The sequence below is a fragment of the Seriola dumerili genome, unplaced genomic scaffold (assembly GCF_002260705.1).
Source record: "Seriola dumerili isolate Sdu_G_001 unplaced genomic scaffold, Sdu_1.0 BDQW01000149.1, whole genome shotgun sequence".
NCBI lineage: Eukaryota > Metazoa > Chordata > Actinopteri > Carangiformes > Carangidae > Seriola > Seriola dumerili.
Genome location: NW_019174404.1, coordinates 5,613,480 through 5,757,658, shown reverse-complemented (window position 1 = coordinate 5,757,658; position 144,179 = coordinate 5,613,480). Strand labels below are relative to the sequence as shown.

General features: G+C 40.9%; 3 protein-coding genes across 3 annotated transcripts; 2 read left to right on the top strand and 1 right to left on the bottom strand.

The window, feature by feature from the left end:
- The first annotated feature begins 21,017 nt into the window (after positions 1-21,017).
- On the top strand, positions 21,018-29,230 carry LOC111226009 (probable cationic amino acid transporter). The gene is made up of 9 exons (XM_022751083.1): positions 21,018-21,324; positions 21,699-21,935; positions 23,953-24,170; positions 24,283-24,429; positions 26,141-26,349; positions 26,524-26,671; positions 27,273-27,768; positions 27,868-28,104; positions 28,825-29,230. The coding sequence occupies exons 1-9, from the start codon at positions 21,018-21,020 to the stop codon at positions 29,121-29,123; spliced, it is 2,298 nt and encodes a 765-aa protein (XP_022606804.1). The 3' UTR covers positions 29,124-29,230.
- An 8,457-nt stretch (positions 29,231-37,687) lies between these two features.
- LOC111225662 (claudin-11-like) lies at positions 37,688-41,373 on the bottom strand. Its single transcript, XM_022750668.1, has 3 exons — positions 40,833-41,373; positions 40,404-40,568; positions 37,688-38,179 (listed from the first exon to the last, which is right to left on the bottom strand). The coding sequence occupies exons 1-3, from the start codon at positions 41,056-41,058 to the stop codon at positions 37,923-37,925; spliced, it is 648 nt and encodes a 215-aa protein (XP_022606389.1). The 5' UTR covers positions 41,059-41,373; the 3' UTR covers positions 37,688-37,922.
- A 33,714-nt stretch (positions 41,374-75,087) lies between these two features.
- LOC111225774 (glutamate receptor ionotropic, NMDA 3B-like) lies at positions 75,088-138,418 on the top strand. The gene is made up of 12 exons (XM_022750803.1): positions 75,088-75,185; positions 76,184-76,637; positions 110,893-111,593; positions 116,527-117,023; positions 117,845-118,116; positions 118,859-119,095; positions 122,520-122,666; positions 122,991-123,136; positions 126,610-126,725; positions 135,457-135,608; positions 136,790-136,954; positions 138,347-138,418. The coding sequence occupies exons 1-12, from the start codon at positions 75,088-75,090 to the stop codon at positions 138,416-138,418; spliced, it is 3,057 nt and encodes a 1,018-aa protein (XP_022606524.1).
- The last annotated feature ends 5,761 nt before the right edge of the window (positions 138,419-144,179 follow it).

Here is a 144,179-nt window from a genome sequence, read left to right as displayed (position 1 = left end):
CTGAGACCAGAATCAATGAGCCAGTTTTAGGGCCAGGTTTTAAGCCTTGTTCCAGCCTAAAAGTCTCCACTTGAGGTTATACTCAGGCAAAAGTCTACTCAGGTTAGTCCGGGAGTGTGTGAAATGAGCCTGTTGTTTTTAAGAGCTTAAGGCCACGAACACAGAGATGTCATCGATATGGCTGGTTAACCAAAGGAGCCAGAGGGAGTGACACCGTTGGTTTTATTTATCTGGCAGTCTGGAGCGAGATCCGTTGTGCTTTAAGCTTCAGGCTCCCACTGTGCTGCATCAAGCCGAGATAGATGGTGATGCGGCAGACCAAACTGTGAGTGAACCGGGGCCGGCTGACAGGTCAGGTTATGTAGAATTTGTCTGTATGACTAACCTGTCTGGAGTCAGAGTCAACACTTTCCACTTTGGAAACTTTTGAACGATAGGGATGATACTCCTGGAACAGTATTTTTTATTTCTGTTTCTTAGAGATCAATATGTTTGAGCTTAAAAAAAAAAACCCTGAAAAAAAGAGCCAGTCAGTGAGTAAATGAGTAAACAGGTCAGACAGCCAATTAAGTAAAGCAGAGGGACCTCTGTTTGTTTGTCTATTACCAGTTCCAAAGTGTTTGCCAGTGAGACATTACACTAAATGAATAGGGATGCTGGATCGTATGTAGCAGTCATTTATTTATTCATATTGTTTTGCACATTGAGACTTTGCCTCAATTTCTTTGAAGCTTTATGCAAAGCAAGCCTTTGTTTACTTCAACTTTTGACCCTATGTCCTGTGTTTTTCTTAATACATTTTGACTAGTTTCATCTACTGGCAGACTGATCATTTTGCACTGTGTGGTGGCCATATTTTAAGTTCCAAGAGTATTTCTGCACAGTCTGCTAATGCTGCCTTAATTTTGACTTGTGTTCCATCTCACTAAATTCAACTTCCTCATGAATAGACCGGCGTATTAACAAATCCAGGAGGAAAGGGAAACAATGTAGCCCACATCAGTATGGCAGATGATCCAAAAGTAACATCTCAGGCTGGACCATGAATAACCTTATGGTTTATGCCTATTAACACACAATACAACACGATCACAAACTTGTTTACAGCACTATCACCTGTTGTAAATGATAATAATGCAGTATGTGTACCTGAATGCTACTACATAATATAAACATAACCTTAGCATTATCCACTTTCATACGTAAACTATTGTAATAACTTCTATGATATCAGAGCATACAGTATATGACATTTTATTGAAGCACAACCATTTACCAAATAGAAATACTTCCTTTTCTGGCTCTTACACACTGTAGTGAGACCAACCATAAATTAAAGTTAAACAAAGTCATAATGTCCTTCCTGGTTTAATGATACCTTAGTAATTGTTTTACAGCATATTTGTTTACTCTTTGCCGGATGGCTGCCTCTTGTCACCTATGAGTGTCATCATTTGACAAGGTGAAGTGAAATTTATTGTGTCTGAAATAAACAGCGGATTAGCAACCACAGATAAGAAGAAAATTAAATTAGCGCATGTGAATCGGAAAGACACGGCTGGATTTGGACCTCCAGTGTCACAGAGGGATTAAATCTCAAAGGGCCCTCAACACATCAGCATTCTAGTTTGTTTTATTTACTACTGTCTATGGTCACAAATTACCGCTTTTAAAATCTCCATGTGCAATGACATTTAGTTAAATACTGACTTTGTATGTCTGTAAAATAGGCCTATTTTTCTGCTTTTCATAAAGCTCTTATTAAGAAGACCATCAAGGTTCATCATCAAATTGGTTTACTAAACCAGTCCAGAGGAAGATGGAGGAGGTTTTACCCAATTACTGTGGATGCTGTGTCCTCAGTGCACACCCAAGTCACTCTGCTGGCCGATTATACCATGTGGACAGATAGTTTAACATCAGTAAATCAAACAGAGAATCTATCAGAAAATTATTGAGCCAGTCGGGCAGCCTGCTCAGTGAAACTGATGGGAACATCGCAGTTCTAATTTAAAAATCAGTCTCTGAACGGTTTAGACGGACGGGGATAGTCGAGGTGTGACTGATGGAACGAAATCAACCTGGCAGGCGGCAATTTCTCTTTTGTGTCAAATGAGAAATCAGATTCATTAGGCCTGTCAGACAGGGATACTGTGGCCAGTCGGGCAAACCATCGAATCAGCCAGACAGTCACCAAAGTCGGCCAAGCAGAAGAAAAATGAATTTAGGACAATAACATCTCCACTTTATAACCCACCAATTACTGCTGATATCTGTGGGACTCCTCAACTGAGTGTAGCATTTTAATGGATGGTTTCCTGTGATGTTTCTTTTGAGGAAATGGCATTTGAATATGTCTGTACATAAAGTTGAGGTGTTGGTTGATGTTTTTTACCTAAAAAAAACTAACTGAATATTGAAAATCTAATTAGTTTCTTATAAGACCAAATTTAACAATAAGGCCTAAAGAAATGGAAGAAGCAGTGATTAAATGAGCATTGACAAGCTGGTAGGCACTGTGATTGATAGTAATGCATTATTGTTTTCAAGAGATTAAACTTTAGACCGCATGATGCTCTAAGCACCAGTCCATAGAGGCTGGCCTCATGAATCTTAATACTGAGAAATGCTGAAGTAGAGCTGTACACACACACTCTATCTATCTGTTTATCTATCTATCTATCTATCTATCTATCTATCTATCTATCTATCTATCTATCTTGGCTGGTTATGTAACATTTTCCTTTGATCTCCTTTCATCCATTGCTCCCAGGAGCTGTTGAAACATTTCTCTCAAATGGTCGTGTTGGTGCAAGATAATATATCATAATATAAGATAAAATAACAATCAGCAGGATACATCATCTGGTGACCATGAATATATCTGTCCAAGTTTTGTGCCAATCCATTCACTGGTTGTTTGGATATTTTATTTCATTTTTATTTCAGTCAAAGTAGTGAAGGGACAGACAGACAGACTTCTTCTGCTGACATTCTGTTAACATTTTCTTCAGCAGCAGCACGACAAAACATCAGCTAGATTTAGTGGAAAATAACTTCACAAAGTTCAACAAATTTCCCTGACTCAGGTTTTCTCCCAAACGATGATGAGCTGCCTCCTTCCTGTTCTGTCTGTGGGCTATGAGATCGGGGCCAGTGCCACTTGCCAGATCTTTTTTTTTTTTTTTTTGTAGGGACGAGGGCCACAAGATGCAGTCCAGTTGCCAGGTTGGTTTTGAGTGAATCAGAAGGGCTCTCAGCTTTATTAAGCCACTGTAACTCTTACTGGAAAGGCAATGAGAACTCAATCACGTTATTCAAGCAGTAATTCAGACATGGACAGGGGCAGACACATAGAGAGGCTTAGTCATAGCTGATTAGACACAAGCAAGGGTGGAGGTTTGGTCTCAACATTAGTAGGGACTCAACAACCCCGCCACCCCTCCAAAAAAGAGATGGGATTTTAAATGCCGTCAACCAAAAGTTTTATTAACATATAAGATCTGAATTTACATTCAGGAATGCCCATATGCAAATTAAATATATGTACGTATGAAGTAAAATCATATATTTATTTACAGTATAGGCTATATATTTAAAAATGACATATGAAACCTATTACAAATTGGAACAATACCATATATTGACACATACTATATGTCTAGTTAAAGTGTGTGTGTGTGTGTGTGTGTGTGTGTGTGTNTGTGCATGGAAGTGAATAAGAGACTTATGAGCGCTATTTTATGTGTGAATGTGTCTGTATATGTCTAGTTAAAGTGTGTGTGTGTGTGTGTGTGTGTGTGTGTGTGTGTGTGTGTGTGTGTGTGTGTGTGTGTGCGTGTGTGTGTATTTAGTTTGTTAGTTATAGTAATATTCCTGTTGATCAGCTAAAGTTTTACTGAAAATATTCTTGTAACAAATTATCATGACTTTTAAAACTAAATAAATGATAAATACCAATTATATAAAATAATAAATACCAAAAAAAGTAACAAGAATAGAAAGAGTCTGTCTCTCTTACATACACACAAATAACAAAGATAATCAAATTACTGAATTACACAAATCCTTCATCTCACAAATAGATTAACAAGAGAATCTACTTATTATTTGAAACCTGACCATTCTTGTTTTCATCTTCAATTAGTACCAAAATTATATGAATTGATTTAAATAATTTTCCAGCTATGACTGATTTTACTAATTGCATTAGTTCTATACACAGATAGAATAGCATAAAAACCTCAAAAAACGTCATATTATAATGAGGCATAAAAACATGAAAAAACGTTGCAGCATAGTAAGGCATAATACGTCATTGTATAGTAAGGCATTAAAACATCAAAAACGTCATAGTATAATAAGGCATAAAAATGTCAAAAAACGTCAAAAAATGTCATGGTATAGTAGGGCATAATAAGTCATAATATAGTAAGGCATAAAAACGTCATAGTAAAGTAAGGCATAAAAACATCAAAAAACATTGTAGTATACTAAGGCATAAAAACATCAAAAAACCTCATAGTATAGCAAGGCATAATACGTCATAGTATAGTAAGGCATAAAAGCGTCAAAAAACACCATAGTATAATAAGGCATGAAAACGTCATAGTATAGTGAGGCATGATAATGTCAAAAAAACGTCATAGTACACTAAGGCATAAAAACATCAAAATATGTCATAGTATAGCAAGGCATAATACGTCAAAGTATAGTAAGGCATAAAAACGTCATAGTATAATAAAGCATGATGATGTCAAAAAACGTCAGAGTATACTTAGACATAAAAAAATCAAAAAAGGTCATAGTATAGTAAGGCATAACGTCATAGTATAGTAAGGCATAAAAACGTCATGGTATACTAAAGCATAAAAACATCAAAAAACGTCATATTCATTAAGGCATAAAAACGTCATAAAACGTCATACTATAGTAAGGAATAAAAATGTTATAGTATAGTAAGGCATAAAAACGTTAAAAAACGTCATGATATAGTAAGGCTTAAAAAAGTCCAAAAATGTCATATTATAATGAGGTATAAAATCGTCATAGTATACTAAGGCATAAAAACATCAAAAAACATCATAGTATAGTAAGGCATAGAATCATAATATTATACTAAGGCATAAAAATGTCAAAAAAACGTCATAGTATACTAAGGCATGAAAACAACAACAAACGTCATCGTACAGTAAGGCATAAATCATTAATGAAACGTCATAGTGTAATAAGGCATAAAAACATGAAAAAACCTCATTGTATAGTAAGGCATAATACCTCAAAGTATATTAAGACATAAAAGAATCAAAAAACGTTGCAGCAGAGTAAGGCATAGTACATCATAGTATAGTAAGATATAAAAACATCAAGGCATAAAAATGACAAAAAATGTCATAATATAATAAGGCTTAAAAAAGTCAAAAAACGTCATAGTATAGTAAGGCATAATACGTCATAGTATAGTAAGGCATAATACGTCATAGTATAGTAAGGCATAATACGTCATAGTATAGTAAGGCATAATACGTCATAGTATAGTAAGGCATAATACGTCATAGTATAGTAAGGCATAATACGTCATAGTATAGTAAGGCATAATACGTCATAGTATAGTAAGGCATAATACGTCATAGTATAGTAAGGCATAATACGTCATAGTATAGTAAGGCATAATACGTCATAGTATAGTAAGGCATAATACGTCATAGTATAGTAAGGCATAATACGTCATAGTATAGTAAGGCATAATACGTCATAGTATAGTAAGGCATAATACGTCATAGTATAGTAAGGCATAATACGTCATAGTATAGTAAGGCATAATACGTCATAGTATAGTAAGGCATAATACGTCATAGTATAGTAAGGCATAATACGTCATAGTATAGTAAGGCATAATACGTCATAGTATAGTAAGGCATAATACGTCATAGTATAGTAAGGCATAATACGTCATAGTATAGTAAGGCATAATACGTCATAGTATAGTAAGGCATAATACGTCATAGTATAGTAAGGCATAATACGTCATAGTATAGTAAGGCATAATACGTCATAGTATAGTAAGGCATAATACGTCATAGTATAGTAAGGCATAATACGTCATAGTATAGTAAGGCATAATACGTCATAGTATAGTAAGGCATAATACGTCATAGTATAGTAAGGCATAATACGTCATAGTATAGTAAGGCATAATACGTCATAGTATAGTAAGGCATAATACGTCATAGTATAGTAAGGCATAATACGTCATAGTATAGTAAGGCATAATACGTCATAGTATAGTAAGGCATAATACGTCATAGTATAGTAAGGCATAATACGTCATAGTATAGTAAGGCATAATACGTCATAGTATAGTAAGGCATAATACGTCATAGTATAGTAAGGCATAATACGTCATAGTATAGTAAGGCATAATACGTCATAGTATAGTAAGGCATAATACGTCATAGTATAGTAAGGCATAATACGTCATAGTATAGTAAGGCATAATACGTCATAGTATAGTAAGGCATAATACGTCATAGTATAGTAAGGCATAATACGTCATAGTATAGTAAGGCATAATACGTCATAGTATAGTAAGGCATAATACGTCATAGTATAGTAAGGCATAATACGTCATAGTATAGTAAGGCATAATACGTCATAGTATAGTAAGGCATAATACGTCATAGTATAGTAAGGCATAATACGTCATAGTATAGTAAGGCATAATACGTCATAGTATAGTAAGGCATAATACGTCATAGTATAGTAAGGCATAATACGTCATAGTATAGTAAGGCATAATACGTCATAGTATAGTAAGGCATAATACGTCATAGTATAGTAAGGCATAATACGTCATAGTATAGTAAGGCATAATACGTCATAGTATAGTAAGGCATAATACGTCATAGTATAGTAAGGCATAATACGTCATAGTATAGTAAGGCATAATACGTCATAGTATAGTAAGGCATAATACGTCATAGTATAGTAAGGCATAATACGTCATAGTATAGTAAGGCATAATACGTCATAGTATAGTAAGGCATAATACGTCATAGTATAGTAAGGCATAATACGTCATAGTATAGTAAGGCATAATACGTCATAGTATAGTAAGGCATAATACGTCATAGTATAGTAAGGCATAATACGTCATAGTATAGTAAGGCATAATACGTCATAGTATAGTAAGGCATAATACGTCATAGTATAGTAAGGCATAATACGTCATAGTATAGTAAGGCATAATACGTCATAGTATAGTAAGGCATAATACGTCATAGTATAGTAAGGCATAATACGTCATAGTATAGTAAGGCATAATACGTCATAGTATAGTAAGGCATAATACGTCATAGTATAGTAAGGCATAATACGTCATAGTATAGTAAGGCATAAAAACATCGTAGTATAGTAAGGCACAAAAATGACAAAAAATGTCATAATATAACAAGGCTTAAAAAAGTCAAAAAACGTCATAGTATAGTAAGGCATAAAAACATCAAAAAATGTCATAGTATAGTAAGGCATAAAAACATCAAAAAACGTCAAAGTATATTAAGGCATAATACGTCATAGTATAGTAAGGCATAAAAATGACAAAAAATGTCATAGTATAATAAGGCTGAAAAAAGTCAAAAAACGTCATAGTATAGTAAGGCATAAAAACATCTAAAAACATCATAGTATATAAAGGCATAAAAACATCAAAAAATGTCATAGTATAGTAAGGCATAATACGTCATAGTATAGTAAGACATAAAAACATCAAAAAACAGCATAGTATAGTAAGGCATAAAAACGTCGAAAAAATGTCCTAATACAATAAGGCATAAAAACATCAAAAAACGTCATAGTATAGTAAGGCATAATATGTCATAGTATAATAAGGTGTAAAAATGTCAAAAAACGTCATAGTATAGTAAGACATAAAAACATCAAAAAACGTCAAAGTATATTAAGGCATAAAAACGTCATAGTATAGTAAGGCACAAAAACATCAAAAAACGTCATAGTATAGTAAGGCATAATACGTCATAGTATAGGAAGGCATATAAATGACAAAAAATGTCATAATATAATGAGGCTTAAAAAAGTCAAAAAACGTCATAGTATAGTAAGGCATAATATGTCATAGTATAGTAAGGCATAATACTTCATAGTATAGAAAGGCATAAAAATGACAAAAAATGTCACAATATAATAAGGCTTAAAAAAGTCAAAAAACGTCATAGCATAGTAAGGCATAATACGTCATAGTATAGTAAGGCACAAAAACATCAAAAAATGTCAAAGTATATTAAGGCATAAAAAGGTCATAGTATAGTAAGGCATAAAAACATAAAAAAATGTCATAGTATAGTAAGGCATAAAAACATCAAAAAACGTCAAAGTATATTAAGGCATAATACGTCATAGTATAGTAAGGCATAAAAATGACAAAAAATGTCATAGTATAATAAGGCTTAAAAAAGTCAAAAAACGTCATAGTATAGTAAGGCATAAAAACATCAAAAAACATCATAGTATATAAAGGCATAAAAACATCAAAAAATGTCATAGTATAGTAAGGCATAATATGTCATAGTATTATAAGGTGTAAAAATGTCAAAAAACGTCATAGTATATTAAGGCATAAAACGTCAATAAAGGTCATATTAAAATGAGGCATAAAATCATGAAAAAACTTCACAGCATAGTAAGGTATAATACGTCATAATATAGTAAGGCAAAAAAACATCAAAAAACGTCATAGTATATACTAAGGCATGAAAATGTCAAAAAACGTCATAGTATAGTAAGGCATAATATGTCATAGTATACTAAGGTGTAAAAATGTCAAATAAGTCATCGTATATTGAGGCATAAAACGTCAATAAAGGTCATATTAAAATGAGGCATCAAATCATGAAAAAACGTCACAGCATAGTAAGGCATAATACGTCGTAGTATAGTAACGCAAAAAAACATCAAAAAACGTAATAGTATATACTAAGGAATGAAAATGTCAAAAAACGTCATGATAAAAAAAGGCATGAAAATGTCAAAAAATGTCATAATATGAAAAAGAGTCATTGCATTTCATGGTGCACCTGTTGTAACCGGGATTTGAACCAACACCTTTCTGTTTGAAAGTCAGCACCTCTACCCACTGAGCCACGATACAAGGTCACTTAGCCATCGTTCAACTAATCAAAATATCATATTGTACTAAAGTGAAAGTTTTTTGTGGTATGGTTAAGCAGAAAAAGGCAAAGAATGTTAAGTGCAAAACAATGTCGTAATATAGTACGGCATAAAAACATCAAAAAACGTCATAGTATAGTAAGGCATAATATGTTATAGTATAGTAAGGCATAAAAACATCAAAAAACGTCATGATAAAGTAAAGCATGAAAATGTCAAAAAACGTCATAATAGAGTAAGGCATAAAAATGTCATAAAATGAAAACTATTTATTGAATTTCATGGTGCACCTGTGGAGACCAGGATTTGAACCAACATTCTTCTATATGAAAGTCAGCAGCTCTAACCACTGAGCCACTATACAAGATCGATTGTTCTTCTCATTTAAATAGCAAATTGTACTAAGGCAAGAGTTTTTGTGGCATGGTTAGGCAGAAAAGGCACAGTGTGGGAAGTGCAAAAGAATGTCATAGTATAGTAAGGCATAAAAATATCAAAGACCATCATATTAGAATTACGCATAAAAATGTCAAAAAACGTTATACTATAGTAAGGCATAAAACAATCAAAGAACGTCATACTATAGTAAGGCGTAATACTTCATAGTATAGTAAGGCATAAAAATGACAAAAAATGTCACAATATAATAATGCTTAAAAAAGTCAAAAAACATCATAGTATAGTAAGGCATAATACGTCATAGTATAGTAATGCATAAAAACATCAAAAACGTCATAGTATATTAAGGCATAAAGGATCAAAAAACGTCATAGTATGGTAAGACATAATACGTCATAGTATAGTAAGGCATAAAAACATCAAAAAACGTCATAGTATAGTAAGGCATAAAAACGTCAAAAAAACGTCATAATACAATAAGGCATAAAAACATCAAAAAACATCATAGTATAGTAAGGCATAATACGTCATAGTATACTAAGGTGTAAAAATGTCAAAAAACGTCATAGTTTATTAAGGCATAAAAACGTCATAATGTAGTAAGGCATAATACGTCATAGTATAGTAAGGCATAAAAACGACAAAAAACGTCATAATATAATAAGGCATAAAAACATCAAAAAATGTCAAAGTATATTAAGGCATAAAAACGTCATAGTATAGTAAGGCATAAAAATGACAAAAAATGTCATAATTTAATAAAGCTTAAAAAAGTCAAAAAATGTCATAGTATAGTAAGGCATAATATGTCATAGTATAGTAAGGCACAAAAACATCAAAAAACGTCATAGTATAGTAAGGCATAAAAACATCAAAAAACGTCATGATTAAAAAAGGCATGAAATTGTCAAAAAACATCATAATAAGAAAACGAGTCATTGCATTTCATGGTGCACCTGTTGTGACCGGGATTTGAACCAATACCCTTCTGTTTGAAAGTCAGCACTTGTAACCACTGAGCCACGATACAAGGTCACTTCACTCATCGTTCAACTAATCAAAATATCATATTGTACTAAAGTAAAAGTTTTTTGTGGTATGGTTAAGCAGAAAAAGGCACAGAATGTTAAAGGCAAAAAAATGTCGTAGTATAGTACGGCATAAAAACATCAAAAAACGTCATGATATAGGAAAGCATGAAAATGTCAAAAAACGTCATAGTAGAGTAAGGCATAAAAATGTCATAAAATGAAAACTATTTATTGAATTTCATGATGCGCCTGTGGAGACCAGGGTTTGAACCAACATCCTTTTACTTGAAAGTCAGTAGCTCTAACCACTGAGCCACTATACAAGAACAATTGTTTTTCTCATTTAAATACCAAATTGTACTAAGGCAAGAGTTTTTGTGGCATGGTTAGGCAGAAAAAGGCACAGTGTGGTAGGTGCAAAGGAATGTCATAGTATAGTTAGGCATATAAATATCAAAGACCATCATATTAGAATTATGCATAAAAACGACAAAAAACGTTATAATATAATGAGGCTTAAAAAAGTCAAAAAACGTCATAGTATAGTAAGGCATAATACGTCATAGTATAGTAAGGCATAAAAATGACAAAAACTGTCACAATATAATAAGGCTTAAAAAAGTCAAAAAAACGTCATAGTATAGTAAGGCATAATACGTCATAGTATAGTAAGGCATAAAAATGACAAAAAATGTCATAATATAATGAGGCTTAAAAAAGTCAAAAAACGTCATAGTATAGTAAGGCATAAAAACGTCAAAAAAACGTCATAATACAATAAGGCATAAAAACATAAAAAAATGTCATAGTATAGTAAGGCATAATACGTCATAGTATAGTAAGGCATAAAAATGACAAAAAATGTCATAATATAATGAGGCTTAAAAAAGTCAAAAAACGTCATAGTATAGTAAGGCATAATACGTCATAGTATAGTAAGGCATAAAAATGACAAAAAATGTCATAATATAATGAGGCTTAAAAAAGTCAAAAAACGTCATAGTATAGTAAGGCATAATACGTCATAGTATAGTAAGGCATAAAAATGACAAAAAATGTCATAATATAATGAGGCTTAAAAAAGTCAAAAAACGTCATAGTATAGTAAGGCATAATACGTCATAGTATAGTAAGGCATAAAAATGACAAAAAATGTCATAATATAATGAGGCTTAAAAAAGTCAAAAAACGTCATAGTATAGTAAGGCATAATACGTCATAGTATAGTAAGGCATAAAAATGACAAAAAATGTCATAATATAATGAGGCTTAAAAAAGTCAAAAAACGTCATAGTATAGTAAGGCATAATACGTCATAGTATAGTAAGGCATAAAAATGACAAAAAATGTCATAATATAATGAGGCTTAAAAAAGTCAAAAAACGTCATAGTATAGTAAGGCATAATACGTCATAGTATAGTAAGGCATAAAAATGACAAAAAATGTCATAATATAATGAGGCTTAAAAAAGTCAAAAAACGTCATAGTATAGTAAGGCATAATACGTCATAGTATAGTAAGGCATAAAAATGACAAAAAATGTCATAATATAATGAGGCTTAAAAAAGTCAAAAAACGTCATAGTATAGTAAGGCATAATACGTCATAGTATAGTAAGGCATAAAAATGACAAAAAATGTCATAATATAATGAGGCTTAAAAAAGTCAAAAAACGTCATAGTATAGTAAGGCATAATACCTCATAGTATAGTAAGGCACAAAAACATCAAAAAATGTCAAAGTATATTAAGGCATAAAAACGTCATAGTATAGTAAGGCATAAAAATGACAAAAAATGTCATAATATAATGAGGCTTAAAAAAGTCAAAAAACGTCATAGTATAGTAAGGCATAAAAACGTCAAAAAAACGTCATAATACAATAAGGCATAAAAACATAAAAAAATGTCATAGTATAGTAAGGCAAAAAACGTCATAGTATAGTAAGGCATAAAAATGACAAAAAATGTCATAATATAATGAGGCTTAAAAAAGTCAAAAAACGTCATAGTATAGTAAGGCATAATACGTCATAGTATAGTAAGGCATAAAAATGACAAAAAATGTCATAATATAATGAGGCTTAAAAAAGTCAAAAAACGTCATAGTATAGTAAGGCATAATACGTCATAGTATAGTAAGGCATAAAAATGACAAAAAATGTCATAATATAATGAGGCTTAAAAAAGTCAAAAAACGTCATAGTATAGTAAGGCATAAAAACGTCAAAAAAACGTCATAATACAATAAGGCATAAAAACATAAAAAAATGTCATAGTATAGTAAGGCATAATACGTCATAGTATAGTAAGGCATAAAACGTCAAAAAAACGTCATAATACAATAAAGCATAAAATCATAAAAAAAATGTCACAGTATAGTAAGGCATAATACGTCATAGTATAGTAAGGCACATAAATGACAAAAAATGTTATAATATAATGAGACTTAAAAAAGTCAAAAAACTTCATAGTATAGTAAGGTATAATACATCATAGTATAGTAAGGCATAATACGTCATAGTATAGTAAGGCACATAAATGACAAAAAATGTTATAATATAATGAGACTTAAAAAAGTCAAAAAACTTCATAGTATAGTAAGGTATAATACATCATAGTATAGTAAGGCATAATACGTCATAGTATAGTAAGGCACATAAATGACAAAAAATGTTATAATATAATGAGACTTAAAAAAGTCAAAAAACTTCATAGTATAGTAAGGTATAATACATCATAGTATAGTAAGGCATAATACGTCATAGTATAGTAAGGCACATAAATGACAAAAAATGTTATAATATAATGAGACTTAAAAAAGTCAAAAAACTTCATAGTATAGTAAGGTATAATACATCATAGTATAGTAAGGCATAATACGTCATAGTATAGTAAGGCACATAAATGACAAAAAATGTTATAATATAATGAGACTTAAAAAAGTCAAAAAACTTCATAGTATAGTAAGGTATAATACATCATAGTATAGTAAGGCATAATACGTCATAGTATAGTAAGGCACATAAATGACAAAAAATGTTATAATATAATGAGACTTAAAAAAGTCAAAAAACTTCATAGTATAGTAAGGTATAATACATCATAGTATAGTAAGGCATAATACGTCATAGTATAGTAAGGCACATAAATGACAAAAAATGTTATAATATAATGAGACTTAAAAAAGTCAAAAAACTTCATAGTATAGTAAGGTATAATACATCATAGTATAGTAAGGCATAATACGTCATAGTATAGTAAGGCACATAAATGACAAAAAATGTTATAATATAATGAGACTTAAAAAAGTCAAAAAACTTCATAGTATAGTAAGGTATAATACATCATAGTATAGTAAGGCATAATACGTCATAGTATAGTAAGGCACATAAATGACAAAAAATGTTATAATATAATGAGACTTAAAAAAGTCAAAAAACTTCATAGTATAGTAAGGTATAATACATCATAGTATAGTAAGGCATAATACGTCATAGTATAGTAAGGCACATAAATGACAAAAAATGTTATAATATAATGAGACTTAAAAAAGTCAAAAAACTTCATAGTATAGTAAGGTATAATACATCATAGTATAGTAAGGCATAATACGTCATAGTATAGTAAGGCACATAAATGACAAAAAATGTTATAATATAATGAGACTTAAAAAAGTCAAAAAACTTCATAGTATAGTAAGGTATAATACATCATAGTATAGTAAGGCATAATACGTCATAGTATAGTAAGGCACATAAATGACAAAAAATGTTATAATATAATGAGACTTAAAAAAGTCAAAAAACTTCATAGTATAGTAAGGTATAATACATCATAGTATAGTAAGGCATAATACGTCATAGTATAGTAAGGCATAAAAACATTAAAAGACGTCAAAGTATATTAAGGCATAAAAACGTCATAGTATAGTAAGGCATAAAAACATTAAAAAACGTCAAAGTATATTAAGGCATAAAAACATCAAAAAACATCACAGCATAGTAAGGCATAATACGTCATAGTATAGTAAGGCAAAAAAACATCAAAAACATCATAGTATATGCTAAGACATAATATGTCATAGTATATTAAGGCATAAAAACATCATATTAAAATGAAGCATAAAATATGAAAAAACGTCACAGCATAGTAAAGCATAATACGTTATAGTATAGTAAGAGTCATTGCATTTCATGGTGCACCTATGGTGACCAAGATTTGAATCAACACCTTTCTGTTTGAAAGTCAGCACCTCTAACCACTGAGCCACAATACAAGGTCACTTAGGTCATTGTTCAACTAATTAAAATATCATACTGTACTGAAGTAAAAGTTTTTTGTGGTATGGTTAAGAAGAAAAAGGCACAGAATGTTAAGTGCAAAAAAATGTTGTAGTATAGTACGGCATAAAAACATAAAAAAAATGTCATAGTGTAGTAAGGCATAATATGTCATAGTATAGTAAGGCATAAAAACATCAAAAAAACGTCATGATATAGTAAGGTATGAAAATGTCAAAAAAGGTCATAGTGTAGTAAGGCATAAAAATGTCATAAAATGAAAAAGATTTATTGCATTTTATGGTCCACCTGTGGTGACCAGGGTTTGAACCAACAACCCTCTATTTGGAAGTCAGCAGCTCTAACCACTGAGCCACAATACAAGATCAGTTGCTCTACTCATTTAAATATCATATCATACTAAGGCAAGAGTTTTTTTGTGGTATGGTTAGGCAGAAAAAGGCACAGTGCGGTAAGTGCAAAAAAATGTCATAGTATATCAAGGCATAAAAATATCAAAGACCATCATATTAAAATTAGGCATAAAAACATCAAAAAACGTCATTCTATATTAAGGCATAATACGTCACAGTATAGTATGGCTTAAAAAAGTCAAAAAACGTCATAGTATATACTAAGGCATATAATGTCAAAAAAACGTCATAGTATAGTAAGGCATCAAAAAGTAAAAAAAAAACGTCATAATATAGTAAGGCATCAAAAAGTAAAAAAAAAGTCATAGTATAGTAAGGCATAAAAAAGTCATGGTATAGTATGGCATAAAAATGTCAAAAAACGTCATAGTATATTAAGGCATAAAAACATCAAAAAACATCATAGTATAGTTAGGCATAATATGTAATAGTATAGTAAGGCATAAAACGGTCAAAAAAGGTCATAGTATATTAAGGAATAATACGTCGTAGTATAGGAAGGCATAAAAACGTCAAAAAAGGTCATATTAAAATGAGGCATAAAAACATGAAAAAACGTCACAGCATAGTAAGGCATAATACGTCATAATATAGTAAGGCAAAAAAACATCAAAAAATGTCATAGTATAGTAAGGCATAATTAGTCATAGTATAGTAATGCTTGGAAAAGTCATAGTATAGTAAGCCATAAAAATGTCAAAAAACATCATAGTATATTAAGGCATAATACGTCATAGCATAGTAAGGCAGAAAAACATCAAAAAACGTCATAGTATAGTAAGGCATAATACATTATAGTATAGTAAGGCCTTTAAACACCAAAAAAACGTCATTGTATAGTAAGGCATAAAAATGTCATAATACGTCATAGTATAGTAAGGCATAAAAACGTCATATTAAAATGAAGCATAAAAATATGAAAAAACATCACAGCATAGTAAGGAATAATACGTCATATTAAAATGAAGCATGAAAATATGAAAAAACGTCAGCATAGTAAGGCATAATATGCCATAATATAGTAAGGCATAAAAACGTCATATTAAAATGAGCATTAGCATTAAGCATAAAAATATGAAAAAAGCACAAAAAAATCACAGCATAGTAAGGCATAATAACTCATAGTATAATAGGGCAAAAAAAACATCAAAAAACGTCATATTAAGGTAAGGCATAAAAACATAATATAACGTTATAGTATAGTAAGACATAAAAACTTTTAAAAAAAAGTCTTAGTATAGTAAGGCATAAGGCTTTGGGACGTTATGTACCACTTTGATATTCTCACATGATGTAAGCCTTCAGATTGCCCCTTCACCTTCAGTCAATCAAATGCTAGCATGCCTAAATTGGTTGGTTTGGAGATTTCCCTACTGTCCATATGCAAACCTATGCCCTTGGACGCAAGGATGGATGTTATGACAGTTCACTTATCTGGAGAGGAAACACACTAATGCTAAGATGATAGAGGTGCTGGTGACAATTATTATGAGAGGGATTCAATTATTGATCTTTAAAACTACAGCACTCTGGCTGAGCAGATAATAGGAGTTTGTTTGAGTGCTATAGTATTGAAGAAATGTCTGGTTTAAAATTCTATTACACTGCTTGTCTCTGCGAAATAGGACAGCTGTAAATACATCGGCAGTGTATTGCTCACACACTGGGAGACGACGGCAGTTCAAATTTTTGTCCTATTCATAGCTGTGTTATTTTCTGCTCATGTTTTGTTCACATATACACTTATTCTTCCTATGGCTTGTGATGAAATGGCGAGAGCTATATGAGCACTTCCATGGCTAGAAGTTGAAATAAATATAAAATTTATTGCCTGTGCCCACGCTCTATTAGATAATTCAGTAGCTCACATTGCCACTGGCACTTCAGCTTGTGCTCCGTATAAAGGCTGAGAAGAGCAGCTGTCTCTGTCTTGTTCTCAGAGACAGGGGACGGAGCACCATGGAAATGTTGCTATTGCAGAAGAACTAGCTGCCACCATTTACACTGTGTGTAAATTAATGAATTTTTCTTTCTCTCAGAGAGTGTAGTAATCTGGGATGTTGTGGCGTTGAGGAAGTTAATTTTTAGTCTGCTACAACCACAGAAAGTGCAGAAACAGTTTGACATTTTAGGAAATACAGCTTTTAGGTGACAGTTAAAAGAGAAGATGGATACCACTCTTATGTGTGTGATAAGATGCAGCTGGAACCAGGAGTTGATTAGCTTAGCTTAGCATAAACACTGGAACAAACAGCTTTTGGGGCTAAATTATATTATTTTCTGTAAATGTGAGTGACAGCAAGATCTAAAAGTAATTTTCTTGATTTTAGTTTAATTGTAAAAACCGTGAACATAGTTGTTACAGGACATATGATAACTCTAATGTTGTTGACATTTGTTGTTTATTCAATCGCATCTTTGTTTCACATAAGCTCAGTTTCTACAAAGGTTAAATGTTCTCTGACTAACCTTTATCCCAGGAAGTGCTGTTAATAAACTGAAGTCAGTTTTCTAGCACAGCACAGAGCAGCAGATGGGACACCTGCTGCCACAGTGCTTTGTGAAGCTCTGTTTTGTTGACTGTTCAAATAGTGCACACTCAACACAGGGCAGGTGGCGATAGCTGTCGATGAAACTAGCCAGAGAATATTAAAATGTAACAATGTAACAGATGTTTTTGATTTGTGATATGCAACAATAAAAGGGTGTGTGTGTGTGTGTGTAATACACATCCCAATGTTTGAAGATTTTTTTATTTTGCAGAATGTGATTGGATCCATGCACAGGTATCAGTGTCTTCAATTAAAGCTGTTAAGATCTGATCATACTACACATATTCTCTAACACAAAAAAAACACACACACATGCACACACACATTTATTTACAAAGCCCAACAGGATGATCAAAGCCCACTGCTCATCCTCCTCATCATTTCCTCCTAATCTGTTCATCTTTTCCTGTCCTCACACACAAACACACATACACACACACACACACACACACACACACACACACACACACACACACACACAAACACACTAATGCCCTAGTCATATAAGAGAGAGTGTTGACCAGTGCTGCTGACTGGGTGTGTGTGCTTGAGTTTTAAATTGTGTATGTAATTGTTCAGCAGTGGAGTATCTAACTAAACAACTGGTAGAATTGAATTTTCTTTTAGACTAATTGTCAAACATGAGACCCTGGTATCATCATACATTTTTTTATTATGAGTAAATTTGCAAAACCATTCGTTCTGAATTGCAGTATGAAAAAAAATGGAAACCACATGTAGTGTAAGACATGTTCAGGTACAGTAGACACTGCTAGCTTTAGTCTCTGGGTGATTGTGTAATGATGTGAGCCCTAACATTTGTAGGACTTGATCTGCATCTTGCAAAGCTTGCATATTGTATGAGTTGTATCAAGCAGTTTCTTGTACTGAGATAATACCATCTAAAAAGTGCTGACAAGTTTGCTTCATTGAATACATTGACAACACATCCTCTGCTCTGTGTGTCTGTGCCACTGTTTGCTTGGATCAGTTTCATATCACATATCATGCATTTCTTGGCAAGCAAACTGTGAAATCTGATTTTGTTACTGTATAATCATAATACATGTGAGTTGGCCTTGTCACGGGTTAAGAGCCCCCGCCCCACCCAACACTCACCATCACACGCAAATTAAATCACCTTTTGAGCTTTTTCTGCCACTGCACACGCTCATACTCTCACTAAGTGCAGCGACAACAGCAGAACCGGCCTACTCTGGCTAAATAGCTGGGTAATTGCAGTCATCATTGGAGTGTCTCGTATTATAGCTGAGAGGCAATTGTGAGTGTGCGGTGTGTGTGTGTGTGTGTGTGTGTGTGTGTTTGTCTGTGTGTGTGTGTTTGTCCAGTAACTTGCGCTTGTTGTTTAAAGTGGATGAATGGTGAGTGTTAGTTCACTGATGTTAAGAGAGGAAAAGAAAGAGGGAGAGATGGACTGGGCTACAATTGATGACTTTAACATCTCCCTTTTCAGCAGCATCTCTTATCACTCTATTACTCATATGACATAGAAAGCCTGTTCATGTTTATACATAATTGTTATAATTATTCCTCATAAAAAAATATCCAGATTGTAACTGATTCACCCACTGCTTACTGTCACATGTTTCTTTTGTTCTCCACTGCACCACACACATTTCTGACAAAATTGTGACAGACAAAGCATTTTCACTTGGTCGCATTTTCTAAACATGAGGAAACATTTTAATGTTTTTTTTTTGTAGTGCTTCAACTATTGCTGCTACTGTACTGCTGCTATATAATTATACACAGTTGTGGAAAATGTATTCAGATGCTTTATTCAAATAAAAGCAGCAATACAACAATGAAAAAATACTAGATAAAAGTCAAGCATTCAGAATCTTCCCAACATCAAAAATAAAGCACTCAACATATAGAAAAGTGGCTCCTGTGAGTGATGTATTATTATATGATATATTATTTTATCATTATTAATCATACATTAATGTGTAAGTACTACTGAGCTAATATTTATATACCGGGTGCTAATTTATGATAATGAATTATATAGTATGATGCACTTTGGATAGCCCTGTAAATTGCAAGCCTATAATTACATAATAATTACATAAATAAACTAACTAAACAAATAACAAATATGTTTCCAAGGAAACTTGGATGTCAGAATCTCCAGCCCATTCTAATTCAATTACATTCTGATAAAATTACTAGGTAATTATTAGTTTATTCGATAATTTTCAATGGAAAATTTTGTATTTTAGTATTTTAGTAGCAGACAAATTACAAACTAATTGTTATTTAAATTTTCTGGCTTCTTTCTCAGTCTTTGTCATTTTATTTTAGCAGTGCACAAATTTCCAGGTACTCTTTGTGTAATTTTCAGCCTGTAATTAACAGGATTTTGTATGTGCAATCTTCTTCAGCAAAGAAACGAGCATAAAAGAGCATAAAACTCTAGACTCATCATGAACATGTATTATCTATATCAGAGTAAAACCATGACAGCTCCATGTCCGGGTCTTTATTTGCTCAAAGAAACTTTACACTGTATGGAAGAGGTTAAGTGGAATTATAAATGTACTGTACATATGATTACACATATTAGCTTTTCTCCCTCCTACAAACAAGAGAAAAGGATTTATAGTAGCATCCATTGCCATCACTCATGAGTTTGGCTACTATAGCAACAGAGCTACAGGGAGAGGTCTGCTAATTAGCTGCTTCCTCATCCAGGTACGCTTCATTTGTGGAAGAATGTGTAATACATCTCCACGGTTGGGCTCTTGTGTCTTGGCGTGTGCACTCAAGAATAAGCATTGTCTAAGACAAAATAATAGAAGGCAATGTGCTGTGCTGCAAAAATAAATCATCCCACTTTTGTTTTTCAGATAACTCTCTCTCTCTCACCATGTGGGGAAATACTGAGATTGCATTCAATTAAACCAGGATAAGAGAGAGAGGTAGCAGAAAACAGAGGCACCAGTGGCAAGATCTTCTTCCATCATTTGGATTAGACATAATTCCTCTTCCTGCTCTACACAGTTGTTTGCTGAAAAGAACTGTCAAAGCACAAAAGGAAAAGAATCAGCATCTTCCCACTCCTGTTGAAATTCTTCCCTTTGACTCTGACCCTTGACCTTTAGCCCTCAGTATGAGTGGCCTGGTAGGAAAGCTGGACCCCCGCAGGATACAGTGGGGCTCAACATGGAACACTTTTGCATCCCGTGTCCTGAGGACCAAACCTGTGGAGTCCATGTTGGATTCAGCCATGTCAGGAACCGGCTCCCACGGGACCAGACTGGCCCGGGTGTTATCTACGGTGGACCTGGTGTCGCTGGGTGTGGGCAGCTGTGTCGGGACGGGGATGTATGTGGTCTCCGGGCTAGTTGCCAAGGAGATGGCCGGTCCGGGGGTCATTGTGTCCTTCATTATTGCCGCTGTGGCCTCCATACTGTCAGGTGAGAATGCAGATACACACATGGATTTCCTGACTCTCTTCTGGTCTTAAATACTTTCTCACTGTCTCTCACTCTTTCAGACACACACTAGACTGACTATAACATAATCTACCACGGTATAGAGGTTACTGTCAGTCTTATCACCATTACACTGATATGATTTATATGAAGAGCCTTCTAATAACCATGCAATTATTACAAGGGCAAAGACATTGTACGGGCAAAGCTATAATATAAGAGGCACTCAAGGGATATCTTAATACTACCTTAATGTTCCTATCAATACCTTCAACTCAGGATAATGCAGCCAAATCACTGATATGTGTGTCTGCATGTAAGTGTGTCTATATCGCTCTCCCCCCTCTGTCCCACAGGAGTGTGTTATGCAGAGTTTGGCGTGCGTGTGCCTAAGACCACAGGTTCAGCCTACACATACAGCTATGTGACCGTGGGCGAGTGCGTGGCGTTTTTCATCGGCTGGAACTTAATTCTGGAGTATCTGATTGGCACGGCGGCGGGGGCGTCGGCTCTCAGCAGCATGGCGGACTCGCTGGCCAATCACAGCATCAGCAACTTTATGATTTCACACATTGGGACGCTCAATGGCTTGGGTGAGTGGAACAAGGATGTGTGCCTGTCAGTGATACAGTAGGGGTGTCGTAAGGAACTCATGCATGTGTAATGGAAAGTCAGCATGTGAGAAGACTCTAAGGGAAATTGACTGTTGTTTTCCTCTTTAGAAATAGCTAATATCAACATATGAACAATGGTGTATGGCTAAAATAAAGTGTTTCTTTTAACTAGAGAGAATATATTCTCATTAGCACATTTTTTATTTTGTTTGATTTCACTAGAATAGTAATTTTAATCCATTTTTATTACTCCATTATATTGTTGTGAACGCCATATCTCAGTAATACCTTGAAGGAATCCCTTGGAATATGGCACAAACCTTCACCTGGATGGCCAAATGTCAAAGGTCAAAGTCACGGTGACGTCACAAAACACGTTTTTGGTCATAACTGAATTCATGCGCTAATTATGACACAATTTAACACAAATGTCTGATAGGATAAAATGATGAAGTGAAGTCATTTAATATCCAAAGGGTCAGCGTCACTGTGACATTCCGCAAAAACACTTCTGGCCAATATACAGTGCTGTAACTCAGGAACAGAAAGGGGAGATTGAGACCATATTTCCTGAAACTTGACTAGCTGGCAGAGACATACAACCACCAGGCAGTAATTCTAGTTGCAGTAATTGTCCCTTAGAGTCATGACTTACAGAAGCACAATGTCATCTGTATCACTCTGACAGTGGCAAATGAGGCTGCTCTATTTGAGTGGCACCACATCCTTTAAATTCTTATGAAAAAAGTGAAACAAACACCATCTGGGAAACCATCCAAACCACGTTAGATTTTTTTTTCCAGGAAGCATTCAAATGATGTTTCACTGATTATCTTGGAAATCATCTTGGATGTTCTAAATGATTCATGCAGCACAGTTTTCCATGTCATAAACAGTATCATGAGGGGAAAGCCTGCTAATCTGGTGTAATACTATATCTGACGTGTTTGCCAACTGTGTCCCTATCTGCATGATACTTCCCTGACAGTCTCTTCCTGTTGGACACTGAGAAAAGGAGTGGTAATGGTCACATGACGAGCAGCGATGCCAGCTGTTCCACACCAAAATGGAAAGTTACTGTTTCCTTTTCCTGCTGAAGCAAAACGGCTGTTTCTCCACACCCCTGAGGAAACGTGGAATTTAGCTGATAAATCTAATTAGTTTCCCAAACATACAGAGAGTGGGTTCCTGTGTAACAAATGCGCTGTTGAATCAGGTTTAATAGAAATTACTGATAAAAAGTTTTACTGTGCTGAGTGATGGGGTGCATCTTATTTAGAAATTTGGTGTAATGCTTTCATGTGATTGGCAGCTTAACTGACAAAAATAACTTTGTTGATTTGTAAATATAAATGTGTTTCCAACTGTTGCATTGCCTGTTCCATTACGTTTCACATAAGAAAATAGCCCAGTTGGGGCCTGATAGTCAGCTATTAAATACCAAAGGCTAAAATTATCCATGTGCCCCTTGTAAATTGTTCACTCTTCTGCTTGGCCTCTGGGTGATTGAAGGCTTTTTTTTGGACAAGTTTTTGCATTTAATACACTAAAAGATTTGTTGAAAAAAAGGTGCTATTTGTAGCTATTTGTTGTTTTATTATGGCTACATAGTCAACATTAGCATTAACAGCAGTTTACTCTAAAAGAAATGTTGTGAGGTCAGCATCAAACTTTATTCCTTTACTTGCCAAGAGCTGTCTCCAGCAGTGTCTCTATCACATCTTTTCTTCTACTGAAGTTAGCATGCCTCCAATCTACCTGAGAGAGTAACACTCCTGAGAGAGAGTATTATAACCTCTTGTCTAGTTAACACAACAAAAAATTATCGATATGTTATAATAATAAAAGTAAATGTTAATTTCAGTCCTAGCCCATGGATCAGCTATTGTATCCAAGTTGGTGTTTGGCAGTTTCACATCACCCTCCACCATAGTGAATGGTTGGCATGACTCTATGTCTTTCTATGTATTTGTTTGTGTGTGTGTTCCCTCTTTAGGTAAAGGGGAGCAGTCATACCCAGACCTGCTGGCGCTGCTGATAGCACTGCTGGTGACGGTGATAGTGGCTCTGGGAGTGAAGAATTCTGTGGGCTTCAACAACGTGCTCAACGTCATCAACCTCATAGTGTGGGTGTTCATGATGATCGCCGGGCTGTTCTTCGTCAACGGAGAGAACTGGGACGAGGGGAGATTCCTGCCCTTTGGCTGGTCGGGGGTATGTGAACACACATGCAAGCACACACACACACACACACATGCTAAGTCGCGAGCACACAAATAAAAAAAACATGTCAGCCATCATTCCTCTTGCTTCTTCTCTGTCACAGGTGATGCAGGGAGCCGCCACCTGCTTCTATGCCTTCATCGGGTTCGACATCATCGCCACAACAGGAGAGGAAGCCAAGAGCCCCAACACCTCCATCCCCTATGCCATCACTGCCTCACTCATCACCTGCCTCACTGCCTATGTCTCTGTGAGTTACCTTGGAGACCATGGACATACTGTATGCACAAATGCCAACAGTAAATGCTTCATTTGCTTCCCTTTATGAGTATTTGAGATATAAAAAAACAGAGTTTGAAGGACATTTAAGACTGCAGTGCACCTTTATGTTGTTACTCAAAGCATCGCTGCTGCAGCACAGTGTGAAGAAATTACTTGGCTCACTGACTCTAATGTTAGAAAATTAAACTGATATGATCAGATCAATTGTGGGGAGACAGTAGGTTCTAATCACAGCTTCTAATTCATACACCCACATGAACATTTTTGAAACAAATCTTTTGCGTAATGAGAGGAATCGCTCTGCTGAGAATAAAAGAGAATTTCTTTTTTTTTTGTGACAGAATTTCTGTCACAATGCGACAACATATATATTATTTATCATTCTTTTGTCGACTTACTTGTGAAACACAGACTGAAAGTGTTTTCCTAAAGTTTGAGCAGCAGCTGACACAGAGATGGAAAGATCAAACATCAATATGCTTCCTCCCCATGCATTCCAACTGTGCGGGTGTGTATCTCATCTCTGATCTTTACGTATTCAGCTCGCGCAGCCCTACCAGATTTCTTACTTTGACACCTTTTCGCTGGATGGTTGTTGCCATGGGTACCATGTAACGGCGGCCTATCAGGAAGGAGAGTTTTTCGGCATCGCCTTGGGGCAATGATTGCATCAACTTCAGAACTCTCTTTGAAAACCTCGTCTTTCTCTTCCTCTCTGTGTCTCTCAGTTGCATCCATTCCTCCATATCAGCCCTCTCTTGTGCTCAAAAAATTTATTTTCTTAGCTTCTCTCAATCTCCATCTTTATTTGATCGATCTCGCTCTCTAACTTTTCCGCTCCCATCAGGATCCTGTAGCTGCTGCAGGTCGAGATCTAGAATCATTTTAATCATTGCATCCATGCTTTTAAGTGGGCGTCAGTATGAATTCAAGTAAGAAGGGCACAAGGATGAGAATCATGCCGAATGATGTTTCTGAAAGTCCCTCAACCACACAGAGGAGTCACATGCATGTGTGCTGACCTCTAGCTGACAGTGAGCTAAAGTGGGCACTGTAGCATCAGCTTTGCCCTCTCAAACAAAGACATCTAACCAGGATTTGTTGTAGGATTCCCTCTGGAGTATGTATAGTCCCCTTTGACTTTCACACACACTGTCAGCCAGGCTGTGCTGCGATTGAACGAAGGGTTAAAGGGCACCAGGCTACAAGGGCAAAACTGATCTCTCCATCCTCCTCTCTGTGAGGGTTGGTCTTTTTATTATTCCGCTCTCTTTCTGTAATCTGTTCACGCAAATCCTTCTTTTGCAACACGGTATCTGTGACAGATGGCCTTGCATGATTTCACACGTCAGACGCGAGGATCAAAAATGCACACACACACGCACACTAACATTTTGCATGTGACGTGATGTGATGTACAGTGTTGAACGTGCTAGGTGTGCAAAGCTAGGTTGTGAGAATGTGTGAGAATTTAAATGTTTATGCAGTTACAGTATTCTGAGGAAACAGTCTCACCTAAAGGGCTATTTAGTAGCTGTTCTGAAACTTTCAGTCATATCACATGATCTTCATCAGCAGACAGAGTTTGCCCAGTTGTTATGGATTTGTTCATTTTTTTCAAGTGAGTGAGTACTGTAATATTGGATTCCTGTGTTTGTATTCAATCCTCTTCCATCCAGGTTTCTGTGATCCTGACTCTGATGGTACCATACAATGAGATCGACGCAGACGCCCCGCTCATGGAGATGTTCGCTGTGCACGGCTGCATGTTTGCAAAGTATATTGTTGCCGTTGGCTCCATAGCCGGACTCACCGTCTCCTTGCTGGGGTCCCTGTTCCCCATGCCCAGGGTCATCTACGCCATGGCAGGGGATGGCCTGCTGTTTAAGTCAGTGCACACAGTTTTATCTATTGTTGTTTATTTCTCATATCAATCTGGATGACGCATGGCTGTTTCTCAACCCACTCATCTTTGTGTGTGTGTGTGTGTGTGTGTGTGTGTGTGTGTGTGTGTGTGTGTGTGTGTGTGTGTGTGTGTGTGTGTGTGTGTGTGTGTGTTTAGGTTCCTGGCAAATGTCTCTTCCTACACAGAGACCCCTGCTGTTGCCTGTGTGGTGTCAGGCTTTCTAGCAGCCCTGCTGTCTCTCCTGGTCAGCCTCAGAGACCTCATAGAGATGATGTCCATAGGAACCCTGCTGGCCTACACCCTGGTGAGCGGTGGATAATGATGGTCCGCACATACGTATAGACCATATGGGAACTTGCAGGGTGCTGCTGCCTACTCACTATATTTAGCTCTCTGTATTACAGAGATTAAATTCTCAGTACTTTCTAACCTGTTCACATACAGGACAGCCAGCGTACACAATGTACAACCAATGAGTTCTTCTTCAGTCTGGGACACTCACAATGTGCTATTTAATGTGGATGGTTATATTGTTCAATTCATAGGTTAAAAAGGCTCTGCTCTTTGAAGGAGAGCACATAGCAAGAGGGATTTAGCTGGGAAAACTAATCTCTCTCCAGCACATGAATTATGCAGTGATAGCCGTAAACATATACATAAACAGTAGGTCTTAGCAAAGTCAACAATTCCGAAGGGTTTAAGATACAAACAGGACGTCATGGTGATGGAGGGAGCTGCAGCAGCTAGCACTGTCGTCATGAGAATATCAGCTAAGTAAGTAAGTCTGTCAGATTGTAAAGGCTGCTCTATGCACTTGCATTAATGTGATTGGATGATAACAGACAGCTAACAGCCAATCAGCTGCTATAAACTGATTTAACCAAATGTCCCCCTCCCGGTTACAGGTGAGCCTCTGTGTACTACTGCTACGTTACCAACCTGAGGGCGACATCCACGGCTTTGTGAACTTTCTCTCTGAAGAGCAGAACAACAAGAGGAAGGAAGGCGTTCTGGCCGAATGCGAGAAGGACGCCTGCTCGCCAACCAGTGAGGCCGATGAGTACGGAGGTCCGCCCACTAACACCTGTGGAGCCAAAAACCTGCCATCACTGGGTGACAACGAGATGCTGATAGGCAAACCAGACAAAAACGCCTACACTGCCAGCCACCCAAACTACGGCACGGTGGATATGACCACTGGCATCGAGGCAGAGGAGTCAGAGAGCGGGCTGTCCCGCCGGTTGAAGAAGCTGATTGGACCACGCTACTACACCTTGAGGATCCGACTGGGCCTCCCGGGGAAGATGGACAGGCCGACTCCAGCCACGGGCAAAACTGTCACTGTGTGTGTGCTGCTGCTCTTCATCTCCATCTTCGCTTTTTGCTCCTTTATTATTTTTGGTGAGAACAACATTAAAAGAATTCACTCAGGAATTCACAGTAAAATGGAACTATAAATTAAATCTTTCTTCTTTTCTTGATTCCCCTCTCCTCTTCCAGGAGCGAGCAGTATCGGGGAGGGTCGCTGGTGGGCTTTGCTGCTATTGATCTTCTTCATCATTTTCATTGCCCTCCTCGTCATCATCATCCTCCAGCAACCTGAGAACCCAAAGCGACTGCCCTACATGGCGCCCTGCGTGCCCTTTGTCCCTGCTTCAGCCATGCTGGTCAACATTTACCTCATGCTTAAACTGTCCGCCATCACCTGGATACGATTTTCAATCTGGTGCTTCGTGGGTAAGGGACTGACTCGCTGAATGGTAGTTTGTCTTGCATTTAAGTTTTGTCTGTTACTGCCAGATTTTCAGACAGGATTCTCAGCTTCTCTACCGCCCTGGACAGATGGGAACTGACAGCGTTTTTCGAGCTAGAACAATGACTCACCTCAGTTGATCTTAAAACAATGGAATGATGAATTTCATTTCTCTTGAAAGTGACTCATTTCTTATTGGCTCAGTGAGCCAGTGAAACCTAGCATGTGTCTCACTTACTCGCTTTGTTTGTTTGAACTAGGAAGTCTCATTTCACTTTTATTTTCCTGTCTTCTTCATATCTATCTGCGCATCTGTATTTGTCTGAGTTCCTGCATACTTGTGTGTGTAAATGTGCCGTACATGTAGTTCAGCTTATCATTGAAGTCTCCATTGGTGCTCCATTTTTTTGCTGGTTATGTAAATGCAGAATTAATGCAGACTGGTGTCCAGCAGACCTGTTTTTGTTCATATACATCTGTGTATTACTTTGCTGTGTGAGTAGGATTGCTGTGTTTTTGTGACTCACTCAGAGTGGGATGAATTGTTTTTAAATCGGTCCAGTTTACTCCTTCTTTCTGCTTTTACATTTCCATTTGAGCTCTTAAAATCATGCCACAAGCTCTAACACACTGCATCTGTTTTTGTGCTTATGTATGTGTCTATATATTGTTCAATCAATTGCAACAAATCTGTGTCCTTTCAGGAGTGCTCATCTACTTCGGCTATGGCATGTGGAATAGCACCCTGGAGATCACGGCCAGGGAGAACGAGGTGCACGCCTCCACCTACCAGCGCTACGATCAGGGTGTGGACGAAGGCTTCTGCGGCTTCGATGATGATTTCTACCCACCCACCACTGACCCCTGGGGTGCGCCTGAGGGGGGATCGGGGCTCACTCCACCCGCTCAGGCAAAACCTGAAAGCGAGGGGATCTCATCTAAAGGTGGAGGCAGGACCGTTGCCAATCACGGCCTCGCCGAGGAGGACCCGATGGATTTCTGAAGGGACTGACTCTGTGTTACCCTGAATGTACTGCCTTGTCTGCTGCCTGGGGGAAGGGAGGGGAACAGTAGTGTGAGTGCACGAGTGATTGTTTGTGTGTGTGTGTTTATGAGTGTGCATGCCTGCATGTGTGTGTGTGTGTGTGTGTGTGTGTGTGTATTTGTTTGTGTGTCTAACCCTTGGGCTAGATTGTTTCTTGGCAGTGGAATGGCTTTTCTTTCACCATGCTTGACTCCCCTGCTCACACAGCAAATGTGGATGTCAAGGTCATGAGTGTCTTATCACAGTCACTTGTTATTCACTTTCCAGAGTCCACATCCCACACGAAGAAACACCAGACAGAGAAGTACGTACATAACAAGTGATAGAATACAATGTGGTTCACTGCACCGTAAACCAATGCGACATTGTGTATTGAGCAATCAGTCAAATGTTAATGTCTAATCATGGGATACAGGAGAGACAAAGGTGATGAGCGAGGGACAGATGAATCAGCACCTCTCTTCCTGTTTCAACATACACAGGCAGGAAATTTAGATGACAGCATGCCAAGCCCGAGTGATTTCCTACGTCTAGGTCCGACTGTTTCTGCTTGTTTCATTTCCAGCTGACAGGAAAATGGCCACACATGCTCTCAAACATACAAAAAGCTTTCTAAAAACCACTGAAAAACCACATTCGGGGTATCTTTAAATATTTCCCCTGACCCCTAACATCTAGCCCAAGGGACATGCGGAGTGGATTGGGAAAAAGGGTGTTGATGTTTTCTGTCACAAATAGTACTTGGACTTTGCTTGCAATAGTGCCTTCATCTACTGTAGGTGTATGTGAGTTTCTGATTATGTCTGTTTTCTACTTTATTTTTGCCTGTGTACGCGTGAGGGTGTATGTGCAATCAAACTCCACCTTTTACATTGATTTTCCATGTCTGTGTGTGTCGATATAAAGTGTGTTCTTCAGATTGTTTTACCGTGTATGTGTAGGTATTTGTTTCGTTTTGTTCTTTCCACTCTCCGCCCCAAGCATGAAGCTCAGCGTCAATCCACCCGCAACAAAGCAGCTCATGGTGCAATAGAACACATGCCTGTCAGCTCATCAGTGTACCTACAAAAAAAAAAAAAAAAAGAAGAGGGAGAAGAGGCTGCGACAGAGAGAAAACAGGTTGAATCCTAATTGACAACCTGCATGGTTTGATGAATGTCATATTTTCTGTGTGCTCGTCTCTGTTTACCAGAGTTCGGAAGGAATTAATTTTCAGTTCATACAGTTTGGAAAATGAATTTTCTTCATAGTTTGTGTCTTTTGCCCTGCAGAAGAAAACAAAAATTAGGGACTGTATAAAATTATTAGAGAAGTATTGGGGGTCAGAAAATGATTTTGTCTTTTTGCTGAAGGGAGGGTAGAGTAACTTGTTGGGGGAGAGTCTGTTGAGGATATTTTCATTTTATTTCACCCTACATTTATATTTTATCTATTTTAATTGTTAAAAAAAAAGAAACTTTTGTATTATTTTGATATATTATGGGGATGAGGGTATTTCAGTTCTTTTGTGAGCCAAAAGGAAGGTCCAAAGAAAATATTCATTATGCAGTAGAGGGAATTTGAAACATACACTTCAACCGCCCTCCCCGCACTAATCATTTTCATACAGTCCCTAACTGAATAGGAATGTGTTATAAATATATTGGAATTTTACTTTCACATTGAGTGAACTGAAATTTAATTCCATCTCTCTCCCTTTCTCCTCCCCTTCTGATTTTTTTGCTTCTTTCCCACCTTCTTGTCAACTTTTCTTTTTTTTTTTTTATCCTCTACTTCCACCACTCCTTTGCTCTTCCAGCCCAACTCTTCCTTCATCTATCTGCCACCTCACCCTCCTCTTGATATCCATCGGGCCATGTCAGCAGTGAGTTACCACTGTAAGTCACAAGTGATAGCCATGATTGGTTTGAAGCAACAATCTCCTCGTGGCCTGTCGATCCATTAGCTCCTGTTGCACCTCAGGGCATCTGCTATTACTTTGTCATCAGAGTTTTTCCACCTCGCCCTCTGGTTCTGCTCTAACCCAGGCCCAAACTGATCCGAGTGATCCTTGTTGCCCCTACCTCTTCAGTTTTTATGCATGCATGTAGTTAGTGTTGAAGTCCTATTTTTACATTTTACCTACACTGTCGCTGCAGCCCCCGAGGTATCGTGAAAGTCAATCAAATCAAATCAAATCATGGTCCTCTATTGTTCATTGTGTAGGACATGTAAGCTAATGCTGCCAAGGTTCGAGGGTTTGATTCCATAGTTAGAATGTATACCTACATGGCACTGTAAGGGACTGTGGCACACACCAAATAGCATCCTGTGAAGATATTAAGTTGAGGGTGGGGGCACGTCTACAATAGCTGCTGCTGTCTGCCCTGATTGTCGTCCTTGTACTTTTTCCTCGTGCCCCCTGTTGCTGCATCTGTCCCTTCCAGGGAAGCCTTACTTGTCTAATGCACTAAATCAAAGGATGCCACGCTAACCCCCCCCCCCTCACCCTACCTCTGCTCCTCTCTCACATTCAATCATCCATACTCAACAAAAGGTTCCTTCACGTAGGAATAGGTGAAAGTTGGTGTTGTCCGGTGAAATATTTGTGGTACCCATTCCAAAAAAACAACAACCCAGTATCCCGAGGGATTACGCTCATATTGGATGATTCTGCAGCTTGTGCAGGGAGTATTGTGACCTTTCTGGAACATACTGGAAATTTGGGTGGTATCGTGCCCTAGAGGGAGTTTACATTCTTCCAGTGAAAGTTGCACAAGCTGATTACAGTATTTTTAAAATCAATATATCTAAATTATACCACCTTTAGGCCAACAAAAATTACCTAATTTGACATCTCCCTACCACAAACTGTTCCCTTGAAGGTGTGGAGAAAGTTTTGGTCATAAGGAAATAAAAATTCACAGAAATTGCAATATTGCAGGGATTTGAATTCACAGTGTCAAAAGTTGTTAAAATCCTCATTACAGCCTAGAGTCAGTCACAACAGTCAAAGTTACTGTAACCATGATCTTTCAGTGACCTTAATAAGCTTTTATAGCTGCCAAACCTTAACGATGTAGTTTATTTGCCATGATCTTTTCTCAACCTTAACCACACTGTTGTTTTAATGCATGGATATCGTAGAAATTGATATTTGAAAAATTGTAGGGATCAAACATTCGAAATGTTGATCTGAGGTTTTGCAGAATCCTCCAATATCGACTTTCCGTCTAGCGACAGGGTTTTTTAAAAAAAAAATGAAATAAAATGTTTGCACATTATATCTCACACACACATCCAAAAAATAAATCCCACTGTCGGACTGTTCAGCCAAAATACCTTCCCCACCCACATCACCTCCCGACTCAGCCAAAAGCCGCTTTGCATTCATAGCCCAGCCAAAACTAGAAGGCGAATTCAGGCGGTGCCATGCCTCTGACACTGAACTGTACAGTCAACTTTCTATATTATCTGCCGTGTGTGTGTGTGTGTGTGTGTGTGTGTGTGTGTGTGTGTGTGTATGTGTGTGCAAATGGGTGCATGTACTGTATGTATGTGTGTGTGCGTGTGTGTGTTTGTGTGTTTGCAGTCTACGCCTGCGCCTCAATGTGACTGTCTGGTGAATGTGTAGCATGCTGTCATGCACGAGGTCCAAACTGTAAATGTTGTACTTGCATGTGGTGACTGATCACAACGAGACATAATAGAACACAAACCAAACGCAGGCTTAGTTCTTATACCTGGGATTGTTGGTCTCTGAGCTGAGATTTAACAGCTGTATTACAACTGAATCAGCCAAAAAAAAAAAAAAAAACTTAGTCCTTAGCAGTGAGTTGATACTGCTATCATCTCTATTCAGATTCAAGACCAAACCATTCTTATACTTTGCAGCTCAATATTATGTTAGATGGGAAATTAACTCTATGAGCTATTAGAAGATTATTCAAAAAAATCTTCACTTATTCTCTCCTATACTTTTAAGCTCATTAAGTGATCTCAGCCAGGTATGGGAACCAAGGCTCCGTTAGGAACGGGAGTAGAACATGTAGCAAACACGCAAGTGTGGGAGCGACTTCTCCCACATCTTCCCTCAACCACTTACAGTATACCTACTTCCTGTAAATCCCTTTTTATCCACCACAACCTCTGCAAGCCAAAGTCCACAATGTTTGTTTACTCTTCACGTACAGGAGACTGTAGTTTCCTCTAAAGAAACACTTAATATACAACAGAGCTAAAGATTTTTCTTGCTAATAAGCTAATTATATCAGTTCATCACTAGAAGACTGATTTTTTTTTTCCTCACAGTGCAATGGTCATTTTTTTTTAAAAATCCTAGTTGCTAAGTATTTCATTGAAAGATTGAAAGTATTAGTCTAGACTCCAGTGACTACATCAGAGCACTGATGTGACATAGTGGAAAAAGTACAACACTGAAAGGAGGGAAAAAAGAAAAAGAAAAGTATTTTTCTACAGCTGTTTCCGATCCACAGACCCTCCTGGGGAAGGTGTGCACAAAAGCGCTGGGTGGAGTTAGTCAGCCTTCACGTTCTGTGTTTTTGTTTAATCACAAGGAGGCCTGGGAGAAACTGCTAAAAATATATTTTTACCAACTGTAGTCTCTCAAGAAAGATGAATCTCATTTATAAACCTTGATCCTTTCCTTTGAAGGGTTTTGAAATGGTTTGCTCCAGACGTCAATAGGACGGTAGAAGGTTTAGGGAGTAAGAGTACTACAGGAGACATGAAACTATTTTAATACAATTCTATAAAGGGGTAAACTACAAGCATAATCAATTATTGCCACTATTGCTTTTAAAGTCAGCTACTATTTGTTTATTTTGTCTCGGAGAAGGCGTGTCATGTTCTTCCTGTGCTCTGTGTTCGCTGTGGCCAAAGTGTCCAGTCAGTGTGTGTCAGACTTGTTGAGATTGGCTTCTCTCGCAACAACTAGATATTCCTTTTCTTTTCTGTATATTTTGGCACAAAGCTGTATAATGTAGTTGTTTTTTATGTTGATTTTTTTTTTAATGGTTTCTTCCATGTGTGTGGTTATTTTTGCTCCTGGGTGCACTGTTTTTTGCTGAGTTGTTGATATTGCTTCCATGCAACAATGAAAGTTATTTATTGCAAATACTGAAAAACAAAACGGCTCGCTCATTTATTCACACATGAGATGCATATGTGCATACATACACAAACAATTCCGCACTGGTATTATGCATGGTTGTAAGTGTGGGAAAAGAATCTGGTTTTGAACTTCATACGACCCAGATGTTTTTCCATGTTTTGTTTTTTTATAAAAAAAAGCAAAGTGCTTTCAGGTCCTTCTTGGGCCAATGAGCTAAAAATGGAAGATCCCTCCTGAAACTCTTAAACAACAAAAGCTGATGGTGATGTGCCTTGCATTTCTTTGTTCTTTTGTTGTTGAGGGTGTTTACCAAGAGTACGACGAGAAGATTATTTATGGTAATTTTACCGTAGCTTTGTTTGTGTTTTTTTTGCATTAAGGTAAGCTAACCATCTCTCATCATACTCTTGGCAAGAGGGAGGATAAATGCATGTTCCAAAATGTCAAACTATTGCTTTACCCAGGCAAACATGCTCACATCACTCAGACACTGCACAGTTACAGTGATGTTAATTGGAAATTCAAAGGTCCCATATTGTATACAGGTAGATTTCCATGTCTTTTTTGATTAAAAAAGCAGGTCTAGGTTTTATATTAATACTGTGAAAGTAAGCGCTCAGTCCACAGAGAAATGCACACAGTCTGTATTCAGAAACTGAGCCATTGTGATGTCATAACTAAAGTACTACACAACCGTTACTGCCCTCAGCCATGCCCCAAGCCGGGAATATCCAGACCCACCATCCAGCCTTGCAGGATTTGGTTTCCTTGAGTGTTTACCTGAAATCTGCCATATTTTATTTCAATCACTCAGAAAACAGTCAGTCAATCAGTGGAGAGGGTCAGAGTCTCTCTTCTGATTGGCTGAATGACCTGTTGTTACTAGAGTGCCTGATAGAGGAGGTGTAAAACTGCACTGAAATGGTTTTTGGTTCTAAAAACCATAAATAAATCTTCTTAAGGATCAACACCTTAAAATAAAACACAGGAAAAGTGTAAAACATGGGACCTTTCATATAAATCTAAAATATAAAAATATCAATTAGCAGGTTTTTGAGTCTTTTCCATTCAACAATCAAAAATCAAACTGTGAGAAATCAAGCATATAAGAGACACAAATAACATCAGAGTGTAGCTTCAATAAACCAGAACACAACTGTGTTTTGATAGGAGGACTTAGCTTCCGCTCCCTTTCACTGGGAAACTTGCTGCTCTAACATTATTGCTAAAAATTTTTGCACTTTCCAGCTCCACAGAAACACACACAGTGGGAGGGAAAAGGTTAATGTTCAAGTTCTCGAGTGGAGTGTTGCTGAATGGATTTCTGGGCAGAGGTAGAAACAGACAAGCCAGGTTGATGGACTGTGGATACACGAGAAAAGAAAATCAAATACTTAATCTGAAAATAATTGCTGGAAAGGACAGAATATCACAGAGTAATGAGGCTGGAATATGAGAACATCTAAGAGGCGTTTATAAGAAAAATAGATTCTCTTTTCAAACTTTTTCTTAGTCAGCTTTTTTTTTTTTTGCTTATTATATCATAACACTACCAGTCCCTTTCAGACATACAGGACAGCTTGGTTGCCCACAACCCTCCCACAGCTCTCCTGTGGACTGGATGGGCTCTATGCCTGGAACACCATCACATTTCAGGGAATACACACACGTCGACATGACCACACACAGACACACACCTGCACACACAGGCGTGCCAGGAAATTGAGCAACACATGATGTGACAGAACGATCCATAGAAATACAGTAACTGAATGGAGATCCGGCGACTGTGTGTGTCTGTGTTTGTGTTTGAAGATAAACTGGGGACAAAGTTGTTTCCAGAGTATCATGTTATATCTGTGATATGACTCAGTGGCCTTGATATGGACAGTGAGCCACACACTGGACACAATTATCTATGTGTGTCAGTGTGTGGTTGGCAGGGGAGGGCCTGTACAGTGTCTTAGGGACAGGCTCTTCTGTGCTGACCTAACTCAAGGTCACTGAGTCACATTACAGATATGATACATTAGTAACAATTCATGTCGTCTCACAGTTCTCAGCTTAGTTTCACATCAATGTTAACGCCAAATCCTACAAAGACAACTGTTAATAGTCTATGTTGCCAATCCGCATCAAAGAGCATAACAGACAGCTTGTTCCAGAGCAGTGATTATCGTATATCACACACACACACACACACACACACACACACACACACACACACACACACACACGCAGTTCATCATCCACCTTGTCTTCTGCATTCGTAGCGATCTGTGAGATGAGAACATCTTATCATGACAGTGTGACAGACTCAAGACAAAGGCAGTTTGATGATTTTATTTTTTATTATAGAAAAAAACAAAACAAAAGTACATCAGTGAAACAATAAATAACCAGCTAATACTGCTTTCTTTATGGATCTGAGTTGGAAATATCAGGTATCTTCAGCTTGGGAATATCAGGTTCCATCTGTGTTCAGAGCACATTTCAGATATGGAACATTCAAGTCATCACATTCCTTCAAGAGAAGCTAATCTACATAATACTGTTTTTTTGTTTTTTTGCACACTTGTGAAACATATTTTTAGCTACAGATCTTTTTAAGTGCTACTCTATATGAAGAAATGTTTGATTTACATGTTTGGAAATTTATGATTCAACAGTTAACAGGATAAGCTGCTGTTATTGTCACTCGGTTATTATCCGAACGTAAAACAGAAGGAAGTTAGTCAAAGAAAATGTGTAAGGTAACTTTAGATTATTAAAAATCACTATTAGATAGCAGAGTAATAAAGATGAAATTTCTGTACTCTCTAATAAGTTATTTTTGCCAAGTCAGTGCACACACTGAGGCTCTAATTCAGGCTGTAAAACTGCTGGCTAAAGCTCTCCTGTGAAATTTGTTCCCATGATTCTACTGTCTTCCTGCAGAGGCTTGGAAAAAAACAGCACGTTTTTGTTTTGTTTTTTAAATCAAGTCCATCACTCAAGACGCAACTGCACCGGAGAGTCAATGAAAAATCAATGTACATAAACAATGTATATACAATAGTATTGTTATACCCTGCTCTTATCAAAACAACAGATCTCGACATAATATGATTTAAAAAATATATTTATCAACAAAGACACTCGTAAGATTTCATCTCTTGGTGCACAATAGAAAAATAGAAGTAATATAGAAAATCAATATTTCAGTCCACAGGGCCTCAGGTGATTGGAACTTCAGGCTGCTGTGTAAGCAGTTACTCAGGAGCTTGTACGATTATGTAACAGCATGAGTCCACACCACGCCCAACATGAGGAGGCTGCAAGATGAGCTCTGCGATACAAAAACAATCCATTGGCGGAAAAAGAGCTCCAACAAAAACAGTCTTTGTGTGTTTGTGTGTGTGAATGTCTCTTTTATGTATGTTTTTTTGGGGGGGGGGGTTGCTCATTGAAGAAGTTTCCTTCACATAACCCAACATAATTGAGTGTGTGAATGTGTCTCCTTCTCTTCCAGTATATGTTTGAATGTGGTTGTTATTGTGCTGAATGTGAAAATGTGTGTTTGTGTGCTGTTGCGTATATGTCTCTATATACAACTAGCTACAGTCCCCGACACATCCACTTTGGGATTCAGAATCTCTCCCAGCTCAGACGTGGGCGCTCTTGGCGTGATTGTTGGAGGAGGCCGGTGGCGGGTTGCCTCCTCCCTGTCTGGAGTAGTAGAAGCGGTTGTTGTCCTGGTAGGAGGAGGACTCTGATGAGCAACAGGTGAGAATGGCCCCACCCAGCAGGCAGAAAATAGTGCCCACCCAGCCAGAGTAGAGAGAAAAGCCAAATGACATGAGGCCATGCTCATGGTGGGCCCCAATGGGAAACCAGACTGTAGATACCATACCACACAATGCTGGGGAGAAAGAGACGGAAAAACTTGTTAAACTGGGGATGCAACTAAAAGCAACATAGACAAACAAGTTACTTAAAAAAAGTGTAATTCAATTGAGACTGCAAAATTGTGCTGCTGAACGTAAGGAGATCACATGTGCATTTGTTCCCCTATTGGGGATGCAAAATGGTGTAAATGAAAGCAACCTATAAACACATACTAGTTACATTAAAATCTGCATGCTGAAAGTAATTAAATTGGAATGCAAAATGATGGTGCTGAATATAATAATTTTACATCTTGCTAGCTTAGAATGTCAAATTACATAATAAAAGTAGGGATGCAAAATGGAGTAAATGAAGGCAGCCGATAAACACATACAAGTGTACGTAAGCAAAAGCAAAGTATAATTATATTGGGAATGCAAAATGGTACTGCTGAATTGAATAAATACACATAATACATCTTGCTTCACCACATGCGGCTTGCACGCACTGGCAAATTATACAGTGACATGTGGGATGCAAAATAGTGCAAACAAAAGTATATACAATATGTGCATGCTTTATCATCTTCATCACAGTCTGGTGGCAAATTCCAGACAATAAAATGTAATTAAACTTGGGATGCAGAAAGCACAAATTCTGAATGAGCATGGCCAAGGCAAGGCTAGATAAATAACTATGGCTTCACACTATCTACTGTCTTCACAGACAGACTCAATGTGGGATACAGACACTTACTGTATGACCTGACACATATACTAGTTGTGCAAACACAGATCCAATAAAGGCGTGATAAGATAAAATAAATGAAAAGATAAAAAAGATAAAAAAGATTTTGCATTTTTATATTTTTATATTATGATATGATCTTATATTAATGACACCAGATTTTGACAATGTCTTTAAAGGTTAGAGAAAGAATTTTGAGGAAGCATTTCAAAAATAAAGCCTTTTATGGTTTGATTATATTTTCATAATCTTCAGGCAGGACACGAGGGAATGACAGACTGAAAGAAAGAATGGGTAGAATAATATTATTGAGCAGTAAGACTAAATGGTGTTATATAAGCTTTGCCTTGAACTTCAGAAGGGATTAGGCTCCTCCAAGACCTGTACAAATATTGACACATGTATTGTAGTATATGTTGGATTTTTGCCTGTATAGTATCAGAGGCTAACACAGAACAACAGTATGAAGTCATTTTACCACCGATGAATTTTGAATATGCTGCACTAGAATGGGTAAAAACTGAATCCCACAGTTAATGTGTGAACTGAAACCTTCCCATCTGATGCTTCAGAGGACACTGTAAACAAAAATAAAGTTGGACTCAAGCTACTTGTTGCTGGGATGCTTGTTGCTGCCAGTATGGAGGCAGAGGATGGCAGTATGACAAGTGGATTTTAATTCTGCAATGCAATTTTGTAAATAAATAACACACACACACACACACACACACACACACACACACACACACACACACACACACACACACACACACAAATAAACCCTCCATAAACAGATGCAATAAATAAAAGAGTTTCTCAGGATGAAATAGGAAATCTTTCAAGTGAGTAAGGGCTTTAGCTATTTTGTATGTACACAAAATTACAATACTCCACATGTCAGAAATAGCTTTGCTGTGACTGACCGTGAGAGTGGAAAAGTCAAACATGGATGCAGGTGAAAGTTTCATTGGAGGGACACGGGCGTTGGAAAATGCTGCAGCACCAGTCAAATATTTTTAAGCAATGTAAACTGGGCTATTGAGGGAGTGAGTTTCCATGTGGTTCAGGACAAAGGCAGGGTGTGGAGGTGAGTAGGTGGAGGAGAGGAATGTGATGGGATCTGAGGGGGAAGGGTTCAATGGAACAGGAACATACATTATATCTGTGTGTGTGTGTGTGTGTGTGTGTGTGTGTGTGTGTGTGTGTGTGTGTGTGTGTGTGTGTGTGTGTGTGTGTGTGTGTGTGTGTGTGTGTGCGTGCATGCATTTATATGTGTGCACCCAAGGAGGGAAGACAGTCATATTCAACATCCTCTTCTCTCAACAGCTTTATAAGCATTTGAGGTGGGGTTATTAGAGGTCAGTGTCAGGAAGGTTGGACAGGATCTTGGTGTGTGCATGCCAGTGCAAAACAACTTGACCTGCTATGATTTACATTTTGTCTGGCCATGACATTCAGGCTTTGTCTATTAAATTGTTTAAATGTGAAAGAAATGAAGTTGAGCCTCTTACCGATTATGAATATGAGGACTCCTCCCAGGATGGTGCGTTTGTTCTTGGAGCTCTGGGGTTCATTGCCGAGGCTGATGCAGGGCATGGACATGAGGAGGATCCCCACTGCTGGGAGACCCAGGATTGAACCTGTGATCATCAGGGCACGAGTCGTCTGGATGTAGGCTATAGAAACACATATACTGTATGAAACATATAGTACTGAAAAAGCAAAGAAACAGAAAAACTTCAATGCATGAATCAGAGATAGTCAAATTCTAGATTTTATAATAGGATCTACAAAGAGAGGAATTGGTCTAAATAACACAATGCAATTATTTACATAACATCAAGTGAGAGTACAGAGTATAACAGAGTAAATTCAAATCTATACTTATCCTGTATAAAACCACAATGCTGTTGCATGGATGTACACAGAACAGTTTTTACCTGGCAGTTCCAGGATCTGCGTGAGGGAGACGCAGTGGTATAATCCTGTGGAGATGACACAGAAAGCCCAAGGTCCCTTGGTTTCCAGCTCATCCATCTTCTTGCAGGTGTTCAAACCGTATTTGCACATATGCACCCAGTCGTTGGTGGATGTCGCGATCATGATGCCCAGCCAGCCGAGGCAGCTGATGAGAAAGCCGCTCAATTGGAGACAGGAGTTCGCCATGGCGCAAAATGTGCGTAAAGACCACTTGTTCAGAGGTCAGAAACCGTTAGAAAGCTGTAAATCAGAGTTGAGAATGTCTGACGGCAAAATTAACCAAGACGTGGAATTACACAGCCTGAAGTCTAATATTAGAACTGGTATTCCACCATACAAGATAATCCAGTGTTAAAGTTTATTTTTCCCTTTCCACTCAGTAATCCCATCAATTTGGTTCTGTTGCGCACTTCAAAAGAGTGAAGCTCTCACATCATCATGGGTTTTATAGAGCGGAGGTCAGTAAGGGAAAAAAACTACTCTAGAACTTCCAGCCAATCAGATACTCAGCTGATAAAGACAAAAAAGTTTTAAAAACAAAAAATTCCCCCACATGTATTGTCTGTCCAAAAAAGTTGGAGCGCACTACGCCTTTCTTGCATCAGTTCTGGGGATTCGGCTGAACTGGGAGCTGAGAAAATGTAACAAGAAATCTGCTGCCATCTACTGGTCACTGTAGGAAGTCAGTGCAGTAAATTTCATAATGTGCAACAAAATACCTCATTTGGATCCTTGAAATCAGCCAAGTGTTACTTAAGCAAAAGAAGAAAAATATAATCAGTAACGACAAGTTACACATTATTGATGAGTTAATGTGTTAAAAACATTTCAATGTAGTTGATGGAAGTGGAGGTGTAGTTTGAGTCTTAACCCTGAAAAAGCACTTTGAAGTTATGAGGACCAGCTAAAATGTCCTCATTGACGGTTTCACACCCGAAATTTGTCCTCACAACCACAGAAAGACATGTACTAACACACCCACACATAATTACTGAGCCTGCTATATTTTGCACATGGTCACTGTCCAGGCAATTAATCAGCGACACTGCACTTTCACACAACTATAAATGACCTTTAATGAATACAACAGTGCTGTTTTTGTTTACTCTACTGTCTTTCCATATGGCATATATGTCCAGTGTGTCATCACTAATTAAACCGCTTAAAACTCTTTTGCAGTAGTTACACTTGCCAAAGAAAAATTATGTTTTTGCATATTTGCACTGAGGCAGACAGTAAACAAATGTTCCATGTATCTTGCTGGAGGTCCCCCATGAACATTTTGGAACCACTGCTCTGTACTGCAAATGACCAACAGAGGGTGATATAGCACAAGAGTGGACTACAGTTGACATTCAGGTGCTGTAGGACATAGTGTTTCCTTCTTCCTGTCCTTTGCTGGATGGAGTTAAGTAAGTCCTCCATCACTCACATCAGCCCAGTGACATGGCTGCTGCATAGCAATCAGTCTAAGAGGAAGACAGGGACAGACAGAGACGCTTCAGGGAGTCGCACAAGGTCACTGTCAGTAATAGCACGTTTGGCCCCCTTCTTCTCATGTTTTGCAATTTGCTCTTGTGTGTTGTGGTCATGTCCAAGGCGAAGGTTACAGGTTAAGTTCAAGGTAAGGTCACATGAGATTCAGATCAGATATCTAAAAAGGTAAAAGTATGGTCTGTTATCTCATGGTGACAAAAACAATTCTAGTCGTGAATAAGATAATTTCAACAAACCTATTGGAAATTTTCAGGGTGTTATAATTTGCTTGGAGTGTCTGCAATTTTTCACTTGAGCGGTGCATCCCAACAGTATTATCTCACCCTACTTATCAAAATCTAATGTTTCTTTTTTTTTTTCAACCAGCCGCACTGAGTAGAACAAACTGTTTATAAATAAAAAGACTACAATGTACCAGCAGGTCAGAAAGCCGCTGGAAACTAAAAGCTGCAGCCTGCAGTTTTGTGGTAATGGCACTGTATCTGGTTAATACATGCTCAGTGTTTCCTGCAGCTGCTTCAAAGTGAAAGGCTTCCACTGAAGATAATCAACTATGGCTTTTACTGTGGATCCACAGCAGGAGGTATTAAATTCATGTCATTTGGTGTAGCTTTTTTTTTTTTGCTTTGTTCTTAATCAACATTTATGCTTTATTCTTTATTCACAGCTTTTTTAGAGAGAAAATGAGTTCTACTAAAGGCTGCTGCTTAGATGTAGAGCTGCAGGCACTTACTGGAGTTTAGGCAATTACAAAGCTGTAACAAACAATCTACAAGTCTCTGACACTGCTCTGGTCAGCCCTCCAGCACATACGCTAAACCCTGCAAAAACTCTACCACAGATGATACCTGTATTGTTTGTCTTTGCAGATGGCAATTATGCTGCATGTGTGGTGTTGGTGAGCTGAGTGTCAACAAAGTAGAAAAAAAAACAAATTGAAAACTTAGTTTCATGAGCTGTGTCGCGGCTTTGTCCCCATAGACACTGTGTCCGTGTGTGCATGTGTGCATGTGTGTATGTGTGTGTGTGTGTGTGTGTGTGTGTGTGTGTGTGTGTGTGTCACGTCTAGGGTCGAAGTGGTGAGATACAAACACATTATAGATCATTGGGGTAAGTGGTTTGAGCCAGCCACCCATGTAAACAGACAGTGTTACACTTCATCTCTCCCACCATTACTCTGTATCTCATTCATATATCTCTCTCTCTTTGCTCACTACCTCTCTCGTTCAACTCTAATAGAGTTGTCTGCACAGATAGATAGATAGATAGATAGATAGATAGATAGATAGATAGATAGATAGATAGATAGATAGATAGATAGATAGAAACAAATGAGTCAAAGAAGAAGTACAGTTGGCGTAGGTAGGGCATATCCCACTATGATTCCTGGAGCAGTTTGTCTGATACAGGAGGAGTGAGGTGGCAAGGGAATGGGAATATTGTGCTAATGGAGTGAGGAATGCAAAAGCGACCACTGACATAGAGGGATGATGGGATTTTAGCCCTCCTGGGGAGGGAATGAGGGAGCAGTAGCGCATGTAGTCCATGTGTCGGTGTGTATGGGGGTGGGTGGGTTAAAGGGGCATCTGAAGTAAAATAAAGTTTTAAATGCAGTGGAGCTGTCAGAGCTGTCAGTCAGGCAGTCGAAAGCGATGAAGAGCAATGACACAAGCTTTGTCTCGGCAAAGCAAGACTAGCGGGTCCAGTTCAAAGGTGGGGGTGCAGGCGAGGAGAATGAGTCATGAGCAGGGAGGTGAAGAGGAAAAATGATAGAGTGATTGGAGGGAGAAGGGAACCTGTTCGGGGGCCAGCCCACTGTGATGGAGTGGCAGCCATACTGGATGAGTCATCCTGGCCTAGGGGAATGATGGGTACTTTTTCAAACAGTTGTCAAGTCGCATTCTGTGATTAACACAAGGCAGAAGCCGAGAAGAGGGAGGATCGGTCTATGCTACACTGCAATAGTGACGTGACAGGAACTGATGAGGTTTCTGATCTGTTCATCACTTAACTCTGAAATACACATAACACCATCAGGGCTACAAAGTTAGCTTCATGGACACTCATTTGGGAAATAAACCTCTTCACCTGTACCTGTAATTGCTGTTTCCTAACATACCCTTTGGATTAGTGTTTCTCATAATTTGAAACAGGAAAATCAATTCAACTCCTGATTCTTTCTCTCCACAGGAGCCGTCTCTCTGTTGGGCTTTTGTGGGTCTGGTGGTAGCTTAACAGCACAGAGTTCACAAAAGAAATACTCAATAAATTATGCTGAAGTTCTGTTGAGCAAAGCAGAGGCCTGTTAGGGGAGTTTTGGCATAGTTTTTGCTGACATTTCTGGATGTGAATGTGAGGCACTGTCACAAAATCCTTTCTTGCAAATGTACTTTAATTCAGAGCTTCCACCAAATTTAAGTTGCTTCTTAGTGATAGTGGTGAAAATTATTTTATATCCCTGGCTCCATGCCTCCTGTTAACATGCATCTCTTGTCTGGATTTAGCATAGACACGATTAAGATGGATTACGCTTAAATCTTCTTCACTCTTACAATATGCATATCTACCGTTCACATCACTTCCTGTCATAATGTTGCTATCTCAGCTGCCTCCCACCTGTTTGGCATACATGATGCGTTTCTTAGCAGATTTTTCTATGTGAACTTTTGCACACTAAGTATAAATACTCTGCTATGATTAATATTTTGTTTAACATGGTTTCTCCAGATAAACCATGGAAAAAAATTGGAAGCACATCTACCCTTACTTCCTCATTGACCACCTGTCACTGCTCCCTACGCTAGGTTGACGGGTGAAAGAGCAGTGCGTTTCAAGATGGTTAGTGTTAAAGTAAACAATGGAGAGACTCAGCCACATGTTTGAGTGTCAGTCAGACTCAGGGGTTTTTGAGGAGTTTGTTTACGTTGTTTGTTAGCTTGTAACTGGCAGTGGCTGCCACAGTGTTAGTGGCTGTGCCGATGCGAGCTCTTGTTCTCTGTACTGACAAGGTTTCAGTGACTGGTGAAAGAGCAGTGCGAATCAAGATGGTTAGTGTTAGAGGAAACATAAAAGACTAAGCCACATGTTTTAGTCTCAGTCAGACCAAGATTCAGTCTGTTGTACACCAAAATCAGAGACTAGCAGACGTATCAGAACTTTTAGCGTAGTTAGCATTTATTTGTTTATGCTGTGTGTTATTATTTTGCACATGATATATCTTGTATTATTTAAAAAAACATCATATGGACATGATAACAACGTTAAACATTTTTTTAAATCTGATTTTTAATCGGAGAGGGTTTTTAAGAAGAAGAATCTTTTTTTACATACCCTGTATTTTTTTGTGATCTTCCACTTTTACAAACTGCTGCGTCTGCTCACAGTTTGTTACAGATAAACTGAGCTAATGATCAACAGTTGACGCTTCTTGAATGTCACCAGTCATTATTTAGCATCTGATTTAGCATCTCATAGCATCTCAAATTGTGGACATCACAGTTCAGTAAAAGTCATATCGAACTAGTGACCAAAGTGCTGTTTTATGGTTGCACACACATCTCTTTTGTTTCAGACTGCACTGTAGATGACAGAGCAGACGGAGCATGTTGCTGCAGTGGGAGCCGAGTCGCAACTTGATTTGTGTCTAATCCTCCAGTGTGTCTGCAGTGTAGCAGCCATCACTCACCGCTAACTGTGTTAGCCATTAGTATCAATTAATCTCAACAAACGCTGTTGGCCATTACACTCAATACATCACCACAGTCTCTGCTAACTACATACCACACGGAACGAAGCAGTGCGGCACAGCCTCGCCGCCGCTCTGTGGGGGAAGATGAGAGATACATGTGTCATTCTCCATATGGCTAAATGGGAGAGAGTTACAACTAGAAACTGGGAAGGAGACAGAGGCAGGGGGACAAGAGTGAAAAAGAAGGTGATATATAACTCACTCTGGCCCACTGGGACTGAGGAGCGCAGCCTCTGTCAACACAGTAAATATACTCTTGGAATTTGTCATAATAGTTCATTAGTGCTGGGAAGAGATTTACGTAGGTAGCAGGGGTGAGGAGAGTGGATTAGGAAAGGGGCATTCTGTTTTCCCAAACACATGCTCTGAAACACCCATATAAATAATCATATTTTAAAACTCCCCGACAGTTGGCATCTTACCACATAAACTTATTTCCATTAAGCCTTAACTCCCTCCTTCCCTCTCTCATCCCTCTTTCCCTTCTCTCTCTCTCTCTCTCCCTCTCTCTCTTTCTCTCTCTCTCTCTCTCTCTCTCTCTCTCTCTTTCTCTCTCCTGCATTTTAAAACTGCTTAAATTAGCCTCCTCATCATTCTGCTCTTTATAATCCTCCTCCCCTCCCCTTTTCTCCTCTGTTGTCACCAGGAATAGGATAATCTATTGCTCTTTACATGGTGGGCTGTGCATTATCTAATATAGGAGATGGGAATGTGTTGGGCAGTGAGACAGAGAGAGAGAGAGATGGAGAGATATAGGGAGAGGGAGACGTGTCATAACTCGTATATCATGTTGATTAGAGGCTCTGCAGTCCTGCAGTTGAAGTTGGGCCATGTGCGGACCATAAGATTACGTTATTTAACTTAAAGGGATAGTTCAACATTTGGGAAAGGCATTTATTATCTTTATTTTCTAGAGTAATATCAGAAGATTGATATCCTCATGTTTGTTTGACATAAAGCAGGAGTCAGGAGGTGTTTATCTTAGCTTAGCATAAAGACTGAAAATGGGGAAAACCTACCATGAAAAAAATGCCTATACCCACAACTCTAAAGCAGACTTACACAATCTATTTTGCTTGTTTAAGCCATACATGAACAGAAATGTAAAAACAAGAATATGTGATTTTCGGGGAGGTCTGGTGTGTAGCATCCCTGGCTATAATGAGTGACTAGATATGCTAATTGAGCACAAGTTTTTGTAGTCTTTGTACAAGCATGATGGTACCAAATCTGGCAACTTTACAACAACCGCCTGTTGTTCATCAAGAAATAGTTCCAGCAAATAACTTCTCCCAAAACCTCAAATTAAATATTTTTGTCAATCTAGGAATTAAACAAACTAGAGTGTACTTGGGCATAGCCAGACAAATTTTTTATGATGAGCTAAGCTAAGCAAAGCACGGACTAGCTTAGCGGAGGAAGTGTAGGACTATTTCCTTAATTGTTTGAACTCGTTAAAGCTGCACTAATAACTATTTTTATTTAAATAGTGGGACAAATGATTATGTAATGTGAAATAGATTACTCAATGCAATTAACCTGCAGAGAATTATCATTCATACTTCAGGTCCCTTCAGCTCTACAGAGTGTTTTAGCCTCTGTCAGCTCATTGTTTTGGTTTTATCAGCCCTCGCTTAACTGTGTGATTCCCTCTCACTGCTCTCATCAATATCACCTTCAGTTGCAGCAAGAATCTGTTTTCAGCAGAAAAGCTCTGGTAAAGCCACTTTATGCTACTTGCCCTGCACTAAACGACATCACATTTGTAGGATGATAATATGTCAGTGTTAGGTTGTGTGCACAGTTTATCCCACAGCCATCAAGTGTGAGAAAAAATCTATAAATACTGCTGTAAAGACAGGCAAGGAGGCTGACAGACAGGTTCCTTGGTCAGTCAGACACTTAAAACAGCTGTAGCTGGTCTGTGGGAATCAGCTGGCTTTTGCTGCTTTTTAAGGAGGCAGCAATCGACACTTTTTAGTATGAGTGCTGACACATTGGTATGAGTGCTGATCCGCTCCAGGATCGCTTCATAAGTGATTTTCATTATTTATTTTTCAGACCAGATTAGCTATAATGGACGGGGGTCAATGACCCAAGAAGATCATTACTTATCCACTGACTCAGGTACCGGCCTATACCTTGCTATTCCTCAATTACCAGCTGACAGACAGGCGTGTGAAAACAGGGTCATGCCAAAGCCCCAGCCTCCCCACATATATTAGGCTAAATCTCCTTCCTCTCACCCCACTACCTCTGGGACTCTCCAGGGAACGCAGAAGAGATTGAGTGCTCCATTGTTTCTGCTAATGCGGTTTAGCTGCCTGTCAAAGAGGCGGTTGGGAACTGCTCCAGTCTTAACCACCCGCTTGTCTCTGACACTTACTGTGCATGGCCGTTTGTGTACATGCATGTGTGTGTGTCTGCTTGTGTGTACATGTCAATGTGTGGAGTGTGGTAGCATGCACTCATACAGTCTGTAGCCTATATACATGATTCATATGCATTTCTGCGGGTACGTAAATTACTTTCAAATATTTATTTCAATACCCACGTTCTTATCAACGTTTTTTCATGGTGTTTCGCTATATGTCCCTCTGCCTCTCTTATCCTGCCTCCATCCTTAACAACTTGCATTTATTGGTTTCCCTCTAAGTTACCCCCCCTACCCCCTCCACCCCGTTCTCCCCCTCCCCATTCCTTAACCATACAAATGCATTTAAATGTATTTACCCCCTATCTGCCTTTGCTCCCTGACTGCCAACCCTGCTCTCCCCCTCTTAAATAAACCAATTTAATCATGGAGGCTTCTTTGCCCTTGTGCATTTCTGTGTGTGTGTGTGTGTGTGTGTGTGTGTTCTTGTTTGTGCCTAGAAGTGACTGTGTGTCTAGGTGTGTGCAATACACAGAGAGAGTGAGAGAGAGTGAGAGTGAGAGTGAGAGAGAGAGAGAGAGACATCCCCACAGGCTTTTGTGTGTGTGTGTGTGTGTATGTGTGTGTGTGTGTGTGTGTGTGTGTGCGTGTGTGTGTGTGTGTGTGTGTGTCTGTGCGTGTGCTTGCAAGGGTGCACGTGCATCCTCCTCTTCCGCTGTCAGTGCTGGGTTCAGTGATGCCCAGCATACTCATCCGAAATCTGTGTGACCTTGCCAGTCAGCCAGTCATTCAGCCATAGCAGGGCATCTCGTACACCTGCCCTCTTTTGCTGTTAGTGTGCGCTTGCGAGTGTGTGTTTGTGTGTGTGTGTGTGTGTGTGTGTGTGTGTGTGTGTGTGTGTGTGTGTGTGTGTGTGTGTGTGTGTGTGTGTGTGTGTGTGTGTGTGTGCGTGCGTGCGAACAGCGTGTGCATGTGTGAACAATGTTCCATCTTCCTTCCTGTCTTGCGTGTTTGTGTAGCTTCAACTGTAACAGGCAAACAAGACCCCATTTTGTTCCCCAAGATCAGATGATTAGCATCAGATTGGGCCTTTAATCCTAATGACTTTTTCCACCACACGCCTTTAAGATCACACTGGCTTTGTCACCCAGTTCCAGCCAATAAAACACTCTCCCTTCAGGCCTGTCCCGAAGTCACTGCAGTGATTGCATAATGCCAGGGTATTCTCAATGAAGCTGAGACTACCCTGGCATCAAAAATGAAAAAATAAATGCCCTTCTTCCCCATTACAACTACTATCAAGATGTCCTGAGGCATTTATAAGGTGCTTATTCCCTGTTTGCTTGGTTGAAACTGTTCAGTGGCAGACACTTTATAACTCTAATTGTTCTTAAAAATGCCAAGACTGTGAATGTTTTTAACTATCTATATAAATGTGATGCAGAGTGCTACTGCAAAAAGAGCCTAAGTGCTGAGCAAACCTTCCCTGGATAAATAGAGATTAGAAATACACACACACACTCTCACACACACACACATGCACGCACGCAGGCACAGTTGCCAGCAGGTCTTATGTGAAATAGACCAGACTCAAGGCGAATACCAAACAATGTAGCAAGGAGCAGGCGACACTGTAATTTCAGGACAGGCCTGAGTAATTCTGCCAAAGGAAATCCTGATCTCGCATCTCATCAATCATTTCTGTGCGAAACAGTAGCACCTGCGTGTGTTTTGTTCCCATTCGGCTCAGTTCTGTAAACTTCCTGTCTCCTGTGGGGAAACATTGAGCTTAATTCATTTCTCTAAAGAAGCAATCTGGCTCTGGGCCCTTCAGTGCAAAACCAGAGCATGCAGCGTCTCCATCATCCTAATATTAAAATGGCCCGCATCCCTCCCTCTGCCCCTCATCTGCTCCGGCTGGCACGCCCTGGGGCCATTTGTCACACAAACAGCATCTCATGAGAGTGGAGTTGACATCGGTCCACCAGGAAAGATGACACACGACACATTTCACTACACCTTTATACAATTGCAGAGTCTTGTCCATCAAAGAACTGCAGAGAAGAGAAGAGGGCACAAATGAAATGAATATTGGTTCTGATTTGTAATTTTCTTTCTTTCCTCTGTTCTTTACTCAGCTGCCATCTTCTTTCCTCTCCTCATTTTTTTTTCCTCTGTAATGGCTAATACGGACCCAGTACACCCACTTCACTGTTGGCTCAAAAGCCATTACATGTAGAGGCTGGATGTGTTCTTGAATAACAGTTTGCATTTAATCATTTCCGTGTCCTGCACTACAATCGTGAAATTAACACACTGGACGCAAGACGCTGGAAATTTACAAACTATCAACACGGACGTCTTTATCAATAAGCAGACTTATCAGATACTGTGGATCTTTACTTTTGAGGCCCTGTGAAATCTTGATGACTCACCCTTGTTTTACAGATGTGACTTCTTCATGCAGCACCTGTAAAAAAAAAAAAAAAAAATGTTATTACTCACCTCATTGAATACTGTTGTTCCTGAGAATTTAAATTACTAAAAGTGGTAGTGATTATTAATGTCTAACAAAGTGACAGTTATTTTTGTATAAAATAAATGGTGCAGAGCTGCAAGCAACAATGTGAAAATCTGAAGAATTTGAAATCAGTATTACTGTCCCTGGCGTGCAGCTGAAATTTTTTGTTTGTTTTCTTTTCTTTTTCTTCTCCCTCCCTCCTGCAGGCTGAGATGACTGTTGGAAGTGATTTAGTATCAGAAGAGCTGGCGAGGAGGAAGCAAAGGGGCAGTAGGGGGGGAGTTGTCTAAACGGGAGTAATAGATGGACGGGCAGGGGTTCATGAGGAGACATGGGAGGGCTGAAGAGCTGACAAGGAATCGTCTGAATCAGGGTTTCTCAAGGACTTTTGTAATTCACAGTTTGATCTTGGCCTGGGGGGATCATGGGGAGACGAATGGAGGAAAGGTGGAGGCTGGGGGGGTGAAGGAGGGATGTGGAGGAAAAGAAGGAAGGGAGGGAGGGGTTCCCACTGGAGCTGAATAAATTGAAAGAACAATTCTGTATTTTTAGGAAGCGGAGATGGATTGGTGTCTGATAAAGTGTAACTACGATGACAAATGGGCCCTGTTGTTTTTCACAGCCACGGAAAGCAGGTGATACTTGGTGCCTCTCTCTTATAAAAGTGTTTGGAGAGGTGGCCAGCGCTGACAATTAACGAGAGCAGAGGGGCTGTCCAACATGGGAGATTAATGTTGGATAGCAGCAGATAAATCAAGCCTCAAGCTGCCTGTTAGAAGAGTATATAGATGACTAAATGGCAATGGAATACACTATTCAGTTAAAAACAGAGCAGTTGATACTTGGCACACCTGTTAGAAAAGCACTTGTAAGTGGCCACAGTGACAACAAGTGACCTATCATCACACTAATTCAATAGTGTTCTGTGTTTCAACTGTGCTGCTGCAACTTTATTGACTGTTAAACAACAGAGCACTAATTGTCTCTTCCATTTGCAGTGTGTTTAAGTCTTGAGAGGATCGCGTCCTTATCAGCGCTGAGCCAGGCGCCAGGAAATGGTGCTGGAGTCTCACACAAAGGCACACTCCAATGGATGCACTGAATATACACTTATAAATGTGCACATGCAAACACAGGCATGCATGTAGGTTCACAGAAGTACACACACGTGCGCACACATATGCCTACATGGACACACACACACAAAGGGCCTACCTGCATGTAGACCAGTCCAGGAGCCCCTTCATCTGTACAGTCATGTGTGTGTGTTTGAATACCTCAAAGACTTGTAGCCGTAGCCCCACCACTCTGCCCGCTCTGCAGCCCTAAGCTGCGAGAGGCAGAAGAAAAGGGATTTGCGAGTTCACCAGCGCTGAAATGACTGCGATGCTTTGGCGAGTTATGCTCATGTGGGATTTAAGTGGCTGAGAAATTCGAGGACACTTTTTACTCCTCTGATTCAATCCACTGACTGATCTGTCTTTGGCAAATTTAATACACGAATGTAAGATTTAAAACCTCAGGGGTGAAAGAAGCTCTTGACTACTTCCTTTCCAGCTGGTTGTAATAAAAAAAACAGTGTCATTGTGAGGGGAAAATACCCTCCATAGCCCAAAGGGTGCAATTTACAATAAATTTGTATTTCATGGACCGTGCATACACAGCCAGTCCACAGACCCGAGTCACAAATGTTTAACACTATGTGTTTACGAGGCAATTATTCAATGCATTGTGAAATACCACAGTTAATCATTTATGGTTGCAGAAATTCTACATTACAGTTTTTTGCTAAATCTATCCAAAGTGTCAGTTCCAGTGGTTTCCTTTTGCTTATCCTTAAGCCAGGACCGGCTTAGACTGATAAGTGGAGCTAGCCGAGGGTCATCAGCTGCTTAGCCTGTATAGGCCTGTGTGTGTGTGTATATGTCCATATATGGACATGTGCATCTCTGCATTTCAATATATTATACGCATGTTTGGTCGTTTGCATGTGCATGTGTGCCGATATTCATTATGTGCCAGCGTATGCACAAGCATTGTGCGTTCTGTCAGCAGTGCTGATGTGGACCATATATACGCAGAGGTATTCAACAGAGGTTGGGTGATCTGCTTTATCTCAGCACTCCGTTGCTGTATAAGAAATCCCTCCCTGACCACATCCAGGGGCCAATCCCATATACTGCACCTGCACAGAGATATGGTCATACAGGTAAATAATGTTACGGCTGAAATGTACTGGTGTGTGCATTCCTCCATATTATTGTAACTATATTCTGCACAGTGAGCCTGGTTAACTGTGCTCAGCTTTTAATTTGACCTACTCTGAGTTTCCCCATTCAACTCTACATAATAATAATAACAATAATAATAATAATGATATCCTAATTCTCTACTGCACTGCTGTGTCAGTCTATCTGTTTCTCTCTTTTATCTTCCTCCATGTTTGTCAGCCTACCAAGATTAAAATTAGTAGGTTAACAAGGTGATGAAGATGACATGAAAACTGTGAAGAAAAAAATGTACAAGTTGTGCTGGCCAGGCTACGCATGCTGTGGCAATCAAGGCCAAATCCAGCACTTTTTTTCGGTCTCACACTTTTTCTTGCTTGTGTAGAAACACCAGATTCAATTCTGTCTATAGTTTGGAAAGTTCTGGAGGAAGTTAAGCACAGAAGTTAGTTAGAAAAGGTCTATGTTGGCTGCCTTGATTCCACATCAATAACATTATGTGAGGAAGAACTTGTTTGGACCCAATCAGACATGCAATATAGGACAACTAGCCATTAGTGATGTTTACAGCAACAGATGATCCGCAAACTCAAAGAGAATCAAATGTCTGTCCCGGTGGTTCCAAGGTCTCATTATCCCATTTGTTGTCTATGCTGTATGTTAACTAATATGTAAGCGACAGCATGTTTTTCTGACTGAATTATTGTTTTTAAGCCTCAATCCCTTTCTAATAGTTAAAGTAAAAGGAAAAATGAAAACAGACTGAGATGGTTACCAGTCTGTGTACAGTATCTGCCTGTGATGTGGGCTGTACGTAATGTAAATGTTTCTTCAAAAGGGTGAAGACACAGAGCTCTGCTCCGCTCAGATCTGCATGTAGTGTAGTCTGCTGGTATGCGCTAAGCTTTACCCTATTCTCGTATATGTTGTAAAACACCCATCTTAGCATGTCATTTAGTCTTAAGTAGCTTTAGTAACACAAAGAAGCCGCTCACGATGCAGTTTCCCCATTTTGATAATTGTACAAATGAGTATTTTAAAACACGGCACAAGGAAGATCGAGACGATAGCTCTAGAATAATCTTGAGACAAGTTTATTTGCATTGATTTTAAATGGAATAATCTCAACCCATTTACAGACTTCTTTTGCTTGTTAGTGGGCCAGCCAAGAAATTAATCCCCTGTAAAATGTTGAATTGGCGCCTTTATATCTCTGTTTTTGTATTGGCTACAGTGAATTGCTATCAGGAAGAGAGGAGACAAGCTAGGACTAGCTGGTTAGCATGCAACTTGGGTAGAAGAAAAGACGTGATAGAGACAAGAGTTAATATTGGCCTTGCTTTCCACCGCTGGAGACAGCTGTTGGTGAGTAAAGGAATGAACTTTGATGTTGAACTTATAACGTCTCTTCTAGACTGCAGTAAACAGCTGTTAATGCTTACGCTGGCTATGTAGCAATAGCAAAACTTAAAAATAGCTCCTTTGAACTAACAAGATATAAAGTGTTACTAAGTGAGCTTCACAGGTGCATGTAGGCAAATTGTGTTACATGGACAGAGCCAAACCAGCTGTTTCAACCTGTTTCCAGTCTTTATGCTAAGCTAAGCTAAACAGCTATGGGCTTCAGTCAACACAAAAATGAGATTGGTATCAATCTTTTCATCTAACGCTCTGCAAGAAAGGAAATAAAAGTAATTCCCAAATGTCAAACTACATATTTTAGGAGGACATTGCAGAACATTTTGTTTTGTATGGGAGAGAAGAGGTCTTCATAATGTAATAGGGAGCGGGGACAGCAGGAGAAACAGATGCCATAAGGAAATTATATGGCTTTTAGATGATTTAGAATTTCCCTTTTATGGTATTTCAGGACAATCGGATCTTCTGTAAAAGTTGTTTACAGCGCGCTTGTAAATCTTGTTCCTTGTATTATCAGATTATTTACTGTGCAAATTCATCTAAGTCCCAAGTGTCATTATTCTGGGAGGATTATTATCGAAGGTGTTACGAGGTCTGAACTAACTTCCCTGTTGCCTGAGCTGAAACTAAATCTTTCCTGTGCTGCATGCAGTATGGTAACACTGGCCATAAATTACATCCAGTGCAGCAGTGCAGCTTTTTCCAGAGCAAAAAAACATAGTGGCGTCAACGCAACACACAACTTTATGGACCAATGAGTATCATAATGCTTAAATTTATGCATGTGGTTCATAAACCAAGACTCAAAGTGGCTGTAACTATTTCTGAACTGCAGCAATTAAGTGGATTTCTGCAAAAGATAGTTAAATCACATATCAACCACATCTACTTTAAATTCTTTAGTTAGAGAAATTTAAGTCTTTGATGTCAGAATTTCAATTGCAGAATTATTGATTCCCTTTTACTCCAGCTGTGAATTGGGTCCAACGGGAAAGAAGACTCATGAATGAAACACAAACGACTTGTGAGCGCATACAACTCAATCTACTGTTCAGTTATATTATATTATACGTACACACATTCATCTTTATGCTTCTCAATTCTTTTTAGATGACAAATAATTTATATTCCCAAATTAGATTTACTGGGATGGAATCATGTTTCTCATTACATGCTACTTTTATCCACAGGGATCAGTATTTTTCCTGTCTGTCTGGCTGAGTGAGTTCACACCAGCCGATCAATAAATGGCTCTGTTTACTATGTGAAACAAACACACCCAGCAGGCTATTATTCTGTCTCTGAGTGTGATAGTAAAAAATATCATCATAAACATCTTCCACCTGGCTTGATGCCTGGAAATTGATTATGGTATTATTGACAGGCACTGTAGCATGTCATAGCCGTGGTAATGATATGAGGAGCATTAGGCCACTGACAAAACAATCTTACAACTGTTTTCATAATACTGACCTTGACTTATGTGTAGATCTGTAGAGCACATTAGATATCAGTTTAAATGAGTCATGGTATTGATCCACGTATGGAAAGTGTTGACAATTTTTCCTCCTGTGAGATCAGTATTCATTAAATGTCAGTTTCGAGCTTAATTATGAATGGTTATAATTAATGCTCCGCTTGTATGATGAATGGCTATCGTTGTCCTGGATGGTGCCATGCACCGGTGGCGACAGCAGTTTACAATATCATTTCTCCTCTCAGCCCTTGGCGAGTTCATACCCTGTGACCCTGTGATCCCCTGTGCATTTTCTGGCCCAGCAGGCTGACTGCTAATCAATAAGCTAAATTGTCTTATACATAAGAAATGATCCAGCGGCGCCTTGAGGTGATGCAGCATCATTAATGAACTGATGTATCTTTTTTCACATTTTTTAAAATTTATATTTTTTTGTATTGGCAGTATCATAAAGGAGAGAAAGAAGAAAATTTAGAGTTATTTCAGGGATGCGGGGCTCTTCAAAGGCTTGGATGCACATAAAACTCACCCAGAAGACCTAAGTATGGGATTTCAGTGATGTGTGAGTGGGCAAATTTATGTGAGGGTGGGTTGGGGGAAATTACAAAGTCAAAGATACAAGCTTTGTACATAAATACATTAAGAGAGTAAGGAGGGAAGTTAATTACGACTACCAGGGAGCTTTATGGTAATAAACATTCACAGTGTTTAAAATTGTGCACTGCTACTAGCTAATAGCAAGTGGAAGATATAGATTACACTTTAAAGGGGCAATTTATAAGTTTTGCTATTGCTACATAGCCAGAGTTAGCATCAGCAGCTGTTTACTTGCAGTCGAGAAAAACGTTGCCAGTTCAGCATCAAACACTCCTTTACTCACCAAGAGCCATCTCCAGCCGTGGAGAGCAAAACCAATGTCAACTCTTGCCTCTATCACTCAATCATTCAATCACTTTTCTTCTACTGAAGTTAGCACGCTAACCAGCTAACTCCGGCCCTATCATCTCGTCACTTTCCAATAACAGCTCACTGCAGCCTCCAATCTGCCTTGAAAATGTAGCACTGCTCAGAGGGCGTATTATAGCCTCTGGTATTATAAAGATAACAATGGCTGTATCTTAACTTACAAAGGCCCCTTTAAAGAAACCTGAAAAGACCTGATAATACATTTAAATCAGTTCACTTTTGGATTCTGGGTCCATTTTAAATGAATCCAACCATCGTGGTGCAGTGTTTTGTTCAATTACAACAAAAAAAATGTTTAGAATTTTCTGCAATTCTAACTGTTATCTTCTCCATAGTAATGGAGGCTGAGGCACATGGGAACCATATAGAGCATGGGATGTATACACGAGCCATCTGACATACATGCTGACGCAAAAACAAAGTCCAAATGATTCAAACTGGTGGTCATAACATAAACCTATTGCACCACTGAGACTCCTGCCTTGTTATGGAAAGATATATTGAGAATGTCTTATGAAGAATATTTTGAAATGGAAATTTATAGAGGGGGAAATCTTCTGGACACAGCAACTCAAACCACTTTGCAACTCTATTAAACACAGTGTTGCTAAAGCAGGTTGTACAAGGTTCACAGTGCAAGTATGATAACAAATCTCTAATATGCAGTATAAGGCAAAACTAATTTAATTAATCAAATGAATTTAAAAATCCATATGATAAGATCAGATAAACTTTAACAATTTAATTTAATCTTAAATGTAAAAATCAGATGAGATGAGGACATGAAATAAAAATGGGATGATGGAGACTGGAAACTACTGCCTCCACATTTGTCCCGCTTGAGTTTCCATCTCAACAAGTGTTGAAAGGAAAAGTCCAATTGTTGGAAAGGCAGGCTGTAAATTTTTGAGAGGTAAACAAGTTAATGGGGCGACATGGGACCAGCACCCACCCAGGTGTGTAGGTTAAATTCAGGTATGTCGTGCTTTCTTCTCATTCCACTCTTTTAACATTTGACTCAAAATATTTCCTGTTGCTTTATAGCACAGAGACCAGAAATTTTCCTCATTTTTATTTTCCGTCAGTTACGTCTAGACTTTTTTTTTTTTTCTTACTCCCACATGTACAAAGCTCTTTGTGCTTTCCAACAGGGAGCTTCATTTAGAATTGTCCCAGGATATTTCTGAACTTCTTTGGACTGAATGGAGGCACCGGTCTTCAAATGAACACTGACAGTTTGGTTTATTCTTCCACCTCAGTGAGTTATCAGTCACCATCAGCTGCCCCTAGAGCAGCGGGTGGGGGTGGAAAGGTCTTGTTGGATCCGTGTGTGTGTGTGTGTGTGTGTGTGTGTGTGTGTGTTTATACATGGTTATTGACACCAGCAGAAGGACAGAAACACCCCGAGGTAAAAAGAGGATAGCATACTCTGATTTATTTTTCATTTCTAGGCCATACCTCATATGAGTACCTTACAAACACTCATATTCATTTAAAAAGACAGCCCCACAGACACACGCATGCACATACGCACATACACACACACGCACGTATGCACGCACGCACGCATGCTGCACAGTAAACACATATGCAGCGCCTCACTGAAATCCGAGGATTAAAAGCTTCTGTTTGGTCACAAATTAAACGTGTGCATTTCTGAATGTGTGTGTGTGTATGTGTGTGTGTGTGTGTGTGTGTGTCTTGGTGTGTGTTATTAGTGTATGATGAGAGAGGAAGGGGGGTGGATTTTTTTTGGCAGTGTGTGCTGAGCAGAGAGAAGGTTCAAAGCTGTGGGCTTTTTCTTTTTTTTTTTTTGCTGTCTCCCTGCTTCAGCATGTGCATCACCAATGACCTCAATTAGCCCAGCGTCTGATAGACACACACACACACACACACACACATATAGAGACACATACAGCAAATACTGGGATATAGCATAAAGAGAGAGAGGCGACAGTAAAAAGTGATGATAAAATTAGTGGAAGAAGACTGTTTGAATGTGCTGCTTTGTGTACGTCTGTGTTTCATCATCAGCGATAAACCTTGAATGGAAAGAGAGGAGTGTGACAGATAGGGAGAAAATGAAAAAAAGAAAGAGAGAAAGAGAGAGGATCACAGACCCTATAAACAATGAGAGGCGATGAGTAGAAGTTTGGTAAGATCAAACAGAGACTCCAAAGAAAGATGAGACAGGGGAGAGAGTCACACAGCCAACAAAGAGAGGTAGTGAAAGTAAAGGGAGATTCACTTTAAAGACCGCCCCCCCAAAAAAAAATAAAGCACAGAAGAAGATGGAAGAGAACATAAAGGGAAGGAAGATGAATGAATGAAAGTGGCAAGGAGAATGAATGAAAACCAAAAGTAAAAAGTGAAAGTACAAAGATGAAAGAAGAAGAATGAGCAAGAAGAGGAAGAAGCGGGCTGTGCACAGATGTAGATGGAGGAAGCGGGGATCTGTCAAACGGCAGGCACACTGAGAGAAACAGTGCTCTGACCTTCACGGGACAAGCTGCTACCACTGACAAGAATTTATGCGTGCTCTCACTTTGTATTATTGCCCGTAGTAGAGTGAAAGTGCATATGTGTGCAAAGCCATGCATACATGCGTGGATACGTGCAGCTTTTTTGTCCGCGTGACTGTTGTGTGTGAATGACCATGTTACTCGCTCTGTGTGTGTGGGTGTGTGGGTGTGTGCCAGCCACAGCGTGAGTAAGGTAAAGATTGAGGGTTTCCCCTTCATCACACACATTCTCTGTCCTTTTCTTTCATTTTTGCTTTTGCTCTCACACTCTCTCTGTCTCTCTCTCTCTCTCTCTCTCTATCTCTCCTCTCTCCCAGCAGCCCCATCTCTCTCGGCTCTCAGCGGGAACTCCATTAGACCTTGCGCTATGTTATCTTATCCTGGAAAAATAGCCAAACCACCTGCGGTTCAGAGCAATTATTGTACACCATATCTCAGGAGGTGCTACAAATTAAACATGGCTTGGGTCATGCACGTTTCGCTTGAAGCAAGCAGCATACATGCAAATGTTCACACTGTAACATCTCGCTGTATCACCTGTACTAATACACATCCGTTTCCAATGGTTGCACACGCCCCTTTAGAGATGTTTCAATTTGTTATACAAGAAGGATGTTGACACCACCTGAGGTGTAGAACGTGAGAAAAGGTCATCCTATAATGTTGATGATTCATCATGAAATAAAAAAAAAGGCTGTTAAATACAAATAACATGTGAGGCTTCAGTAACACGTTACTGGAAAAACAATTGAATATTTGTTCTGAAAGTTTTTTCCTGGAGGCTACAATAAAATGCCAAATTAACTGTGATCTATAGTTGCTGTTTTACTTCCCCTTTCAACCAGAAGCAAGGTGGCCTTAGGCAAAGCTTTGAGCTGCTCTCTGTGGTCAAGACAGGCGATTTTAACACCACAGGCATGAAAATGAATGGAAAACATTGTGTGGGCTCACTGCAGCTAAAGTATTAAAATGAAGGATTACAAACAAGTGGTTCCTTAAACAAGTGGTTCACTTGTGGTGAAAGCTCATAAGCAAATTACCAGATTATAAGTGAAGCCAGTCGCACACTCATGACAAATCTTCCACAATATTTGGGTATAGTGAACGTACACATCTGGTCATGTGATGTGAGTACTCATCTCTGTGTATTAAACTGTGCAGTATTTCTTCATGACTTTGTAGTGAGCAGTGATATGAAGTCATTCTAGCTCTGTCAGCTTATTCGCTGAATGTTTTCAATGAGTTTGGAGGTTTATGGGCAGTTACTTTACAGCTCAACATTACATAACTGAATTAAATGCAGCCCATGGGGATGAATACAGATGAACTGGGGAAAGACACATTTTAGATGCTTTCCGCACCACTGCTGTACTTACGGGGGAATACTGTAACCAAAACAAATTGCTTCCTTGTAGCTATCCTGCAGTACTAATGCGGGACAGCTGCATGCAAGGCGGAATTTCCACTGCAGGTTCATTTTTAGTGAATTGAATAAATATCTGCTGCGCAGTTCAAAATGTCAAAGAACTTAAACAAATGTACACCAGGGAGGCAAAAAGTCAGTTTGCAGACTCTGCTTTTTCCATTGTTTATTCCCTCCATGGTATCTTTTCTGTTCTGAGTCTGCATGTGCACACGTGTGCAAGGCTCTAGATATGTGTCATGCCTCAGAACTTGTGTGTATTTGTGCCTGCGTGTGATTTAGGCTGTGCTATCTTTTATGCAGGAAGCTTGCGCTCACAATCTGGCTACTTGAGAAGCATCTGCATCTGTGGCGGCAGTCGTCCACCTGTTGTGCAAGCCAACAGTGCAGAAGGCTTTCCAAGAGCTTGGAGAGAAGGGAGGAATTATCACAAACACAGACTGATAGCTTCTGATGTCTGGCCATGAAGCCAGTTGGAGATTTGTGGCCCCACCACAACATGAGATTAGAAAATCTAGAGGACAAGACTTTTAGCTTTAACTTTTGCTTCTTTTAACTTCTTCTGAAAAAAAAAGAGAAAGAAACACACACACACACGTACACACACACAGAGACCTGCTGGCCTCACATGAGCACACCAATACCTGCAGACACTAGGGGCTTAAAACCTACACACTTGCATAGAAATACACACACCCACACAGACCAGAGGCTGCTCTCTGACACGTGTTTAGTGATGACACCTAAAAGTTAAACTGGCCTCTGGTTGCACACACACACATATGAGCACACACGCCGTACACACAGACACTCGGGTAAGTTAAAGAGGTTTTCTGCCCTGTGGTTGTCCTTGGGCAATATCATCACAGAGAGAATCAATAGAGCCATCGCTCAGAGTGAATGGAAAGAAGGAGAGAGACATTGAGAAATATATAGGAGCAGAGACAGGGGGTGTACAGAAAGATTGGGGAGGAGAGGGAGAATAATAGATGTGAAGGGAGGGAGGGAGGAAGTGCTGGAGTGCAGACGAGGAAAGGGAAAGGGAAAAAAAAGCAGAAATGGGAGTAAAAGAGTGTATCATTAGAAGGAGTGAGTAGGAGAGTATCACAGAGGGATAAGAGGAGGAGTGAAGCAGGGAGCTGGCAAGAGCGTTTGAGGGAAAGGAGTACAAAAGGAAGCTGGAGACAAAGTGACAAGGATGGATGAAGGAAGCAAATGAAAGAAGAACAGATGGAGAGAAGGAGGGAGCAAAACGGTGGAGGGAGGGGGGATTAGTGAGTAAGCAGGTATAACTAAGCAAGTAAAAGGGTGTGAGTAGGAAGGAAGGAAGGAGGGAAGGAAGGAAAGAGTGTGTGCTTCAATAAAAAAAGACAGGAGGAAGAGAAAGAAGAGGAGATAAAAAAATAAAATGAAGGAGGACTGAGGGAGTGTGGGTGAGTGAGGGAAAGAAGTGAAGAGGGAGAGTAAAGAGGAAAGGAGGAGGCAAAGAAAGTTCAGAGGGGATGAAGGGAAGATGGGAGAAAGGAAAGCGTGATTAAGTGTTTGAGTGAGCTGGTGATTAAGTGAGATGAAGACTGACCCTACAATCAAGTTCTGTCGGATTTATGGTTCCCTCGTACATGAATGACACTTTATTATATCCGAGGATCAAACAGTGATGTAATTGCTCTTGTCAACATGGCCGATCAGAGAGAGAAGTAATAAATTCCATACAGTAAAGTTGACAGTAAAACACAAGCAACAAATTTGGTACACAAACCCGAAGGCATTCGCTGATAGCTGAAGTCACAAAGCACTCCATTCCTTATTTTCAAAATCAAAATTTATATATTAACAATTATTACTCTCTTCTCTACTTCTCTCCAAGCGTTTTAGGCTCTTTCAGCCAATTATGTTGGTTTCACGGTTTTACTGCAACCTTGCACCTACACTGTGTTTTAGCGCTTAAAGAGCCAGGTATTTCCCTCAGCAGTTAGCAAAGAGACAAGAACAGAACTAAAAGGAAGTAAGAAATTGGATTTGCATTCATAACTGTTAATTTTGCTCCATGCAGTTGGATATCTAAACAGGAAACTGTTTCATAATAATTTTAAAATATCTACATCATAAGATGATAATACGTCAACGCTGGGTGAGCAGCTTTTTCTGTTGCCCTTGAATAACCAAAAAAAAAATAAAATCATTAATGATGAGTAATTTAACACCAGGCTGAAAAACTGTTTCAGTGACCTCTGGCTGAAATTTTCAAGCCAGTTTCACCTCTGCTGGTTGTGTTCAGAGGAGTGTCCTGCTGCACCATTATCCTCACCCAACAGTAAAGTCTTAGGGTCCTGGAGTGGATCACTGCAGCAAGTTCAATCACTGGAGGGCAGCAAAAACATGATTTTTCATGGGGTGTAAAGTTAGTGTTTAAATGTCTGAAATAACCTGAGGTTTTTAACTTCGAATGAATGTATGAAAATATTAATCTACTACCAGTATGCAAGGCTATACTAGTACTGGCCAATTTACTGGCTCCAATCTTTCATTCTGACCCTTAAACATACGAACATGAATAAGTCAGGAGTCTGGACAGTGAAAATCTATGAGTCAAGTGTGTTAAGAGGAGAGGAAGGAGTCGAGGGGAGGTAAGAAGGTGGAGGGGCAGGAGCAGAGTGGATGCGTGCCGTGATGGTGTAATTACTTCTGACCGGTCCAGGCCAGGACAGCAGTCTGTCTGTCGTCAACTTCATTAGCAGGTCCCATGTTAATGCAGTGACAAATGGCCTACATGGGGAAGAGGCTGATTAGATTTGAACAGATCATAGAAGACACACATTAGCTCATATTAGCCTCAGACAGGACCTCTCATTATTACCCAGCTGCCCCGTGCTCCTGCTCTGAGGTGAACTCAGGCTTGCAGCCCCCCCCCCCTCTTCCTCGCTCCCTGCTCTACTCATTGCAAAGTGCTGTGGACGCTTGGGGAGAGGCATAGTGGCCTATATTAATGTAATCCCCTGCACCTAGCACTGCCAGCTCAGCATACAGCCTCCCCCTACGACAATGGGAGTAATGGGCACGGCTCTTACCTATTATCACAGCTCACTGTTAGCCAGGGGGACATTAACCTGTGGAACTCAACGTGTACGTCTTCCTCTCCATGACAGTCTGCTGCAGTCAGATTTTTCCCCCTCGGGTACAGCGTGAAGAAACTGATCTAGGAAAGTTGAACATCGGCTGCACCACTGCTGTTCCAAGGGATTCTCTATCTTGGTGAGAGAGAGAGAGAGTATCAGGTACATTTATTTTTGCACAGCTAAGGAAACTGCAGTTGAAAATCAGTTGCAAGGTACAGCTAATCTTTTCACCCTGTGAATTAACAAAAATGTAATTAGCTCACATATCCTCAGGCATGAAATGAAAAACACACACAGTCAGATCACACATATCAAGTTGATCAAAGACAATTTGCTCTATATTTGTTTAGATCGTAAAGATACACATTCGCTACTGAAACAGTCCTAAAGCTTAATTTTTAGCTCAATCAATCGACAAAGATTGTATGGAAATGGGCAAATATTGTGGATCAAAGGCTTGAATTTGATGATGAAATGAGGAGCATGATGATGAAATGAAGAAATTAAGCTTCTTGAGAAATATAATGCAAGAACTCAAGTCAGCCGAAGTTTATTTCAAAGGCTAAACTTTTTAGACCAAGTGAACTCTCGGAAAATGAAGAAAGCACAAAATGACTTTGAAAATTGCGGTGTACGGCGCCGTAGGTGAGCGCTTGATAAAAATGATATGTGATGACATTTTCAGGCAGGATCCCGCATGTTTCAACAGAAGAAGAAGCGAGCAACAAATGTTAAACATCTTATATCACTGTCTAATTAATTCTGAGAGCCTGCTGTAATTACCCCACACAAATGAAACCATGGTTGAGAGGATTGGTATGGACACCGTCTCATGCTGGTAGTCTTGTTACTGTAGTGCTCACGCTTCTCTAAATTAAGATCACATTTCCCGCAAACCTCATTAGTTACTGCAGTAAAGCGGCGTTGCAACTTATCACTCCACCTCCTCCTCCTTCTCCTCCTCCCTAGCATTTCACTGTGCATGTTTTTTTTTTTTTCTTATGTTTTACTTAAGAGGATAAATGTGTTGGACGTGATTTTTCAAGTCTTCTGCCAATCTAACCCAATGACATCATTAGAATGTCAACATTTTCTTGCCTGTGGTCTTTAATTTTATGCTAATAAGTCTAATTTCTCATTTGTGATTAAGTCGACTAAGTCCACTGAAGGATATGTGTGCGCTTTCCAATCAACGTAGAAGTAGAAAGCAGCAACCTTATAAAGTGGTTGTACTGATCAGTCATGTGAGCAAGTAGTTGTCTATTTTTACTTCCAGACTGAGAGAAATATTAGCATTCATTTGGAGCTGTGTTTCAGGCCACATTAAGAATTTAGGGAGAAAACTGATCTTCAGCTAAAAGTTCCTTTATGTTCACTAGATTGCGCCAACTTTGTCCTTCGCGTGCTGTTGGGCAGGTGGCGTAGAGTCAATATATTATTTATAAGATTTTGTTTTTCCTTTTTGCTGACAACACCTGGCTGTTGCGGATGCAGGTTGATGAGAATCATGAGACTGAACCAAAACAATAAGCTGACTAGATTTACCGCCTTGCAGCTGCATGCCTCCAGCAACCAACCAAGCTGCAGGAAATATGGTCACAATCTCCCCTTCCTGAGTTACAGCGTTGAATAATGACCAGAAGCGTTTTTGCAGAATATTATGATGTCAAAGTTAAGTTGACCTTTGACCACCAAAATCTTATCAATTCATCTTTGAGTCCAAGTGAGTGTTTTTATCAAATCTGAATGAATTCCATCAAGGTTGTCTGGACATCACATCAAAGAAGCCAAAAACATGTTTTATGAGGTCACAGTGACCTTTGACGTTTGACCACTGAAACCTCATCAGTTCATTCTTGAGTACAAGTGAATGTTTGTACCAAATTTAAGGGGATTCCCTCGAGGAGTTCCCGAGATATTGTGTTCACAAGGTCCAAATTCGTGTTTTGTGAGGTCACAGTGACCTTGACCTTTGACCACCAAAATGGAATCAGTTCATCCTTGAGTCCAAGTTAACGTTTGTTCCAAATATGGAGAAATTCCCTCAAGGCATTACAGAGGTATTGAGTTCACGAGAATGGGACGGATGGACGGACGACCTGAAAACATTACGCCTGCCTGGCCCCGGCTGTCACTGGGGAGGGGTCGTAAAAGGCTAAAAACTCTGTGCACAGCTGAGGTGAACTGCATCGTTGAGTGATAAATCTGTAGTTTGTCACTATGGGCAACCCCTTTCATATCACACATCCTGCTCTGAGCCGTTGTTAGCGTAAACACTCTGATTAGTGCAGCTTTAAATCTCATTCAACGGAAGTTTCCTTTGATCCTGTAAATAAAACATGTCAAATCACATATTGTCACAGCTGTATTTATCTTTTAATTTTTACTTGTGAGTGAATAATTTGCTAGCTGTCATACAATCCCCATCAGCGATGTAACGATTAAATAAAACATTTAATTTGAACTGAACAAGTCTTTTCATAATGCAGTGTGGTATGCGATCGTCAAAGACTGGAGTCACCAGGGGAATTTTCAGTAACCAATAAAATTGAGTTTGTGACAAAGTCAGAGGGAATACAATTAAATGTCAACAGCCTTGATGTCAGTTTTGTGTCCAAACAATCTCTGTGTCATATTAGTGATGACACAAAACTTGTCTCCGCTCTGACAGCTGACAGCTTAGTTTTTCAGCAAAATGACACACAGCTTTCTCTGCAGATTATACAATCATTTCGTACAATTCTTTCATCCATGGCTTATAGTAACTCTGCATTTCTATCTGTTTTTTTTTCTGCTCATATGTTTTCTTTCTCCCGTGAAAATGACAAGAGAAACCGCTGTTTACGTGTCGGCCCACCACAAAATTGCATCCGTCAGTTCTCTGTCTTTTGAGTACAATAGCAACAGGTGCTGCTGCGTATTCATTAACTGAGACAAAAGATAGTCAGAAAGTCTTCAGATGTCATTTGATACATGAGCGTCTTTTAATTGTTGCTTATGATTAGAACAAGAGTGTAATATGTCTGAAGACATTGTGATAATCACAGACCAAAAGAAGAGCATAAGGAGGAAGAAGCAGAGCAAAAAGAGCTCCAGGCAAGCCCAAACCTCCACCTTGGGATAGTTTAAATGATTAAATAGCTCCACCATCCTGCTGCTCATTATCCATTGTGTCCTACTATTGGACCTCATCATTTTCTATAATTGCCCCCATTGGCTGGACTCCTATCTGGCCTATTTTGTCCCATTCTGCTGAGAAATTAAGGCATTCCTCTAGCGACCCTGACCTGTCCCAGGCCTTGTCGTGTGACTGACAGCCCATTAGCGTGCCATTGATTGGTTGAATCTGGGAATGTGTGAGCCAACCTAATTAGGAGGAGTCCCTCCTCCCTGAATGTCAATTGAGACCCTTGGAGGAAACAAAAGTGCAGGCAAATTAGGCCTTTCTAATCCACTGAAAGGAGGCTGCTGTTTTTTATGCAACAAGATCAGTGTAATTTACAGTGTGAGAGACAACAAGTGTGTTTATGGACTCAAAAAAACACACACACACACACACACACACACACACACACACACACACACACACACAGAATCTTGAAGAATGTTATTTACCGTACAGTATAATGTGCACATTTTAATCAGCCATGTCCAAGCATGCATCCATGCTAATTCATATTCACATGGGTATTGCCTGTGTATTTCCTGTTTCTCACACACACACACTCATATGTATATATATATATGCACTGAAACATTGCCAGAGGTCCTGATTAACATTTCACCTACTCACCTGCACAAACCATCAATGTCTCACAGGGAGGTGATTGAGCGGACACACACTCACAAGCACACACTTAAGTACACATTTGTGTGCACTCACCCACAGAAAACTATGTGTCTCCATTCTCTTGCAAACACCAGCGCTCGGTTTAGATGTGTCTAAGTGTGCTTTACTTTGTTTAAACGCACACACAGGCTACATGCTAAAACACACAGTGGCTCGCTGAGATGGGATACGTGCCTGCATGTTTATTTCTGGAAGCTGCTTTTGCCTTCAGCGCATTTCGAGACTATTTGGGCTAATCAGTGCCGCTCTCCACCACAGATGGTCCTTGACTGAATCTACCACTACCCTGCCATTAGTCATCTCGCCTTCTCCCCTATATTCATGCAACAACAACAATGTATTCCACCCAAAACTTACCTTGACAGTTTGGGTTTTAATGGGTTTGTGAATTCAGTCATGAAAATGGAATCACTTCTGTGGTCACAGGAGTGCTCAAGAAGATTTTTTTTTTACTGGAGGCGAGACACTAATGAGATGTATTGTTGATGATGCTTTTCTTATGAAAAATTGGTACCATTGTGGATGACAGTTTATCACGCTTGCTTGGGATTAGAGTGATATATGTGTGGCGATCATGGAGGATGATCCATTAAACATCTAATATTATCCCACTGGACAGTTCAAGAATATTTTTCTGCTATTGAGTGTAACTTTCTGCAGTGAAATTTCTTTAGCTGCTCTTTTTGTGGAGCTGGGCAGTGCTCCATCTGAGTTTTTTCTTCTTTTTTTTTTAGTTGAGATTTGTTTTGAGTCTGATAGTCCAAGGTCTTTTTGAGGACACCAACCCAACTTGATTTGCTGATCAGCCACAATTCTCCTCAGAAACTCAGGAAGAGAGCAAATCAGGAGGAGGCACGCTGACGAGCACGAACACACAGTGTGTGTATCGTATCGTACAATTCTCTAACGTATGAAATATTGACGCCCTATTTGAAAAATACATAATACAAACACTGCAATCCAACATTGGCCAACTCTAGGATTTGAATATTTTATAATAAGATTCAAAGTTTAAAAGCTTTTCGTGTGAAATAATTTAACACTACTAACACAAGGATTTCTTTGTCATGATTGTCAGTTGAGAGTTTGGTAATGCCACGGTCCATCACTGTGGTTCAGAGGCTTTTCTTTCCTGCCATTAAAACAGAATTTTAAGACATTAATTTATTACATTTGTTAATCGAATTGGGCTTAAAAATGTTCTCTTTCATTTAATATTAATTGGATGCTTTGCACTGTTTAAAATCTATATCACATTTTCGCTACCTCACAATCTAAAGGGGAGAAAGTTTACACATAAGACACACATCAACTTTTTCATATTTGAAACAGTTAGAAATGATACATCACGTTTTACTTGCATCTTTCTGAACTGTGTGGATTTGGGGTCAGCGCCTACTGACAGTAAAATGAAATTGTATTACGCAGTGATAAAGTCTTGTATTAATGACATCATGAAGACATAAATCTCACATTATTGGGAATCCGTCCATCCTCTTCAGAGACAAATGCTCTATCGGTCAAAAGTTTTAGAACACCATATTTTTTCCAGTTTTTATTGAAATTTGTGCAGTTCAAGTCGGGTGAATAACATTAAATGGTACAAAGGTAAGCGGTAAACTGCCAACAGGCCTTTTTAAGGGATTAAGAAAATGATTAAGTCACTGCTTTCCTGCAGCAGTGGGAGTAAATGAAGCCTTGAAAGTTGATGCAAACAATTCCTAAAGATTTTGTTGTTGACTTACAAACACAGTAGGACAATACAGGAAGTAGTACTGTATATTGCTTTCAGAATGCAGAGAAAACGGCAAGTACCAAAGGAAGACAGACTGGTTGGTCAGGGGTTCATCCCACAGCAAGATAACGAGCCAAAACATTAGAAGAAAAGAACCGGACTGCGGCGACACATGATGAAAGACCAGCACAGTCTCCAGACTTACACCCCATCAAGTTTGGGATGAACTGGACAGAAGGTGAAAGCAAAGCAACCTCCAATACATTTGTGTAATCTTCTGCAACCGTTTTGGGGACTGAACAATATTTGATTTCCATTGTAGAAAGAACGACACAACCGTGTTCAGCTGCTGGATGATTCAAAATTTTGATTAAATTTAGTTCAACAACAAGAATCATGTTCTCCCTGTACCTGCGTGGGTTTCCTCTGGGTACACTGGCTTCCTCTCACAATCAGAAGACATGCAGGTTAATTGGTGACTCTAAATTGCCAGTAGATGAGAATCTAAGTGTGAATGTTTGTCTCTAAATGTCAGCCCTGTGATAGACTGGCCACCTGTCCAGGGTGTAGCGTCAGCTGGGATTGGCTCCAGCTGTCCCGCGACCTTAAAAGAATAAGCGGATAACAAACGAATGAATGAAAAAGATTCAATCACCGATGATGATGATCCTGGTGCATCACAAGATGATGTATGTTAAAATCCAGGACTCCTTTCTTTTTAAATTAAATTATTAAATTCTATTCTATGCTTTAATTTCAGAAACACTAAGATATTGAATCATGTAAATTACAATAACAGCTGGAAGCGTGGAGGTGTTCTAAAAATGTTTTTTGTGTATCCAGCTGTTCCTGGTCTCTCTCTCTCTCTGCCTCTCCCCTGTTCCTCTCCTCTGTACCCACCCAGTGGAGGCAGACGGCCGCCCACCCTGGGTCTGGGACGTTTTTATCACCTGAACGCTACATGAGCTGTGGCTTCAAAATAAAACAAGGAAATCTTGGCACAAATTGGAACACACACACACAAAAGCCTTCACAGTGCTTGCACTTTGCCAAAGACATGCATGTTACCATATACAGACACACACACACACACACACACACACACACACACACACAAACAAACCCACTTGAGAAACAGAGGCACACTCATTCTCACGCACAGTGACGCATACGCACATATGCAGGGTGCTGCTGTTGCTTCCAGATAAGTCTCTCTCCATGGACCAGTGTCTTTGTGCATCAGGGGGGAGCGGAGAGGGAGAGGAAATGAGAGGAGCAAACTCATGTCATTAATTTGTTTCAACTCATGACACAGCCCATGCCAACACCGAATCTTCCCTCAACATTCCCACCTCTCCACACTTGTTTAACCTTCTCATGCGCCCTACAAACCCTTTCCAGGTTTTCTACACTTGATTATTCGTCTTTCTTCTTTTTTTCTCCCCCCCCTTTTCTTTCCTTTCTTCCTCTCTGTCCCTTTCTCTGTCTTGTTCCTTGTTAGTGAGCATTGTGCTAAGAGGTGATATTAGTGCCTTTAGTGCTGTGCCAGGAATACTAACTCACAGCTCCCTGGCATTTCAACAGCCTCTGTGCTACCTGGGTCTGTACCGGCAGATTACTTAGGATTACATTTACACACACACACACACACACACACACAATGAGATGCACACAGACAGACTATTCTTCCTCGCAGAAGAGCACTCACCCTTACTCAAATTGGCAGTTGTTGTTGGCTCACCCCTCAGCTGAACCACTATGTTCTCCAGCAGTCTTTTACTAGTGTAATTGCAGTTTCGGTTCAGAGATGAATCATTGATGTGGTTTAATGGCGTGGGTTGTGTGTTTGGGGGCAAATAGCAAATGTGCCGTCTTCCTCGGCGAGACACGAAATATGAAAGGGAGAGCGAGGGAGTGGGACGCAAAGATCAGAGGGAAAAGCGGATGAAGGTGAAGGCGGGAGGAAATAGGTGGAGCTGGGCAGATAAAGGAAAGAAGGGGAAACGGCTGAGGAGAGGATGTGTGCGTACGTTTAAGATGCAAAGTCGGAGGGCAGGTAGAAGGAGGCGCGGGACAAACAGGGGGGCAGGAGGTGCTGAGTGAACAGGAGGAGGGATCTCACAGAGTGAAAGCGAGACACAGCCCCTGCTAGCAAAGATGAAGGGCTACTTTAATTGGGTTTCTGATGCCTGCTTAATCCTATTCTCCATATTAATCCCTTACAATGTACATAATCAAAACAAATACACCCATGGGAGAGAAGCTGTTAATGGGAAACAGTAATACAGATCAAGTGTGCATGTGGGACACCTGTATACAACCTTTAGGGACAAACTAAGGACAAGTCCCAGCTTTCACTCTCCCTGTGCCGTGATGGGTGGGCAATGGGGGTTTGCCATCACACTTGAGACTCTTAATAACTCTCCTCCTCCTGGATTGTATTGTGCTGCTGAAATGTAATTGTATTATCATTCTATTCTTGAACATGCAATAGAGCAACAAGTGGAAACAGTCACCTTGTCCAAAAATAAAATTACATTTGAGTGTGCTGTTGCTCAGCTGGAAAAAATATCTATTCTCAGCGCACCCAGTGTTTAACTTCGCCATACTGCCGCTTACCAACCTCTACAGTTGTGTCTATACTTCACAGTGCATAATTTATTTCACAGTTAATTCTTTTCACTCTCATGGTGGATTTGATTTGGACTGTTTATACTGTAAGCCTTTCTATGTGTGCTTTTTTTCAAGTGATTTTATTAATATTTTTTCGAGTGGTATGTAAATTCTAGAGGCCCTCCTTAAGAACATCACAGAGCTGAGAAAAAGGAAGTGAACACTTTCAAATTATCTATATTTATATATACATTTATATATACATTTAGAATATGGTCAGAATTTCATCAAATTTACAATTATGAACAAACACAATCTCTTTTAACTGATAACACACGTGCTCATTGCTCCTGTCCATACTGAATAAATCATTCAAACAGGGACAGTGTGGGTAGGAAAAAGTACATGAGCCCTTCGCCTAACAACATCAACAAAAGCTGACTGGAGTCAGGAGCTGGCAGACCTTTAGTCCAATCAACGAAAGCAGATTGGAGGTGAGGGTTAGAGACACTTTGATGAACAAAAAAAACTGAAATATTTTGGAGTTTGCTGTTCACAAGAGGCATCTGCTGATGTGAAACATGCAGCGCAAAAAAAAAAGAAAAAAGAAGCTATCTCAGAAGAGTCATGATCAAAGGGGTTACAAAGTATTTAGATATTCATCAGTCCACAGCAAGACAGACTGTGTATAAATGCGGACGATTTAGCTCTGTGGCTACTCTCCCTAGAAGTGGGCGCCCAGCAGAGATGATTCCAATGGCACAATGCAATATGCTCAATGAGCTAAAAAAAAAAAAGAAGAAGCCCAGAGCAACAAATAAAGGCTTAAAGGAATCATTGGAGCTGGTTAACATCTCTGTTCCTCTGCCATATGCAAATCATGATGCATGATTGCATGGAGTGTGGTGTCCTGCCATTGACGTCACAGTGGAAGCCACTGCTTTCCAAAAAAAAAAAAAAAAAGACCCTCCACAATGCTACTGGGAAATGTTTTGTGGACTTATGATATTAAGGTTGAATTGAACATGCAGCACTATCTATGGTGTGAAAAGGGAACTGCATACTCACATGAAAACATCATCCCAAAGGTGAAGTATGGTGGAGGGATCATCATGATTTGTGGCTCTGGCTCTGCCTCTGGACAGGTCGACTTCATCAAGGGGAAAATGAATTATAAAGTTCATCGACATATCTTGCAGGATGATGTCCGGGTGGCCGTCCACGTGCTCAAGCTCAGAAGTTGGGTGATGCAGCAGGACAATGACCCTAGACATCAAAGTAAATCTGCTACAGAATGACTTCAAAGAAAGAAAATCCACCTTTTGGAGTGGCCCAATCAGAAACCAGACCTTTACCCAGAGTCGAAGAGAGCCGTTCACACCACACAACGCAAGAATGTGTCTGAGCTGAAGCAGCTCTGTAGCAAGAATGGTCCAAAATTTCTCCTGAACATTGTGCAGCTTGTTTGAGGTTATTGGTGCCAAAGGCGGTTCGGCCGGTAATCAAATCCAAAGAGTTCACTTACTTTTTCCAGCAGCACTGTGAATGTTTAATGGGTGCGTTTGTGTATCATTAGCATAAGCACATTGTGTTTGTCGATACTTGTGACTTAAATGAAGATAAGATCTCATTTTATGACCAATTGATGCAGAAAACCAGATAATTCCAGGGTTCATTTACTTTTATTGCCACTGCATCTATTGAGTGAAAAAAGACCAAACAAAATAAAAGTGTGTCTGATTCCCTATAATTTTATATCTATATTATTTGTTTCTATAAAAATCTGCCAGGATCTTCCGGTCTTCATGAAATGTATCAGCTTGGTCACAGAATATTCTGGTGCACTGAGATACAAATGTTTGTATGAGTCACCTTGTGATAAACTTGCCCCAATAATCATCTCATTTCACAACATAAGCAGACAGAACTACATTTAGAAACACTAAGTTTGAACTCAGTCCTGCCCGGCTTCAACAGGTTCCTGAGGGAGAGCGCGTGAAGAGCCATGCAAGTTTAATGCTTGCTGGGTTTTATGCGGTTTTTTTTTTGTTGCAGCGGAACAAAGCCCACAGTGTTGGTTTTCATCTTTTCTTCTATACCGAGCAAGTGGAGCATGAGGACAAGGAAGAAAGGTAAGAAAACACTTTTTGCCCAAGTGTCTTAGATTTGTCAGTAAACCGCACCGGCATCACACTATAGGTCACCCAGCAGGCTGTGAAATGACTTGTTGATACCCCGGAAAATGTGTGTGTGCGGGAGAGACAGAGAGAGAGGCAGTGATACCTATATCTGCGGGTTTTTGCCGGAGAAACCTTTTTCGTGTCAGGTCTCACAGTGAAATGGCCCCTGCAGCTTCACCTCCCATGCCAAATCTGCAGAGAGCGACAGAGGAAAGCAGAGGCAGAGGACATAACAGAAGGAGATAGATATTTGGAGTATCAGGGGTGTCTGGCAAACAGGCAATTATCAGAAAAGGAAAAAAAAAAAGTGCGGGACCCCCCCCCTAAAAGAACCACACACACACACACACACACACACACACACACACACACACACACCACTGACCAGACTTCACTCGGTGGACATAGAGATGTAATGAATGTTCTGCTCTAACGATGGCAAATTAGATCAAGGGAGGGAGAGAAGTGAGAGCAGAATGAATGAAGGGAGGACTGAGTGCTGTCCCTTGCATGAAGCCAAATTAGCATGCACAGTAGATCTCTTTTATGGCATTGGCGCTGTCCGTGGTGCTGAAAAGATGTGGTTACACAACGGATAATGTTCCACTTGGACGGCGGGCAGGAAGTGGGGATAAATCTCTGAGGTAAAAACTGAGATTTCAGCAAGCTATTAGCTTTGTGTTGGGCCAACCTGGCAGGGACACGGTGGAGGAAAGGTGCTTTAAAAGTGGCTTATTACCTCACACATCTAATGACCACCATTTATAACAGCAACGAAGCATAAAGTTGATCTTTTATTCTTAAAGTCAATCTTTATGAAACTTGGAACAGTTTCATTCTTCTTATGTTTTAAATGTGTGAGTGTATTTTTCAGTAGAGAGATTTCTGCCTCAGGGTGAAAGTATAAAAGGGAAAATAAAGAGGCAAGTGAGGAGCTGACTAATCTCTGTATTGGATTGGTCTTAAAATAAGAATCATAAAATAATTACAAGCAAACATCTTCGATTGCTTGTAGTTTCCATTCTGAATGAAAACATTAAGTGCAAATTCTCTGTGGGACCCGGAGAAGCGGAAGGAAATGTTACCCGACGAATTTTCATTAAAATTCAACAAGAGGCAGGCTCCGTGAGAGGTTAGTTTATTGGCGGGCAGGCGCATGGACACACCACACACACCGACACACACACACACACACACACACACACAGACACACCGAGACACACACCGACACACACACACACACACTTCACAGCTGGTGTGCCTTCCTCCAGCAGAGACTGACAGAAGCGGGGCGACCGCTCTAAGCTGTGAGCGCTCATCTCTCCTCTCCTCCACCAGCGCGTCTTTCACTGTTGACATAAAAACTTTGAAGAGGTGAGAGGCGAAACGTCAAGACGCCGACAAATCACCGTCGACAGCGCGCATCAACAAAGAAAAAAAAAAGAGGGGGGAAAGAAAAAGAGCCATCAAGTCCGAGGAAAAGCGGTGGAGCCGGGAGAAAGAGGGAGCTATGCCATCTCCCGCCGAGCAGAGCCCAGTCCTCCTCTGTTGTGTGTCAGAGCTGCAGCATGGTGTCTCTCTCTGGACTCTGGACCTACTGCCTCGCCCCCGGGAGACCTCATCTCCTCTTCCTCACTGTCAGACCGCTCCTGCTGCTTCTCCTGTTAACCGTCACCTCCTCCCCGGAGTCCTGCTTCCCTCACCCCCAGCCTTGCCACATCCTCGCCCGGATAGGACACACCGTGCGCCTCGGTGCGCTCTTGCCGACCCGCCAGCCGGTACGGATACAAAACGCGCTCAACCGCGCCCTGGCTAGCCTCCGGCACCAGAGCGGAGGGGTAGACACGACTACCTCCCAAACACCTCCCCTGCTGCCCTACAACCTGAGCCTGGAGATGGTGGCTCGATCGCCCGCGGGAGGGGACCCGGAGTCGTTGTCCCGTAGCGCCTGCCAGGACCTGGTGGTCAGGGGGGTGTCCGCCGTGCTAGCCTTCCCCCGCTCCAGGGAGGAGCTGATCCAGGTGGAGTTCCTCTCCTCTTTTCTGGAGCTCCCCTTCATCTCCATCCTGGAGGACACAGAACCCCTTGTGACCAAGGTATGGATGGATAGAGTGTGTTTCTGCGGTTTTCTTATGCACCTGTAGCAGTCATCTTAAAAAGAACAAAAAAAGAACAAAAAAACACAAATGTTATTAATATTTCATTATGTTAACTCTTTCTGTACCTTGCACTTCAATAAGCAGCAAGCTAGTGGACAAACATATTTTCATTTGGACCTTTATCTCAGAGTTGGCAGCTCAGAAAATGACCCATTACCCTGTGGCAAGGATTTTGAGCTGGTGGTGTCTGAGCTGATGCACAACTCTTCTCACCAGCCACATATTAAAGCTGGTTACAGGCAAAGGAATAGTGTCAGAAAAAGGAAAAAAAACTAACAGGGATGATTCAGCAGAGCAATTATTCCTAATCGCAATGTCAAGAATGATTAGAACAAAAATATCAGGAACAGAAATAGTAAAAAATATAATGTAGATTAAAAGATCAATTGAGTGTCTGAGATTCTTAAATTGCAGCACTAAATGTCTTCTTCCAGCAAAACTCTGAAGACTGATCTCGGCTGAGCTTTGCTGGTGAACCTGCAGGCCCTTCACATGCATGTTTAATATCTGGTAGCTCTGCCTTGGTGTTGGACTGAACCCTCCAGCCCTCCAGCAGCAGAGGTTTAAAGTGAAATGCTTTCTTAAAAAAAATCTTTAAGCTCTCTTCTTGTGTATGAGTGTGTTAATAGAGCCTGTGTGTGTGTGTGTGTGTGTGTGTGTGTGTGTGTGTGTGTGTGTGTGTGTGTGTGTGTGTGTGTGTGTGTGTGTGTGTGTGTGTGTGTGTGATTCAAGACGGCTGTGTTTTGGCACCTTTCAGAGTGAATCATTCAAACAGTTGAGATCCTGATAGATGGATGCTGTGGAGAGGTGTGGTGCCCGCAGCTTGTGCTATATTTGTGTGTGATCACCGTATGTGTGTTTATGTGTGTGGGGTATGTGTGTGTGTGTGTGTGTATATATGTGTAGAAATTTGTAGATGGGCAATAAACGTGTGTGTGAGTGTGTGTCATGTTAGTATTCCCAGCAGCAATCGAGCTGCTTGCCAGTCAGTCAATCCAGCTCCAGTCATATCCGCCTCTATCCAACTGAGCAGCCAACTGCATCCCTCTGTCTCACACACACACACACACACACACACACACACAGAAAGGCACGTGCATATATAAAGAGGACACTCAACTTTTGCACAGGTTCAGCTAAGAGACAGACAGACACAGGCACACACACACACACACACACACACACACACACACACACACACACAGAGGCTAAACTAAGAGGCAGACTGAGGGGAGAAAGAGGGAGGAGTGGTGGAAAAGATCTATAGTTTAAGTCTGAAATCTTTGTCCTGTCGTGTTTCTTTGTCAACAATGGATTGCTTATTCGATTTCAATAAAGCTTGCATGACTGAGAAGTCACACCACTTGACGAATGTGTCGGCAATGCAAGGAGATAAGCAGGGGAGAGCAGAAAGAGAGAGAGAGTGAGACGAGGGGAGAAAGAGAAGAAGGGGTGGGCCTGGAAGGAGGAGAGAGGGTTTTTTTTTTTTTTTTGAGCTGTGGGAGGCCTTTCATTTCTGCATAACTGTGCCAAGCAGTCACTGGGCAAAAGAGAAACAACCATCACTCTCTTTCTCTGTGCTTCTCCCTCTCTTCGCTTTTCAGTATTTTTAGCAATAATTTTTTCAAGCAGCCTTTTCACATAAATGAATGCCTGTTCTGGTTAGCTGCTGGGTTTTGTGCTCCACAAAAAAGTGGCTCAGCCTTATATTAAATCCATTTTCACCCCCCACCCCCCCACACACAGTGTCAGACAAGGTGATGTGTTCTGGGTATCTGGCAGCAGCAACATCTGTTGGTTTGTAAGCAGGAGAAGAAGAACAGGAGAGCTTTGAATAGTAATAGTGAACAGCCCAATGATTGACTCGGGTCAGGAAATGGAAACAACAGAAAATCCATGGGCAACAGTCACAGAGTGTGAACAGGAAGATAGAGAAAAATCATAACCATTTTGAAACAAAAACATCACAAAGATAAAAATACAAAGAGGACTCTTGCATGTTAAGGAAATGACTAATCCACCTTCTACTCTGTAATGGTCTGTAATTGTTTCTCGGCTAAAGACTATAGTGCTGAAACAATTATTTGTGCAAAAATTCACTTGTTTTCAGCTTCTCGGATCTGAGGATTTGCTACTTTTCTCCGTTTTTTATTACTGTAAATTGAATCTCTTTGGCACTATGGTGTTGCTTTGGAGTGTGCTTAGAGGAATCATGCAATTTGAAGACATTTCCTTCAACTCTGGGAAATCGTAAAAAGGGCATTTTTCACAATCATCTGGCATTTTACATAGTCGAAGATTGATTTAACCACAAAAAAACACTCAACTGCTTTATGGATAATAAAATAGTGAGAAGTTGCAACCCTAAAAGAGAATGAATTTCAGTATGTGGGCACAGTGAAAGAGTGTGTTCTCTTTATATAACGCTCCAGGGTGCAGCTCCATAGAGAGGGGAGCAATGTGAGCAGGGAAATAAAAGGAGGCAGGTAGGAGGTGGGACAGGTATTTAAACACACACAGAGAGGGCAGTGACGAGTGGGTTAGGTCAACAGGGAGGCAAATTGTTACCCTGTGCAAACAGGAGAGAGTGCAGCGGTTTCTCTGCTGATAGTAAAAAACACAAACAGAAGATATGATTCTAATTAAAAATGCTATTTGCATTTTAGTATCAGGAGGGAGGAGTGTTCCTGAGAAAGGAAGGAGAAGGAGGACTGGAGAAAGACAGACACAAAACACACGGCGCTGCCAAAAACATTCGTCCCAGATTGATTCAAAAAAGAGGAGGATTTTTGTTTTTGTTCGTCTGTTTGTTTGTTTGTTTGTTTGTTTGTTTTTGGAAGGAAAATCCTCACCCCACCTCCCCCTGAGTTTTTGAAATGGTGGAGATTTTCCTGCAGGGTATTGGGAATTGAGCCCATGTTTGGACATCAGAGAAAGACTGAGGGAGGCACTCGCGCATATACAGGAGGAGACACTTGCCATGCTTCCTTCCACCTGTCAAGTAAATTTTACACAACTTTTTAAAAATAGCACAAAAAAAAAAAGGAAAAAAAAAAGGGGGCGACCGGTACAGTGTGTTTCCATCACGGGCTAAATAGACTTCATCAAGGTCAACGAACATGTGCACGAGAAAGCAAACAAAGTCTTTCAAGAATTAATGAGTTGGTGGCACGCTATCATTTTTTCTTTACTGTCATGTAATAATTTTTGCCATATTTCCTCTGAAGACAAAAACAAAGACATGCACTTGGCACAGTCTTGATGGAAATGGGGGGGGGGGCATCATACAGCATGTGTGACATTTCTTGGAGGTGGTGATGATAGATATTTTCCAGACTACCTCTCAGCACACCCACAAACCCCCAGTGAAGGGCTGTCATCATTATGTACTTGAGGGGAAAATTTCTCCCATAAATTATCACAAAAGTTCTTTATTGTAAAAAAAGAAAAGAAAAAAAAATCCCTGTATTGCAGAACTGGAAGAATTTCTAACAGCGGCGTAGACAGACAGACTCGAAAGGACGCAGTCGAAGAGAGGGACAGAAAGGCAGACAGACGGCGGGGGTCGGTTGTCCGTCTGCGTCCTCCTCTCTCTGCTTAGTCAGACCGAGCTGTGGGACTTGGAGATGCGTCTCAGCAAGGAAGTGCTTATTCCTTCCAACCTACTTAAGCTAATTAGAACCACTGTGTGACCCCTAACTGTAAATCTCTCCCGTCCATCTATGGCAGGCAAGATTGGGGGGAGGAGAGGAGACAGGAAGAAGGGACAGAGGGAGGAGGGGAAAGAAAAAGGAAATGGGCTTCTAATTCCCATCAGGGCCATTATGGGTATTTGGGCAGGTGATTTGTTCATCAGCAGTCTTTGGATTGAATTAGGGTAAGAAATGAAAATGAGGACATTTGATGTTTAAGTAAAGGAATCCAAAGGTAACCTTAATTAATCTTAAAAAAAAAAAAAAAAAGAGTTTTAAAATTGGTATTCTACAAGTATGGCGGGGTGTGTCGGTAATAGCAGCACAGTCATCACAGAATGAAATAAGTTGGTTGCGCAATTGCCGACGGATTTAATTAAAACGAATATCTCCATATGCAATCGCAGTCCATTTTTAATGCGGCCAGCCCTTTTTAAAAAGCGCGGCCTCACCAAACAATTCTAGATTTGCTGATAATATCACAGAAATTATTTTGTGGATCATGATGTCTATTCCGGAAATGCATTAGTAGGGAGAGCTGAAGGAAATGGTTTTTGCTGATTCCTGAATGTGATTAGGTGAGAGTGGGGTGGTATGGTGTGAATTCATTATTTGTCATTCTTCACAGTGGAAGCTATGTTCCTGCCACTCACCTCACCCCCAGCTACACTTAATACTATTGAAATACACCCTGAAATTCCTCCATGAAGAGCAATATACAGGAGTATCTTTCACAGAGTCTCATACTGACTGCCATTCATATTTTTCTTTCCTCTTTGTGGTTCACTTACCTCCATTATTTCTGTATTAAAGGCTCTAATATTCCCTTCCAATATAGAGGAACATTTTATTCAAATTTCACACAGTCTAGTTTCTACCTGCCTTGTTTTTTTAACCAGTCTTCCTTCATATATACAGTATATATATTTATATTACAAGTACAAAGGCATATGTGCTTGAATCCTGTTGCTCCAGCTCTTTGCACTTGTTACTATGCTATTGTTTTGTTTTTTTTCCATAATGTTTTTCATTTTATCTGAAGTAATTTGTAATTTAGCTTATTCCCTCTGCATCACGGCGTTAGTTGAATGCCCAAACTGCAAAACATTGATGTCACTGTCATTATCCGTAAAACATAATGGCTGCAATACACACTCAGATATACTTCTGTAGTGTATTATTCATGAGGTTTTCACTGTTTATGATTCAGAATAACCTTTATGGTTCTGGTGGGGGGAACTACTTCCCCGTGTGCAATCTATCCATCCCGCATTCTTTAATGAAGTCACTTCTTTTTTTTAATGACATACCTCATTCTGCTTAGTAAAATGAAGATTAGCACAGTGAAAAAAAAACCCAATTTGCAACTTTGAATGAAATTACATTTTAATCCCGGGACCCTGCTGAATAAGACGCATTGTGGCGCTGAGCTAGCCCCGCTCTCAAAGGACACACACACACACACACACACACACACACACACACTGCACACCCACTCACTCACACACATCTGTGTACTCAGATACACAAAGACGGCACATGCACACGTCCCACACAAATGTATACCTGCCTTTATGAGATTCACACACACACGCACACGCACACACACATGCGTACAGTGTCTGCTCTGTGCTCACTAAAGGTTATTAAGCCTAATGAGGCCTTACAAGGCCATGCTGCCTTTAGTGTTTTCTTTGAGACGATGAGGGGATTTGTGCCCCATCCACAGTGGATGAACGAATGGATGGAGAGGGACAAAACTTGCGCCGAGCCAGAGCCGCAGGCAAACTGACAGTTTGAGACAAGCAAGCCACTTAATGCAAACAGCTCAAAGCTTTTTCTTTATTAGTGTTGTGATGACAGTTCAGCGCGGTCTTGACTGAGCCAGATTAATTGAGCAGAGAAAAAAACAGCAGAGTATGTATTACCAAAAGGACTGTGGGCCTGTTTGAGCTGCTGAGTATGGCATTTGAGTCCATGTTCTAATGTTTGGCTTGTGTTTGACTTTTGTTTGGCTTGTGTTTTTTCGCCTCTGGTGAAACAAATGTCTCCAGTAACTCCACACCAGTACAACATGTCTCTACAGAGTTGGGGGGGGGGGGTGAAGCAAGTGATGGATGGTGGCAGAAAGGAAGGAAAGCAAGGGCTGCATGTATCAGGGAGACAGGGGGATGTGGTTGTCATTATAGAGAGTTAATAGGGGGATTGAGTGTGGTATGTCGGGATCAAGGAACGAAGGATCAAGGAAGAAAGAAGGAATATGTTGGTAGGGAATAGCCGAAAGGAGGAATCAAGGGTGAAAGAAGGGAATAGGGTGATGGAGAAGAGGGGAAGGAGAGATGGAGGGAAAACAGGAGGAATCAGGTAGTAGGGAATAAGGGATCAGGTAAGACAGGAAGTCATCAGGTAAGGAACGAGGATAACGTGGGAAGGAGAGATTGAGGCGTAACAGGAGGAATGTGGAAATAGGACACGAAAAAAGAGAAAGAAAGAAACAATTGGGAGCAAAAGAGGAATGAATAAAGGTGAAAATGGAGAAACCAGGCACAGTAAAGAAAAACGAGAGGATTCAGATAGAATGGAAGAAGCAATGAAGAATGAATGGGAGGGATGAGGACATAGAGAATAAGAGGAGGAGTGGTCGAGGAGGAAGAGACAGAAATGGCTTGGTAGGGAAGGAGGGATCAAGGAATATGTGGAAGAGTTGGGCGGTTGGGGAGGAGGGAAGGAGTGATCAGCAGAGGAAAGGAGAGATCAAGCATGCTGGGATTGAAGAAGGGATGATGTTGGGTGGGAGGGGATGGAGGTATGGAAGGAATGAAGGGAAGGATGACAGGAGGCCCGGGTCTTGTGCTTCCTCTTCCATTGAGGAGTTTGATGGAGGCAGTTTTATCTAAACTGTGCCGGTTCATTAGAGGATTAGTGAGTGATAACTTCCAGCTATCTGTGATTGAAAAACACCCTCACACCAACATGCGCACACCCATACAGATAAGTGGATGCACACACACACACACACACACACACACACACACACACACACACACACACACACACACACACACACACACACACACACACATACATTCTGTCTATTTCTTACACACACTGTGCACATATAGATTCTCATGCAAACTTATTCAAAGTACACAAAAATAAATAAAAGAACACACTCTGTCGTATACATTAAAACGTTCCACATCCTGCTGAGGGTACCTCCATGTTTCTCTTCCATGAAGCTAATGCAGGTGTTGGTGCAGCAGCTGTTTGTGTGTGTATACACACATGCGAATGTGTGTTATTGTGTCACAATATGTGGCAACTGAGGCAGAACTCTAGAAACCTAGGCCAGGTGGGCTTCAGTGATAAGGACAGACCTGGAAACAACACACCCTATAGAGGCTCCCACAGGTCACAGGTGAAAGACAAGCAGACGGGAGAGGCAGACAGGAAGTAAGACAGGTGAGAGAAGGTGAGAATGATGCGTGCTGATGTGAGATTAAACAGATGCTGACAGATGGCTGTGGGACATGGCTGAGCGAGTTGCCAAAGCGACAGGTTAACCAAACACCCGAGGGGTAAAGAGGAAAAAGTGGGGTAAAGGTCCAGAAAGGGGGGGAAAGACAACATTCAAGTACCAGAGGATAAAGAGTAAGCAAGAGGAAGAGAGACAGAAGGAAAAGGGCTCAGACAGACAGAGTGAATCAGACAGGTGCAGAGGTGGGAAAAAAAAAAGAAAGATTAAAAAAACAACTGAGAAACAGACAGCAAAGGAAAGAGAGCAAAGTTAAAGATAAAAGAAGGAAAAAGGGGGACAGAGAGAATGTAACAGAGCGAACGGCTGTCAGAGATGAAGTTATTTGAGAGGCCGGCGAAGCATAGACGGGATTGAAAGATGGCGGACCCCAAGGTAACTTCTGTGTTCCTTCTGGGATATTTATGTTGGGAGTTGGCAAGAAAACCGGTATGATTTAGAGCCCATCTGGATGGGCTTCAACACCACCTGCCCACAGAGGAAAGCTGTCTGTAAAGAGACACACAACAGCCCACCGGTGGCACTCGCGTATACACACACAAACACGCATTGTTTACATCACTTACATGTGTAGAAATGCAGCTATTTTCCCCCCATTTGGCTCGAATTCAGCTCGTTGGATCGGAAATTGTCTCTTGAATGTCCCTTTACAACATTCAAGTCTAGGAGGACCCATTGTGCGTTTGTGTCCCACTCGGAAATCAAAAGCATGTTAGCCCAGCTTGCTAACTTTGCAACTGATTCCCAGAAGATGTTAGTTTTTGTTCCTCGCATTTTTACACCTGCTGAGTCACTGGCAGCTTCCACAGACTCTGTGCTGTGTTTGTCCTGCATTAGAAAGGGTCCAGATACGGCGGTGACGGCTAACTAGCCTGTTCAAAGTCACAACAGCGGGCAGTCCTGTGAGTTATTAGAGTAACGTAGGGAACTGGTGAGGGGTAAAAGCAGAGTACAGGTTTCTGCACAACCTCACCTTCTTCCAAGCTGCGTGGAGGAGCGAAAAAAGTCTAAAGAGGTCAAAACTCCAGCAACACTTACTGTAGACAGAACAACTTTGTAGTTAGACCGCTGTGTTTCGGCTTGCGGCCTTCATCAGGGTCATCACAAAACATATTACAAGAAAGGTCACAGACAGGGACGCAAGAGATAATGATTAAGTGGCTGTTGGAAATAACAGGCTATTTTTAGTGCCTAACCACACAGATGTTGCACCAATCAAATTACAGCATTGACATTGTCAGTGATACAAAACATTTGTATAGACAGGAGAACACCAACATAGGAGACGTATTTACATTTCTTCTTTGGGGTAATTATTATGAGAGCATGTATTTAAAATGTGTTTAATTTTAGTTTTAATATAGGTTTCTTGGGGTGTTTACAAAGGGTTACAATTCCTAATCTTTTACCTTAAAATTAAAGCAGAGAATCAGTCGCTTCAACCCCATTGTTTCATTTCAAAAGCTGTACAGAGCCAACACCGCAAAAACATCACTACCTGCTGTCTGACTTTACTGAAACTCCTCTTCCCCACACAGATAAGTGCACACTGCACAGTGCACAGTGCAGAGACACACACTCCTCTTGTAACACACCTGTAATCTCCTGTAACTGCCATATACTACATAGACCTATTGCTGTAGATGCAATCGTGCACACACACACAAACACGCGCACACACACACACACACAGGTACACTTGTACCTGTACAGTCACAGCTTTGCCGCACATGTGCATGGATACGCTCGCTCAGTCAGATTGTATCCAGGAGCATCCATCATACACACCAGCAGTTGTCATTTGTCGGGAAGTCTTCTTTGGGCTCTCTCTCTCTCTCTCTCCCACTTTCTTTCTGTATTGACCTCTGTGTTCGAGCTGCCTCCATAAAGCAGAGCAGAGCGGAACGACTGATAAATCCTGAGTGATATCCCAGGCTGACTACTGGTGCAGGGGAAACATCAAGACGATCAGATATTTATATGCACAACATCTAACACATAAAAACTATTTATGGGCCGGAAGGAGACATGCAGACATGATACAACCGATAGAGCGAGAGTCACTACTAGACACTAGGTATCAGCGAAGAAGATTTGAAAGGGAGAGGACTGAAGGAAATGGATGGGTGAATGAGGCAGGGAGACATTAAATGAGAGCTTGAGGGTAGGGTGACACAAAACGAAAAGCAGAGACGGAGAACTAAAGGTTAAAAAAAAAGTGTGATAGAGAGAAGAGAAAGAGGATGTGATCAATTTTCCTTCCTCAATGCCCTTCAGAACAACAGAGGACAGACCGTCCTCCAGATAGCTCTAAAGCAGCTTCCCTGTCGCACTTATCTCATGCCAAGTCACGCTAGAGAGCGGAGCAATATTTCACTCTAATTCAGGTCAGTTGCATGCATATATCATGCATCTTTCCTCCCATTTGCTCTACCTTTTATTTTAGGGGAGAACTGAAGAACGCCATTAAATTACGACTAGTTATAACCCTTTGAGATTTATTCTACGACCCAGATCAGGGACTATTTGGAAAGAAGAGACGTCTATTAGGATTAAATGACAAATAGCACGAGACACAAACAAATCACAACTTTATGGCTGGATGCCTTGTTCTTTTCACCAGTACACGCTGTGTCCTCACTGAACTACTGTAACCTCAGTTAGGCTGTTGATGCAATATTGGATGAGAGACAAATGTTGTGTTTCCAGTGTTGTAAAGAGGCAGTTGCAGCAGGAATCTGTATAGAATTGAACAGAATCAATAAGCTCTGAGCTACATCAGGCAAGAAAAACAGAGCGGATTTTTAATTGAGGAAAGTGTAATGGACAAGCATAGATTTTTTTTTAAAGGCAAAACAGCAGGGTGGCAATGCTTATGAGGAGTAGAGTGGACTGACATTAAGGTATGTCAGGTTGGGTTTTTGCTAGAGGTAGGCTGTTTATTTTTCTACAGCCTTGACACAACAGTGAACTGGCATTGAGGCATTAAGGTGGAATGGCTTGGTAGAAAGATCTCTTTCAGGCAGGACAGCTGGGCAAAATGGTTGGGTGGAGATATCTTTCTCCGGCAGCTCACTGGTGAGGACTGCTGTAGAGATTTGTCAGGTATAAAATGGCAACGAGGAAGATAGATCTCAATTTTGGTTGAGATGCCACAGAAGAGTGGATTAAAATCTATACTTTGACAATGGATTTTCTTTTCATTTAAGATGGTTTCTATACATCATGCAGTGATGTAAGCGGCGTTTAGAGCCATAGGAAGTAATTACTGCGCTGTTAGTCTCACCCATGTAGCTTTTGGGAGAAGCACTTGTGCTGCCTTTCTGCACCTGCCTGTCTACATCAAGAAAAAGGAAGTCAACACAGCGCCTGAAAATATTTTTTCCCACTCTTTTCAATGCTGCGAAGAAAGTATAAAAACTCAAGGTTTTCAAGCCTTTAACAAACACCTCTCCTTGCACTTCTTGGATGTAGATAAATGTCCTTTACAAGGGCATAAAAACTCACACCTCTGTCCATGCCAGGCCACGATGGAATATCATTAGCTATAAATAAATATAAATCAATCACAGCACTGAAGCTGCCAAAATACAAATCATTATGAAACAGCTCAGTTCTGCCAACGTTTTATAACGCGTTGTAAATTTATTGCTCTGGGACTAGCTAGCTTAAATGTCGAATACTTAACCCACTATTCTCCTGCTGGGAATGAAAAATATAAGGAAAGATAGATTTAGCATAAAAATTACATTTTCATGCTTTCGATTTTTTGTCATCTTTATTTTGCTCCTACTAAATAAATAGCTGAATTTTACATGTAAGTCAACTGGGAGACATGGGACTTCCCCTCATCCGGCCACTAGTGCACATGGTTGGCATGGCATCAGATATGGTGTGAACTTTTTTTTTGGGGTGGGGGGGTTGTTTGTTTGTTTGGCAGAAGTAACAAAGCAAAGCATATGACTCAGCAAAGCAATAACTGTATTGGACATTCCAGTGGCAGTCCCTCCCAGACTTTGTTTAACAGTGCTAATTTTAAAAATGGGCGTGATGGTACAGTTGTAGCATTCATTGACAGCCTTGTCAGCTCTGATTAAAGGATGTCTGTAAGACCAGGACACACACAGTCAGTCTATTCTGTGTCAGTCTCAATCAGACCATCATGACTAGAGCAGCATTGTGTTACAGGTCGCCTGCCAAGGCTTTCCCAGCAGTGATGACGCTCTGCCAATGCTGCTGTTTATGTGCACATGCATCTATTGTCATAATGCTGGATGTGATAAATTGTTTTCTACGTGGTCCTTGTGTGTTTAGGAGTGTGTGCATGGTGGTGGTGCTTGTGTGCTTTGGTATGCATGCCCTGTCTTCCATTTGTTGTGCAAAATTGTGTTGGATGTGATTCCAAGTTGGTGAAATATACTTTGATTCATCAAACTCTGAGTATGATGAATGCTGTACCTGGCATCTTTGACTTCGTTCTTTCAATGTACTTTAACGTAAAAAATAAAAAAAATAGTTTAAAGATGCATCAGTTGGTTTTTTGTCAACTTGGGTGCAACACAAGCTGAAAACATAACATTTGACTGAGACATATTCTCTACGTATAAAGTTTATGTCAAGCGTGTTTCATTCAATCAGCGTACGCATTCACTTGGATTTGTTTTTCTTGTTGATGAATGTTAATTCAACATCAGCCTTTTTAGTTTTGGAGATCAATATGTGGTTCTTAAGCTGCCACATGCTACACTATGTTCACCAGGTAGTTACTAACTTTGTCTTTCTGCAGTTCGGTAGGTTGGTAGTTCTTGTACAGTGGGTTTATTGGACATATTTTGCTGAAAACACACTCCTGATGCTGTTCGAAACAACGCTTCTGAGGGTGGAATTCCTGTATAACCAAAACAATGAGCTAAAAATGCTAAAAAAGCTCAGTAGAGCTGAGGAGCATTGCTAGGTTGAGTGAGATTTTTTTGTTGGTTTCTATTGTTGGTATAAAACATACAGAGAGGAGCTTTCAGTTATATCTAGCTGTATTTCATTCATTCAGTAGCCATACTGCTTATACTTTCGCTATCCTATGACAGGGACCCTAAGGAAACTTACGTAAAACCATAGGCATTAGGAGAACATGCAAACTTCACAAGGAAAGGCCCCAGCCGGCAGGTTCGACACTGCACCACCGTGTTAATAACGATTAAAATTGAAGCCAAACCCAAGCATTCAGCAAAGCATTCACATCTAATAATTCAATTCAGTTCTGGATTCAGATTTGATCAAATGTAGGGATACCATAGTATGGGAAATTTGCCCACCGGGTAAGAAACTTGTGACAACAACGGTTTTGCTGAGTTGTTACCTCTAAATGCTGCCACCTTCATCAGACAAATATTGCAGATTGCCTCAATAATGTAATCAGGTTCCCTTCTGGCATTGGAATTAAATCCATTATATGGCCAAATTGGTGCTTTTGCCTTTCGCTTTGACACCAAATCCTCACCCTGCATTGTCTAGTCAGCCAAATCTACTCCCGTCATGTGCTAAGACACTACTGCTCACACACAAATAAATTAACTAAAATTGGTTTAATGTCTATTAAAGAAAAAGACGATTGGGCTGGTGGGAAAGTTATGTCATTGGTGAGTGCCTGAACACCATGTCGCACTGGTAACACACACTACCACGGTAACCCTGATCAAATACTTTTGGACCTGGTCCCATTGTGCATTAACACACAGCATGCATGTACGTGTGAGTGCTGTATATAGGTCAGACAGTATGAGGTGCGCTGGTCAGTTGTAATTCCTTGCTGGCACTTAAAGGATGAGATATTGATCGCCGCACACACAACTTATTTTCCTGCTTTTCGTAAATCAGTTTGTGATTGACAGGTCCTGGACCGAGAGCTGGCCATCCCATTGACTGCTGATTTCATCAGCATACCTTCCCTCCACTCTTCAGGCAGCCAGTGGGTTAAACCCTGCTTTCAAATCAGCATGAGATGCTTCTCTGAAAGCATTATTAACAGTGGATATTTTCCAAAACCTAATAATATTGGTGGTTTTCTCTCTATAGCTTGCCTGAGATTGAACAAACCTAAGTGATTAGTTTTGCAGCGGCACAAATCGCTTGGAGGTAGATTGTCGGCGGAGTGCAGGAGGTCCTCGGGAGGAAAGCATTCAGTCCTCCAGCTATTTAATTACGAGGGCAGCAGACCCCTGGGTGCATGGCTTCATTCTCCCACAACAGTGGCAAGCTAACAAACTGTGTTGCGTGCCTCTGATTGATCTGGAGCCATTTGAGGTGGCCGTGAAAAGACAAAGGCAGTGACAGAAGGAGGGAAGGGGAGAGGAGGGGGAGAAGAGGGCAGGGAGGTTGAGAGGACAGGAATGGATGGAGGAAAGAAAGATGGAAGGAAGAGGATGGGGACGGAGAGAGGGATGTCGGCAGGAAGGGGAGCAAGGAGGCGAGGGGGGGGTGAAGGAGAGCAAGGCGTGGATAGATGGCTGGAGGGATGGGGAGAGAGAGAGAAGGGGGGGTTGCTGGTGTCTTTTCTGGCACAGCATTTCCCTCCACACAAAACATCCACACAACTACACAAGGGCCCAGGAGGTGCATTTACACACAAGCCCACACAAAAACACACTTCGTTAAACTGTACTTAGGCCTTCCACAGTATCAGGGGAGCAGAGATGTGGATGCATTTGCATAAGTGGGTATTATACTTTGAGCCAGTGGACAGTAGCGATGGCTAAAGTAGATAAGATAAAGCTTTCATTCTCTCTTTCTCTCCCTCCCCTACCCTGTTACCACACACAAACTCTCCATTTATTGCTTACTCTCTTTTTTTTCCTCTCTTTCACTCAGGACAGAAACCTTCTCTCATCCTCCACTTCCTACTCTGTCTCCCTGCACACCACCCTCATCTACAAAACACACATTCATCCTATATATTTGTTGTGCTGCTAACATTTTTTATTTTTTTGGTCCCTCCAACTTCTCTCCTTATCTGCTTTACTTAACTCCCAGTGTGAGAACTTTTTCAATTATCCCTGCCTCTACCTCTGAGGGTTAGGGACGAAGGCACGGTTTTGGCAGGATGAAGAGTCCGCAGAGGAGAGAGGGAGAGGGGAAAAAAGAGAAGGATGGAAGCAGGAGGGGAGGAAGGGATGAGATGTTGAGGGAGAGATTCCGCAGTGACTCTGTTCCAACAAGTCATCTTTCATTTTTATGACTTCAATCAAGTGTCCTTGAAGCCTAAATATACTCGGATCATGCATTCTTATCCTGGCTGGAAGGCTGGGATACCTTTAAGTATAATACCTGTGCTTCCCAATGTGTGCACAGATGACTGTCACTAATGCTGCCATATTAATAAAGTGTGTCCTGTCACTGTTCTGCTCTGGCACAGATACAACAATTGCACACAAACATTTCCTCCTTTTTTTTCCCCTCTCGGTCATTGTCTCAGTGTGTGTCCCCCCCTCTCGTATCCCCTCCCACACCTTTTATTCTCCCTCTCCACCTCTCTCTTTCTTCCACACACCCACACTCTCTGTATCTTTCCCTTGGCAGGAGACCACTGCAGTTTGTCACACACTGTGCAATATGGTACAGGTTGGAATCACTAAAAGAGTATTTATATTTTCCTCCAACAATCACCTTACCACGGTGGAGGGTTTTTGTGAGTCCTGCTATCCTGGGAGCTGTGTTGGCAGGGTCAACGGCCCCTGGTAGGGTCTCTCAAGGCAAATTGGTCCCAGGGGAGAGACTAAACTAAGAGCGGTCCATATAATCCTGACGAACAGTACTTTTCGAATTGCGTCACTTCGCCCAGACCAGGAAAACAAGGGCCCCCATCCTGGAGTCAGATCTGGGAGGGGAGTTCGCCGACGAGCATCTGAAGGCTGGACCTCGACCCGTGTTTCCCCCGGGGACAACAGTATTTTGTTAATGGGCTTTTGTGCTTGTCTTGGATTGGCCATAACAAACACCATCTTCTTACTTGGTACCAGAACACCCTAGGCCTGAGATCGATGATTGACTTTGCGGCCGTGTCATCAGATCTGAGACATCAGATCAGGATTCCTCCTGGGCACCTTCTGTTGGAGGTTTTCCAGGCATGTCCAGCTGGTAGGAGACCACAGGATAGACCCAGAACCTGCGGAGATTGCATATCTCATCTGGCCTGGGAAAACCTCTGGGTCCCCCAGGAGGAACTGGAGAGCGGGGAAAAGGACATCTGGACTTATGCTTTGCTTAACCTGCTGCTACCATACCCCGACTCCAGATAAGCGGCAGAAAATGGATGAATGGATTGATGGATTACCTATATCTGTTTCTCTGTTCGTGTCAGAGAGTGTGTGTGAGGGTGAGAGAGACAGAGACAAAACTTGCTGAAAAAGTAACCTTGCCTGAGAGCTCTCGCTTTAGGAAAGTCAACTGTCGCCTTTGTGTGTTCCAGGACAGTTACAGAGTTATAGGAGTGTGTAATTCCATCTGCCAGAGTCTACCTCACTGGGATGCACTCTGTGTGTGTGTGTGTATTTGTGAGTTCCTCTGTGCTCATCCAAGAGCGCACACAGCAGGGCTGCCTCCTGTTCCTTCAGCCATTACGATTCCTTGTCCCATTTCCATCGTTCTATTTCTTATTAAGACTTGTCCCCTCTCCGTTTCTCCATCTCTCCTGTTCCTCTGCTTTTACTTATGCCTTTTTTCCCCTAACCAATTGTACTTCTTGGCCTACCTATCTACCCCACTCTCCATTTTTGTCTTACCTCTCTCTCAGCCTTTCTCTCCCTCTTATCGCTTTCCTTCCCCCTCTATTCCTGCTGCTCATTTCACACCTGTATGGGATTGCTGTTCAGAGCCATCGAGCCCAGAGCTTGTAATACCCTGACCAGAGTTATTTAGCCGTGCTATGACAGGTAGGGAAATGAAATCACCACTCGCCAATGTGTGTTTTTCTTTTCGTTACCCTTTACTGTTTCTCCTTCCCATTTATGAGACCCTGCTGCAGGGCTATTTTTAGTCGGCTGCCACCTTCTCACTGGCTTGTAAAACCCGACCGCCATACATACACTAGCAGGATTGATGAATGATGTTGTCTGCTGTTGTGTGTTGGCATGAATAGAAAAACGCAAGGCACCCCTTTTCTTTGTTTACTCACTAAAGGATTCAAAACACATGATAGTCCTGATTGCACAGTAAGTCTCTGCTTTTGCCTGATGATTGATGTGGAAAAAAATCTATTAATTGATTAATTTATCATCTGTCACTCACTCACATGCCTGTTACGTTGCTTTTAGACTTGCTGGCAGCTTGGTTCTAAGATTCGGCCTGTCAGATTTGGTCTGTCTGTCGCCCACCACTTCAGTCTAGACTGAAACATCATGACTGATTGTCGTATCTGCACAAAATTTGCTACAAACTTTCATTTCCCTGGATGAACTGCAATTTCTTTGGCGATGCTTAGCTTTTAAACTAATGCCGTCATCATATATGTCCAATACTTTGGTTAATGATCAAATACCAGCAAAACTAATGACCTGTGATTCCCATTAGTCTCAGCTGGCTTTGTATTTAGTGCTGATTAGCAAATTTTGTCAAGCTAACACACGAAACTGGGATGATGAACACGATAAATATTATATACCTGCTAAAAAATTTGCATGTTAACACTGAGATAACAGTTTAGCTCAAAGTGTCACTATGCCAACAGAGTTGCAAGCGTGGCTGCAGAAACTTAGTTTTGTTCTTGGATCTTTTATTCTGGAGGTAAATCATCTAGTCTTAATTAGAATTAGATGGACAAACTGATGAATGAGAGACACAGTAAAAATAAATTCAAACCTGTGATTTTAAGATTTGTGTCAATAAAGTCAAATAATTGCCCAGAAAAAATGAGCGAAGATGCAGTGGGTTGTTATACTTAAAACCAGAGAGCTATGCTTCTGAGGATTTGTTTTTGTCATACTTGTAGTTTTGCTAAACTGTGTAACTGTTAGCATGAACCAATCTTGATCCATGTAAAATGTCAGATCAGCCAGTAAAGGGGCTGCCAAAGGCAGTTTGTTATTCTGCTGGTTTTCCATTTTTGTATGTAATGTCATGCACAGGATTTGTATGTCCAGACTAGTTGGTCACCCCACCTTTGAAGCAGAAAATTATGAATTATGTTCCCTGTAGCTCCATGTTTTGTGCACAAATAGAAAAATGAACCAGGAGGTGCTTATTCCAGAGTTCCAGTCTTTCTTTCAAAACATTTCACACTCTCTGAAAGGAACCCATACCAGTTCTAGTACCATAAAACTCCTATGTGGATCGATTCGCTCATGCCCCTGTAAAGAAGCGGCTGTAGTAGCCTAGAGGTCAGAGAGGCAGGTTTGGATTGGCTGGTCGATGCTGGGGGAATGTGGGGAGAGAACGCCACAAGGTGCATTTTAAGCAAAGAGGTGGAGGAGGGAAGTGGTCTGTTGTGAAAGTGCCAAACCCTGAATGTGAAAGAAGGTGAATATGACAAAGCTGGTGCATGGTTGGTTGATATTCCCTGGAAAAATCTACAGTTGAAAAAGAAAGGAAACTTTTGTGAAATGGCTCTTTGCTTTTCTGATAGTCAGAAAATCTGGTATTCTGTAGAACTCTTATTTCTTCAGAGCACACTGTTTCTATCTGCATGTGTGGGTTTTTTTTTTTTCCAAGCTCAGGGGCCCAACTGAGGTGACAGATTGGTCCCAAGGAAAGGACAGGCTGCCTGATGTTCAAGAATGGAAGACGTGTGATGTTCTGATCCGTAAATGTCATTTTATCTCTTGGCTATCTTTCAAAAATTCATTCTCTCTCCATCTCTCTTAAGGGTGTAGTTTTACAGTCTCTCCCAGTCTCTCTCTCTCATCCGTCAGATGCTTAATCTGATATTAAATGTACTCCCAAATGCTACACTACCCTTCAGAGCTCCCATTTACCTGTGAGACACATTCGTACCTGCCAATGACACTCCCTCCACTCCCTTCATTGCCTTTCTCTTGCTCTCAGTGTCTCTTAGGTATGGGAACACACCTGCCAAAGACATTGATTTCTTCCTGACCTTCTCTCTCTGATACACACCACACACGCGCGCACGCACGCACACACACACACACACACACACACACACACACACACACACACACACACACACACACACACACACACACACACACACTCTGACCTGCCAGTGCCACAAAGCACCTTTTCCCTTTGAGCAGCTTCCCTACAAATGCCAGGTGGGGTATTGGGCGGGGAGGGCTGAAGGAAGAGGATAGGGCGGATGCTGGGGGAGGATGAGAAGTGAGGGAGAGATGCACACATCAGACACGAGGAGGATTTCACTTTTGCGTGAAATCACGTTATCAGACTGGCGCAGGGTATGCCAGCTGGGAGAGCAAAGCAGGGGGAGGAGGGGCTGAGCGACAGGAGGAGGAAGAAAAAAAAAAAAGAAGAGTTCGAGACACTGTAGGCTTTCATATCCTGACGACAAAATATAATACATATTGAAAAGCAGAGATTTTATATTGATGAATTATTACTAGAAAGGCTCACATCCTGTGCCCAGGACTGTTTAAGTGGTTCATTTGGATGTGGAAGTGGTTCGGCCAGCAGGATTGGGTGTCAATTTCATGGTTACTTTGTCTTGTACACCAACCTAAGCTTCAAAGAAATGTCTTCGATAGAAAGAGGAGCGTATAATCGCTAACATAATATGCGCTCACACATGCTCATGCATACTATACACAGTGTTGGCATAATCTCCCCCGCTTTGGCATGTGGATGCACACTCACAAGTATGCACACTTTTATTGTATATACGTCATATTCGACACAGCTTTTTGGCACTTGTAGCACACACACACACACACACAATGTTTTTAAAGAGTATGCACATTTAGCGCGCACACACACACACACACACACACACACACACACACAAAGCTATGTACACAGATATTCACACATTCTGCTATGTGCTATTTATTATTTTGTTATTCTTCATTTTGTTTGGGTAATATTAATTATTCATTGCCTCTGGCAGCGCACAAATATCATCCCAGGAGATTAATATAAAATTTATCTGTCCCACTTCCTCTTCCGCAGCCTGCTCTCTTGGGACCGTGGTGTACCTGACACTGAGCAAGGAGCCTATTTGCTATGCAGGGGGAACCTCTGACAAGCCAAAGACCTAAAGTTGAGTTAATTAAACATTAAGCATTAATCAAAATGAGATAGTTAATCTCGACACAATTATCTGTGATATTTTGTAAATTATGTGTTCCTCCTCAGGCATACTGAGTGGAAGGGGCACGCACGCAAGCTGACAGACGTATACACACAGTGAACACAACTTGCATAGCCCTATGTGCATGTCTGTACGTGTGTGTGTGTGTGTGTGTGTGTGTGGGCCGACAAGCCAGCTCTCTTTGCTCTTTGATGCCCTTTACATCTTTCAATCAACATCAATCAACACTTGGAATGCAGCTCTTCATATTAATTGAGACTGAAAAATGCAGCTGCAGAGGGAGGGGGGAGGGGGAGGAGGACATTCACAGATCAGTGACTATTGCTTTCCATCCAGTTAGAACATTATAGGGTCAAATGTCATTGTAGACCACAGTAACTTCGCTGACCCACGCACACCACACTCACACAAATCATACAGACTCGCAGCTGCTCCCTCTAATTGAAAGATCACACTTCGCGGAGGTGTTTGCCAACTAAGGAAATTAAGTTTGGCCCCTAAAAGTCCCAGTACTTAGGAAGATCTGACGCATGCAATCTCTTTTATGAATCTAAATTGGAGGTGACTTTGTAGAGTGTTAAACTCTGAGCTTGCATTTATAGAAAGATTATTGCTTTCTCTTTTTCCCCTCTCACCCTTCTTTTCTGCTCTCCAGCTTTGAGGAGCAGAGCTGTAGTTATCGCCCGGTTACGTCAAAAGACACAGACTAGGTTTGTAGCTCTGAGGCAAGTCTGGGTCTTATCACTGGCTGCTGACTTTGTTTCTGGATATGTCTGTTGCCTATTAGTGTATGGGAAAGAGCAGACACACACACCCTTCCATACAGAGTGTTGATACCGTGCCATGCATTCACACAAACATAAAAGATCTGTGTTGTTTTTGTCACGCATGCATGGGCACGCGAACATACACGTGCACATTCAACATTCAGCGCCACAGAAGTCGCCATCTAATCCCTTAATTTTCCTCTGAACTGACAATAGTTGCTTTGCTCTAAGTGGGCCACCCTTGCGCCTTTGTTGATGATAACACTAAGTTATTTTCCACAAGTATGAACTGCCCCAATTATACCCCCTGGCTTGAAGCACTAATGACAGATAAGTGATTAGGAACTAGTGCAGAGATTTGGCTCATTTATTTGATGCAGCAATTAATACTGAAACTGAAGTAACAGAGAGTAAGATTAGTGACTTCATTTTTCTGTAGCCCAAAGGAAAGCAGCCAAATGCCCAATGATGGTATAGTGATTACATTTCTACGTAAATGGGGGGTCTTAAAATCCCTTTGGCTTAGAGATGGATCATGCCACGGCTTTCTTTTTAACGTTTTTTCAACTCTGCATCCAATTTGTCTCAGCCCTACAAAACAATGTATCTCATCTAAGGGAAACCTGTACAAAATCCAATCAGAAAAGATGCATATTGGCTAAAGCAATTACAAATCATGACTGAATGAAGAATGGAGTTTAGTCCATGGTCACGGCTTGAACTTGGCAAATGCCCACGGCCCCCAGAACCTCCAGGGTCTCCAAACAGGACAGTAACCGTTCAGAAATTATATAGTTTGTGGAAATTTGGATGATTGCACATTTGGTAGTACATGGCCACTCTCTTCATGTAGGAGGTAGAAAGCAGAGCCCTGAACTCCTTCAGAGGAACAGCACCGAGCTACTGGTTCAGATATGTGGACGACACAAGTCAAAATTAAAACCCAGGAAGTGCAAGCCTTCACAGAACACATCAAACATCAAGAGTTCACACAAGAGGATGTGAGGAACAACAGCTTGGATTTTTTGGACTGTGCCGTACACATTGAAGACGACACCACATTGGAGTATACAGGAAATCCAAACATACTGATCAATACTCCTTGAGTAATCAGAACTCTGCAACACTGAGATGATAATATGCCAACAAGTGCCCTGGCCCAAGCAAATAAACACCTGAAAGATACTCTTAAAGCTTGTGGATGTCCTAGTTGGACCTTTGTGAAAACAACTCTTTTCTTCACCAACACCGGCGAAGAAAAGAAGAATAAACGCAACAACATATTCGTATGTGTCTGGAGTATCTGAGAAACTCAGGTGGATCTTCAATAAACACAGCATCACTGTGTTTTTCAAACCCAGCAACACACTCAGACAGAAACCGGTCGATCTGAAAGGCTGCACACCCAAACACAAGAAAAGTGATCTAATGTATGCAGTCCAACAGTGACTTATATTGGTGAAGCTAAACAACCATTGATCAAACGCATGACTCAACACAGGAGGGCCACCTCCTGAAGTTAAGACTAACTACACCTGAAAGATAAGGAACAATCTTTTGAGAACAACGTACATATTTTGGATAGGAAGGACAGGTGGACTTTGAAGAGGATGCCATCTATATTAAAGTAGAGAAACATTGCCTCAGCTGAGGAGGTCTATGACCCCACTTATCCTACAATGCTTTCATCCTTTCATTCCTTCCCAGGAGATTTAACAACCATTCACTCTTGGCCTCAGGTGACTCCAACGACTCTAATGACTGTTGTTACAACAGCCAGGAGCACTAATGAATGAACCAAGTGACAGAAAAGCTTTGACAATGACCCCGCGATGGTTAAATACCTGGACCGTCCCACGAGTGAATCACAAATGAAGAAGCCTCTTGGATGAGAGGTGAAACCAACCAGTGGCCCTCGTTTCAACCCTTTCAATTTCGACCTGGTCATGACCTGCACCAGGTCGAAATTGAAGAAGCATTATAGAAATCTTCTTGCATAGCTATAGCTGCAGGCTTTACAGGTTTTGCATGTGTGCTTCATGCTGGTGTGAAATAATAACAAGTCTTTGTCCTATAAATAAACTCATGCACGTGGCTCTTTAAGGTTGCTCAAAGGTTACATCTAAAGGCAGAGGTAGCTGAAAACAATTAAACCTCTGTATGCAAGGTGAGTCATCAGAATGACTAATGGCACATTTACAAAGCAGAAAAGGGCTCAGGGGCCATGTTAAGTGCAAAGTTCTTATAATATTACTCACAATTCTTTTAATCTGCATCATCCCCCTGGAGTATGTTAAGTACACCACTTAAGCCCTGAAAAAAAAAATCCTTGTTTATTTAATGGGTTCCTTAAGTGAGTAGAGTGACAACTTATTATCCCGTCGAACACATCAGTTACAGTCACCATTTGTGCATTTAGATCAAGCGCAAATCTGGTGTGAGTAACTGAAAAAAATATTAATGAGCAGGTAAGGATTCAAAGCTTTGCTTTTCAAAGGAAGGGTGATTAATGCACATAAAACTGGGGTTGCATAAATTTGAAATTTTGTGCTTTGTTTATCTGATATTCATAACCATTTGGTTACAAATTTGGCTAAGTGACAGAAAGTATAACATCACAAGGTTTTGGAAAGCATTCTGTATGCAGGTGAACCTTATTCTACAGAGGTTTGACCCTGAGATCAACATAAGCCGTGAGTGAACTGTACTCCTCCCTCTTGTTTTTGATGAATAATCAAGCAACCTGCAAAAATATGAGTGTTTACCATTATCCAAGGAAGGAAACAGGACAAAATATCTTCCTCCTGAGAGACATTTACTGCAGTTTGGAATCTGCATTTGACAGCTGCAGTGCTGTTGTTTATGTTTTGTAGTTTAGGCTCTGATGAAAAACACAGTGTGAGAGATGCGTAATCATAATGTAGCAGCTTACGGGGCAAACAGCTGGCAGTCAAGGTCACTAGTTTGAAACCCACAATATGTTGATGTGGAAACTAAATACAATTTTTCCTGACCCGTATTAATGTCCACTCTGGTGTCCTTGAGCAAGGCACTTAATAGTGCAGAGGTGCTCAGTGGTCTAGGTTAAGGTGTGCTTGTGCTGTGCAGACCTCTAAATGAGTGTGAGTTAATGCATAAGTGTTAACTGGTGCATTTCTTTAGAAGAACATGGATGCTCAGCATGAAAAAGGACAAATAAAGGGTTAAATCTAGATATGACAGTGGTAGCTATTGTAGAAAAATGTCTACATCTTTCTTGAATTCAGGCCACTGCAGCTGTGAATAATCCTCTTTTGAAAGTTATTCATTAGGATAACATTAGCACAGTTTATTCAAAGTTTATTGGCAGACTGAGCTAATGACAAGCCCAGATGAACAAAATTTATGTGGGCATGTGCCTTATGCTTGCCCATGTGTCTAGATGGGAAGCAGCAGTAAAGGAGTGCCCAGACTTAAAGGGACATTCTGGTTAAATAGAACCTGTGTTGATCACAGTGTTGGGTTGTGTCGGGTTAGCCAAATGTATTCGTGAGAGGAAATAAAGGTGGGCTACACATAAACTCCTTGGTTCAGCTGTGAGCTACTTCTGCTGTGTAGTGACACAGCTTTCCAATATAATGGAGGATTATTAGGGCCATTAAAGTGCACTCTCTGCACAGATTAATGGGGTTCAGTTACTCTGGGTTAAACTAATGGTTTGTAATAAACAGTCACTAATTTTTTGACGCCATCAGACTTCATCGTAGCTATTGTAGCTGTGTCACTGTGGGCAAAACTACAAAAAAAAAAGACTTAAAATATGTAATAAAGTGTAATGTGTCTTTAAGGTTCTTCTTCTGTGGTATCTCTGTATCAGGGGTTTCTGTGCAGTCATACCGCTGGCATCTGTTTTCTATCTTCATTTGTATCCATGTCCTTGTCCTCCGGTTTTCTAATACAGAGCTCATGTCTTTTAGAATTACTTTCTCTGAACTATTTTCCCAGGCCTTTTACCAAACCAAAAATAACAAAACAAAGTTGACACCGAGAACAAATCAGAAATCTCAAACCAATACCTCTTAGACTGGGTGGGGTACACACAGCCCACCGCAAGCATACCACATACCACAGCATTTCATTTCCTGCAGAATTCTCTATATATTTATCTGGTAAACAGAACAATTCCCTGAGCTAAGGTATTTAGATGACTCAATACTAATCTAAAATGTGTCTCATGTTGATTCATTTCAATCATTTTCAGACTAAGTGTAATTTTCTCTTTGGAATGAAAGCTTTTAGTTCTACATATTCTACTCATTGCTGCTGCAGGTCTGGCGTATTTTATATTTATATTTTTGATCACCACAAGTGGGTTGAGACCAAACAACATGCTCATCTGCGCTCCACATCAACTCAGCCCAAATGGCACGTCAATCGACCGGAACTCAGTCACATTAGAGAGGCACTTCTGGCGTGAACAGGGTTCCCGTTTGTCATACATATTACCCCAGATTCAGATTGGAGTCTAATAGTCTTTTTGTTCACGTCTTCTGTCTCTGTCGCTCGTTCCCAAATTTTTATCCCCCTCTTCACTAATTAGCTCCTTTATGCTCGCTCTTGCACTTGAAATCGTTCAAGTCTCTCCTGTGCATATTCATCTCTTCAGCCTCGCTCCCTCTCTGCCTCTCCATCTCTCCGTCATCTCTCCCTTATAGAGATGGATGAAAGGGAATATCAGGGAGTCTGGGTGGAGAGCTCAGCTGATAGGCTAAATCAAGGCAGGTCATTTACTCACTGCGAACCCATCCATCCTGGCTGGAACCCCACCACCACCACCCACACACACACACACACACACACATCCTTGACTCAACACACACTCCCGTACAAACACACTGCCCCTAAATGACTTCCATCTCTCGAGGTGTATTATTTCACTCCTGGGAAGTCTTGAGTTTCCGTATTCAACGCGGCCCGGTGCAAAGGGACCTTTTCCATTAGGAACTTGCTCAGTCACACATCTATACACCACGCACACTCACCAAAACAAACACACACACACACAAAAAAACGCACACACCCTTCAAACTAAGAAAATATCACATGTGCTCAGACGTGCTCCCAATGCCCAAAGCTCTAGACACGTCATTACTGGCATGGCGTGCTTTCACCGCTGGGGTGTTGTGAATAAATTTGTCCCCCCCTGAAGTTTTTGCTTTGTTTGTTGCCCCGTGGGCTGACTGTTAATGGCATCACGCCACTCTGCATCTGTACTATGGGGAACTGTTATCAGCTGGTCTCACTCTCCCCATAACTAAATAATGTTGCTGTCTCATTGGTCCAGCTGCCTCCTGGTCAAATTACAACCCGGCAAGGAGCAATTTCTCTCCCCTGACATTCCCCGCGTCAGCCCCGGAACACCCAACACCAGCTTATTTCATCCCCAACATGATGGCATGATTACTGCAAATGCTTGATGCCACCTCCAGCAGGTTAGCAAGTCAGTGAGGGAGGAAGATAAAACTGGGCCGCTGGATTGAGAGAGAGAGAGCGAGAGAGAGAGTTGTGATCTAAGAAATCTCGGTGATGGAAGGTGTTTGAGAAGTAGCAGGCGCGCGTTACCGCTCCATCGTACGGTGTTCGTTATTGACAGATGTGCGGCGTAATCACAATATGGCATGTATGCGCTACTGTAGAGCGGATGGATGAGTCAGGGCAGAAAATGCGATTACAGTAGCAATCATAACTCAGATTAGCCTTCCTCTGTACCTCTCTCCACTCCTCAACACGGGAATCAATCACCATCGCATTCACTAGGCTGCCGCCGCCGCCTCGCATCACACACAGGGCCGCACGAAAAAGGACAAATATTATTCTCTCCGGCAGAGAAAACAACATTGTCTATAGAGCAAGGACAACAATCGCTCTCTTTAATAAATAACAGGGGCTTTTATGATCATAAATAGTGAGGGGGCCAGGGGCTGTTTGTAAGGGAGGGGGGGGAGATGATACATGAATCCATTCAGCATATTTCTGCTGTGGGCTTGTATCTCTGCAACTGAGGGGATCAAAGGAGCTCCTGACAAAAGAGGCGCCGATGCAGCGTGCTGAGATGACAGCCTTCACCAGTGTTAGCAGTGCACTCAGCATTAACATTGGCTGACTAGAGACCTGACTAACCAGTCCAGAACAGCACATTCAGTCCCCCCGCTGTTTCCTCTATCTGATTTTTATTGATGACATCAGGACGTTCTCGGGCCCGTGGAGGTTCATTAAATCAGAAGTCAACTGATAATGAAAGTGAACACGCTGAACTGGATTTCTTCATTTACTCAACACTACAGACTAGCAGGGGAGGATTAGCATGCTTTGATATGCACTTGTATTTTAGTTATTCCCCCTGGATTGCCATTTGATTAAACTGCGACTAGAAATCATGTAGCAAAAACCTCTTCATGGTTACGCACAAAGCCCAAAGCATCCGACTGGTTTTGAGTATGCGATCAGTCTTACTGGGTTTGTGTGTTACATTATGTTTGTGCACATGTGTGTGAGCGCACGGGCAGCATTCATCTGGTTTTCTCACTTCTACAGAAGCTTGCAATGCTCCGGGGGGAAAACTGCTGATGTGCTCTGTGTCTTGATCATTCGAATTAATTTGGAGCCACGCTGAGAACAATATTCCATCAAATGGTTTATAAATCACTCAAACACACATGCACACACAAACACAGACACAATCACACACATCGCATACAAATACTCGCTCTCACACTCACGGGCAGACACAAACAGTTTTGTATACGTGCACACATACCGAAGTTCTGACTTACACAGCTACACGAGCACATCAACATCACCACGGTTGGTTTGACGCCAATGTACAAAATGAGCGAATCCCATTTTCTCTCAGCCTTTTTCTCTCATTCGGAATGATCCCTATAAACTCAGAGCCTGGAGGGAAAGTGGAGGCATGGCCCGTCAAGACTTTTATGGCTTTTCCCCACAATCGCTCAGGACTACAATGGTGTTTTTATGATGTAACTGTAGAACCCACCTGCCACACCACTAAGGAAACTAACAAGGTCCTTATGTTTAATGGACTCCGCGCATATCATGCGTCAAGCAGTCGCCAAATTGTCACCGCCATGAGCCCAGTAGCCCGAGCAACAGGCAGCCACTTTCCCGCTAATCAAACCTAATTGGAAATGTGCTTTACACTTTTCGCCTGCTGTTTCACGGCGCCTCCCAATAGGCCACGATCTCCCACATGCTTCTCCCGCTCGATCCCTGTATGGGAGATGGTGGGCGGAATTAGAGCGAGTCAAGGTATTTGCATATGCAGTTTAGCGGTGACGATCATAGACACATGGCACCATCTTCATCAGCTGTTCACTGTGAAACAAGATTTAGCCCCTCATTTCAATCTGTGGCCAGTCCTGTAGTGGCGCCTAATAGTGTGTATCTTACTGCTTATCACTGTTTCTCTGAGCCAACAGGCTGTTATGCTTAGATAACCATAGTCATTTGCTGTGTTAAGTGGCTGATTGCTTCACAGTTGTGTTTTGCGTGCATGCGCCAGTGCATGGCATACTTTCATGCACGTGTAAGCACGTAAATGTAATTTGCTGCCCTTGCTTGTGTGTGTGTGTGTATTGCACTTTGGTGCGTGTGAGCGCGCATTCGCGTGTGCGCCTGTGGTCCATATGTATGTAACAGTGCCAGCCTCTTTCCCCCCACCAAGCTTAGCTCCAGACCCGGCAGCATGGCTGAGTAAGATTAAAGTCACCCATATTACACTTAGTGCCAGGAGACGTAAGGAAATTAGGAGAAAATTAAACAATGCAATTTGCATACAATTGCACAACAGCAATGGCAAAATGCTCTGTTAGCCTCCGTCTGGTCAACTAAATAGCACTGCTCAGTGTTGCTTCATTAACTATGCAAACAGCTCTGGCTGCCCTTCTTCAATCACGGATGTTTATTTGGACCGTGAGGAAAAAGACAGAAAAAATTACACACATTCAACATTTTCTTTATTCATTATGTATGAGCTAATGCATGCGTATGATGCCAGTTTGTTCCCGTTTGACTTCCTCTGACAGGAAACTAGTCCTCCACTGCAGGTTAAAATGGAATTGCATAGCTTGGATTTAGATTATTTCACGTGTGCATTTAAGCCCACATCTGCTGTGACATTTTAGTTTGACATTCAGACTACGATACGTTCAGTTTTCATCTCAGGTGTTTGAAATATAAGACTTGCACCCTGCTGAGAAAATCTTCCTCAAGACACAAGCATGCTACCATCTCTCTCTCTCTCTCTCTTTCTCTCGCTTCTTTCCACTACACACACATCCAGATGCATAACCATCACCTTTTGCCACCTTTCACAAATACGGATATTAAACCACCTATCAATTTCACTTCCATCTTTCATTTCAAACATATATTCACACCCACACCTCTCTCTCTCTTTTCCCGTCTCTGCCCCCATCCTCCCTACATACAGCCAACTCACCTGGTGCCAGCACTGGTGAAATATTAATGTGTTCACTGAAGTGTTGTTGCTTGGAGTGCTGCCCTGACCATGAGCTTTGTTTCTGGACAGAGGAGGAAGTCATTCACAGGCTCAGACAGAGGTCCGCACCACCGGATGTGCAACAGCGAGGACAACTCAAAGCAGGCCCCTCGCTCTCTCAGGCAGCACTTTGCTTCATGCAAATGATTCATGACTGCAATGTTAAGGCCGACCGGAGCCACAGTGAGCTTTCGCAGTAAGTCAAGCTGCAGCAAGTTAAAGAGATCCCTCGCCTGAAGCGCTGGAGGAAGGACACCCATTTTTTTTCAGAGCTTCAGCTCACATCTTAGGCCTCTTTAGCCTCCCTCAGCCACTCAAACCCTCCAACGCACACACAGGCACACATGCTCCCCTCCTCTTTGCTTTTTGCTCCAGCTTGCCTCTAATAAGCCCTGAAACTGCAGGTGCTGCCATTTCTTCTGTGCCCCCTTTTTTTGTGCACTCAGTTGCACAGTGTTGCTGCTTTTCTTACAGAGGCCTAAATAAGGAATGAGCTTAGTAACTGGGAGCTGCTCCCTCCTGTTCTGATTCAACGCACTCCTGTCGGTTTGCTTACTCCACATTGCCCAAAGATCCCTCCGGGTTTATGCTTCAGTACTGACACCAATGTGTTTGCGCTGTATCTGTGCGCTGGCAACTGTGTGTGCATGTTTGGCGATGCCTGGTGCATGCATGCCTGTCTGTTGTGTGAGTTGAGTGTTTCAGTGGATGTATTTGTGCACAAGTTTCTATTTTTTTCAGAGAATCTTAAGGCCACGCATCAAACAGCACTCTGGATTTGTTTGGTAGAGGCAGAGGTTGAGTTCGAGGCTCTAATTTGCAGATGTGTGAGAAGGCGTATGGATTTTATATTTTATACGAAAATAATGCTGACATTCCTTTTAGCTGTGCTTATCTTGCATCCTTAGTTCTGAGTCTTTCTAACCTCCCGCTTGCAGATGAAGCTTATACCTGAGAATAGAAAAAAGATAAGCGCATACACACAAATACATACACACACACACAGAGGAGGTCCTTACAGGTCGAAAAAGTTGTAGCTGTATGGAGAAAACATCCATTACATTTCTAACCAAGCTTGAAAAAGCAATGTATACTTCAGAAAAAGATCAACCTGGGTCTGGATTGACATGAGCAGCAGAGCTAGACTCACCATGGCTAAAAAGACATGCCTCTGTTTCAGAAGAAACTGCCGATAGTCTGGCAAACTTTCCTCTTCCAGACAGTACAGTCACCTTTTATCTTGTCTAGACTGTGACATCATATGAAATATACTGCCTGCATTCCTCTAGAGATCAAAACTCAAAGGCTTAAGTTCCCTCAGGTCTGCAAAAAAAATAAAAAATAAAAAAATGACATTTTAAATTCAAATGTCCGATAACTGCAACAACAAAGTTGGCCCCGACCCAAGGCAAAAGCTCAGGATGTCAAAAACAAACACAAATTCATGCAGACAGCATGAAGTGTACTTGAAGATCTGTCGTAGGGGTTTGCACACAAGTATGCAGACATATATGCATACATTACATACGCATACGATAAATCTGGGGATAAACACTGATGCCGGCAGCTTGTTTTTAAAACACACTGGATTAAGCTGGAGTGATGACTGGCAGGGATTTCATTGTTCTGGGTTCAGTGCAGTACTGAAAGACGCTGTATGTAGGATTTTTTCATTGCTTGATTGAAGATCGTTTCAGCCTGTTTTGAGAATGAGTGGCTCTTTATGAGTGTTCATAAAGGACATGAAGTGTGTACGTGTGTGTGTGAGGAAAGAGTAATTACTAAGGGACGGACATAAAAAAAAGCGTTGCTAGTGAGAAGGTACTGGGGAGACCATTAAAGTTCCTTTCGAGACACATTATAAAATGTGTAAAAAATAATCTGCTGTGATTAATATTGTTGTTTTACATGGTTTTCCCACACAAAAATAGGAAAGCAAAGTTGGTTGACAGGTGAAAGAGAAGTGTGTATCAAGATGGTTAGTGGAGGAAACACCGGAGAGACTCAGCCGCAAACTTAGGAGTTTGTTGAGGAGTGAGGAGTTTGTTATGCATCAGTGACTAGAAGACGTATCAGACAGTAAGCATAGTTATTTATTTAAGTTGTTTGTTAGCTTGTAACTGGCTGACAGCATTAGTGGCTGTGCTAACGCAAACTCTCGCTCTCTGTACTGACAAGGTTTTGGGTTTATTTTGCCCATCCCCACAAGTTGACAGGATTGGTTGCTAAGGTTTTCTGACGTATGTAACCCTGGCTGTCTGAATCTGTTTTTATGAGACTGTCATTGGTTCACTGCAGTTGTGTCTTGTATTATATATAAAAAAAAAACATCATATGAACATTACAAGGTTAAACACTTGATTTCATCAAAGGGGGGGTCTTTAAATAAGATCCAGGAGGTCAAGTTTGAGTTTATAACGTTCTTAGACTAGCTTTTACCACTCTGGCTCACGGCTGCAGTTATTTCATGTTTCATCACAACATTTCATGATGAAACAGTAGAATTGCACCATTCACTGCTACACAGTAATCTACCTAGAGTGAATGCTGCCTGGCAAATGTTGAATCAACTTTTTTGATGGATGAATTGATTTTTTGTTTGTTTTTGGGGGTTTTTGCCAGAGCCGTCTGCATTGGCACCCTTGTTGCTTCAACAAATTGGCCCAATTTAAATAAATGAGGCTGCATTTTTTTTTTTTTTTATTTAGTGGTGCTGTCTTTGTGAATACGGCCAAGCTGTTCTCTCTTAGTCCAACTCTCAATGCCTCAACGAATATGAACTTAATACACCTGATGTGAGGCTGATAATCTAACACAGCCAGCCCATCTCTCGGTTGAAACCACACCCAGGGTTGACATATTCTAGTCTTTTGAGTATTTACATTTTCAGTACACAGGGCTGGTGATTTGTGTTTACTCAGAAACTTATTAGTGATCTTTCTCATTTGTTGTTGTTTTGTGTTATTTTTCATGTAAACCGCTTTGAACAAAACTTTTTTAAGGCAGCAGTGTGCATCCCATTTGTATCTATAAGCACAACAGAAAAATGCTCCCTCGGGAGTTACTGCTCTAATATATCACTGGAATTAATTGTGCCGAAACATTCCAATACAGGCAAGAAGTGACTGCTGTTGTAATAGGCAATAACTCCAGTGATGTGCTTTCTTTTTTTTTTAAGTTTCATTGGGTCCACTTTGGTGCTTGTCGCGTTTGATTGCTCACAGAATTTTTTAAGAAGTTCTCTTCCTCCTCCGTTCAAAAACAGCAGAACGCTCGCCCATCTTATGGGCCGGAACTCATGTCTCCACAAAAAGGCTCATATCACCTTATCAATTCAGAGTCACATCACGGCTTCCACATCTGCCTCCTCCGTTCAGTCTAATTTGCTTTCTCCCCTAACAGCAGCAACTAGAAATACAACTTCTGTAATGCTCCGGTTCGCTCTTGTTATTATTCTCACGTCCTCACTCTTGAAGTAATTCTGCTGCGGTGCTCCTCGCAAGTCGCTCTGGATAAGAGCTCCAGCTAAACACATGGAATTGTAAAATAATCTTCTTTTTTTTTTTTTAAAGTCAAGTTAGAGACAATTGTTAGTGGAAGAGAAATGCGAGAGAAAATCATGGTGGTATAAAACAGCTGACACAGCTGTGGGATGAACCGCAGATGAGCATTATTACAATTAATCTGACAATGATAGATTTAGCAAGAATCCCTCTCTGGTTTTCTAACAAGCTCTATTCAGTGTAATTTACAGCACAAGATGCACATTCATCTACGGTTTAGACTTATTTTTTAAGGATACGTTACTCACTGACATAACACAGCCATACATTAACATTTAGTCATACATCAATATTTAAGGGAAAGATGGCTCCGATGGATCATACCCAGAGAAACCTAGAATGAGAGCAGATATAGATTTACATACTAATTCCTGCAGCTGCCTCAAGGATCCGTTTTGATCTTCTATCGTTGTATTTTTTGACTTCGGAGGCCTTTGACAAAATATGCATGACATTTTTTTCCATTCTTGACGATAATATGCTGAATAACGCTCACACCTGTGGTATAGGCACCTCCTCCACCTCCTATCTCTGTTATTCTGTGCTGCGCGCTGCCAACTCAACCCCCCCCCACCCCCCACCCCTCGTCTCTCCCACCCACTAACGCCACCTTTTCCGGACCCCCCATTGAGTTCAAACGCAGAGGCCTATCTTCACCTGTCCCCTCATACACACACCTTTCCTCTCCCAGGAGGATAAATACAGATGCTGCATTAATTCATCCACGTCTCTCCAGACTTCACTTCAGCAAAATATATATATATTTTTGACTCTCTTAAGGGACTCGAGCGCTTTCAGCAGAGGGTCGCTCTGTTTACTTTGTACTCCCGGGTGGGATATTTCCATTTGAATGAGTGTGTGTGAGTGCGGGTTGCAGTTTGATGTCTCATCTTCACACACGTCGGCATGGTGCGTGAAAGTGTATTTCACAGGTTTTTCTATACATACTGAATGCACCTGCATGTATTGACAGTGTATGTAAAGATGTAATTAAGTACTGTATGTGTGTATTTTTGCATATGTTCGGAAGATGAGGAAAACGTGTACATTCGTGCTAGAGGGTGTTTATGAGCAGGGTTTGTAGTGTATATCTATCATCTCAGTTCAGTGAGGGTCAGCCATTCAAAGAAAATCTTAAGTCATGTTAAGCTAAACTTTGGGCTCTCTATATAAAAGCAGCCCGCCCCCCCTCTTCTTCAACCTTGCCTGGAGCACTGATAGGATGAAGAATGGATAGAAGCCCCAAAGGAAGGAGGGGGAAGGTCCATCTGTGAGCTGCATTGAAGGACAACAGTGTTATCCATTTTGGAACAGTATGAAACAAGCCAGTGTTTTCAGTGGGGTTTGGAAATGCAGGCTTCTGGATGAACTGTGGATGCTACTGTTGTCTTGCCAAGCCAACTGTGATGTCGCAGATTAGATGCGAATCATTGACTCCTTGTTTGTATCAGCGCGACGTTTCTCATTCAGAGTGAGAGATAATGAACAAATGTGACTGATTGTTTCTGATCAGGGTTGTGGTGAATTACTGCAGCAACAGGGATTGTTTTGCAGTACTCGGGAGCTCATAAAAGCTGCGTTTAATGTGATTTTATGATATTCAGGCCTGAGGTATTGGGGTTTGGCTATATCTATTAATCTTTGTTTTGATCTTGTTTTCTCTTTTCTCTCCTCCCTTCCTTTGCTCTCTTTTTGTTCTCTCCTCTATCTTTCCCACCGTCTCACTATTTCCTTCTTTCCTCCATCTTTTTTTTTTTTTGTTCTTTCAACTCTTCCACTTTACTCTTCCTGTCCTCTCTAATAGAACCGATTCCACCTGCAGATGTCAGCCCGAGTGCCTCCATCAACCCTGGGCAGCCTGCTGCTGGCAGTGCTGCAGGGGGGAGAAGGGGACAGGGTCAGAGGAAGCCAGGGGGAAGAGAGCTGGGGAGGAGCAGCTGTGATCTGCCCCGGGTGGGAGGAAGGAGGCGACGGGTTGCTGGCTCACCTGCAGAGGCACAGTGGTTCTACCTGGCATTTGTGGGATATCATCAACCTGACCCGCATCACAGGGGGTGGGGAGAGAAGGGGGGAGGCCAGCGAGGAGAGGAGGGAGGATCAGATGGAAGAAGAGGCTTTGAAGATCCTCTCCACTCGTTTCCTGCGCTCCCCCTCTCCTCTCTCCTCTGTTCTCCTCCTGGGCTCTGATCCTGAGTGTCTCTCCTCTGTCCTGCGGGCCGCTCAGCGACTCGCTCCATCACTACCAGCACTGCAGTGGATCATGGGATACCCCTTATCTCCAGATTCGCTACACACTCTAGGAGGTCCCCTCGGGCTGCTAGCCTACGGGGAGGTCGGCCGCAAGCCAATCAGTTTCTACATCCGGGATGCTTTGCAGTTGATTGGCCGAGCGGTCACTGCGGCGACCATGGTGAGGCCGGACTTGGCGCTGATCCAGAACATGGTGAACTGTTACGACAAACCAAACCGCCATGAGCTGCCCTCTTCAGGACAATATCTGGCCAGGTATACACACACTCTCACTCACACACACACACCGATACACACAAATTAAAGCGAATTAAAGAAATGCCATGTCCTCATTTATCTCTAGTAATATCTAACAATGCAAATAATTTTGGTTTAAAGTTAAATAAAACTTCTATTTCCTAAGACATCAGTATACAAATCCTTGGTCGTTGGTTTATTGCTAAAGCTAATTAGCATCAAGAAGAAAGTTAAATTGTATTTATTCTTCTGATTTAAGCTTCCTCCGTCAGTGAAAGACTAAGTTTTGATGTTGTGATCACTTGAACCAATATCTACTAGGAATCAGTGTTCATCTTAACAAGCTATCTTCTAAGGCAAACTAGCTAACTAAAGACGTTCTAAACAGGAAGTGGAAGCTAGCAATATTTCTTTCCAGCTCCCGGATGATCCTCAGACCTCACTGTCAATATTTTTCTAAAGGGAAAGTAGTTTTTAAACATGTTTTATGTGATTTGGGTGAACCAACCAAGATGTTAGAACAGTATCAATTTTGATGCACTTGTGGCTCTAAGATTGGGATCAGTTCCACAGCAGTATCCTGTGGCAGAGAGATTTGGAAGAGATTTGCCCAAGAAAAGTTCAGCAGAGTGGATGATTGAGAAACGTCCCCCCCAAAAATGAAATATATTGCTTAAGGCGACACAGGATTAGCAGTGGTAAACAGTCTCTGTGTCACCTGCAGCTACCAGTCCATCCAATTTCTTTTTTAAAAGTGACTCCTGGGGACCTAAAATGCTTGAACAAGGTCAGAAAAGTGTACACATTTAAGTCATCAAATGATCCGTGGATGACACTGACAAACTGCAATTAAATTCCTCTGGTCACACTAAATGTCTGTAAAGTTATTAGCTTTCTGAGTGACGCTGGAGTTTGTGAGTAGTTGCTGGCTCCACTTGTGCCACTGTACGCTCCAGTTGCTGCCCTTTTCCGTCCTTTGCACCATGGGGGTGGCAACTTCTGAATAGTGCTGTCATACTGGGGGGTGTGGAGGAGGTCTTTATGGCATACAGATTCACAGGCTGACACCAGAGGGTTTTATCTGTCTCTCTTTGCTGTAGCTGCTGGTACTGCTTGATTCCCTGCAGCTTTTTAAAAAGAGGCCTCTGACAGCTTTCACGGGTTGTGTCAAGGTGTGCTCTGTGATAACACGTACACACGCAGAAAGAAAAAAAACCATATTCAAATAGCCTACATATTGAACCACAAATATTTTCACTCAAAGCAGAAAAAAATGAAATCTTCACGTTTGTACACAGCAAATAAAAAAAAAAAACCCTCTCACATACCTTACAACCTCCTTTAAGCGACATGTTGCAGATACGGGGGATTGCACTGTGGCATAAACTCACTCCAAAGTTAAAAAATTCTCTCCTGTCAGTTGACATGGATATTTTTCAAACATTGCAATGGATAAAACAGCAACTCCTGTGACCGCGTGGCACTGGTGAGAGAGGGATTTGCGGTTTGAGGTGGGCCCACAGCAAATATTGAACACACACGGCGTCTGCCAGCTGAGAGTGATCATTAACACCCACGTAATCACAAGCTAGACTCTCTGTGTTTCCTCGTTCTGCAGTTTAGCTGAGCACTGGGATGCCAGAACCATTTGGCATGGAGGGCCACAGGCTAAAACAAGTGGAGTGGAAGCTGTGTTAGAAAGAGACATTATTGGACATTCGTTATTAGAGTGAAAAACAAGTTTATTAGGTTTAATGTGATGAAATTGCTCATTTTTAGCCACGCTAGCAATACACCTTTATGGATGGCGATGTCTGTCTGTCAGCCGGTGCACCACTTTGGCTCAGACTGAAATATTTGAACAACTATTGGATGGATTGACTTTAAATTGTGTACAGACATTAATGGTCCCTGGAGGATGAAGCCCACTATTTGCCAATACCCCGTCTTTTCCTTTGGTGCCACCATGAAGTTGACATTTGCGACTTTTTAAGTGAAATGTCTCAATAACTCTCGGCCGGATTGCCACACAATTTGGTATTAACGTACCACTCTGGATAATTTGTAATAACCCTGTTGTTCTCTTGCAAAACACCACTGTGCGTACGTGCAGCCTTACAGAGCTCTGTACTCTTAGACTTCTTGTGAACAATGAAGAAAACAACAAGTTGTGCTTTTAAACTGACTCAGACTTCATCAGGACACCAGGGAAAAGTTACAATCTTTCTGTGGCAGGCCAATTAGGACACAGTCTACACTATCAGAATAGACTATTTATAATAGAGCCCTCCACAATATGGTGTCAGTGACCTTTGTTCCTGGCCTGTGAGAGGCTGATAAAAGAGGTCATTCTATCGCAATATTCAAACCAGTCCAGTTATACTTCTTTGCCCTCCAGTGTACTGCCTGATTCTTATCCCTCCCCTGCAACAGCCAGACATGCCACCACTCCAGAGAGCCCTAACAAAGCTGAAGGAAGTGAGAGACTTCCACATGGAAAAGGCAATTAACAGCTCAATGCCCAAGGGACGGAGCGGGGAAGGCAGGGAGGGAGAGAGGATGTCTGGAGATATAAGCGAGAAAGAAGAAGGTATGCGGGAGTACAAGAGCAAAAAAAAAAAAAAAAGGCACAATATTTCCGTTTCCGATTCAAAGCACTGATACAATGAGGATAAAGCCAAATATGAGAAACTAGCCACTTTTGATGTATTTCTTCCAAATGTCCAGATTCCAAAAAAAAAAAAAGAAAAAGATCCCTGGGTACTTATTCCCAAAAATACATTTGACAGAAAGGAGAAAGTTCCCAAAGACAAAAAACAGATGAAAGACAGAGGAAGTAGAAAACAGCTAAAAAAGGGAAGTAGGAATAAAGTCAAAGAAAAGGAAGGAGAAACTTGTGTGGAAAAAGGATGAGAGGGAGGAGACAAAAAGAAAGAAGGGAGGGAAATAGATAGGAGGGTTGTTGTTATCAGAGTGAGATCTGCCAGTCAGTGCCATCTCACTCGACACAGCTGCCACGCTGATTCTATCTCCCCTGAAGAGATTAAAACCACTGAAACAAGCGAGCCTCGTATCATCCCCCCGACAGGCAGACATAGACAGAGGGAGTAAACTTTCCTCCAAACTAAAGGAGATGGAGTGATAAGAGAGTGAGACACATGCCTGGGACTCTCTTATAGAGTCATCATTTACCGGCCACTCTGCTGACATTTACTGAGTAAACTGGGGCCAGGTGTTAGTGAGAGGAAGCCATCCCTCTCTGGCACCGCCTGGCTGACTTATCAACCCGCTTTGACAACAACAGTCATTCTTTTAATGCAGCCTCTGGCTTGATGCAACAAAACAACAACAACAACAACAACAAAGAACCCATAACTAAAAAGGTGCTGCTTGAAAATATGCTGTACTTTTCACACCCTTTGCTCTCATCTGTGTGTTATCTCGCACTCCTATCTCACGTTCCTTTCTTCTGGGCATGAATCCAAAAATGTCACAAAGTGTGGGAAAAGGGGGGCTTTGCACTCCTCTGCTCAGATAACAGATGTAAAGTGAAGCCTATGGTTAATTTTTTCATATACTCTACTGGTGGTGGCCAGCCGCAGCCATTACAATATAGTATATGAGTCTGGAGTGGGTTGGCATGATGAATCTGCTGTCTATGGGATATGATGATTCAGCCGCACTATTACCATGAGTGATTTCAGCTCAAGGCGAGGCTAGCACTTCCGCTTTATGGTCAGGGAGACAGAGGGAGCTGCTGATGAGGAAACATAAGTTAACGTGGAATGGGATGGGAACGACTTTCAAATCAGAGTCATTTTTAATCAGGTTCTTGGGAATTATGGTGCAAGCAATGGGTTTATAAATTGATATTGTGCTGTTGAGGTAAATCACAATGTGAAAAATGAGGGCAGTGAGCATAAGCACAAGGAGAATGCGCAAATCCTTACATACATCCACGTGTTGAGTTTATTCTGTGTCGCGCAGACGAGCTTTTAGTCCAGGCTTTGTTTGAAGGTAAGGTTAATGACCCTCATGGCCAATTTAGTCTTTTAATTTTCCTTTGCATACCCTGGGTTTAATGGAGAAAGTTCCACTGCAGCCGTTATCTCTGCTCATCAATTCATACATATAACTTGGAGATGAGAGCGGGAGAAAAAAAAGTAAAGAGAGTAAAACAAAGAGTGAGAGAGAGAAAAAGCTATTTCTCTCCTATGAGAGAGAGCTAAGGCTTGACCAACCTTTTCCATTAACAGGAAGGAAAACTTGCCATTTCTATCCTTGACCCGAGACGTAATCACCAGTCCCTGCACGGTTCAACACATGCCGAATGCAGTGATCCCTGCATACGTTAACATTTAAACAACCCTTACGATTTACTACGACCTCCGGACAATCCCCTCACTAATCAAGACATGATCAAACAGTACTTGTATGGCTTCACATTGAGACATCACCTGACAGTGTCCACATGATCAAATGCTAAGACATGAGCTAACAATCCCCGCATGGTTCAAGAGGCCAGGGCAGATTTATGAGCGGACGGGGATTGCTCTTATTAATATATTCTGCCGTAAAGACCAATGCGGGTCACCAGGCAAGTGAGGTGAATAGCAATGACTGTCTGTATGGACTCGCAGATAGGAGGAGACCCTTTCTGCACTGCATTAACTTTTAATTATGACTTTCTGGGAGATGCAATTACCCATCTGACACTAGACTTGCAAAGCTGCACAACCAGACCATGCCTGTCTGCACCAGCGTTTGTTACTTTTTTGTTGCTTTTTCTCGTTTTTTTTTTTTTTTTTTTTCCTCCATCTGCCTGGTTTAGCTTTGTGCATTATTGCAGGCTACATTTCTAAACTACAACATCCCAACATGAATATTGCATTTTTTTTTCTCAGTTTTGGCATCTCTCGCTTATTGTCTGTTTGCATCTCTGTCTCTTGAGATTTCTCTCCAACACTTCCTTCACTGGAGCCACAGGCCTGATCCAGGTGGATGCTGGCCTCTCTCGGGTCCTCTCCTCCCAGCTGTTCCATGTGTGGAGTCTGAAGAGGGGTGCTCTGGGCCAGCCAGCCTGGGTTACCGTTGGCCAGTGGACCCGAGGCAGACTGGTGTTGGAGGGAGGGATCCTGGGGCTGGTGGGAGGGTTTGGGAGCAGCCAAGGACAGGGTCTTGGGGCTGGGGTGAGGGGAGGGGACGGCCAGGGCGACAGCAACATCGGAGGACGCTGGAGGCCGGGTCTTTCCGTCGAGGGACACCGCCTCCGTGTGGTAACACTGGTGGAGCACCCGTTTGTTTTCACACGGGAGGTGGATGAGGACGGATTGTGTCCAGCTGGTCAGCTTTGTCTGGACCCCAGAACCAACCGGTCCGACATCATCCAGAGCCTCTTCAACCAGCTGCACAACCCAAACACTACAGCTGCAGATTGGGAGGGCAATGGTGAGTTCTTTGGCATTTGTCCTTAGAACAGTGTAGTGGTGACGTACTGGTATGCTGAAGGACTCCTGAAATACTTCTGATATAAATTTTTTATATAAACTCTAAGCTTTTCAAATATAGCGTCTGAGACCTTTTGGCCTAGATCTCATCGCTATGTAACTGGCCACATCTGTACTCCTCCTCCTCAAGACTAAAGTAGATTTTAGTAGTAAAATCAATAAGGGATCATGGCTGGTCAGTCCAGTTCAAAAACATACCAGGGGCAATCTCAAGGGCTTAGCTCCATAGCTACATCTTCGTTTCGTGAATGAAGAGGATTAAAGGCTGTAAATCAATAAGAGACCAAGACTACGGTGTCAAAGAAATATCAGGTACTATGTCTCTGAATCACAACTATTAGCCTAGAATAAACGCACCAAACTGTATCACAGTGAAATGTAAGGATTCCCAACTTTCTTTGACTTGAATCAGCAGATGGCAAATAGTCTAAAAGAATGAGGTTGCAAAAAAAAGGTTTGCCAGAAAAATGAAAATGGCTGAGTGTAAAAATGTATATTATAGCATCTCCATCTTGCTGACACAACTTATTTTCCCAAGGGTTGTTACATTTTTCTCTTTAATGTGACTACATGTTTTTTCTATCCTGGATGCTGTGGTAATTAAAAACACACAAGTTGAGATGTGCTGTGAGGATACATCAATATTTTCCATGATCCATGGACAAATTCCCAGAAGTAAAACCCCCCTACACTTCCAAAGCATGCACATGAATATCTGGATAGATAAAAATCCACCATCATCATCACTTCTTTCCTCCTTAGACCTTCCAGAGGACCTCAGGAAGTGCTGCTATGGGTACTGCGTTGACTTGTTGGAAAAACTTGCAGAAGACATGGGCTTCACCTTCGATCTCTACATTGTGGGAGACGGGAAGTACGGGGCGTCGAGCGGGACAGGACGCTGGACGGGGCTGGTCGGGGACCTGCTGAGCGGAACCGCTGACATGGCTGTCACCTCATTTTCCATCAATTCTGCCAGGAGCAGAGTCATCGATTTCACCTCGCCCTTCTACTCCACCAGCCTGGGCATTCTGGTACTATCGCCCAAAGTCATCATTAGTTTGAGTTTTGAGTTTGCATTTTAATGACTGTAGAAGACACAGGGCATGTCCTGAAAATATACTGCATTGTGAGTCAGTGGCAGCATTGCGGTCTTCAGTGTTACTTTGATTCGTCAATCTCTTTCTTTCTGTGGCTGACACTATTCCAGTACGACTTGACGATACAGTCTGCAACTACTTAATTTTGCCCTTATGCCCCACTCGCCCCATCTTCTGGTGAGCAACTGGAGATCATTAGTTGGGGAATAATTAGTTTGCTGAGTTTTCAGTGGGCACATTAATTATGAAAGTTCAATATGAGAGCCAGTCTAAGAGCGTATAATGAGTCTAAGAGGCATTTTGTGAAACCGTCTTAGCAGAGTCCTCAAACATGCTGCAGTTATTCTTTGATTTGTTAACATCTCCCTCTGTGGCTGACAAACTGCAATGCATAATATGATCTGACAATACAGTTCCATTTGAAAATGAGAACTCCATCATTTGAAAAAGTGATTTCTTGTCCTTGCAAAATGATGGATAGCGCAAAATAAAAACAATGTATGCAATTTTTAAAAAACTAATTATGCCTACGAGAGTTAAAGATAAGTTTACTGACAAGATGCTACAAACTGCAGGCAGATATTAATCAGTGTGGCACAAATATATCACTTGTGCCGATAGTAATCAACTGTATCAAGCCAGTCTCTTGCACAGGTGTTTCTTTATGACCCACCAGGTTCGTAGCCGGGACACTGCAGCTCCCATCGGAGCCTTCATGTGGCCTCTGCACTGGTCCATGTGGGTGGGCATCTTCGTCACGCTTCATCTCACTGCGCTCTTCCTGACCTTGTACGAGTGGAACAGCCCCTTCGGCATGACACCCCATGGCAGGAATAGGCTACGTGTGTTCTCCTACTCCTCAGCCCTCAATCTCTGCTACGCCATACTGTTTGGACGCACTGTCGCCACCAAGGTAAAGTAGCTCTATTGTTTTGTGACAAATGGGCATCATGCAGGGTGGGGCAGGGATTAGAAATAGCAGAAAAAGGGAGGAGGGGAGAGACTACACAAACAGTGAGTGCAAGTTAGAGGGGGAAGAGGCATGTAGAAAGATGATAGAGATGGCCAGGGATGGGAAAAGATAGATAGGGGAGAGGTTAAGAAGGTAGGCAGTGATGAAGTAGAGAGGTACAGGGAGGATAATGCACATGGAGGGAGGGAGAGGGGAAAGGGTAAGTGGGCTGACAGAGATTGAAGGAGTTATGGCGAGGATGATGGGGATGGATGAAGGTGGGAAAAGAGGGAGTGAGTAGAGGTTAATTTCCTGAAGTAGTCAGACACAAAGTTGAAAACAAGAAGGCAGGGGGAAGAAGGCCAGTGGGGGGTAAATAGGTGAGAGTGCACATCAGGAAATGGGCTTCAAAAAGAAGGTAATAGGCAGGTTGAGAGAAAGATGGTGAGATAGAGTTGAAAGGGTAAGTGGGTAAGCAGTGACGAAGTAAACAACAGAATGAGGGTGACATGGAGGTGGGCAGACAGTGGATGATGTAAAGGGGAGAGGGCAAGTGGGTGGGAAAAGTTGGAGCGTCAGGCTTCAAAGGTTAGTATGAGAGAGAAATGTGATGGCTGATGTCAAATCCTCGTACTTACGCATTTCTTTTTATTGATAAATATTGTATGTCATTTGTTTGATATAAATACGTAAAGATATTAAATGTAACCTTTGCAGTAACAGCATTCTTTAGAAACTTGTCAGATTTGACTGATCACGCTATACACACAGCCACACTGCCGCACATACCCAACCACAAAGCAGATGAAAAACAACTGTGTCCCCTCCTATCTTTGTTTTTTAAACAGCAACATACTGTGCCAGAATCCATCATTATGATAGCTTATGGTTGCGCCTCAAATTTCCATGCAGTACATTCAGATAAATATCTGAAACATCATTTGCTTAAATTATTCCTGCCTATCCTGCCCATGCCACTTACTGAGCAACCACCCCATCGTCATTTTTCTTTCAACGCATAATCACACTTTGTCCCTAAAGGAAGCAGCGCAAATGAGTTCAGTGGAAGGGAGGCCAAGTGATTAGACAAGACCTTCCCATAACTGAAAGGTCACAGGTTTGATTCTTGCAACTGGCAATGTGTCAATTAACAGGTTGTGTTCATTAGCAGCCCTATGACCTGGTAACATGTCCTTGAGCAACTCACTGAAGCTCTGTGTACTGGGTCAAAGCCAAACAGTCAAGTTTATTTAGGCTATGGGGAAGGCAGTGGACAAGTATTTGATTGCTAAACCTTTACTGTAGAGTTCAGTTTTAATTAGATTTGGGCCACTTAAAAAAAAAGGCTTTGAAACAAATAAATCAAATAGAAAAAATTCTTGGACTGTTTTCCAGAACCGAAAACACAACAGCAAAAATCTAAGGAGTAAATTGAACAGTGTTTCTGCGGACATGCTAACCTAAGTTGTAATCACTACTAGCTTACTTTGCACTGTAGTATTTAAACATGATTTCCAAGGCCAAGAAGCATAACTAAATTAGTGTCCTTTACAACAAGCACATCTGCTGTGTGGCCTATTATTTCCCCACTTTGTGAAAACCATCCCGCAGCTATCAGAGTTTAAAACACTAGCAGCTCCCTTTAATTCCAAAAGCAGAAACATACCATTTGAGTATACAAACAAATAGATAAGCTAGGCTGTCATACTGTGTGAGAATGAAATGACGATCTAATCATGGATTTTTTTGGTAATGCTTTATTTTACTTTATTTTATTTAAATTAGTTTATTAAATAGTTTCCTGGAAAGAACCGTGTAGCTTGGTACTCTGAGACTTTTATTTTAGTTAGTTTAGTATTTACTGATTTCCAAATGAATTTACATGAAAAAATTTCTCCAATTAACCTAAAACAACTATTATATTACTCATTAATTTATTATTGGGAGTGTATCTTTATTCAGTCTAAATTGTATGCTATATTTTTAAACATTTAGCATGTTTAGCTAACCTGCTATCCTCTGAGTAAAAGTGTGAAGTCTGTGCTAGCTTAGGAAGTGTACCAAACTGTATGGTTCTTTCTAGGAAACTTCTTTGAATTTATGGACCTGTAAAAGAAAGCGTTACCATTTTTCAGTATGATACTTAACTAGCTCTACACTGGGCAATGCGGTTCCTTTATTTCTGTCCTCTACATGCATCATCAACTATATGGAGTGTGTGCTTGAATCTTGTAAAAGAGATCTTATTTCAAAACCTGTCAGCTAGAAACATTAAAAAGTAGTTAACTAGCTAACTCTGCCAGCAACAGGTGTCATTTCAGCTAGCATGTTGACAGAATATAAAGTAGAAGCCTGTTTTTGTCTGCCTCTGTCTAATATCACGGAGGCTACCTGTTATTTCTTGAAACATTCACAACTGACTTACCACCTCCATAAGCCCCCGTTATCACTTTAAACTTCATATCGAACAGAGAGCTTGACCCGTGTAACAACAGGAACTAAGGGGAACAGGAACATTCAGTGACGTGTTATCAGGATTTACCTTGTAAGCACAATATGAAATTTTGCATACCTTCTGAAGAAAACACATAGAGGCCCACAGTGCCTAAAGCCACCCTGATCATTATCTTCATCAAAGCACTACACTTCACATCTTCTCAAAAAATATTAGTAGAGAATTTGTGTTTATAATATGCATGCCATCCTTCTCTTTCTCCTCTTTCAGTTCACCAACTAATTATGCTAAGAGTTCAAAACATCCCAAACACTTTCGCAATAATGGGTTACAACCTCGTTTGTATAATTAATGTCTCATTAATCTCCAGCCTTTAAAAACAGCAGAAATTCATCTCTTTTCTTCTGTTAAGTGGATTTTAATTGGTGGAATAAATAAATGATCACAGTGTTCAGGTGGATTCATACCCCTAGGCAAGCAATTTCATGGAAAGATATTTCTGATGTGTCTCACAAACAGTCACACTTTGTTAGTGTTTCTCTCTTGCAGTAGATCATCCTCTGGTCTGTTTTGATTAACTTGATTACCTTTACTCTGGAGTTAAATTGGGAATTTTGAGGAAGAGAAAGAAGAGGTCGAGAGCCTCCAGGGAGACTCTGCATTTATGTCAACACCTGAAAGCACTTTTTTCACACATTTGTATTTTTAATTGTTTTAACCCCTGCCCGTGTTTCTCATACATTTTGTTATCTCAGATTCCTCCGTGCTGTTTGCTGTCATACAGTTTAATTTTTGTCTTGACGTCATGACATTTTTCGGTTTTGAGCTCGGAGATATTTTTAGATTCACTCTTCATCAAGATCTGCTATTTATTCTCCTTTTGTTGTGTTTAATTATTTTTCTGTGCTAATACTCATCTCCACTCTGCAGACTCCTAAATGCTGGACAGGGCGCTTCCTGATGAACCTTTGGGCAATCTTCTGCTTACTGGTGCTGTCCAGCTACACTGCCAACCTAGCTGCCGTCATGGTTGGGGAGAAGACCTTCGAGCAGGTCTCGGGAATCCATGACGACAAGGTTAGACTGCACACAAGGACACAAACTTGCAGCTGCATGCATGTCAGCACCCCCTACACACACACACACACAAAGACAAAGACACAGCTACATGTACACACAAACTAATCTTACACAAGGACAAGCTAATGAGTAAAGAGTGGAATTATTTGTGAAGGATTATCGCTTTCCATATCCCTAAACCCTGTAGGGAGTTCAGGGCTACAGTGAATTTGATACGAGCCCCATCATGATATCTACCCTCCCCCCTCTTTCTCTGTAATCACCTCTACCACTGTCTGCACCTTCTCTTTCACCCATGCCTTCCGGTGTCGCTGCCCCCAGCTGCACCACCCCTCCATGGGCTTTCGTTTCGGCACTGTGAGGGAGAGCAGCGCTGAAGATTACATGAAGAAGAGTTTCCCAGAGATGCACGACTACATGAGACGCTTCAACCAGCCCACCACCCCAGAAGGCGTACACATGTTAAAGTAAGACACAAACGCTTGCGTGCACGCGGTGCGCATGAGTGAAAAGACCTGATTCAAATTTAATCCGGACATAAACAATCCAGTCATGTTTACATCTGCTATCTGTGGTTGTCTCTATTCTGTGCACTTCACTTTCATGTGTACTGTGCATAACAATTCTGTATACTGACAAGAGCAAACATTTTTTTCCGATGCTCTGATTTTCTAGCTGAGAGAGACTGTTGTTTATGTTCGCTCCTAAATCATAGGAATATGTAGTTTATGTAAGTTCTGCTTTAGGATTGATTTTTGCTCAGTTTTTGTTCCATCTGCAGTGATGTTGTGTCTAACCCGTCTGTGGATGTTTTCTTACATATGCTATACTCAACATGTTGTTTGCTTCTGCATCTGAGAGAGATACGAATTACTATGTGAGCTGCATATATTTACACCCTGCATTAGCATGAGCTTTTCCTTATCCAGAGGCATTTTAGCACACGGCGTAAGTGAGGTGAGAGCATATGAATCACATAAATTTCATTAACAAAGGCCTTGCAATTTATGAGGGAAAATAACTTTTTTTTGTTTTGTTTTTTTTTATGAAGTGTTGAATTGACGCAATTAGGGCCGAGGACAAGTGGTTGAATTGGATGTCGAATGGGGATAGTGAGTAGATGAAAGCGAAGAGGCAAAGGGAAGTTTATTTTTATCACACATTTAATTCACAAAGGCAATTGAAAGTGCTTTACATAATGCATAAAAAAGGAGATACAGCCCAAGACAATAAAAAAACATAAATTTAAGGGATAGGAACAATTTTAAGAGAAATAAGAAAGTAGCTCGAGATAATAGTAAGTGGTTAAAGTTCAGCCAAAGGCAAAGGAGAAAATAAAGGTCTTTAACTTGGTTTTAAAGGTAGTTATATGTGTTGGCTGTTTGCCCGGCCCTGTGGGGATTGGTAGCTAACTGCTGCTTCTTCATGTTTAGTTTGGACCCTGGGAACAGTTATCAGACTGCTACCAGATGACCTGAGAGACTGAGAAGATCGTGTTGAGGAATGCTGGGAATAGATATTTCGGGTGGGGTTAGGCAGTTCATATGAGTATGGTTACATGCACACAAGTGTCCCTGTGATATGTTTAGTCTTTTCCTGGCTTTGTTCACATTCTGGATGAGATGTTTCAGATAGAACCTGGTTTTTCAGCTCCCTGTACACAGTACTTTCATAATAACATGATTTAGGTTTCAGCTTGTATGATCAGTGTAGATATGTCCTTAACTCCTCGTCGTAGCTTCTTCATTGTTTGCATTAATGCACAATTTACCCATTGCATTACTAGTGTCAGAATTTCAGTCTCAATTGTGTGTTGTCTAGATAATCATTACATTCTTTATCATCTTTTTTTCTAATTTTTATCATTCATGCATAACTCAGGTTTAGGGACAGTGATCAGAAACCCGGATAGGGTGCCGCAGTGTCAGAGAGCTTCAGCGTAACAACATCCTCAGTAAATTGGCATCTCATGGTATTGAGAAACTGAAGGAGTTAGGCAGCATATCTAACAGATTAGAAAAGGAAATTCATAATTAAGGAATTACTTTAATTTCATTTTTAATCAGACCACATTTTAATAACTTCTGTTTGATAGCTTTAATAACGGGTTTCGATGACTTCGGTTGAATGCTCATGGATACTAATAATACATGAAGTCGGCCAGGGGCGAGGGAGCCTGCAATGCAAATGTCATTTCATTCAAGTACGCAAGTGTTATTTGCAAATGTACTTGTGTTAAACTATTATCGTTTTGTATTTTTGGGTTATTATTATACTGATGCATTTATGTGTAAGTCACATTTTCACTGCTGTATTTGGTCGAGGTTTTGCATGTACAATGATAATCTGTTACTTTCAAGTAAAATAAAAGTACCTCACATGTGTAGTTAAGTACAGTACTTCTGAATGAAGGTAATTAGTTTAGTACTGGAATTCAGACATGCTATATAAATGACAATACGCGAAGCATGGATTACCCGAGTGAAGATACACAGACACACTGTAGCACACACAGCAAACACAACTCACAGCTACTGTATAACCACATATGCTTGTCAGACACAGTGCCTCCTCCATAGAGCACCAGCAGAGATGCTGAGATAGTGCGTGTGCTGACTTAGTGGCATAAGTGGGAAGATACAAAGCGCTTGTTCAGAGAAAGAGGATGAGAACAGGGTAGATGAAGGCGGCGTTTGTTTGCGAGTGAAGCGAGGTAGAAGTGGAAGTCACAGCAGTGCAGAGAACCAGAGTGAGGCTGTAAAATACTGTGTTGGCAGAACTACTGACCCCAATACTGCACTCAAATCTTAGAGGAAAAAAAAAAACACACAAACCTTCTCCTGGAGAGAGAAAGCTGAGGGCTACACATGCAGCTGCACACAAGGGTATTGGCTCGAAGGAATGATAAATACTCAAGCACATACCTAAACACAGGCTTACAACTTGCAGTCGTACCTAGACACTTTCATGCCAACACGGATGCACTCACACACACAAACAAACAAACAAACACACACACACACACACACACACAACTCCAAGGCCAGGCATCAGATAACTTCCGACCCTCTTTAGTCCCAAAAGAAGTCTCTGTCCCCTCCCTTCCCCCTGTGCCTCGTGTTTGACAGGTCTAGACAGAGAAAAACAGACTTTCCTGCTTTGCCAGCAGAGCAAAGACTTTGTAAAGTCAACCTTTTGTTCAGCAGCAAACGTCCTGAATAACAAGAAGTTTCAGGTAATTTGATCAGTCTGGTTTAGTTTTCCCATTAGACCGACTATGCATGTATGTGTGTGTGTTTGTGCGCACGCGCGTGCTTCTTACTAATACATGCATTTATACTTGTTTATCTGGCTGACATTTAAATTTGGTATATGCGTTGGTATGTGTCTGTGCGCAAATGTGCGTGTAACCGAGTTTGTTTTTGATCTGGATGTCTGGGCAGGTGTGTCAACAAAAGTGAATCTTTTCTTCTTTATCGGTCCGTTTGTGCGTTTCAGTGTATTATTCAAATCCAATGTGTTTTTCGCCTTGTATCCTGAATCTTCCGCCAGCCGTGGTCAGCAGCAGCGGCCCGGTCTATAATTACGGGGTCAATTAAGGTCAATTGGATCGATATAGCGGGAGTAGGAGAGTCTTCGGCAGTGTGTGTAATGCCTTATCAGTCTGCTACAGAGGCTGTTGGTTTAGGTAATGATGTATGTGTTTACACAGTGTATTAGAATGTAGTTAATCTCATCCTCTGTATAAATGACAAAGTGGGATGACAGCCCAAAGTCCAGGGTTCCTACACAGGTCTGGGGTGAATGAAAAAGTTCAGGAAAAGTAAATCTGATTTACAGGTCTTCAAAAGTTTGAGGTTAATTGTCTTTAATTAATGCTTCTCTCTTACTCTTGTGATGTGTGTATTTGTGTGCGTGTGTGTGTGTGTTGGTGGTGAAGGACAGATCCTCCTGCCCTGGATGCGTTCATCATGGACAAAGCCCTGCTGGACTTTGAGGTGTCTATCGACGCAGACTGCAAACTGCTCACTGTGGGGAAACCATTCGCCATTGAAGGTGCGCAGACACATACACACACACACTTTGATTGTATTGATTTACAGTCATCCCCTGGATTAATTTTTAAAAAGGATCTCAAAACTCACTTGGTTTGGCTTTTTCTAGATTTTATAACATTGTGTTTTTGTAGCATTTTGTGTCCTTGTTTTTACATATTGTCTTATTTGTTATTTTACCCCCCAACCCCCGTAAAGCCCTTTGTAACACTCATTTGAAAAGTGTTCTGTAAAAACATAGCTTTCTTGCTCACTCAGACTTTAAAGGAGCTACTCATAAGTTCTGCTCTTGCTAAATAGCCAGCGATAGCATTAACAGCTGTTTACTTAATAGTGTAGATGAAACATTGTAAGTTTGGTAACAAACTTCTTTCCTTTACTCGCCAAGAGCTGTCTCCAGTGCTAGAAAGCAAAGCCAATGTTAACTCTGTCTTTTATTAGCATGCTAACCAGCTCGCCCGAGCCCATCTCGTCACTTTCCAATAGCAACTGACTGTAGCCTGCAATCTGCCCTGAAGACGGAAGGGGGTATTTTAACCTCTTGTCTTGTAAACGCAACACAAAGCTCAACAATTGACAATCACCACCACCTGCTCCTGGCAGGAAACTACATTCGGTGGAATAGAAAACAAAACACCCCAACAGCTACATGTCTAACTAACTGTTCTCAACCCTAAAACCATGTCTGAGTATTTTTGTTGTCCCCATATGACAAGTGAGTCCCCACAATGTGACTGTATAAAAAGATTTGTCCTCATAATGTCATCATGGACACGTAACAAAATACTGGGAAATACACAAACACACTAATATTCTATACGCTTTGAAGCATACATGTCCACACATACAAACACAACACACACACACACACACACTCAGAGGGGAGATCAAATACTGTAGTTAACTACTTGACCGACAGAATAACATTGATTCAGGATGTGATCTTATAACACTGCAGAGTAAAAGTACTCAGTCATCTATTATTGACAACAATGCCCGGTCAGAGCACTTTGGACTTATCACTCACAGGTTGGAAAAACTACAACACAGTCATGACACCAGAAACAAATCCACCACCGGTCCAAGAATACTTGTTATATTCAAGTTCTTGAATGTTGCTGCATTAATGAGGGGGGCATACGACCATGTAGTACCAGTCAGAGCTCTGACTTTTGTGTGTATTCTAGTGCTATTCTTGAAGGAAATTGTTTTCCTTTTTAAAAGGGATGACATTTTTCGTAACTGAAATCACCATGCGAGCCATGGCAAGCAAGGAAAAAGCACAAAATAGAGCCAAGGAGCTGGCAACAAACATTTTACACGGCTGTCATGCTTTTAGATTTAACAGTGTTGAATTTTCCACTGTCTTGTTTCCTTCTTTCGCCTCGTCCTACTTCTGCACCTTCTACAACCTGCGTATAGGTGCCAGAGAATATGTGGTGGAACATGCTGTCCTATGTGTTCTGGCTACAGACGCAATATCCTGCAAGCAGCGCCGACATGAAATCCTTAACCTCTCAGGCAAACATAATTGCAGCTTGCATCGCAACAGTATTGGTTCTGTTTGTTAGTCAATAAGTCAGTAAGTCAATAAGCTCTTATTTCATTCTGCTGTGGTTACAACACTAATTAGCATTTTGTTGAAAGGCTAACAATGAATTACCAGCAACAAATAAGTAATTGCACAACTATTATAGCCAGATTATAATACATACCATGATTAGCTTGTTGCAGCAGTGATGGGAGTAATAATAGTAGTAGTAGAAGGTGTGGTAGAAGCAGCAGTTTCCTTAAGTGATGTGTGTATGCTGCAAATTCATAATACAAATGAGGATTTTTCGCAAAACAGCAGTGTAGCACTTTTAGAAATACAGTCTGCCGACGACCTGTCGGAAGAAATTATGTCCTGGCTCTAATAAAAGCCTCGTGCTTCATTTCATTGAGGTAAATAAAAAGGTTCTAGCCAGTTTACAGTATTCTAGTCACATGCCATCTGCACATATACGCCTCCTGAAGGTGACTTTGAAGTGGAATTTCCACTGGCAGAACACATTTATTGGATGTATCAAGCGTTTAACCTCTAACCCGAGCTCAGCTCTTAAATGGGTATGGAATTAGTGTGTGCGCCTGAATTCATGTGCATGTATGTGTGTGCAGTTCCTTGTGCACTTGTTTCAGCTCAGCCTGTTCTCTTCTCTTTGTATTACTGAGACAGGCACACACAGAGATACAGACAGTAAATAGATACTAGTAAGGGTGCCACATGGGACCAAACACTAACTTTGATGCAAACTCAAAAGCACTCAAAGCACAGCCTCAGAAAGACCCCACTCCCACACTCCCTTCTCACTGTACAGCTCTTGTTCGCTGGAGATTATCTACGGCTTTCTTGACTGTACAAGACAAAATGAGACGAGAGACTTCGCTGTGGCGTTACTCACGATTGTGAGGCTGAAAAAGCAGGCCTCATTTGTATGTAGAGTGGGTCGGTTTGATGACTGCTTGGTTCATTGTCTACGTGGAAAAAGGCAGGCGAAGACTCCACACAGCCTTTAGTAGGTATTCACCTCCACAGTCTGTGTGAGGATGAAGAGGACGGGAGTGAATAACTCAATAAGCTTAAATAAGGTAGAGGAAGAAAGAGCAGGAAATGGCCCAGACAGGAAATGTGACGGGAAAAACACAAGAAGGGGGTGGGGGTGGGATATGTGATAAAAAAATATATATATATAAGTAAGAAAAGAACAACAAAGGTAAAGAAAGGGAGGGCCAGTGCAGAGGGTTAGCGAGGTGGGAGTTGAGCTCAAGAAGGAGATAGAGGGCTTTCATTTGCCCACTGCCAGTTTGCGCCTTTCTGCACAGCGAGTGATAAAAGAGGCAGCCAACAGAGTCCCCTAATCAAGACAAACCCTCACCCCAAGCAGATGGAGTGAGGGAGGGGCACAACGGACAGAGAGAGAGAGAGAGAGAGAGAGAGAGAGAACGGATGGAGGAAAGAAGGAGAGCAAGTGTTATTTGGTCCATGTGAGGATGCAGGAAGGATTTATAGAGGGGTTTGCGGTCAGGAGATACAGAGAGACGGAGGAATTGGGGCTGTGGAGCGGCTGCAGGCAAGGTGCTCTGCAGAAGACCTTCAGGCTACTTAAGTGCAGAGAGATGCGCGGGTGTCGCTGTGCGCCTGTTTCTACTGAGTGCTATTGGGAGATGTTTACGACAGCCTAGACACACCCCATTAATAATATTGCCACTGAACATGCAGCCACTCGCTGGTTGTTTGTATGTGTATCTGTCTGTGTGTGCGTGTGTGTGCATGCGCCTGTCCCCGTGTGCATAAGTGGACAACACAAGCTCAGTCAAGCGGGACAGAGCGCGTCTGAAGATCGGAATGAGGCTGGCAGAAGATTTTGTGTTGCTGGGGTAAGACTGTTGTTGGTCGGGCAGCTCACGTCTGGCAGGGGGCGACGCACGATCGCCTTTGTCTGCATATGTCTTTGTGTGTGCGTGTGTGTGTGTGCGTGCTAGACAAAGCAAGACAGCTCCATTTAAAAAAAAAAAAAAAAGAAACACACACGCTTACTCTTAAAGAATGCACTGACAATAGTAAAATAAAAATATGTAGAGCTAATCTGAATCAATTAGTTGATTGGCGGACAGCTACTATTTTGATAAGTGATTAATAATTTAAACAGTCACACACTCTCCCTAGTTACAGCTTCATTATTGTGAGTATTTGCTGTATTTTTTTGTCTTATGTGATAATAAACCTGTTGAGGACTTTTTATTTACTCATTTCTCACACTTTATAGATCAACCCTTTATAACAAAATGATTAGAATATTGATTAGTAATGAGATTAATCACTAGTTGCAGACATAAAATAATGGATTCCATTCATCCATAGCACTTTAATATAAGTTCAGAAACCAATTATTGACATCATAGTGTAAACTGCTTACCAACCTACATTTGCTTCTATTGCCATTTCTAACACATAGCTGCTGTAAAAACTGACCATAGCTGCACAACCAGTAGAAATTATGCACAAGTTCAACAACCAATTAACAGCCCAGTATCTTTAAACGTTAATTTAACAGGACAAACATGTCGGAAATGAGCCAGTATGGGAGAGGAAATACTTGCATTGATGTATAAAAACATGACTGTTTGGTTTATAGTTGGAAGGTGAATCTGATCATTTCTCTTGATATCGTCATCCAGCCCTGACACATAGCATGTAACCCGTCTCTGTCAGTGACTGAATCATTACTATCAATAGCAAATTCATTAAAGTTATAACATCCGTGACTTAATACTGAACACAATGATTTAGGTATAAGAATTACAAAGAGTGTAATTTGAAAGTCATGAAAGCTCATGAGAACCTTGCCTGCAAACACTACACCATATTTTTGTTCTGTGTTTTTCAAATAAGGTATTCAAATTTTTTTACAAACCTATATAAGGTGTTTTGTAACAAAATCTGATGCATGGGGCGCCTCTGTGGGTGAGTAGGTGTGTGGGGGATTTGAGTGACAGTTTGTGATGGAATATGAGGATGTCTGGGGGAAAGACTCAAAACAAATGACAAGTGGCTGCCCACTTGTATTTCACTGTTTGACTGAGGGCTGTAAAGAAATGTGGATGGAGATAGGCTGATGACAGAAAAATGTTGTCTGTCTGGTGGAGGGGAAAAAAAGAAAAAGAAAGAAGACAGAGACGTATAGAGACAAAGCAATGGACTCGGGAGAGGAGCCGAGCGATAAAGAGAAGAATGGAGTGAAGCAGAAATTGAACGAAAGTGAAGGGATGACAGAGATAAGCAGCGGAATAACTGAAAGACTAGCGGCAATGGTGGGAGAGAAATGACCTCGGACAGGGATAGAGGAAGGATGAGAGAGAGAGAGTACTGAGGGAAAGGAACAGGGGAAGAATATGAGGAGAGAAGGCAGGGAAGCTCAGACAGTCTTTGTCACGTAGGAAGCAGAGTGTGACAGGTACGCGAACCTTCGCTATTCTCCGTTTCCGTCCGCAACCCCCATCAGGCTCAAACACCTTGACAGCCAACACACACACACACACACACACACACACACACACACACACAAACAGCTGCCAGGTCCAAGACAACCCCGCACACACACACACACACACACACACACACACACACACACACACACACACACACACACACACACACACACACAAAAAAATGCTGTTGGCATGACTGTGTCTTTGATTGCAGTGCAGATGAAATGAAACAAACAATCCCAGGAGGTCTTGTACAGCAATAAATCTCCGAGAGGGTCTTTTGACGCTGAGCGGAGGAACAGATTTACCTGAAGAAATGTGGGCTGTAATGCAAAACAGATGCAGTTTCAAAATATGGGCCGGGCAGAGCCCTTTCCCTCTGGCTTTCAGCTGGATTTGGGTTTTTATTTATTCATACATATGCAAGAAAGTACAACTTATTATATACAGAAACCACAGAGAATGTGGTGGAGAGGTGCAGAAAACCCTCTTGATCAGGGCATTCTCTCTCTTTGTCCATTAAAAAAGGAGAGAAAAAATTACAAAAATTAAAGAGATGAGATTAAACACAGACACAGACAGAGAGAGAGAGAGAGAGAGACAGAGAGAGAGAGAGAAAGGCATCCTTATATACAAATACATGACATAAAAGTTTGTGTACGAGCTTATGTATCTGTAGTGGCACAGATGAAATTAAAGTAATGAACAGTGCTTGAGGAGAGTACTTAAATCAGTTTCTTAATTTAAAAATATCATAGTTATATAATTTTATTGCTGTAACTACAGTATATTTTATTGCTGTGTCTGGTCTCATTACTCCACATTCTGCTGGTGTTTTACCTTTAACAAGAGAGAGATACCAAGTGATGAAACATTTTCTACAGATCAAGCACAGATGAATATTTAATCTACTATAAGAATAATTTGCATTACTGCCAGAATAATTTAAGTATTTTTTGAAGCTATGAAATCCACATCTGTGACACCTGCAAGTTTGAACTCTAATTGCAGAACAGAACAGAACATTTGATGAGCATATCATATCATACATTCTGCATGTGAACCATCACTCAGCAACGCAACCAATAACTGCAGCTGTCAGTTGCATGTAGTGAAGCAAAAGGGTGAATTTCCGTCTAAGATTTAATGGAGAAAGTTCACTCAAAAAGGGAAATAATCAAGTATCAGTGCTTAAATATACCACTAAACAGTAACTCTCTTTGTTTTTGCATAAATTTAAAACTGATCTACTGAAGAACTAGTACAAATGTACACTGAACAAAAATATGAACATTTTTTTGCTCCAATTTTTCATGAGTTGAGATTAAAGACCAAAGACTTTTTTCTAACCACGCAAAACGCTTCTCTCTTTCTCTTAAATTTTGTTCACAAAATGTGTTTAAATCTGTGTTAGTGAGCACTTCTCCTTTGCCAAGATCATCCATCCACCTAACACAGGTGTGGCAAATCAAGATGCTGATTGCACAGCAGCATCATCACACAGGTGTGTGTTGGGCTGGTCACAATAAAAGGCCACTTTAAAATGTGCAGTTTTGTTTTGAAAAAATATGTTTATTAGATACTGAACTGTGTGACCTGGGCTACAGATGTGCATTTTTTAGGGGGTGGGGGTGGGGGGTCTTGGATCAGAAAACAAGTCAGTATCTGGTGTGACCACCATTTGCCTCATGTAGTGCAACACATCTCCTTCGTACAGAGTTGATCAGGTTGTTGATTGTGGCCCGTGGAATTTTAGACCGCTCCTCTTCAATGGTTGTGCAAAGTTGCTGGATATTGGCAGGAAGTAGATCACGCTGTAGATCTGGAGGGGTATGGTTGGGCCATGCAAGAACTGGGATGTTTTAAGCTCCCAGAAATGGTGCACATCATGTTGCAATATGAGGCGATGGCAGCAGATGAATGGCACGACAATGGACCACAGGATCTCATCACAGTATATCTGGTATATCTGTGTTTGGGTATCTTTTGTGTTTATAGAAAAAGTCATAGATCTTTTATTTCAACGGAAGTACAGACAAAAGTGTTGTGTTTATATTTTTGTTCAGTGTATTATTATTAACTTGAGTGTATTCATTTCAAGATTATTTTCTTCTTCACGGTCAAGGCGAGAAAAATGAAATATAGTCGCAAATGCAAAACCAGGAGCAACACTGCAACACTTGCAGCAAAAAGCTACACCTGAACGGGAAATGCTAAAGAGCACTATCAACACGAGAAGAGGATCCACTATAGAGTAAATGTAATGTCAGCATGTCATCGAGCTCCAATGCAAAAGCAGCGAAAACTGCCCTTTGTTTGGCCTCGCTACAAAACCGGGTCTTATAGCTGTAACCGGAGGCTATGAATGTGAAGTGCGCGTGGAGTGGATGATCTGACTATGATAAGTGTTTTGCAACTGGCGGCGCTGGTGATGAGGTCAGGGTAAGGGTCCAATTATCTTTGATGCTGTATGGGTTATTTTTTATAAATTCTGGAAGTGTGGTGACAAATTGTAACATTGCACAGCTAGAAAAGGATGGTATACTCATTTTTTTTTCTTCAATGCAGATATTATAAAACTGACAGTAACAAAAAAAAAAAAAGGAATACAACATATAGGTTGATAGCTGAACTGGTATTAAGTGTCATGTACCCCTTAAAATTCTTCAGGGAAGCTCCGTGGGAACCTGACAGGAACCACTGACAGAAAAGACGTTAAGTCTAACAACAACGAAAATGATCAAGCACAAAGGAAAGAAAAGAACAAGAAGCCAGTGACATTAATTGGGGGTGACGAGGGAAAGGAGTGAAATGTACAGGTGTGACAAAAGTAATAATAAAAAAAGGTCTTTGTAGAAGGCTTCATAACATTTAAAAGAAGCATGACTGTGACATTTCTATATCTAAATCTTGAGTTGCTCCTCACAGCAGAACAAAAAGGTCCAGGGGAGGTTGGGGAGGGGGGGGGCTGTTGGACCAACTCCTCCCACACCGTGTTTCATTAAATACGTGATTTACAACACAAAAATAAATCACTACAGGCTGAGCATAGCCACGAGACTGCAACCAAAGGAAATGTAGCTGCCTGTAAGGAGCGCAGTCAGGTAAAATATGAGCAGATTTGCACCCCATCCACTGAATAGGGAGTGGAGGCAGACTTGATTCCACGCCAACTCTTCAGCCGGGGTCTATTACTATTTGATATTCGCCTAAAAATGGCCTGATGTGACAGCTGACATTAAGGTCATTTAGTCTGATACCGGCATTACATATATCTGCTGTTTTATAGTGTGGAATGTGATAAATGGAGGAACAGGCTATTCAATAGCAAATTTGATTCACTACAGTAGCCTATGGATTCTATACCACAAGAGGCGCCTCCATCTGCTTTAGTGCTTTAGTGCTTTGTTTCTCTATGCAAATACTACACCAGAAAAGGCCCAGGATGGTGTTTTTGTGCTGCACCGTACTTGGCAGAAAATGTGGTTGATCCTGATTCCAACTGAAGCCTGTAAACCCATTAATCTCTGTTTTTTCCAGCGGGCATCTGCCCTTTGGCTAACTGCAAATGGCTGACTGCGGTTTCCTTCACAAAAACACCAAGTTAGACACTAGTCTATTCCTCAGGCGCAGCTGTTGCTCTCAGCTCTGTTACCTATAGCGTTAGTATTTACATCTCTATGTGTGTGCGTCTCGTCTTTCAGGCTACGGTATAGGCCTGCCACAGGGCTCTCCTCTGACCCGCAATGTGTCAGAGTTCGTGAGTCGCTACAAGTCTGACGGCTTCATGGACATGCTACATGACAAATGGTACAAGGTCGTGCCCTGTGGGAAGCGAGTCTTTGCAGTCACTGAGGTAAGTCATCGGTCAGAGAGTGTGTGTGTGTTCATGTATTGTGTATAAAGCGAAGCCTTCTGCTGTTGTGCTCCTACAAATGAGTTCCCCTTTGGGACACGGTCGGGATTGCCTGCCAGCGAAAGCACACATACACTAAAAGACATTCACATACACACACACAGACAAAGACGTACAATCACATAAAGTGAAACCTATTTACCAACCTCAACCAGAGTTGCAGGCACGTACTGTCTGGGTGCTCTCATTTCTCAACCTTCCTCTCCCCATTCACTCTTTTTTAAAGAAGTGGGAATCTCTAGACAGACCACACTGTATCTATATCTCTTGTTTGTTCTCTATTCAAATCCCTTTGGCCATCCCTTTTAAAATCGCACTTCAAAGTTGAATCACATTATAGCAACAGACGCAATTACACAGTCACAGGTTCCTCCAATGAAAAGAAAACCTTAACTTCACCCTGCATCAGGAAGTTATTACGATTCATCTCATTTGAAGCCCGGAGAGTGGGCTACTCTTAACAATGTGGGTGTTAGTGCGATCTTGCCCTCTGGATTGGGAGCAAAAGGAGGTCAGTGTTGTCGCTGATGAATGTGTCGAGTCAGCATGGGGCTAATTGCCATCAGAGGCAGTGCATAAATGAGCCGGTTGGCGGAAATATGATTAGAGAGCACTGGAAAAGCTCAACACTGCCTCTTCAACTTCCTCCAGGCCCCATGAAAGCCTCAGAAGAGATAGACATTGTGTCAGAGAGGACGTGGGCGAACCAAATGGGAAGAAACTGCTCTTCAATTAACCAGCGTCTCTTTTTATCATCTTCCTGCTAACCGCTGTTTCTCTCTGTTACACTCAGCGTTGCTTCCCCGCTCGGCTCTTTGTGCCCGTTCTCCTCCTCTGCCTCGCTTCTTTACATCCCTTTCTTCCCAAACATGTCTTTTACGCTGTTGCCCTGTCTTTTCTTTATTTCTATTCTCGTGGGCTTACACAGTCAAACTAGACACACAACATCAGAATATCAATTGCATATGCACAAAAAGTGACCTAAATGGTAATTATGTAAATATAAATCATCAATCTCTGTATTTTCCTCTCTGTCAGCTTAAGTCTTTACTAATCTGGATCACTCCCCCAATCTCTCTCTCTCTCTCTCTCTCGCTTTCTTTCTGACGCCGCCTCCTCAGACTCTACAGATGGGGATCCAGCATTTTTCAGGCCTGTTTGTGCTGCTGTGCATGGGGGTGGGTGGAGCCTTGCTGACTTTGGCAGGGGAACACACCTTCTATCACCTGGTGATCCCTCGCCTCCGGCGCACACACACACTGCAGTATTGGCTGCACACCAGCCAGGTGAGTAAACGCATACTGTTTGTGTTGCTGACGTATGTACGCACACACACACACACACACACTTGCAAAGGGTCTCATGCACACTCACAGGAAAGAAGAGTTACAGAAATCTTCACATTATTCACAGGTGTATGTGCACACCCACAGAAACACACACATATGCACACAGTTACACACATCAGCACACTGCTGTTGGTGAGATGTCCTCACCCCCTGGAGTTAACTCTTTTCTTACAGGCAACTTGCGCCCTCTACTGTTGGAGATTCATAATCACACTCAAGAATAAGACTAATATTTTCCTCAAACCTGAATCGTGGCATGTTTTAAAGGATACATTTTACTTAACTTTGAGCTAAATGCTAATGCTTCAATTAATGCTAATGAGGTACTTTGTTAATTAACCAACTCATGTTTTAATTGCGCTGTATAAATTAAAATGTTGATTAATTATTAATAAAGTTAATAAAGGGTTCCCATTGGCAGTGCCTTATTAATTGGTTCATGACCACACATTATGCATTTGCTCTTTCTATTCTTATGCAGATCATTAAATACCTCTGCATTAGAAAACTTTTAATGATTTTTTAACAAAATTATACAAATAAAATGAATATATAAGATCAAGAAGCTTATTTTGCAATTAGACTGTCAGAGTTAGTGTGTTTATAACAACAAACACCAAAAGAAGCCACAGACTGGGGAATTTAAAGGTCATATTTTGTTTTTCATGAAACTCTAGCCATTACCAAATGAGGTGCCAGTGGCAATATTTTTGAGTGAATAATGGAACGAGCAGCGTGAATATCAAGACTGCTCACATTTGTTTGCTACATCTTTCTAAAAAGGGCAAGTACTCCAGGGCAGCCTCTAGCATTCATCACAAAACCAGCTCAGCTATCTGAGAGGATGACATCTGAGTTAGTCCCTCAAGCTAATCCCTATCTAGAGCGAAAGTCTCTTTTTCCCCTCAAACATCTTCAGACGTACGTAGCCTACACACCAGGAGAAATTAAAAGCTTATTCATACCTAATAACCTGGTTTTAAGATGTTTTTTTTTCCCCTCAGTCTAACTTAATCACTTGGATACCTAAATCAAAAAGGGCTTAAGCAACTGACACCTTAACCTCTGCAAAATTTTTAGCAGAATTGTGTCTCTCATTGAATTACAATCATTTGATTAAATTATTCAAAGGCGCACCACAGCAGGATTTGTGAGGAATAGCTGTCACAGATGTTCTGTGCAACTGGGTAGAATAATGACTCTCAGGGATTCATATTCATCATCTCTGCTGATTTATTATTTCAGAGTTGATGAAGTGATAACAAATGTCACATTACTGAATCGGTAGTCCTCATGTTTTTCTTTTTACCTTTGCTTCTCTACTTGCAGAAAATTCACAGAGCCCTCCACACCACATATGAGGACGTAGGGAAGGAGCTGACCGGCCTCGACCAAAAGTAATGAAGTTGATTGATGACTGACTTGTGCATCTGCACTCTTTAATTGCCATATTCCATTTGTAATAGCCAGAATAAGCCAGTTGAAATGCAGCAATGTTGTTTAAATTTAATAATTATGAACAAGTTATACTGTTTATGTCTGGCAAGAAGTTTGCTGATGAATTAACCATTTTGCGCCTAGCATTCAATTCTGAATACATTTCATTAAAAGGTTCTGTAAACGATTGTCACTGCCACTACATGTCGCACTACATCAGCAGCATCTCAGACCAAAACAAATGCGTCATTGGCCACACCCCTGGTCGCCGTTTGGCCACAACCCCCCCCCCCTTCCAGAGTGCCAACAAAAAACAATCCAGCCACAACCATTAGCCCACGTTAGCATTGGCGTGATATGCTCCACAGCAATGCTGACAGTTATCAGGCAAGCGATAGCAACATTTACCGAACACATTCAAAATAAGGGTAACAGCAGGTTAGGTAACGTTATCGTTCCTACTGTAGTCAGTCACTGATGAAAACAGACATGTAACATTATGTAGCCATCAAGCTACTTATACACATCAAGAAGAAGAAAAGCCAGGTCCGAGTCAAGCTGGAGCTCTTTAGCAACTCATAGGGCTCTCCATCTAGGTAAAGCCAGGTCAGTGTTGGCTCCACCGTCGGGTTGTTTCAGGAATTTTTCTAGAATCAAATTCACTTTCTTGTTACTAGTACAAAATTCTGATTTATTCTATATCCTTTTAAGACACTAACTACATTTTATTAAAGGTCTTTATGCAATAGTTTAACAACCTATAACGTATTGAATAGTGAGCTTTAGATGTACTGGTAGGTGGATTTTGGACTGCTAAGTTAAGCTTACCAGCTGCTTATTAGCTTCCATTTTACCGTACAAAGTGGTGTAGCTCTTCTCATTTACCTTTATCTCACTTATATATATATTGTTTTGTATATTATTTATAGGGAAATGTATTTCCTTGTACTGCTGCATCTCACTCGATACATATCTTTTGCTGTGATCTTCCTCTCTTTCACTAGCCCCTCCTCTTGTATCTCAGAGAACTGCACCCTACACAGGAAACAGCATCAACCTCCTCCCCCATCTCCTCCCACATCCCTCCCTGCTTCCACTACTGCTGGAGACACCGACAACTCCTCACCATCCCATGAGCCTAAGGAGAAACGTGTGCACTTTGACCTTGAGACTCTCCACAGCTACCGCCTACGCACACACACTGCCTCAGTACGCGGCAGGCCCGGCATGGTCGGCCGCCCTGGGCTCGGGCTAGGAGGATTGGGGCTGGGAAACCTGGGGAGTTTTAGCTCCCCACCGCAGATTAGCCTCCATGCCAACGGGGGACCCGTCTCAGCACTGGCTCCCACAGGCTTGGTGCTCACTCCCCTGGGGAGCAGAGGCGCTCAGACCAGCCTGTGGGAAGGGGAGCTCCAGGAGCTGCAGGGGAAGATTGAGATTTTCCGCACCCAGCTGAGAGAGGCTCTGGCCAGGAGAGCAGAGATTCAAAGCAGCCTGGAGCGAGAGAGGAGCGGACTTGTACGCAGAGATACCAGTCTGGAGAGGGAACGGGACAGACAGAGGATACAAACTATTAACACAGACAGAAGTAGCTCCACGCAGTCAAAACTCCCTGAGAGAGACAGGACCAGCCAACTGCAAACCCTGAATAATCAACAGACAGGGAGGGCTAACCAATCAGGTGGGCCTGGGACTCTGGAGCAGGGGCGAAGCAGCCAATTAAACACAGTGAACAGTTTGGACAGAGGGAGAGCAAATCAGTTACGGTCTGTTAATACTTTGACGGGAGAAAGGACTGTCCAATCACGCACTTCCACCAGTTTGGAGCGGAGTCGAGTCAACCAACCAGGTGCTGGAAATGTAACAGTCCAATCACGGAACACATCTAGCCTGGACAGGCAGAAGGCTAACCTATCACGCACTTTGAACACTTTGGACAGGACAAAAGCCAACCAATCAAGTGTAAGCGGTGGGACTTGATTGTCTTTCTGAAGGCCCCGGTGTATGAGACTGCAGAGGGACTAGTGCAGTTGGTGCTTGCGTAGCCGCGGGAAGATGGCTTTGTTGGAATGGGTTAAGTTTGGGGGATGCTTGCCGAAAAATGACAATATGTTAACTGACACCATCACTTACTGTAACCTAATCATTGATAGAATTATTTCCATATTCGCTTAAAATTACAACTAAAAACCTTTAACTGCAACTTACGAGCTGATGTCTGCATCATCCATGAACTCATAAATAAGATGTTTAATTTCTTTAAGTGAAAAGCAAAAGTGATTTCAGTAATAACCCACTATATTTTCACAGGAACAGATCAGACTAATTGGAAAGATGATGTTAAAATCACACAACAGTTTTTTAGTCACAGTCAGAAGCCTATCAGCTGAATAAAAATATGGCCTGCCCCTCTGGCTGAGGAGGCCGACAAGCACATAGACATCCTCGACAAGAGCACAGAAGAATTAAAGTTAGACCAATGTGGGGAAAAAAAACAGCAAACAGAACTATTGGAAAATGCACTTGCAACATCTGTGTTAACTGAGTGGCAGCAGCAGGATACAAAGATGCAAAAAAAACTTATATTTTAAGTAATAATGTCCCATAAATGTGAATGATAAAAGAAAATTGAAAAGTGACACAGTGAAAAAGAAAAACTATCTATTTAATGATCCCATGATATTTATAGAAAAAATCCTTTTATCCTCGTGTGTTGTCCCATTATTGTTACCAAAAAAAGCATTTTCCATATTTTTTCTATCACCAAGTCCCACCTTATTCTCTTCCTAAAAAAATGTGTCAGGATTGAAAAAAGGTGTCTTGCAAACTGAGCCATTTCCAAATAGACGCTTTGAGATGGTAATTTTCTTCTGTGATTCGCCGGGTTCCACATGAAAAAGGACGCTGAGCCAACTCTTGACAGGACCTATTTTGAAAATTAATGCTAGCGGGAAAACGTTTGGTTATACCCAAATACACATCACGACAAGTATTACTCAGCCTGTGTGAAAACAGTTTTATAGTGTCCTTTGTGGCTCTGACATAAACTTTAGGTCTAGGAAAATAACCCCTGATGGCAGCAGAAGGGTTTGGAGACTGCGCAACTTTATAACAGAAAGTCTGCTTTAAAACTGAGGCTGTGAAGGTCAGGGAGAGTCTTATAAAATAAAAATGCTACTGGGAAATGTAGGATCCATCGTTTTTGGACTTTAACCCTCACTGGAGACTAAAGTCAAGATATCTTGGCAGCTGCTGCTTCAGTTTTGACCATTTTTAAAAAAAAAAAAAAAAAAAAAAAAATACAATTTGTCTCCCCAACTTTGTGGAAGTGCAGTACTAAATCACAGCAGTAGCCGTTCCCTGTACAGGTGTTTTTGGGGGAATGGCTGACCCATCCCATTACTTGTAATATTAATTTTTAATGTGTCCGTCACTTGCTGCAGCAGCATGGGTGATTTTTGTGTCAGTGGTTAAAAACCGTTTCCGTTTTCCAAAGTGCTGTAGTTGCCGTGGGTGGCGGGATTTCAAAGAGGACGGTGCTTCATATCTACTTCAGACTGTTAATATTAATTTAATGGTCCAACATTGTGTTTATATGAAGTACAGAAGTAAATTACAGTCTCAGAGACATTTCAATTAAAAAGGAACCTTTAATTATCTGATGAACACAATTCACAAACAGCTCATAACAATTGTATATCTGCTTGGATTACTGCCAGCTCTGGCCCAGCAAACAAGTGCCATCAATTTGGAATGAGTTTGTTCACATTCATGGCTGGAATAGCTCATCATGAGTCTGGCAACACTTTTGCGCTCAGTGGCTGTATTGTGCATGAATTCACACAATAAGAAAGATTACAGTTTATTAGCTCCTTGCAGATCAGAGTCAGCTCCGTCATGTGAAACCATCATGTTGTCTTTCCTGTAATTATTAATTATTAAGTAGATGGACCCTTTTTTTTTCTTCTTCTTTTTTTTGCTTTCTGCTAAAAACGTGACGTTTCATGCTTCATGTCAATAATTTGGAATGATGAAGGCGGGTTTCTTCAGAGGCTTGATTGGGACTGTCAGTTATTCATTCAACCACCAGAGGGAGCTACACCCCTGCTTCCCGCGGCTATGGACACTGGCGTGTTTGTGGTTGGAGGTTTTGTTCCAGCAAAAATCACAGATAAATACATTTAAGCAACTGACTTATGACGAAGCAGTGACCGATGGAAGCTGCGTTTTTTTCCTGCTGTTCTCACGCAGCTTCGGAGGACGTGGGGAAATAAGGCCTTTATGAAATCACCCAAACTATACAATGCAATGTCACCTGATGGTATTGGAATACTCAATCTTGGCAGTCTCAACACTTTAAACAGGTGTTGGGGATTTCACTGGCCCATGGGTCTTAGGCACAGACGCTGAAACAAAACTTGAGGCTTTTATGATGGTACTGATGTACATTTAATCGTTTCAAACTTTGCTGTGGTGTGACGTGATTGTGTTCACATGCCATGGTGTGAGGAAAAAAAAAATATTTTAGGTCTATATTGAGAAAGAGCTTGTGGTACTGGATATTTAAAGAAATACTTTTAAATTTACCCCTTATAAAAATTGTATCAGCATATTCTTGAATTTTATCATAAATGATCATTCTCATGTTTTGAAATAAACATTTATATACTTATGTACTTGCACTTGCATCTCATATTTGGAATGTAGTCTTTTTTTAAAACAAAAAAAAGGACAGAAGGAAGCTTTGGCCTTTTAAGATAATTTAAGTGAACACACTGGCTGAGTCATTCTGATCAATTTCAGCCTCATCGAACCCATTTAAAATCCATTAATCCACTAATTTAATTGCATATGTATATGGTCATGAAATCAATAGAAGACAGCATTTCAGCCAGTTTTTATGAGTAACATCCAACACTGGTGGAAAATCACACTGGCACGACTGCCTTTGTGAAAGTTGTTTCTGCCATTTTAACCTCTCCGTTCATCACGAGTGCAAATCACAGCATCTGCCTCAGCACTGGCTTTTATAGTGGGTGAGCTTTGTTTGGTAAAGAGCAACAGGTGTCAGGGAGCAAGTCCACGTGACTCGGCAGGTTCTTTAAGAAACGTGACTTTTTGCTAACAAAAAAAAAAAAAAAAGGATTTAAAAAAAATACTCATAATAATTAACCAGCTAAGAAAAACATGGAAATATGATAACCTGAGACGAGTAAACCCCAATATATTAATATGCAATAGTTCACAGATCAGTGCATTGATCACAGAAAAACTATAATTCTTGTCCTTGTTCATATCCTTTGGGAAAAAGGATAAATTCTAAGTGCTTCATGAGTGATTTAAATGTTTCAGCATTCTTGTAAATTTTATACTATATCTAGTTTTGTGGGGGTGCCTAAATTTATGTAAAATTATGTAGCTTAGATTTTTTGGATGAGTCTTTTTATTTCCCTTTGGACACACCTCCCCACACCTGTTGCTGATTACTACTCAGCCAGCATGTGAAGCTGTGCTCCAGCTCTGGTTAGACTCATGCTGATCAAAGGGAGTTGAAATATCTGCTTTTTGTTTTTTTGACTATGAGGTTTATCTTGGGTTTTGGGGGCTTTTTGTGTGATTCATGCATCACGTCATGTGCAGGAGACTCATCATTTAAGTTTGTACTGATATTCCAGGCTGTGTGGTAAACAAAGCCGTTAACTGACACTCTTGCCATTCCTGCTCC

Excerpts from the sequence above, each read along its gene's own strand:
- LOC111226009 (XM_022751083.1), top strand. The coding sequence starts at position 21,018 with ATGAGTGGCCTGGTAGGAAAGCTGGACCCCCGCAGGATACAGTGGGGC. Across the intron at positions 21,325-21,698 it reads TGTGGCCTCCATACTGTCAG|GAGTGTGTTATGCAGAGTTT; the intron begins GTGAGAATGCAG and ends TCTGTCCCACAG. Across the intron at positions 28,105-28,824 it reads TTCAATCTGGTGCTTCGTGG|GAGTGCTCATCTACTTCGGC; the intron begins GTAAGGGACTGA and ends GTGTCCTTTCAG.
- LOC111225662 (XM_022750668.1), bottom strand. The coding sequence starts at position 41,058 with ATGGCGAACTCCTGTCTCCAATTGAGCGGCTTTCTCATCAGCTGCCTC. Across the intron at positions 40,569-40,832 it reads GCAGATCCTGGAACTGCCAG|CCTACATCCAGACGACTCGT; the intron begins GTAAAAACTGTT and ends GTGTTTCTATAG. Across the intron at positions 38,180-40,403 it reads AGTCCTCATATTCATAATCG|CATTGTGTGGTATGGTATCT; the intron begins GTAAGAGGCTCA and ends CTTTCTCCCCAG.
- LOC111225774 (XM_022750803.1), top strand. The coding sequence starts at position 75,088 with ATGGCATTGGCGCTGTCCGTGGTGCTGAAAAGATGTGGTTACACAACG. Across the intron at positions 118,117-118,858 it reads CCACCAGCCTGGGCATTCTG|GTTCGTAGCCGGGACACTGC; the intron begins GTACTATCGCCC and ends ATGACCCACCAG. Across the intron at positions 122,667-122,990 it reads CGGGAATCCATGACGACAAG|CTGCACCACCCCTCCATGGG; the intron begins GTTAGACTGCAC and ends CGCTGCCCCCAG.